The sequence below is a fragment of the Watersipora subatra genome, chromosome 9 (assembly GCF_963576615.1).
Source record: "Watersipora subatra chromosome 9, tzWatSuba1.1, whole genome shotgun sequence".
NCBI classification, from domain to species: domain Eukaryota; kingdom Metazoa; phylum Bryozoa; class Gymnolaemata; order Cheilostomatida; family Watersiporidae; genus Watersipora; species Watersipora subatra.
The window spans coordinates 47989106-48133284 of record NC_088716.1 but is presented as its reverse complement, the minus strand read 5'-3'; the positions used below and the strand labels follow the sequence as shown (position 1 = coordinate 48133284).

Below are 144179 nucleotides of genomic sequence, written 5' to 3'. Positions count from 1 at the left end.
TAAAAAAGCATATGTTGAAGATAACCTGCAATGTATTTGCATTAAAAATGAACTTACAAAATCTTAGTAGATGTCATCAAAAAATAAATATTGTGTTATGATTTGCAACTGTTATCAATTCTTTAGGTAAGTTGACTGCTAGTGTGTTGTAAGATTGGAATCGACTCAACTTGATCGGTTTATAACAGTCATGCTTTTTGTCAACGAAAAGCAGCTTTGCATGCTTTTCTAGACTTGCCCTCCTTATCAATATGTAGTTAATTTTATCTAGGAAAGTATTTCTCGACTAGTGCAAACTTGCGCTATTCTGCGCAGCTTTGCATGCAAGCATTAAAAAAAGAGCTTTGTATGCTTTTTTATTTTAACCACTTTTTCTTCTTTCATAGACAATTTTTTTATCTACTTCAACCTTGACGATGTTCATGCCATAGAAATAGCCTTGCTAACACAAGAACTTTTAAAACTCACAAACAATATGCATGCACGGAAATAACGACAACTGAAGTACTCTTCTACAACCCAAAAGCAAAGAAAGCATTAAGCATGTGCATTTACCTATTCCATTGTACTGCTCAAATATTTTTTCATATTTTTTCATTTTATTTTTTAAATATATATTTCATATTTTTTCAGAAAGCCTTCAGAAAGGTTTTAGACTTTAGGGTTGGAGTCGAAGATTACTCCAATTGGTTTGTCACGACACAACAATTCAACTGAGTTAAGTGCGCACTAATTTTACAGAGGTGCTAATATTATATAAACAAAGCATTATATTATCATAACACAATTAATCACAGATGGAAACATACTCAAATAGTTTATAACTGTCTACAATATAAGTAGCAAAAACTTCATCAAAACATAATTTCCCAAACCATTTGAGAAAAACCATTTCCTAAACCTACATGCATCGGCTACCGGCCAACCATTTACAGTTTTAAAGGAATTATCATGAGTAGATTTTCTGTTTTACATGATAGGACAACTCGCAAAAAAAAACGCTACATGGAATGCTTAAATTAGGTAACACCTCAATGAAAAGCCCCAAACTACCCAAGAATAATGTTCTTCATTTTCACAACAGATACAATCAAGTGTATTCATAGCTATCTTAACATTATCCAACAGTTTCATTCAACTGCAGTCATAAACACGATGACAATATCTTACTGTTACATTCAACTGTACTCCTCCGCACCATGGCAATATCCTACTGTTTTGATCCACTGTACTCATAAATACCATGACAATACTCTACTGTTTTATTCAACTGTCTTCATAGGTACTGTTACATTTCTGTATAAATTTTAGCACAAGCTATAACAAATCTGGTTTGTTTCTTTATTGCTCTCTATAATAAATGCGGTTTATTCACTCTCATAGTAAGTAATCAGTTAACATGTAAATACAACAATTTAAGTACAACAAGAATAATAGTTACTTGTATGAATAACATCACAAGCTATAAGAAATCTGGTTTTCGTTCACTCTCATAGTATGTAATGAACTGTTGCTTTCAAAAACTAGTTTATATAATCACTAGCTATGGCTATTTAATAAATAGCTAAGCAAGAGCATAACTTGTATTAGATAGGTAGCGCAAAGTTATCTTCACCCAAGCTTGTTTATGACAATACATCAGGTGCCATGACATTATCCTACTGTTACATTTGACTGTACTCATAGATACCATGATAATATTGTACTGGTACATTCAACTGTTGCAGTACTCATAGATATACCGTGACTATCCTACTTTTACATTTATTTGTTTTCATAGATCCCATGACAATATTCTACTGTTTTGGTCAACTGTACCGATAGTTATCAATATCCTATAGGTGAGAATATCTTGCGGTTGTATTTAATAGTCAGTCAATTTCTCACTTGACAAGGAAAATAATTAGAGTTATTGATCCAAGCAAAATATGAGGCAAATTATTGAAAAAAATGAAGTGAGCAATTTTATGCTCTAATAACAAATGGTTGTAAAAATCATGGTATCTCTACAGATAAACATTTGACCTAATATTTGTAAAATTATATATGAAGGAGGGAGAGTGCAAGGCAAAGTGCATAACCAATCATCTTAGTAAATACCATGGTGTTGAGATAGTTATAAAGAAGTAGATGCAATGGTAGCTATACTGTAGTCACTGACATTAACATTGACATTCTTTTGCACTTTTCACATACTCAGCCATGACTCACAAAGATTGCTCATTTAACCACAAAGCTACGCAGTTCTTATACCTTTCCACCGCTCTTACCATATACTGTATGCCCTTTTTTCAATTACACACGCTAAATGATTTATTAATTAATATGCTGCACCAATGGGTTACGACACCAAAGATTTTTCACCTGATTCTGTGAAACTCGATGCTATTTCTCCTCGCCATTTTATGACAAATTTGTTTTCCTCCATACGACATCAATAAAACATTCTCTCAAAATTAAAGTTTGGTGATTGCTGTAGTAATTACAACAAAATGTTTATATGCTATTTGTCGAAATACCTCCAACAACACCGGAAATATATATACATGTGTGTTGCTCAATATCGCAGCTAATAACATAACATAGCTACACCACATAATTTTTCATTGTATCTGTATCAAACCAGACTATATTTAGGCACTACCTCCAACTGACTGATCACATTAACATTTGAACACCTCTACCCTTGTCTATTTTTCGCTCCTAATTCATATGAGCTGCACAAAAAAAACCCTCATTAATGATTTGAAGTTTAAAGGTCACAATGGTAATTGTTGTATATAATGAATGAAAATATTATTTTATACAAAGATTATGCTAGATAAAAACAGCTATTCTGTGCTAAATAGTACAGCTTATTTGCATATTTTTTGATGTTGTTTGGTTATCGTATAGTTATGCAGTGCAACAAAGAGTTAAGGTCAAAACACATTGTAGTAGGTAATAAAACACTAGAATATGTTTGTTGTATAAAAAGCAACAATCAGAACGCAGCTATCTGAACAAAAAATTCAAGTATTTTAATGAAATGTGATAGGTGGCTATAGGCGATAGGTGGCTATCAGATTTTGGCAGCGGAAATCTACCACTGCCAAAATAACATGCGATAGCACTTTCGTTTTTATTGTTTTATTCATGGTAAGTTTGGTTTGTGTATTAACGATGGCATACGAATTGTTTTCAATATGTAGGGCCTACTCGTTAAATTATTTTTACTGCATACATAAATATGAATATAACGATAAATGTCATTGTTCGCTTGAAACACCGACTATGGTCGACACGGCCACTAATTACATGTAGCTCTTTCGGAGTCCTGGCAAAATCTATCTTCCTCGGAGTTTGTAAATTTGTAAATTTAAGTTTGTATATTAAACAGGCCCAAATTTTATGTAAATCTTTAGTATTTGAACATGGTACCATAAAATACAGATATTTTACTTGGAACAAACAGTCTTATTTATTAACCCAGATAACAAGGAGGCTATTGTAGCATTTGATAGATTATCGTTCTATAACATATAAATTCGCAGATTAATAGCATATTATTTAATAGCAACATTGTGGCAACCTGATCTTACAATTGATTGACACTCGTAAATCCTCTTCTATTGTACTTAAATAGCTAGTTTTGGCTGTAAACTGTAGCAAATATATCAATGAACTTTCAAGCAACATTGGTAAACAGAAGAATAAATTAAAAACAAGTCTTAAAAACCGAAACGAAATAAAGATTGAAAACTTAAAAAAAATTCAAAGCGCAACCCAGTCTGTAATATCATTGCAGGTTAACTGTAAGCAATAGATATCAACTGGTAGAGATATTTTTCGGTTTTTCAATGCATCCTTATTAAGACATTTTTGACAAGGTGAAGGTAAGTTAGCAGATTTATTGCATCCAGAGGGTCTAATATCGCTTCACCAGAAAAAAGATCGTAAACTATAGGCCACATTTGCTTCGCCCGTAATAGGGCTAAATTTAACTTGCGAGAGTTCTGACAAGCCATTTGAAAAATACACCTTCTATTTAAATGCCACCTTAAATAGACCGCCACTATAAAAAAGGGTTGAAAAATATAGCATCATGGTGTTCAATTAGAGGTTTTACGGTATCTTCTATCAGAAAATTGTTTTGGAGGTGTTCTCTGTTGCTAATAATATTGCCAAATTAGTCTTTAAAATTGTCTGACACACTTTATCTAAGCGGAAGAATTGTTTTATTTCTAGGAAACACATTCACATTGTCATTATCATTTATCATTTGCAATTGTATCCAATTAAAGTGGCCCATTTAGAATCTGGAATATGTTTTGTCTTACTGAAAAGATCTTGAATTTTTTATAAAAAGTTCAAGATCTATTCAGTAAGACAATATATAAACCATATAATAAATATTACGAGTATGTTATAACTTGAAATATAATTCTTCGAAAATTTTATAGAGTTTTATTGCAATAGCCGTTGACACTAAAGAATACAGTCTACATATTTATAGATCCTCAGTCTTTGCCAACACATTGTTAAATAGAAACACAATGCTTTACAAGGTAGTACAAATAGTTTTACAAGCTCATGAGGAAATACACTAGTTGTTTTACATATTTACTGTATAGCAAAGAAGATTACTCCTCTTTTAGAAAGCTTTTGTAAATTCTGATATTCGCAGCAATGAAAACTGATACGAATGAATACAAGCTTGCGCAACAAAACTGTAATGACACCATCTTGTGGTAGCCTAATATATTTAAGTTTCAACCATTTCTGCTGCCTTGAAAGATTGACAGCATGAGAGAGCAGGAATGAGTCAGTCTTTTCTGTCAGTCTTGCAGTATATTCCAATACTGAAACTTTAACAAATTTGATGATTTGTCAAGAATTCTGCACACTGAACCATCTCTATTAATCTTGGACAAAAAAAACTCATACAATGATGTTTCTAACTGACCCATCTCCAAACAGTCTATAGCTATCAAGGTCATTATGTGCACTGTATTATGTACATTAGTTCTCTTGTTACCACCATATCTACCGATTGAGCAACTCGGATACCTACTACTACAGATTCGCACAATGAATATTACAATTAAAGATAATCGCTTTCCGTTGCTGTCTTACCTAAGAACCATCATTAATCATTGTTTATGTAACAGCTAATGTATTGTAAAACAGTCATTACTACATAATGCAATCAGGAAGCTATAGTTTCGTTTTAGGAAATTCACCAATCAGAAAGCAGAAGAATACTCAGGCAGATCTTCACATAAGCAGGTGGCAAGTTTTACAACTTGAGCCTATCACAGGGCTTGACACAAAATCAGAAGTGGGGAGCTACTCAATGCTGATTAGTCATTTAAAAATACAGCGTTCGAATTGGTAAAGCCTGATCGGTACAACTGATTTCAGCTTCAGCTTTTTCAGAACCTGTTGAAGCTGAAGTTGATGCATTCGTTGTTTTATTTCACACAGAAATTGTGTTCACGTTTCAACCTAAAGTGTGTTTTTCAATGCATTAGCTCAGTTAAAAATATTTTCAATCGATTGATTGCTAACCAATTGTCAAAGTATTTTTTTCTGTTTTGTTGTGAAGGAAAGTGGTCCGTAATTAGTACTTATACATTAGAAGTTTATAATGAATAAAAGTCAGAAACAATAGTACTTAGGTTAGTGTGAAAGTGGACTATAAATATATTTTATAGTAGCGAAGTGATGAACGAGGACATACAAAAATGCAATATCGGCAGAGCCCAGTCGGTCAAAGTCAGTCCGTCAGTAGTCACATTGTCAGTCGTCGTTGCTTTGTTGGTCATAATGGTTTCTGTCTGTGTAAAGCTGTCCCTCATTGTAGTCGCAGTGGTTGTTTGAGTTGTCTCGTTCCACAAGTCGAGTCTAGGTCTCGTATTGGTCATAGAGTCGAGTTGAATTGGTTGTGGTATGGATAAAACGTATGCTTTGAAATTATGGTTTTTTGCGTAGTCTCTGTATAGTTCCATTGGGCTGGGCTCAGCCGCTGGTGGTGGATTTGAAGATGTTGATGGAGTGGCTGTCGATGATCGAGAATTAAAAGTTCTGGTAGATGATATCAATTCTTCGATGTGGCCTATCAAAGAAAATATGGTTGTGTATTGGTGCGGCTGCACTTGGTTTCAACTGATTAACTCATTTGCATGAGTTGCCATATTTCAAATTACTACTACAATACACAGACTTGAGATGATTTACTCATTCAAGTTTTACAAAAACCAGCCAAGTCTTCTATTCCAAATGATATTACATTTATATAGACAACTTATATTCAATTCATGTAGATCTGTGTCTCAAAAAAGGTAGTTTCAAAAAAGTTCCAATTTTGAAAAAGATGTTATTTGCTGAAACAAAGTTAGACTTGCACCATAAAAACTGCTAAGTATACAAAGTTTGACTAAAATAATATACTTATTACATACAAAACACAGTTATGAGTGTTATTTAAATAATTATATAAAGTTAGTCATAAAAATGAGTTCATGAAACCCTAATTTTGAACTTTTTGGCGCGAGTATCATCTTTCAAACCAATAATCACACCAAATACTCTAAATAAATTGTCATAAACATGTTTCAAATAATAAAATTATATTCAATAACTCTGTTTTTGACAGACTTTATAGACAGTTCTAAGAATCAATATAATTCTACTGTAAGTGAATGATAACTTTAGGCTGACTACGGCTGGCATCCTAAGAGTGCATTTTTATTCGAACATAACGATTCAAATTTACAAAACTTGAAAAATAATAAAAACTTTGAAACATCAACATTAATGTTTTTATTTAATTCATGTAGTTTTTTTAATGTTTTACCATTTTTGAATCTGCATATTTACTTCTGGATTTGAAAAAATTGATCGCGAATGATAAAACTTAAAGTCACTTTTATGATTTGCGGTTTAGTTAGATACCGGTATCGGTTTAGTATTTTGGGTATGATTTTTGCCAGAAATATCATTGAGGTAAATTTTAAGTTTTTTGTTTTTGGCTTGAAAATTCTCTTTTGAACTAAAAGAAAATTTTCTTCCATAACTTAAAATTAACCGTACATGGAATTGGTAAACTTCCAAGGCGAGATAACCCGCGTTGGTAGCCTTACTATGATATATTTCACGAGTTACTTCGTGGGTGGTTGTGAATGAGTGAATATTTAGTCTAACACAGTGTGATAACTCTTTGCTACTTTTTATTAATTTATAATTAGTTATTTTGTTGTAAATCATGAATTAAAACTTTAAAAGCAGTGTATCAAAATTGACAGATTGAAAACAGGTAAACTGCAGTCAGGGCTGTGAAAAGAAGCCACAGGTTAAAATTGCAACTTTTGAAAGGTAATCAAAATGTTGAATTCATTAACTGTTAAGATGTTACATATTTTTTGTTAAAAGAAAACTCGCGCCGAAACACTAAGATCTCTTTGACAAAAGGAAACTTGTTAAGATTCAAAATTGTCAGGCTCTGTCATATCTCCCTTATAAAATCATTATTAAAATATTATTCTATCATATATATAAAAAAAATTGTTTTTTAAAACAGTATTAAATGAGGCTAGTTTCTTTGCTTTAGTTAACACAATTATTTTTTAAATTAAGTTTCCCTATATTACTGTTAGTCAAATGCACAGCAATAACTATATAATCCAGTTAGTTACAAGCCATGATTAGCATCAATGATGTGAATAACACTCACGTTTTGCTCCATCACAGTTTCTTCTAAATTTAAAATTGCAGCAATCGCAAAAGTTATCACTGCAACACTTGCATCCACTTGTCATTTCAGACATTGTTTTCTTCAATAACAGCATAACATAATTAATATTATTAATCAAGATTAGGAAAGTTACATTGAGTCTGTTTTTTGTCAGTGCAGTTTTAAAAAGAGTTAGGAGTTTGGTATCTGAAACAATTCAAAAAGCTTTTGTAACATAGCAGGGATCGCTAAACATATTATGGAAGTGTTTACTTTTTCATATCCATTTCCATAAACATAAATATTTCCATAATTTTATGGAAATGTATATGGAAATTTTATTTTAGAAATATGGAAGTGTTATGGAAATAGAAATAATATCAAAATGAAATATGGAAATGTTATGGAAATGGAAATAATATGGAAATGAAATAGAGAAATGTTATGGAAATGGAAATAATTCGGAAATTCATTATGGATACGGTATGGAAATGGAAATAATATGGAAACGAATCATGGAAATGCTATGGAAATGGAAATAATATGGAAATGAAATAGAGAAATGTTATGCAAATGGAAATAATAAGGAAGAGAATGATGGAAATTTTATGAAAATGGAAATAATATGGAAATGAATTATGGAAATGGAAATAAAATGGAAATTAATTATGGATATGGTATGGAATTAGAAATAATATCGAAACGAATTATGGAAATGGAAATAATATGGAAATGAAATAGAGAAATGCTATGGAAATAGAAATAATATGGAAATTAATTATGGATATGGTATGAAAATGGAAATAATATGGAAACGAATCATGGAAATGCTATGGAAATGAAAATAATATGGAAATGAAATAGACAAATGTTATGGAAATGGAAATAATATGGAAATGAATTGTGGAAATGTTATGGAAATAATATAGAAATGAATTAAGGAAATGTTATAGAAATTGTGACATACACATAATCCATGTAACATAGCAACTTGGTAATACTTACAGTTAATTTAGGCAGCGAGAATAGGACATAAAATACAATATAGGCTGTAAACTGGACAGCAAATAGTCAGCAAAGAGGACTGTTAAAATAGAGTTATAACTTTAATACTATCTGGGGCAAGAGCAACTGCTAGCAAACTGATATATTGTGTGAATATGTGAATATTCTCTGACATCACCAGTTTACGTAGAATTCCTTGCATATAATTTGTGCATTCTTGTCACTTTGGAACACACCTAATATTCACATTCCACAAGGCTTCAATAAAACCAGTTTTTACCAGTTTTTAAAACCTTTCATAATTTTAACATAACATTTTTTGGATAACAATACTTCTTAATGTGAAATTGCATACATCACATCTAGCAAATATCATGAACAATGTATGTTTGACTGAAGTTTATAAAATAAATCTAGCAGCAAACAAGGTTTTGCTTTAGCATGGTGAATTATGGGATGTGCAAGTTTCTATTGATTCTTAGCAATGCATAGTTTACAAAAGACGAGGGTTGTGGAAGGTGTAGATACTACTCATACTAGTTGACTCTAGTCATTGTGTCACTTCAATAGCTGTGAAGTGGAACCACAGAACATAAGAGAAGGCAACTGCCGTAAAGACTACAGCAATGACTGTTAGAATAAATTACTCTTGCAAGCAGCCCTTCAAAAAGTTACAATATAAAAACACATGCATATGCTCGAGTACCTCTGAACATACACATCACATGTTATTTACAGATATTCATAGACTTGCCCTTCTTATCGATGTTTATGTTATTTTACGTAGGAAAGTATTTCTCGACTTGCGCAGAAAAAAGTGTTGTGAAAATTTTAATGACTTGCGTATGATACTAATACTAAAGTTATTTGTTGTTGTTTGTTATTCATCACTTATCACAAAATATTGCATTTTTGTATGGATGAGCATATAATCCTACCGCTGTTGTACTAATGTCGTATGTTTAGACTAAATATTATAATACTCTAATTAACCTGATTATTACCAACTACACTTTATGACTACCTTCAATATCAATTGATGCTAACGTCTGTGAAAGAACACATTCATTTCATTGATAACAGTGATGAGACTTTAATATATTAATACATGAATGCAAAAACTACATATGGCACGGCTTCCGAAGAGTGCAGACAAGTTTTAGACCGCATGATACTAACAATGAAAAAGCGCAGAACCTAAAGGTCAACCAATAAGTGCCCAAATTTATGATAACTCATCAGAAATTTTTGAACTCCTGGAAAACCTCAAAGAGATATCCAGACACAAAAAATTTGTCAAAGAGTAAGTAAACCTCTGTTTTGAACTGGCACTGAAAAGCAATAGTTTCATTCAACTGTACTCCTAGGTGTAAAAACAATACCCTCCAGTTTCCTTCTACCGCACTCATGGTTAGCTTGACAATGTCCTACTGTTACACTCGACTGTACTGATAATTACTATGACAATATGATATTGTTTAGGTCAATTGTACCTATAGGTACCAATATTGTACAGGTCACAATATCCTACTGTTTTATTAAAAAGTCAAGAAATTTCACTCGACATCGCAAAAAATATAGTTATTGGTCCAAACACAATATGGAACAAAGTATTAAAAAATATGAAGAGAAAAATTTTATGCTCTAACCACAAAAGGTTGCAAAGATCATGGGTACTACTAAAGATAACAATTGACCAAAAATTTATCAGAATAGAATTAAAGAAAAGAAAGCGCAAGGTAGAAAGCGCAACAATCATCCAATAAGGCCACTACACAATTACCAAGTACGCGCAATGATACAAAACAACCAAAATATAGCTTACCCTTAAATCATACATGTATATGGGCTTTTGCGATTATGAAAGTTTATTGGGGGTGAATCTTTTGGGTTCCCATGGACTTATTCGACAAAAGCCTGAGTTTTTCGTTGGAACTGCTACTTTTTCGTTGACCCCGCAAAATACTTTAACGTGAAAAGGTAGTGGTGAAAATCTTGGCTAATGTTCTTGTAGGAAGGTTTCGTTATCCATGTAAAGTCTGTTGGACTGTTCTAGAAATATTGGCAGCGTGAAGAAATAACACACACGGACACACAAAAAGTAGCTACTAGTCATAAGGACCAGAACAACAGCAAAGTGACGGTGATCTAATCTGACACTGTACATTAATATTACTTCAGACTACAACGGATGACGGATAAACATCTACGTAAAATGCTATAGAAATTGCTTACAAAGACTAATGATCCAAATCTCTGAAAACATTGCGGGAACGTTAAATCATACAATTTTTTGTCATATATTTCAATATATCAGAATCTTGGCTTTCGAATGAGCCATTGTTTGACATGGTGAGACAGACATTGGTTGGTGTTTATAGGATTTCCCCAGAGCTCCACCGCAAAAATTTTCAATGGTGAAAGCTCGAAAATTGTGACGTCACAATTTTCATATTCACTGTTGTGTGCTGTTACCGCTTATTTTATTGCTTACCGCTTATATTTATCAACTACGACAATGAGGCTAGTGGCAGGCAAAAGTAGGACAACTCAAGAGAACCAACAAAGATGACAAAGGAATCAGTGTCATTAGCTCTCCATATAAAAATTATTTCTATGATAAACAACTCAGATTCCAAGCACCATACTATGTTTTCCTGATGATATTATGCACTAGCCCTCTCATTTTACTGTGATGTTGAGGGGCACGACTGAGACTAATTAATTTCAAGCATTGCGTCAGGCCTGTATTCCCTGGTTGCAAGTTGGAGCGGCCAATGTTAGGCGACTAGTTATGAGCATCTGAGGGTTTGGAGGGGACGGTGTCAGCCCCCCAACAGGTTTCTTTTATGTAGGGCCTCAACCCGGCATCTCACGTAGTATTAAAGGGAAACTAAACACAATTTACTGATGAAGGCCAACTTTTACCCTATTTGTTTTGTGTAATTTACTACATTTATCAAAATATAAATTATTTTTTACAACAGATAAATACTCAAAAATAATATTTTAAAAACAAAAAATGCCAGTGCATTCACATATAACTGAGTAAGATTTTATCGGAAAGTATAAACATTTTTTCTATTATTTGAGATTTGTTTGTTTTAGGTGATGTGACTGCCAAGACGTTTTCAGATTAAAATAGGCTAAACTTGACTGCAGTTGAAACACTCAGAAAAAAAACATCTTTTTTTTAGCGTTTCAACAAAGATCAATTTTGCCGATTTTATTTTAAGTTCATCCGAAGGTTTCAACACTTTCGTTGGGCCATTGCCAAGCTGATGTTTGTTAAAATTTGACATTTTGCAAACCTTTATAAAACTCGTTAACAAAAATATTTTGCCGATGATGATAATACTGACACCCAAGAACTATTAAAAGTTGACGTTTATCTTATGGCTTGGAATAAAGTGATATTCTACAGCGATAAAAACCGTTCCCGTTGGGCAAATAACTGTTCGAGTTAATGATGTTGAAGTCGAGTTATCTAAAGCAATTTATCATTGCGTGTGAACAGACCAAACAAATCCGTTCGAGTTAACCAAGTGTTCGTGATAAAATTTTACATTTTATCCGAGGGCGAGTTATCCGAATTTGACTGTACTTAGCCGTCAAAAATTTCTAAAAAGTTGGGGAGGCTCAGCCGGCCAGCTGCCCCAGGGAATACGGGCCTAAAAAGTGTTCTGTTCTGGAAAACTGTAACCAGATTTTTAGATAGGCTTTGTAGCCAAGTTTCGTTTTGAATTAAAAATAGAATTAATTTGCATTTCGTATGATTGGTATGCAATCACGGGTAGGTACTCCAAGCGTTGCGATAGGCGACGGTGAGAAGAAAGAGAGAAGGGTATATTACAAAAAGCACACCATCTCATTCACTTTTAGAAATGCTCTCAATTGAAAATACAGTATACCTCAAATAACCTAAAATCCAAAAATTTTACCAATTAAAACACTCACCTCTTCTAACGATATACAACTTTCAAAAGACACTTTCGGGTGAAAACGAACGTTTAATGTAGACCTTTGAATATCGGGATTCGATAGATAACGGCTACAGGACAAGCTTATGAAATGAACTTTTGACCTCCTCGTTGGATAGGCCACAAACACGTATTTACCAAAATGCAAAGGCGTTGGGGTTTTCCCTTCAGTTCATCGACTCCGAGCCGTGTAGCCTCGTTGTGCTACACGGCTCTGCATCAACCAGAATGTCAAGATAAATATCATTGTATTGTTTTGACTCTATTTGCAATTCCCGATTGAGTAAGCATGGCTAGCGGCTAGAAAGTCTGTGAACTGGGAACTAGTTTTTGTTGTAACAAATTATTGCCACAAGTCTGACAGTTTTTGCCTTATAAGCGTGTAAGTGTTTCCTAAACGAGAATCGGAACATAGCGCTTTAACTTTGTCGTTATTGATCTTCTGTTCTTCAGTGACTGGGCCACAAATAAACCCTCATGCAAGATTAACTGCACACAATTGTGGTTGGAAGGACAGGTATTGGGTACTGCATCCATTTCCTCATTCGAGATGTTTGATAGCAAGCTGTCAGACTCTTCCAGCGCATCCAATGAGTCATAAGTGATCAATGAAGCGGAAGAAGAGTTGACTATGTTGCAACATTTACAGTCATCCACTATGCTTTTAGAACTCAAGCTAGATAGCTCACTCAAATTTTCTGCAGAGGGTGGTACAATGTGCTCAGGATGGAAGTTCCTGATGCATAGCCCGTTTGCAGTTCTAGCACGCCCCATACCTACAGCCAATTGTCCAGACTTGAACATATTGTTGCAGCCTACTTCAACATTATCAAGTGTAATTCCTTGGGCTTTGTGGACTGACAACGCAAAAGCTAATAACAGAGGCAACTGTGATCTGCAGCCGCTAGTCATCTGACATGAAGGGTTGATTGAAGCTACGACCAAAACAATGTGATTATAAACTAAAAAAGCTAAACAACTGAGTCATGGGGTACCTTTACAGATCTTCTGCATGTTCTATATTTAGCAACACAACTGTCGTTTACCCAAATAATACTGCCTTACATAATTCACTACTGATATGAAGTGCAGCCATCCCGAAGTTGTTTAAAAACTCACTAGATAAACTTGTGAGGTTTGATAACAATGAGATCATCGTGACATTCAAACTTGACCTCAACACAAGTATCCTCCATAGCACCAATTAGAGGTGGAACGAGACAGGTTTTTTAAGTTCGAGACGAGACTCGAGACACTGTCTTGTAAAAATTCGAGACTCGAGACACGAGACACGAGACACGAGACAGTAAAATAATGAGCATTTGGTGATGATTTCACTACACAAGTACTAGCTACTTGGTATATATAAAATTAATAAAACTATTTTTAAATTGAATTTTCGCCTGGTGTAAACGATTTAAATACAACATTTTAATAGTGATATGCATGTAGTTTTTGTAAACAAAAGTGACACAAACAGCTCTAAAATACCAAAGTTATATATTCTAAGAATTTTGAGCTTGATTGATCATAATTATTATAAACATATTGCTTTGTACATGTATATTTTTACCATCTATTGAATAGTTTTTACTTTTTAATGTAATGAAACCGATAGCCGTCGCTTTACAAAGAAATACCGCAACTAAAAGAACACACGATAATACTTTCATTCTTATCGTTTCATTAATGTTAAGTGTTGTTTGTGTATTAACTGTAGTATGTGAATTATATCTAAATTGTACTCATGAAATTATATTAATTACTGTATACATGCACATGTATATTCTTATATTGAGCTAACAAAACGTCATTGTTAACCGAACACGGACTTTGGTCGACACGGCCTTTCGTTCGTTTCTCCGTGTCCGGGCAAGTTTTACCCGCGATTGGTAGTATATACGTAAAAGAGGCCCGAATTTTATGAAGGGCAGTTGGTGTTTAGACACGATACGATAAAATACAGACATTTTACCCGCAAAAGTCTTATTTATTAAATTAGATTATCCGAAGAGTAATTAGATACGACCCGGTATCTGTTTTAAGGACACAGAACCGAACTAAAATATAACAGGGCCGTTGTCCGGACTACATGATTAGACTCAGTGGCCAACATAATCAATAGCAACAGGTAGTAACGGACCGGGTATAACTTTAAAGGCAGTTGCCCGCAATCCATTACAATATATGGAGTTGTCGCTACCGTAAGAAGCCATGTTTTAACAACCGTGCGCAGGCGCTTTCATTCTATTTCCTGTCTCGAGTTTGGCAATAGTTAAGTCGAGACGAGACCGATACGAGATGAGACAGTTCGATACTCGAGACGTCTCGTGTCTCGTTCCACCTCTAGCACCAATCTCTCTACATGAGCCATTTACTAATGTCTCAGTCAAGTTGATGAGAAGAAGAACTGGCACTCACACACAATAGAACATGAGTCATTAGAATCTTCTAGGACAGTGGGTGTGGTTAACAACAATATATGCATGGGGGTAGACAACTCTTAATAATATAGCATCCCCCTTCAAGCTCTAAACAAGAGTATAATGATTGAACTTACAACAAAAGTAAAATATAATAAACTGAATAAGAAATATTTAAGAACTGTTTGTTTGCTATGAGATACAAACAAATTGAATACTATCAATGATTGTCTTTGCTAATCATGACCAGTTGCCTCAAACTTCATTGGGGACTTTTGATTCTCGGAGATCTGCGTAGAGGTGCATTTGGCTCCATACTGACGACATCTGATCTGTTTCTGAGCATCATGGTTCTGCTTCATCCTTGACTTATATTGTTGATTTGATGCTATGAATCGGGCATGATCTGGTTGTTTGGGCAGCAAATCATCCGGATGAGTTACCACAGTGGTTCTAAGTTTCCTTCTCATCAACAACTCTGCAGGGGAGTACAGGCCAAACTGTGGTGAAAATCGGTAAGCCAGCAGTGCCAGATATAGGTCCTCTTCTTTAACCAGCATTTTCTAGATGGTTTGCACTCCTCTATCTGCAGCTCCATTTCCTCTATCTTTATAGTTGCATGTCTCTGTTCTGTCTCTGTCAGAGAACGACTTGCAGCAGCAACCAGCCTCCGACTTCCATCATCTTGAACTTGTGTGAGTGTAGCACCAAGACCCACTTTGCTTGCATCTGAGGTTATTACAGTTTCTTTCTTTACATCATATATAGCGAAAACAGGTGCATTAGCAAAAAAAATTTTCAGCTTCTGGAATGCTGACTCCTGAGGCTCTAACCACTGCCATGGCCCCTTGAGTAGCGCTCTCAACGGCTCTGTAATGTTGGCAAGCTCAGATGAAAATTTAGCATATTGGTTTACCATGCCAGAAAGCTTGCAATACCATGAACATCAACAGGCTGGGCGAAATCCAATACTCCTTGCAGCGTTGGTCGTGCATGAATGCCCTGCTCATCAATCAGATGTCCAAGAAACTCAACAGATGACACACTAAATTTGCATTTTGCCTTGTTTAAAGTCATACCTGCATCAGCAATCTTGTCCAGAACCGCCTCCAGTCCCTCATCATGTTGATCTTTCCCGAATACAAGCAAATCATCCATGTGAATGACAACACCTTCATAATTTTCAAGGATTCTATTCATCTCAGCAGAAAAGATTTCTGGACTACTGGATAGGCCTTGTGGAAGTCGAAAATATCTAAACCGTTTTTTATGCGTGAGGAAAGTGGTCAGGTAGCTGGAGTCTAAGCTAAGTGGAATCTGCCAAAAAACCACTATTGGCATCTATTTCAGACAACACTGTTCCTCCATCTAACATAGCTAAACTCACATCCACTGATGCCATGGGATGAATTTCTCGTTGGATAAACCTGTTAAGCTCTGTGAAGTCAGATACAATTCTTATTTCCTCCTTATTAGCTTTCGGAACCACCACCATTGGAGCACGCCATGATGTAGGTTCATTAGGTCCAACCTTTTTGATGACTCCATCTGCTACCATCCTATCAAACGCTCTATCTGCTTTATCTCTCAGTGGAAATGATATCGGTCTGGGAACATGTATAGCATAAGGTACTGCTTTCTCTTTCAACTTAATAGAATATTCTCTGCCAACTTTTCCAAGTTCTGAAAACAACTTACCATTGATATTGACATTCCCAATGTGGCATTGGTCTTCCTCAACCTTGATTAGCTTTAATTCATCACAAGCTTTTCTACTAAGTAATGGTATTTTCTGGTTTGGAACTAGGTAGATATATTCCTCAGTAACCTCACTCTTGGCAGTAATCTTACACTGTATTCTCCCAATACAGTTTAGTGGTGTGTGTCCGGATCCATATAACTTTTTGTCAGAAAGCAAAACCACCAGTTAACTGATTTGGTCCACATACACTCAAAGCAGCTTCTGTATCCAGTTTAAATCTGACTCGCTGGCTTTTCACAGCATTTGTGTGTACTCGTAAATCTGCATACCAGGAGTCAGCCATAGATGAGTTAATAGCATTTATGGTGTTTACTTCACCCAGATAAACTTCTTCTGTAACATCATGAGCTTCTGTTTCATTTATATGAGTATCTTGTCTACACATAACTGCCCAGTGATTAAATTTTTGGCAACGTTTACACTGCGAACCATATGCAGGACATCTCTGACCCTTATTGTGATTCTTCCCACAATTCTCACATTTCTGCTTGGAAAATCCATGTTTTGCTGACTTGACAAGTTTCTCTCTACTAAACTGAGATACTGCATTGACATCTTCAGATTTTTCCTCAGCTTTTTGGTGCTTCCATTTTCCTGACTTATCAGCAATTCTCAATGACTTGATCACATAGTCGAGAGACAACTTTTCATTTGATTCTCTCATAAGCTTGTCTCTCTCTTTTGTATTACCCAAGCCAGAAAGCAGTTTGTCTTGAATCAAGGAATCTCTTTGATCACCAAATTGACAACCCTCAGCCAACTGTCTCAGTTTTATCAAAAATACATCCACAGTGTCACCACCTTGACTGCTATTGTGAAACTTAAATCTACCCACTACAACACCTGGCCTGAGATTGCAATATTCATGAAATCTTTTGATAACATCATCCAACTTCCTCCCAGCAGCTCCCTCCTCTAGCTCTCCAGTATTGCCATCATCATCAGGTTGTGATTTGAACTCTATCTGCGAATAGACTTCTCTTACATCCTCACCCCCTGCATGCCTGAATAAGGCCAGCTTTCTCTTTTCAGCTGCCTTAGTAGTTCCAGTCAGGTCAATTGCCAAAAGGTAGTCACTGAAAGCCCTTTGCCAACAACGCCATTCACCAGACAAATCCTCACACCTTAAATCCAGCTGCTGAGGAGACAAAATTCCCTCCATAATGATTAATATGTCACTGTTATACTGAAAGTTCCAAATATAATCTTGCTATCCACACATTTACTGCTGCCACCATGTTAGATTATTACAATTAGATAAGGAACACAGCTTGTCTAAATGCTCAACATTTAATAAGTGTTTTTCATAAGTCACACACAATAGAACATGAGTCATTAGAATCTTTCAGAACAGTGGGGGTGATTAACAACAATATAAGCATGGGGGTAGACAACTCTTAATAATACAACAGTAAGAAACTAGTTTTTGATGTGGGCAATGGTATACAGATCCCCCAAGGATAGGCGGCGGGCATCATGTGGGCGGGGCTTTTGGGGGGCTGTAGATCATTAGTGTGGGTAGCGACGGAACTGTGCCGATACAAAGACCTTATTCCACATAGTTTGCTTGACATAATCACCATAGACCGGTAGAATTGGTAGTCGGTACTAAGATGTTTACACAGAATTTAGAGGAAGCTAATACATCAAGTTTTTAATTTCCCTTGCTTGAGGCATTTGAGACTGGTAATAATGTATATGTAGCTGGATTGAAAATTTTATTCTAGCCAACATGAGCAAATACAAGATAAAATATATGCCAATAGAGCCGCGTAGGACTAGACTTTTATTACAATAGCCTATGTGAATACGAGAGATAGAGACAGGTTGTATCACGCGTTACATCATTTTGGTCAAGTCTAGGCATGTTTTTTTGGCTTGAGCGTTTTTACCACGATCAAATTTTTTCGATTTTAATCTTCAAATATTTTGACAATGAGATCGCCTAACACAACAAACAACATATCACTGATAGACAAAGAAAAATACTTTCTTTTAAAATCAACTCAAATTTGACGCAACCACATCTTTAACAAATTATTGTAAGCGCACAAACAGCCATAAATTCTCTTAATGCTAGTCTAATGAGGTGTTTTCACTTTTATGGCATATAATAACCATTAAGTTACAAACTTATGGTTATAACCATAAAGTTTATAACCATAAGTTTAACCAATCATTAAAAATACTATTGCGATAAGATATCTCCACTTCTGTTGTGGAAATATTATCACCAATTATAACAAAAGAACACGTCAGCTACTCAGTTATAAACAATGTCAACACCATTGCAACAATATGTCCTCAATTTGATGGTAAAATTATTATCACAGGTGTGTATAATATTTTAACCATTAGTTTGAGGACATTGGCAAAATATTATAAATGAGATCATGGTCATGAAAACTTGCGTGCGTGTGCGCGAGCGTACGCACATGCACTTGGAGGTTTCTATATATAGAGAAATAATAAATGCTTGGCACTAAATGCTGAGCCTAGAAGAACATATTAACTACAGTTAGTGTCAAGTTATAAGCTACCATGGATTCATTCACAGATTTTGGAAGGTTTGTAGAAGTCAAATGCCATAAAAATAGTCTAAGATAACACTAAAAAAATTAACAATGCAACAAACCTCGGTTTAACATTGTAATTTTGGAAAATAAGGAGAAAGGAATTATCTGTTTAAATTATTATAAAATTATCTGTTTACAAGCTAAAGTGCCAATTCAAAGTTCTAAAAAACCTGGCAAATAAGAAACCTCGTCAGGTTTTAAAGCTGTGCCACTGAGTTTGGTGTTTTATAATGCAAGATTTTAGGCATGAACATTTAAATATAAAAATAAACCAAACTTGTAATTTCCTATTTTACTAGGTACCTGCAAATACATCAATCAATCACGAGCGACCATTCTGCAAAAATTGCTGCAGTGCTATGGAGCACTGGAAATTTTAAAATGCTGTTCATACTACCGTATTCTTGCAACTGTGTGTTAACGTTGTCCGTCTAGATTGTATATCTTCTTTTTGTTAAGGTAAGGCCACACGTATCGTGTAATTTCAACTAATCTGGGAAATTCCATTTGTACGAAATTTCTGACCTGCCACACAGAGTTTCCCCACCACGGATTCGTACAAAACTAACTTTCAACTAGCCAATCAGAACGCAGTAATAAATTAAAGCCGATTCCGTTTCAATCATTTGCTTCAGTACAAACATGCGCAAAAGAAAACGACCTTCAACATTCAACTAACCTTTTCAACCGACCAATCAAACAACGATTCGTAGGAATTTCTCACGTTTTGTCCAATTCAGGATTCGTTCATCGTGCGCAACCAACGATGGACGAATTCGTCCAAATGTCAATTCATACAAATCGTTTCGTCCAAATTTTGCCGATTTCGTGAGAATTTTGTCTCGTGTGGTCCTACCTTAACTCATCATGAAGTAAAACACACACATAATCGCACATCAACAACATAATATATTCTGAGATACTGAATCAATATATAGTGTCAGCACTACCGCACAAGTATTAATTAGCATCAACGTCAATAAGTCATACTACGGTAGTGTACATTCTGAACCCACCTGCACTCCCGGCAATGATATACAGCCCCCCCCCCCCTCCCCTATATCATTGCTGTATATCATTGCTCCGGGTTAGCAGAAAACTGTGTCCTTGTATGGCTAATTCGAGGTGGTGGGCATAACATAACGAGGTGGTGGTTAAACACTGGTGGGTATTCATACTGCAAAATGTTATATTGGCAAAATGTAATGTCATAATCTCGAAGTTGCTATACACCAGTGAAATTATATGGACCACCAAAATATATTTACATACACATATTGTTTTATTGTAACTGTATCAGAAACCTTCCAATCTTTAGCATGTAACAATTCTTGCATAAAGAATGATCATTACATTTGATAGATTTTAATAATATTATACCTTACACTCTGTACAGTGAGTGTCAAGTGAATTGTATAAGAAGAAAGCTGCTAGTGACCAGGAAAGGTGAAACACTAAATCAAGTAATGGTGTCTTTTGTTGTTATCGGACTTACTTTATGATGAATATTGTTGTGGCTTTGAAAACTTCACACTTTTATATGCTTTTTCTCCAGTTTACAAATAGTTCAACAGAAGAGGCAGAAGAACTCTCGTTGATCAAACGCCATGTCTTTTAACAGTAACGCCCGTGACGAGTGGAAGGAGACGAGCCAATGATCTGAAGGGAAAATCCCAAAGCCTTTGCATTTTGGTAATTACGTGTTTGTAACCAATCCAACGACGAGGTCAAAAGTTCATTGCACAAGCATGTCGTGAACCCGTTATACCAATATTGAATCCCGATGTTTAAAGGTCTAGTATCCGCTCGAAAGTGTCTTTTTAAAGCTGTAGTATATCAGAAGAGGTGAGTGTTTCAAGTGGTAAAATTTTTGGTTTATAGGTTGTTTGAGCTATATTCTCAATTGAGAGCATTTCTAAAAGTGAATGAGATGCTGTGTTTTTTGTAATATACCCTTCTTTCTTTCTTCTCACCGTCGCCTATCGCAACGCTCGGTGTACCTGTATACGCAATGCTATGTTAAACATACTTTGTGCATAGGATCTGTTGTTCCAGTCTAGGTAAGACCCAGCCAAGAAAACTATTTCTTGGTTTTCAACAGCATTAGGTTGTTTCTTGATTATGTGTAATTATTTTCCTTAAGGCTTGTAGTTACCCGAGTTCACAGGCTTTTATGGCAAATTTAGAGTTCTAGACTAGCGTATCTTCTACTTTCAACTAGCTAGTGTCAATCATACTCAAATAATTGGCTAGTTGCAAACAGAAAGTTCACAGCTTGCTACCTGATAAAATTAGGGTCGATTAGTTATAAACATGCCTAAAGGCATGAAATTGTTTAAAGTTCTGATTTAAAATTGGTAGTAAATGAGTGATGTCGACAGAATTTGCAGTGGAGTATAGTCAACACTCTGAAATAGACATGATTAAGCTGCCTTGATTTATTAATATCGATATGTTAACAGCTTTTGACTTTAGGAACTTGTCTGAGGTTAACAATAGATACAACAATATCACTAAAACATGTCAAAAACATTTACAAGCATGTGAATGTTTGTAAGCAAAGCAGACGTTATACCATTTAACTCAATATTGCTGCAACACGTTCATGGTAAATGTGCAATTCGTTGTTATTTGTAGAGAGAAATCATGGCAGCCCTACCCCTTCATCCTCTGTCTGGAGCTGCGACAGGGCAATACTTTGTGAGTGATGATGGCTCTGTAAAGGTCGCTGCTCTTGTTATGAACAAGGATATCTTTCCGAAAGTACGAAGTGATTTAGAAGAATACAAATGGAATGACTCAGACTTCCTACTAGCCACCTTTTCTAAAAATGGTAAGGATGTCGGTTTTACATTTTGAGCGGAGCTCTAGCAGCATTTAGGGTTTAAACACGTAATGCTTGAACCAGACAGAGAGTCATCATAGACTGACATAAATGCATTCTTCAATTTTTCTCCATCAACTCTTCCAATTTTTAAAGAATTTCATTTATTCAACTAAAAAGCAATGTAAGTAACATTTTGGGAATGGTGTGTGCCATTGCCCTTTTAGCAAAGGTCATGATCTAGAAAATCTGAGGCGAGGGACTTTGAGATTTGAGGTTGATATCTAGGTGACACCGTCAAAATGGAAGTGGTTTTGTTATCAACAGCATATACGTATTAATGTGAGGACCCAAAATCTTATGTTATTAGCTTCCTATGTTCTTAAGCTCACAGGCTTTTTTCTGCAAACGATTCTATATTTATGTCTACATTCTACTTGCAACCGGCGAGTATCATCTTACTACAAAAGTTGATAGCGTGCAGACGGAAAGTTCATAGTTCATCTATCTGATGAAGCCAAGGTCAAGCAACTATAGATACATTTAGGCCTACAAATGGGTCATTATGTCAAGGAATTTAAACTGATGTGTTTACAGAATTTGTAGTGAGATGAAACCAGTGTTTGAGAATATGATAAACATGAATAGTTTTGGATTAATGACAATGTCTTGTAGTGTACAGCATTTTGCCTTAAAGATAAACAAACAGAAAATTTTAGTAGATTTAGTCAGAAAGTATCAGTATTTCTATTATTTGCGATTGTTTTTGAGGTTTGAGGTAGTTTGCCGGGAAGTTTCAAGATTAAAAATGACAAAAGTTGTTTGTGGTTCGAATGCTCAGAAGAAAAATACATGCATAATGATGTCACTAGCTGTTATCATTGATAGTTGATATCAACTATGGCTAATATCTTGCACAACATTTTGCTTTAAAAGCTTTTCCGTAATAGTATTAAAAACTGCAAGATCACTGAAGCCTGTTTCATATTTAATAAAAAATGTTTTTTCATGTATATTACATAAAAAAAATGTTTCGGTCCAATGTAAATGATGTGCAGTAGACACTCCGACAACGTAAACATCCTATAGCCTAACGTAAATTTCGCATAACGTAATAAATTAATGCTAAGTTTTTATTTAGTATTACGTAAGAAATTCCATGTAACGTAAAGTATTGAACCGATGCAAGTTCTCAAATTCGAGTTAAATGGTAAAAAGAATCTCGTAGTTGTCATTAAAAATATCGCTTTCTTTCTTGCCATACTTGGAGAGAAACAGCACATACATTCATTTCTATCACATTATATTATATACTAGTACCCTGACAGTTGAGTTCGTCGTGAGAGATTGTCTGGTTGTCAATAAATCTCAGAATAAGTAGCAGCGCAATTATTCAAAACTACTTCAAGGCGGTCGAGTGGTACGGGTATTAGAGTATCGGTATACCAAGCTCAATGTCACGAGTTGAATAGAAAACTATTGTTTATCTTCACCTCTAACCCTGGCAGCGGATAGACAGACCATCGCTTGTATTTTCTTGTTATAGTAAAGATATATTTTTGTTTTACTTTATTTTTGACATATAAACTAGTTCTTTTTATTTGTCATTTGAAAATAGACCTTGCTGTCTAGAAAAAAATTCCAAAATTGACGTGAATTGACATTGAAGATGTGCATTCTCCTTAACTTATACAGAAACTAGCATAAACATGAACCATTAACTGAGAGAAAGTGGTAAGAAAAGGAAAAAAGTTGAAGATACAAACCAATAATACAGCAATTACTGTACGATCATTAGATTAAAAGGTTAAGTCTAGTTGTTATAGTTTTTAAAGGGCCAAAGAGGTGAGTTTGGGAAGATCTTGGAATGGATTAGGCAGTTCAAGTGTATTTTACTGTTCATGTAGTATAAAATCCATTTAACATAAACATTTCTGGACTACATTATTTTTGGTTTTCAACCATCTTACAAAAACCACATGTGATTTACAAACTGAAGTTCATGTCAGTATGTTGTATACTTAGGAACTCACTTCATGTGGGAAGCTATGATGATGTTACTCAAAGGTTCAGCTGATTACATCCAAGGGTCAAAAGCCCTTTTAATGATAGATACCTCTCCAGTCAGCCTCGGTATTAAACCATTCCCTTCACCACGAGTCCTCAACACTCACTACAGGACTGACGTCCTTCCAGCGGAGTACAGAAAAGCAAAGACTGTTGTAGGTAAGGGGTCTATCATCAATATATATCAATTATATATTTAGTAATAGTATTTTCACTTTTTTGCTAACAGCATGTTTTGCATCACAATTTTTGGACAGATCTACACTGTAGATTGGATTAATACCTGTAGCTCATGACAGATCGCTCAAGACAGATAGTTCATGACAGATAGCTCTTGACAGATAGCTCATGACAGATAGGTCTCAACAACGATTCCATTTTAATAGGCCTTGCATATTTTTTAATTTTTGTGGTAAAATGTTGTTTTTATCATTTTTTTCGACTACCACTTTACTACAAACATTATTATCTGTTTTCCTATTTTTTCTATATTTTTGTTTCTGACATGAAATATTATATGTTTGTAATAAAACAAGAAATCATAGAATCTTACAGAGGAATGATAAAAAAACAAATACATAAACAGGAATAGACCGCAATATATTTTAATAGAAGCACAAAATATTGTGAGCTAGAAATGACAAGATTCGACTTCTGAAACTAATTTACTTTATGGAATAATCATATTTTTTAAATTTTTCTACACATGCTGCCAGAAGTGGTCTAAAGACTTTTGTAAGTGCAATAAAAGATGCTGCTGGCTATCACCTACATAAATGCTTCACGTTTCCATAGCTAAACATCTGTATTATCACTTCTATGTTTGTAGTGATGAGAAACCCCAAAGACACGTGTGTTTCATTTTACTATCATTACAAGAGTATGGTAAGTATTTTCTTGATTGTCATTATCTAACGCAACACTGTTACATTTTAGCAGAGGTAATAGTTCAGTACTAGCAATAACCCTTATCTATCTTGATGTTGAGGGCATAATGGATAAGTTGATGCCGGCGTTGATGGCATCATTTGATCTTGATTATATTAGCACTTCTAATCACAAGTGCCAAGGCCATGCTATAAATTACCTTCAGCATAAATATTCAAAATAAGATGCTTAGCTGTTAAATTAAATCAACAGGTTGATATGTAGTTTATAACTTTTCTAGTAACAATACCAGGTAAAATACTGTTTTCTGCAAGGCTGGATGCCTAAGATGTTTTATATCCTTTCGGTATTAATTCATAAAATGTATTAATTACCAGTGGCTCATCTAGTCACTAACCATTGCAAAACATCTATATCTAAAGATAAAACTCTTTCAATTATTTTAGTTACATAGTACTGCACTACTGGCCGATAGTGACTCAAACCCATTTGACAAGCTAACACTGGCACAGTTTATGGAGTTTTTTATGGAGTTGGAGACTGCTGCATTTTTAGCATAACTAATCAATCATTTTTATCAAGTAACGTCACATATTGATATAATCATATATAACACATATGTCACATAATCATATATGTCACATATATATAATCATATTGATCTATATGTTGCAGGTAAAGTCAGCAGTTGTTAATTTAACTATATATTATTTTCAATATAAATTTTTTTAAATAAAAAGTTTAACAATGGAAAATCTTTTATCGTGTCAGTTTGACAGGCAATTTATTTATACGAGTTTTGCTTATGCCATAACAATGTTTGTAAGAAAATAACAAGTTGTCCTCTTATGTGGATCATCGCATCCTTCACTAAAACTTGATAAACCAGAAATGATCCATTTTATCACTTCCTGTCAAAAAAATTTTAATTCTAAAAACATATACTTATCTGATTACAGCCAGTAGCAGTGTCAGACGGCGAGCTAAATCCTATTGAAAACATAACATTTGCTCAGTTTGTGGAGTTGTTTCTCCATGAAAAGAATATTTTCTTTGGGAGATACTTTGACTACATAGAATACATGTGGTCTCTCAAAGATGAACCAAACATACTTCTCGTTTTCTATGAGGACTTGAAAATGGTAAGTGATAGATAAGGTAGAACAGCTGATAGATGTTGACCGCATGTTGTTCATTGTATGTATGCATTTGGTTTAGCTTCAAAATTAAATAATATCTGTCTAAACTTGAGCTTTAAACCCCTTAAAGTATGAATAAGAATATATAAAAGTTAGCCAAGTGTATGACATTCACTTGTCGAGCATGACTCATCACCAAGAGAAAGTATAAAATTAACAAGTGTTTAAAATAGGTCATATTTTGGTGTATTTTACTACGAGATGTATTTTACATATCATACATATTGGTTTATTAAATTTTAAGCATGCAAGCGACAAAAGACTAATCATTATTTGCAGAAATGTTCAAACGAACACTTTTATAACCTTATTATGAATTATGAATAAAATCCAACAATCGTTCAAAATTAGTTAATTGAGACTTGTTTACAAAAAATTGCAGTCATGAGTTTGTGGTGCAGTAGTTTGCGGACATAATAATTTTAAGTAACAGCAAATGTACATTGCTTTTTATGAGGAAATGTGTAGCTAAAGCTTCTATGTGTTGACTAGCAGAATGCCCGGCGTTGCACGGGTATTAAAAATCAGCTTATAAACAATGAGAGGTAATGTAGTTGCCTGTCACTTGCTATTAGCCTGGTACATTGCCAATGGCTAATTTGAGTAAGCTTCCTATTAAGAGCTAACTACTTGCTCTCACAATTAAGCATGCATAAAATTACGCCACTACTCTCCATGGCGTTGTGCCATCACGTTGCATCATAGCGGAGACCGGTAGCATATTTGCACCCATAAAATGACATATATTGCCTATGAAACCATCAAGCTTGTGTGGCTGAATTGGTAAGGGATTAGCCTGGTGAACGGGAGGGTCTGAGATTGAATCTTCTGCAGGATAGGTTCTTTATTCCAAGATATTAATAGCTGTAGCTGGACAAGCAGACAAACTTTGAGGTGTATATATATATAGATATGCAACAATATAAACTGACAACTAAATAAAAAAAATTATTTAATATCAACTAGAAGTTGCTTATCAACCGCTTGTTACATTGTTGGACCAATAAAATTTTAGGTAGCTTTGCTAAAAAGAAAAGACTAGCTAAATGTGCATCATAACTAGAAGCTGTCTTCTCCTAATAGTTTTTGACTGATTTAAGGTTACATTTTTACAGAACCCTCTCAATACCATCCAGAAAGTGAATGAGTTCATGGGTACCAACAGATCACCAGAACTAGTGAAAGAGATAGCTGAAGCTGTAAACTTTGAAAAGATGAAACTAGGAAAGACAACATTACCTCTATCTAAAGAATCAATGGAGATGCTAAAATCAATGGTAATATAAAAAACTACATTGTGTAGAAGTAACAGCTTATATAAGCCAGTTTTTGTATGAGATTACTTGAAGCTAGTGTTGGTTCAAGCTAGTTTTTAATCACATAACCGACCAATAGATTTTGTGAAGCGGGGCATCTCACCTTCACTATAGTTCTGCATTCTTTTACGGCGACTCCTTAACACTTTAGTTTTAAAAGAAATCGTACTTTGTACGAGTGCTTAACTTCTATTCACACAAGGAGTACACATCAACACCTTCATCATCATCATCATCATCATCAGAAATGTATCAAGACGAAGATGATTGTTCTACTGGTTATGGTCTTCAGAACATAGCTCTCCAGACTGGCTGATCTCCAGCAGTTTGTCGCCAAGATTATTAGCTTTATGTTTTGCCACATGTGGTTTCACTGTGCTACATCCTTAAACCAGAGTTGAGGTCATCCTCAAATTTTAGATTTTGAGCAAAGCTGTGAGTAGAAAAACCATTGAGATATATTGCCTGGTTCCTTCCTATGAACATCGTCGGTGCATCTCATATTCTTCTCTATCCCATCTATTTTTTTGTATATTTCTCTTTATTTGGGACTTGAACAATCTATAATATTTTTAAGCTCTTCACCTAGAACGCCTAATGTTTTTTCATTTATTGGTATGTCATGTCCATGGTTCAGCTCCATATAAGAAGGCAGGCAAAACAACAGCACGGTAAACTTTACCTTTGACTTTTGCTGACAAGAGGTGATTTTTTTCAAAGTCTCTCCCTCAATTTAGCACAAGCTACATCAGCCCTCTTCATGCAAAAAATGAGCTCACTGTCTAGCTGGTGTTGTTTAAAAGTATGACCCCAATACATGCAGAGTTTTCAAATTGGGATATGTTCTCCTTCTGTACATGGATGACAGCGAGTGTTCAAGTAACTGTGAGATTCTTAACTGGTTGAAAGAGGCAATCTGTCTTTCTAATTGTAATTTCTCAGCTGACATTTTCCGTAGCCAAGACAAATCTGTTAGTTGGTTTTGCAAGCTCCTGGAGTCATAAGCAATCAGGCAGTAGGCATCAGCTAATAACATTTCCCTTATGATCTTCTGGCATGTTTTCCCTCAAGCCTTCAAATGTGCAACATTGAACAAGTCTGCATTGTGTCTGGTCTGAATAAAAAACTGCACATGCTGTTTTTAGAGGCTGCTTCCAACATAGCCAAAAGGTAGAGCGAAAAGAGCATATGTTCAGAACACATCTTTGCTTTACGCCATTGGCAACCTTAACATCTTTATAATGGTTCCCTCTCTGTGCTATAAGTACGTTCATGCCTTCATGCAGTGAGCATTGGTGCAATGTGTTTATTGATACACTAGTATATCAGATAGTATCATTCTAGCAATAGAGAGCAATGATTTATCTTGTAAACATTCTATATATTAAATACTGGCACTATATCAATATCTCTCAAGTTCTGGAGCACATTCTTATCTGACCCAACCTTAAAAATCAGCTGATGTGAGTTTACTATTGTCTCTGCCCAGTTTATTTTCAGATTTCTGACAGAATACTACATTTTCATGAAGCTCAGAATTTTTCGTGTTACATATATTATATGTACTATCTCTTTCAGGTTTTGGGCTCAGACAAAGATGAGTATTTAGGTCTCTTTTCAATGGTATCAAATTCTCACTCATTAATCTTGAGAAATTGAGAAGTTAATCAAAATGATCTGCAAATTGCTTCAGGATCTTTGATCTGTTTTGTAGTAGAAGATTAGTATTATGGTAGAGTTGAATCTAGACCTAAAGCTGTATATAGACCTAAAGTTGTAAGCTGGTTAGTTCCAACTAATAGCTCTAGGTCTAGATCCGACTTCTGCATAGAAATCACCAGTGACAACCACTTCATTTTTTCCTGAGACCATAAAAAGAACTTCTCGCAATTGGGTGTGCAATTATTCCTTGTCATCTAGATCTATCGTTGTTAACACTTGGAATTGTAGCAAAAATATCTTGGGGCAAATATATCATCCTTATCCTATTACTATTAGGTGAAGATTCCTCCTTTATTTACCAAATTAGTGAGTTTTTAATAACAAAGCCAACTCCGAATTCTCTTCATTCTTGTTCCTTTTTGCTACTAAAAAAGTGCATATCTGTGATGCACTAATTTTGTATAACACTGTAGACAGGCCTCACTGATAGGAGTTATTTTTATGCTGTATACATGTATACCCAGTTTTCTCACGATGAGAGCTGTTTGTCACTCAAGTGTACTTGCTCCAGTTCTATCAAACAGAGCTCTCATATTCTTTTCTGCAAGAATACTTTGTTCCCTGCATCCTAGCTTACTTTTCGCTGCAGCATGAAATGGGAAATGATTAGTGTAAACATTGTTTGTTCGGGCAGGCATGGTAAGTTCGTCTTCTAATCATATTTACCATAAAAATGCATGCAATAGCTGTCTCTAATATGGCTGTAAGTAAAACTAGTTATCGCTCTCTTAGATTCAATCTCTCAGCATACAATGGACTATAGTGTAGCAGACAAGGTAGGCTTCAGTGGTTGATCAGAGGATCAGTTTGTCGATTTCTGTCGCCAGGTTACCACACCTTTTGCGAAGTGGCCTACCTCAAGCCTTGATATGGATGCAATATTTGTTTGGTCAGTATAGACAGATCACCCACCGTACCTAATGAAATTCAATGGGTGGCCCTCTAAGTTGCCAGCATCTCCACCGAAGACAGGTTGTACTGAGCTATACATTTGCCAGTAGAATGAGCTGCACCTGACCTGCTTAGCAACAGCAACTGTTTAACATCGCAAAAACACTTTCCATAGTACTTACTATCATCTATGACGGCCTATGTCTGATGAGTTACTGTGACAGTACTTTTTTGTTTCTAAAGACAGTGTTTTAACTCAATGGTACTGTACTGACACATCTACGTTGATAATAACGTTTGTTACTGAATAATCTACGTTTGTTACTGATTCTAAAATCCCATAAACTGAACCTCATAACATTGTGGGTTGTATAGTCTTAAGTGTACGATACAATAAAGTGTTGTTCCTTTAGTATTTGACAATTGGTGTTTTGGTGCAACATGTTAGTTAGTGAAATTATTTTTTTGCGTTTAAACTTGTTACATTGTAACCTATTCAATTATAATCTAACAATACATATTAGACTACAACTTATTGATATAATGAGAGCATTTAAAGGATGTGCAAAATCAACAATTAATTACATTCTAGATAAAATTCAGCTTAAAACTGTCATTATAACAGATCTAAGGGGTGATGACGACATAGTGCTACTCGTCAATGTACGATAGATTATTAAAATTTGAATAGCAATGAATGTTTAAATTAGCCTGTTGGTGACAGTTTTACGTCACGTAAAATAGGAAATCTTTAAAGATTCTACTAAAATAACATTTAAAAATTTGTGTTAATTTTCAATCAGTTGTAATTTGGTGTTCAGTTACAATTTAGTTACCATAAATAAGATTTTTTTGTCTAAGTTAGAATGTATATCTTTTAGTTTGTACATAAGCTGACTAATGGGAACATTTTTAAGTTGACTATGCTAAATTAAAATTAATTTTATAAATAAATACTGAATAATGTTTCCTGCTACCTATTTGACACAATTTGTTCATTTGCAGTTAAGCATTTTTCACTTTTTTGTAGCCTAATCTGTAAAGTTTTGCAATAAGTTAAATCATTTATTACTGGAATGACAGATATCGAGAACAATAAAGTTGGGCTTATAATCTTTATTTGTTGCATAAGTATAATATAATAAGACTAGTAGAGTTCAATTATCTTTATCTTTGCATATTGACCTGTTAGGCATGTACAAGTTTGATTCACTTAAGTTTTAAAAGACATTCTAAACTTAGCACACTTATTATCAGCCATATTATCTTGAGATCATCGATTAATCTGCTATAAATCTTTCCGGATTACGTTTGTATGTTATTATTATGCCATTACATTGTGTATGCATTTAATAGGCGTCATTGGAGACTGGAAAAACTATTTCACTGTTGCGCAGAATGAAATGTTTGACAACTTTCTGGCAGACTGGGAAGGTGGTAAAGATATACCATTCGTGTACACCCAGAAATAGATTATTCTGTCAAAAACAATTCACCATTAACTAGACGATGCGGTCGTTCACTTTCCATGATTAACAAAAAAATGCAAAAATTTTAAAGATTTTTACTGACTCGCTTTTAAAATCCATTGTGTTGTTGTTTCAAGTACTAGACATTATTTTGATTTATTCTGGTACTTTTTAGTAAATTCGTCAAATATATTTATATGAAATACGAATAGCTATGATTTTAATTCTATAAATTTATGTATTATTTATCATATATTATGCTTATTGTGAAATTTCAATGTTATTGTGGACTTGTAATGCAAATTAAACCAGCAATTGATAGCAAGGTTATTGAATGCACTGGAGTATACACTTGATTGTTAACAGTGAGCGATTAACTTTGTACTACAGACCACAGATTGTATCGTCTGAAGGCAACAGAGAATATATTGTAAACTACAGACTAAGGAGTACAAACTAAATGTACTAATTGTGATTCTATTCTAAGCAGTCCTCACAAAAATTTATGGAGTGTAAAATTTTACCATTGTGTGTACAAATCTACCTCAAGTGATTTCTGAATTTTAACTTTTATTGCTATAAACCACAAAGCGTCAATTCACCTGAGGCTCCAGAAATGTCATGGGTAACTCAAAAGATTTCATTCCAAAGTCTGAATCTGTACACATGAATCATCTCAGTGTTTGTTTTTTTATCTATTAATACAGCAAACAAAGCTAAGATGAGAAGTAAGAAATGTTTTTTAACGATCTGTTTAAGCTATGCTTCAAGTTATCAAACATTTGTCTTATGCATTGGCCGAACACACACAGAAATAAACAAACACCTTCATTTAAAAGTTAGAATGGTAAATGTTGTAACGTTGACTGAAAATAAATGTTTTGTGCAAAAACTTTTTTATTACCCAGGAAACGGCGGGCAATCAGCTAGTACATTATAAGTTTTAAACAGGATTACCTGATTGTCTTGCATACAGACAATCAAGAATACCTGATTGTTTGTATGTCCTAGGATGGCTCTACGACACAGGATAGATCCTGTGTCTGTATGACACAGGATGGATCCTGTGTCTGTATGAGACATGACACATGCGTCTGTGTCTTGCATAAAATACAATATCTTAGGTAATGAAAAATTATGCCATATTTTTCTACTGCTATACAATACAACATTTTCTAGACTAAAATGATGTTATAAACTATATCTAAATATACTAAATAAAGTGTTGTAAATAATTGTCTCGCTGATGACTGGTTGCTGATCTGGTGCATGCTGACTGCTACTTCGCTTCGACAAGTCATAAATCTAGCTGGCTCCTTTAATATTGGTGATATACCACTCCTTGTGCTTGACACTCGGCAGAGTTGTTTGCTTCACTGAATAGCCATTAGTAATTGTTGTAGCAAGTAGTCTCTTTCATATTAAGTGGTGTTGGTCAATAATAATCATGATTTAGTAGCAATTTTGCGCTGTTTTTCATTCATAAGCTTTTCATTATAATGATCAGACAACTCCCAATCCAACTGATGTCCCATATATTCACATTGCATCAGCTTAAATGGTTGGACAACTCCCAGACTTGATATTTCTAGCATCATTGCAATTGCCCTAGATTTTCATGTTTGCTTGTTGATGTATCACAGTGCTTGCTGCAATGTTTTGCAGTAGTTGTGGTATTCCGTGATCTCACAGTTTATTATTTCTTTTGACTTATTGGTCATCTATCGTTTCAAACCCTGACAATTACCATGGCCTCTGCTACAGAAGTTCAACATTAGCCAGATCAGGCCATTAAGGTCTAAACAAACTAGACGATTTTATCGCAAGCGTCATGAGGAGACATCGCTAGCGTGTGCCTAAACACACTTGAGCAATTCACTAGCAAATGTTATTGTGGGCACGCTCACAAACTGCCAATAATATTTCGTATCAATAGTTTCTTCAGAGTTGTTAATAAATTTAGATAAATCAATATGGCGCCGTCTAGGCATCAACGGAAGTTGCTATTGAACCTATATCACTTTTACGGATTGTACACTGCCTACACTACAAGAAGACATAAGAAAAAACGATTATTGTATTTTTGATCGTGATATTTTACGATTTCTATATATATTTCATTTTGTATATTTTTATATTTAATATATTAAATATTTACCATTCTCAAGATGGTCAACCTGCACAACGATTGACTCCAAATGTTGGTTTTCTAAACAGATTTTTTGAAATTTTTGTTTGTTATGGTGTACAGGACTAGAATTGCTTTTATTAAATTTATGAACAATTCAGTGTTTGTTCTGCAGATGTTTCAATCGTAATAAAATAGCAAATTGTCGCTGCTGTACGTTGGTGAACATCAATAAGAAATAATTACCCGCCATAAAATTGCATTCTGGTAAAAACCAACCAATCGAAATGCATCTCACTAGCGATAAAGTTGTGTAGAGAAAAGTCTAGCGTTACCGCTCTGCATGAGCTCGATGAGCGAGTTCTGGCGCAGATTAGCGCCACCCAGCGGGATATCACTCTAAATATCACCTAGTGTGTTTTCACCTTTACAGTATGACTTTTGCAACCTCAGTTGATATGTTAATGTTAACGTTTTCATCTTCTTTGCTTTTACATAAATTTTTGGGTCAAGTCCATTATGATTACCAATGGAGCGACCGACATAACATCACATCCAAGCCGCATAGACGGAAGAGAACAACTCCCTTCCAGTACAGCTGATGCATCAGGTGCAGTGCGTATTGTGACAAGCTGTTGTTTTGCTCGCTCCTCTCGACAGGGGACAACTTCGCAAAAAACAACAGTTTGTCAAGATAGGCTAGGCCTCAACAACCGGACCATGAACCAACAGATATTGCCGTAAGGAATCACATCAGCAGCCTTCAGTAAAGCAGCGGTTTGTTCAATTCAAGCTTGCAGAAAAATCTTTTTAAGCGTTTAAAAGTGTTCTGTTCTGGAAAACTGTAACCAGATTTTAAAAAAGGCTTTGTAGCCAAGTTTAGTTTTGAATTAAAAATAGAATTAATTTGCATTTCGTATGATTGGTATGCAATCACGGGTAGGTACTCCGAGCGTTGCGATAGGCGACGGTGAGAAGAAAGAGAGAAGGGTATATTATAAAAAGCACACCATCTCATTCGCTTTTAGAAATGCTCTCAATTGAAAATATATCCAAATAACCTAAAATCCAAAAATTTTACCAATTAAAACACTCACCTCTTCTAACAATATACAACTTTCAAAAGACACTTTCGGGCGAAAACGAACGTTTAATGTAGACCTTTGAATATCAGGATTCGATAGATAACGGCTACAGGACAAACTTATGCAATGAACTTTTGACCTCGTCGTTGGATAGGCCACAAACACGTATTTACCAAAATGCAAAGGTTTTGAGGTTTTCCCTTCAGTTCAGCAACTCCGAGCTGTGTAGCCCCGTTGTGCTAAACGGCTCTGCATCAACCAGAATGTCAAGATAAATATCATTGTAATGTTTTAACTCTATTTGCAATTTCCCGATTGAGTAAGCAAAGTCTAGAAAGTCAGCTAGAAAGTCTGTGAGCTGGTAACTAGATTTTGTTGTAACAAATTGTTGCCACAAGTCTGATAGCTTTTGCTTTATAAGCGTGTAAGTGTTTCCTAAACAAGAATTGGAACATAGCGCTTTAACTTTGTCATTATAGATCTTTTGTTCCTCAGTGACTGGGTCCACAAATAAATCCTCATGCAAGATTACCTGCGCACAATTGTGGTTGGAAGGACAGGCGTTGGGTACTGCATCCATTTCCTCATTTGAGCTATTTGATAGCACGCCGTCAGACTCTTCCAGCGCATCCAATGAGTCATAAGTGATCAATGAAGCGGAAGAAGAGATGACCATGTTGCAGCATTTACAGTCATTCACTATGCTTTTAGAACTCATGCTAGATAGCTGGCTCAAATTTTCTGCAGAGGGTGATACAATGTGTTCAGGATGGAGGTTCCTGATGCATAGCCCATTTGCAGTTCTAGCACGCCTATAGCTACAGCCAGTTGACCAGGCTTGAACATATTGTTGCAGCCTACTTCAACATTATCAACCGCAATTTCTTGGGCTTTGTGGACTGTCAACGCAAACAAACGCTAATAACAGAGGCAACTGTGATCTGCAGCCGCTAGTCATCTGACGTGAGGGTTGAAGCTATGAACAAAACAAAGTGATTATAAACTAAAAATGTTAAACAACTGAGTCATGGGGTACCTTTACAGATCTTCTGCATGTTCTATATTTAGCAACACAACTGTCGTTTACCCAAATAACGCTGCCTTACATAATTCACTACTGATATGAAGTGCAGCCATCTGAAGTTGTTTAAAAACTTACTAGATAAACTTGTGAGGTTTGATAACAATGGGATCATCGTGACATTCAAACTTGACCTTAACACAAGTATCCTGCATGGCAAAAATCTCTCCACATGAGCCATTTACTAATGACTCAGTCAAGTTGATGAGAAGAACTGGCACTCCTTCTTTCAGAAGAAGAATCTATAATGTATATATAGGACTATATAGTACCATAAATCCATGCATTGTTATTGTGCAATGCCACAGCACAGGCATATGATAAGCCAAATCAAGATGAATGCATATCAGTAATTGAAGGGCAGATTATTAATACATGCATTGATATTGCTGCAATGAGTAGTGCCTGTCGGCTGTCAGAAATAAAATGTGCAATTTCTTTCCGCCTAGCTAATTGCATGATGAGTGTAATAATAACATGCCACTACCAACATAGCCAAGCAAGATCACTTACTTCAAGCAATGCAGAACAACAATTAAACAGAGAAATATATTATTCTACTGCTCTTATGAGAGCAGTAGAGCAGCTGTACCTCGTGGGACACCAGGCAATAAACGAGAGCTGTGGATAACACGTAGCACTATTCGGCAACTGAGAAAACAAAACCGACTATTCAAAACCTTTATTTTAACTAAAACTGATGAGTCTAGAACACGACTGAAACATCATTTTAAACATTGTAGAAAATTGGTTGAAGCCGACTATATAGGGTACATAAATAACCACATATGCAAAGAACTGACCAATGGCAACACAAAGCCGCTATTTAAGTACATTGAAAATAGACGGAAGATGCACAACACTATTAAAAGCATTGAGAACAGTGCAGATAACTCTCCCTTACAAATCGCAAATACCTATGCTGTTGCGTTAGCTTCAGTGTTTACTGAGAATAAGGGTCAGTTTAGTCTCTGTCTGCCTAAATATAATGTTCAGGTTGCTAATGATTCCATCCAGTTTAATCCAAACGGTGTTCATAAAATGCTAATCAAATTAGATGCTAGAAAGGGTTCAGGGCCTGACGGCTTATCTGCTGCACTGCTCAAATTTTCTGCAGATGGAATATATCAAGTTTTGACAATAATTATGCAACATTCTTCCGACACCTCAACAGTTCTCTTTGACTGGTGAAATGCTCGGATAGAGCCTATTTTTAGAAATAAAGGTAGTAGAGAGTGTCCATTGAATTACAGACCCATTTCTTTGACCTCAATAACCTCAAAATTAATAAAACACATGATAGCACATGACATTCGTACATATCTAGAGTCCAATAAAATTTTGCCAGAAAGACAACATGGATTTAGACCAAAACACATCTGCGACTCGCAGCTCCTAATAACAAAATCTGAATTGGTCAACAACTATAACAACAATGAACAAACAGACTTGATAGCGCTGGACTTTTCAAATGCGTTCGATGTTGTTCCCTTTGCTAAATTGCTTAACAAACTAAAAATAGTAGGAATTAATGACAAGAATATCCAATGGATAGCAAACTGGCTTTATAATAGGCATATGACTGTGGTTGTTGAGGGTGTTGACTCAGACTCACGCCTTTTTAACATCAGGAGTTCCTCAGGGTTCTGTGTTGGGGCCTCTTCTCTTTCTTATATACATTAATGACATGCCTAATGTAATCAAATATGCCCAACTTAGATTGTTTGCTGACGGCTCATTACTTTATCACAAAATTAAAAGTAAGCGAGAACAGTTACATCTTCAAGAAGATTTAAAAAACTTGGAGAAATGGTCAAAGACTGGCAGATGAACTTTAATGCCAGTAACTGTGAGCACTTGTCTATAGCAAGAACTAATCCCATTGTTGCAGTCTATTCATTAAATGGGAAAGACGTACAACAAGTAACATCCATAAGATACTTGGGTATTAATACAGACCAAAAACTAAATAATGATGAACAGGTTCAGTATGCAGCTAAAAAAGCAACCTCCACTTTACATATATTAATGCGGGCACTAAACAGAGCATCTAGCAGAACAAGGTCACAAGCTTTTAAATCTATCTGTAGGCCCATAATAGAATATGCTTCATGCGCATGGTTTCCTCATCAAGCAAGGCATATTCAAAAATTGGAGAGCATTAATAGAAAATCTGTCCGATGGGCATATAAGATCAAGTGGAAAGACTCAATTTCATTGAAAATGAAAGTTTTAAACTGGCATACTTTAGAAGACCGAAGATCAGGAATAGATAGAAATATGCTCAATAGAATTTTTAGTAATAACATAGCCATTGATATAAAGGACCATGTACTACATAGCAAAATGTGTGGAACTCGAACAGGGGTAATTAGAAAAGCAATATCTTGTGATGTGGCCAAATATTGCTACTTTAATCGTATTATGGCATTGATTGGATCTGAGCCCAATGCCTTGTCAGCAAGCACAGTCCCAGAGTAAAACTCTGATGACAATATTCTATTTACTATTTATTTGTAGGTTTTCTTGTCGCTTTGTAGAATTTGGTCGTTTTGTCATGATATCTATAGCACAACAATAATAATAATAACATAAATATTTGTAAATAAAAACAAATAAATAAAAAAGAAAAAAAACAGCATTGACATTTACTTTATTCATTTTGTTCTTACTCCTTTGATCAAAGATCCTAATTTTAACATTCACAATATAACAATTAACTAAAAAAAATTGAACGAGTTGATATCTCTATAATGTACCCACACGGGAGTGAATGAGATAACCAAGTAGACTAGACTACTGCATTAAAATCTTACCGAATGAATATTCTGCCCGAATTAATAAAACAAATTTTTCTAAAAGTCGATATACCGCTAGTATTTAATTAAGTAATATCTCGAGAATAAAAGCAGATATCGTTTCACTGTAAAATGAATCTTATTTAAAACAAAATTCTCTACAAGATAAGTACAAAGTGAATTATATTCTCGTACAATCTCCAACGTTTTATTTGCATTGAACGAACGAGGTGTGTTTTTCCTTGCCATGACGATAGCGATCTGGTTTTGCCGTTTTGAAAAATAATTAGAAATGGAATCGTTGAACCAAAAATTTTTTTAAATGCACGTGATTGGCAACAAGGTTGTTTCACTGGAGACAAATGTTGATTAGTCTAGCTAATGCGTGGGCTTCGTAACGAAAAGAAAAGTGAAACCTTGTTGATAAGCCGATATATCGTTTTACAGCTGGTACTTTAATCAACACGAATTGTTAGAAATGTTTAGCCAAAAAAAATTCTATTGGTAGCAAGTGATTGGCAACAAGGTTGTTTCACTGGAGACAAGATTTTATTGGTCTAGCTTATGTGTGGGCTTCGTAATGAAAAGAAAAATGAAACCCTATTGATAAGCCGATACATCGGCTTACGGTCTGTACTTATATTACATCGGCTCACTGTAGCAAAAGAGTTAAGAGATTGAGGGAATAAGATCATTTTTTATACTTGAACAGACTAAGAACAGTTACAATATAAAATGTAAGCAATACTAAATAACAAACTGCTGCTTAGAATAAAAGAATCAAAAATTTCACCGCTAAAACTACGGGCCAACTATTAACTTTTTATTATTCAAATAGCCATTCCTCATGAGCAGGGCTTCTGCGTAGTATTTCCTTGGAGACTGAGTCTTCTGCCAGATACTTTTTAACTTTCCTAGACCATCGATTCATGCAAGCAATATTATGGGCTCATGCATCAAGATTACGCGCATACAAAACGGTCTTGTCTCGATCGGAACATGGAAGAGGTCTGCATTTGGACTTCAAGAATTCCATGATCTCTGCCGAGACTGAACCATCACTTGTCTCTCTTACAGCATTGGCTAACATCATATCCCTTGTTTTTACTATCTGCAACAGCATTGCAATTACATTAAGTTTTAGCTTAGAAAATAATTGAACAAAATACAATGTATTCTCGTAAGAACATTTGCTCCAACAAGAATTTTGAAAAAAAGGTGAACATTAGAACGATTTTACTGCAAGTGTTGAGGTTTGACTGTATTGAAGTTTAGTGCAGAATACTGGGTTATATTACGATGTAGTCCGTAGTTGTATGCATACCTCAACTAAGTTCACTATGTGAGGAATATAAGCGGAAATGTCTACACGCTGATATATAGGCTCGCCAATGTCCCCATTGATCAGATTGGCAACTGGAGCCAGCTGAAAGAGGTCACCAACAAATATGCGCTGCACACCTCCTAGAGGCAAGGAATTTCTTTTAATATCTAGTATTATGGCAAATAATGTCAATAAAGTGTGAACCGACAGCATGCTCATTTCATCAACCAGCATCACATCGCACTCTGCCAACCTGCAAACAATTCATTCGGCTACAGTCTCTAAAAGACTAACAGAATAAGCAATTATGTGTGGCTTGTCCAACCAAATCAACCTTAATGACGCCATGACATATTGTGAGTCACTATGCCTATTAGATGTAGAAACATTTACCAATTAAATTATGTATACAATTAATTGAGTTCTAAGGCAAAAGTTGACAGCCTTGAGAAACAAATGAGAGTGAAGTGTTATAAATTGGCTCCAAATTACATTTTGAGAAATACAAACTCGGCACTGCAGATCATTATGAATTTTTTTGCATCTTTATATGCATCTGGCATTCATCTTTCTGTTTCAAATCATTTGATTAATGCGGTAGTCTTTCTAACACGCGCATATCTAGTTTATTTTAACAATTTCACATATATGAAGACCGTTCTAATACACTCATGGTAGAGCCTATGCAATAGGGCTGTTCATGCAAGTTGTGAGCCTAGCCACTCCAGGTACAATTACATAATCCAATTTTGCGTTCAGGTACAATTAAATCAAGATGATCTACAGATTAGGACATGGGTCCACGAGATCTCATATTAACCAAAAAAGCACTCACATTTTTCATATAGAACACATATACTTTTTGCAAAGCTGAGAAAATTTCGCATCTGATAATGCTATTGTTGTTGCAAAAATTTTAATTTGTAAACTTGAAAAAGTAGCACAAAATTGCGGTTTGAATAAAATTTGTGTTTTACCAATATATCTAACTATTAAGGGTAGCATTTAAACGCATAAATGTTTAAATACTAATCAGCAATTAAAATAGTGTCCTTTGTATGGTATACAATGAAATAAAATTGCCCTACTCCTAGTTTAGGGTCTTTGAGCGGTAGTCAGCAAAACGTGATTTGGCAATAATTTTTTCAAATGATCTGCTAAAGTTGGAGCTAAATCTAAATCCTAGTCACAGTCCGTAAGATCCCCAAAGTCACCAGGACCCTGATCTAGAAACTCTTCTTCTGTAATTGCTGTGATTTCCTTGTCATCACTCCACTCCAAGTCTAACATTTAGATTGCTGCGGCACTGCCTATGGGTGTCTATTAATAGCTACCAATGTAATTATCAACTGGCCGCGATGTTGAACTTTGAAGGATTTTGTCATTAGACCATACCTGTTTGACCAACCAAATGTTTGCAGGCATGTCTGAAGGTCATGCTTAGCTTTGTCGATTGAGTGTAACCATAGATATAGTAAACCCTAGATTGGCGAATAGCTATCATTACAATGGAGCAAAAGTGAGACCTTTAATTGGCTGTTGTTTTCACAACGTTACGTCGCAGTGATGTGCATCACAGCATCAGAGCCTTCAATTGAGCAATGAGTTTAGTAGTGAAAGCATGCTTGTCCAACTAGTTTTTAAGTCATAAACGTTACAATAAGACCAAATTCTTGGTGAAACGTCATCAGAGGAGACTACAACACCCAGGTATGTGAACCTACAATACAAATTTTTAATACTTGGTAAACCTAACCTTTGCACGTGTACTTTATCATTGGTTCACGTTGTAAGAAACTACTGGAAACAAATCAACTACATACTCAACTGAACTTACTTGTCTTATCATGGTCTCATAACAATGAACATACCTTTCTATGATTATTCTGAATTGAAAGTGAAGTGAATGAATGTTTGAGACTATCAAAAGAAAGAGTGTCTAGACTGATCTCAACAACACTTATTACAAACTTGTCTCTCAGCTGATAAGGTTGTAATCTAGCTTGGCATGGTTGATCGAATGCCTTTTTTGTCTCATTCCGACTAATGTAATGATATTCATTCTACTACATGTACGTATTGTTAATGTTTAGGCTAAGAAAAAGTCAAGCCGCAGCTGGTGCTGTGCCTATGGATGTTCAAGCAATCTTGAGAAATGCCCAGATCTGGTGTTTCATCGCTTTCCAAACGAGAAACCAGCTGAAACCCGTAATGCTTGGATAAAGGCGGTGCAAAGACAGGATTGGACTCCAACATCAAGCTCTGTATTATGCAGTGAACATGTTGAGAAAGACTGCTACAAGATTCCACCAGGTATTGGAAGAAACCCAATGCTAAAATCTGACGTAATACCTACAATATTTACAGCTTATCCAACCTACCTTTAGCCAAAAGCTATGAAAATACAGACACCAACCATAAGAACAGAAAGCCTGCCGAAACGTGGAAGAACATCTCAGACAGCAGCCAGCACCATAATACCTGACCCTGAAAATTCTACACCTGGTGATACTACTATCTATGACGATTAGCAACCTGCAGCTTCTGACAATCAGGACATACCTACAGCCTCGACAACGAGCTGCCGACGTGGTGGTAGACCTAAACAGCCTGCTGTCACACGTATCTCAATATTAAAAAGAAGAATCAAAACTCTACAGCAGAGAATCTGTCGATTAGAGCAGAGGAATAGGATTCAAAATAATTTGATCACAATACTGAAAAAGGACAATAAACTTAACAATATAGAGCTTACATCGGTGGATGGATGTCTCGGAGAATTATTGTCTCATGCACAGTGCATGCACAGTGCATGCCACCAATCTACTCAAAACTATAGTAAATCGCTATATTAAAGTCAGAATACACTATGCCGCTTCAAAGCAGGAATTTAGTTCAACCAACCTTAGACAAAAGCTATCTCGTCTGGTTATTTTCAGTCATGTCTAATGGGTGGTCCAACTTAACTGCTTCTAAATCTCATTTGGTTCATTAGTTCGTTATTAGTTTAATTTCTATTTGGTCACTCTTTGTATTATCAATGATATAGAAGCTTCTAAATCATTGGTATTATCCATTACTATGTGTCTAAGATTCTTGCCTTTCTCATCCTAAGTCAGTTTTATATATTATCAATAAAATATGCAGTCTCGCATGCACAAACTATGGAAAAGTTGAGCAGTTTTTAGTGCTAAGTTAATAGGAGTTAATAGATCAGCTGATTCGCTTTGCACATCATCATGACGTTGCGTCATGGTAATTATAGGCCTCACTTGTTTTGATTATTTGCATATCTAGGGTTTACTATATCTATGAGTGTAACTGTAAGCAGTCTCTAACTATAGATTGAGGAGTAACGCTACTACGCTATGCCCAAATACCGGCTGATGAACTTGAATGAAATGCACTAGAAGCCGCTAGACCGGCACACGCACCCAAAATAGCTAGCTGCAGCGTTTTAATTTCCTTTAGTACATCAAAAGCAACTATGACCTTTGGTAAAAATCCGTTGTCAGCAGGAATGGTTTTTACAGAATCGTTCAACAAATTTCCAATGTCCAGTCATTATTTTTATCCTAACTATAAATTTACTTTCTAATGTAGGCTAATTAAGTATTTGTTGTAATGGCTTTTGATATTTTTTCAAAATGGGAAAACATTACCATCATTATTTTGCATCATTTCTGGTTTGCCTAACAACAATGTTTGACAAGAGTTCGACCAGCTCTAGATATGCTAAAAATTCTGATTGAAAGTTGCAAAAGACAAAGTTTTATTTGTTAAGATGTAACAATTTTCGAGAATGAGCGAAACAAAAATATATTTGCACATGCTGAACACAGCGATGATTACGGAATGAGAGTTGATTTGGTTTGACTTGTCACATAAGACAAATATCAAGTAAGCCATTGTATTCATAGCCTACTATTTTATGGTATGTGAACATGAAGTTTGTATAAACATGCACAGCGTGATATCACTTTATAGATTTACGTAAATACAAACCTTAACTTCCTAATGCTGTAGTATTCATCATGCTGGTCCTTGAACAGTGACAGCAACTGTGATATTGAATATCTAAACAGGAACATTTTGCCATGCATTGTAACATCAATAATTCATTAAAAAATAATAAGTAAATAGAGGCCCACTCGCGGGCAATAATGATAGATTATCGCAAAACAAATTTTATATTAACTTTTTTTAACAAAAAAACATGTACTCTTGTTCTTACTAATATTCTATGAACAGATTAACTTTTGTAAAAGTCATGGATGCGTTTGGATGTGTCTACCAGCCTTCCATCCTTGAGCCCAAAAACATCATGTACAGTTCGGGCTTTTGTACCGAGCTTTGATAGCACATTGCATGCCATTCCTGTGGTACAGCCAACCATTAGCGATTTTTTCATGGAAAAAGCTTTTCTATGACTTTAGTTAGAGTGTACGACTTTCCTGTACCTAAAATTAAATTAATGTGTGTGTGTGCGTGTGTAAACATAAATATTGTTTTAACATGACATAATTATATCCAATAATAAAGTAGAAGATGCCTAATGCTGGCTCTAATATCACCACAGTTATGCATGGTATTTGAACCATTAGTTTGGGAACATTCAGCAATTATTACAAATGCAATTGCAGTCAGAAAGCATCTCAAGGCCAATGAGAAAATGTTGTTGCTAGTTTGCTGGTTCAAATATAACCACAAGTGTGTATGATTGGTTTGGGAACATTGACCAATTTTATCGGTAGACGCAGTAATAAATCATAGTAAAGCCGCTATTAAAAGGTTTTTTAACCTGTTGTTACAATTGATGAGAAAATATGAAATATTCAAAATTTGGAAACCCAAATATTCCATCAAATGCTTATTATATTAGAACTATCAGTTTAGAACATTACACAACTATTATAAGAGCACAATTATTCATCAACAATTTCAAAGCATTTGTAATAAGTTGTTTCCAAATTGATGGTAAAATTATAAGTGCAAGAGTATTTGTTAGTATATATAGCCATCGGTTGGGAAACCTTGAAGATGTGGTTGCGTCAAAAAGGTCGATTTAATGAAATTAACACCAATAAAAGGCTAAAACATTAGCTACAATTTGATGTCATTTTTGTCTTTGTAGACTAACCCTGTCCAGAGATATATGCGTTTGAATGAGGCCATCTTTTAAAAAGCTCACATTCCAGCGGGTGCTTCATTCGTGACGTAACGAGTGATACATGTGAAAAGAGTCCACGAGCAATAATTATAAGGCCTTTTCTTTAGCCAATCATCAGCATGAAATTTTTATATAGGTCGTAATAAATGTTATCACTCGTAAAACGCATTGTCTGTGATCTCAAATTTAGAAATTTTACTCTATTATAATTAGATCGCATGGACATCGATATTTACTAAATTAATTAACATCGGTACTTTAATGATTACTCGATCGACACGTTTTATTGACAAACAGCAAAAATTGTAAAAATTACTGTTAAGTTACAACGAAGGTGACTCCGAGTTTTTTGAGCATCATGTGGTTAAAGCGCTATGGAGGAAGATATATAGGAAAATGGAGGTGAATTTATCTTTTACTCTGAGTATCCTATAGATATACTGTTTTGTTTACATTCAGATTATATTTCCCTGTTTGAGGTTATAATGTAAATTCCTGTGCGCGTGTGCGAGATACGGATGCACAGTGAGTTGACGGCTTCTTTTTAATCCATAGCATCTAGCAATACAATGGCTTAGTTTGATGAATATACTAAAGGTAATAAATTTAGTACTCGTGGATACATTTACTAATTAATAGAATTATAACTTTTTGCTAGCACCGATCATCGATTTATAATTTTGTATCGTTTCACCTAGCTATATTTGCTTCAAACTTTCTTTGGCAGTTTTAGCTAGTAAATTAGATTTATGATTTGACTTTAGATGTTCATTTCTCACTTGTAGAATGTGAAGAAAATCGATTGATCGATTCACATCTTTAACTTCCAGTACTAAAGCTTTGAACCGTTGGCTTGGCATACTTATGCTTCTGTTTAACATTTATTCATTTTTAAAATTACACTCGCAATCCATCTAAACCCCAATTTGAAAGCTTTCAGTAGATATGCGCTAGAATGACATATCTATGAATAACATATATTTATTGTATTTGTTTTATTGATTACAGGGTGTTTATGTGGTCCCACCAGCCGAAACTTTATCAGTGCGGAAACTGCCATAGTTTTGAAAGAGAGACTTGAATGTGTACTGCATAAATCATAATGTTTTGTTTGAGTTTGTTGCAGTAGATGAATTTGCCTTACTGTATGAGCTGAAACTATGTGAGTGGCCACGACTTGGATGGATATTTTTAATAAAAGCTTTATGCTGAAACAAAAAATTTTTTGCTTGTAAAAGTTATATTATAAAATAATATTGTTCAAGATAATGCAAAACATGATTTAGAGAACATTGAATACATCATAGCCCCGTTGACACCTGTGCTAAAACCTTGTCTGATAAATAGATTTATGAATCAGAGCTGCATGAACAGGCACTTTTACCTAGCTCGACCATTTGTTTAGTACTTAATCAACTAATCGAATGTGACCAGTAAATTTTTTTCTACAAATTGATATCAATAATGACTCGATAACGTTGACAGTCGACTATACAATGTACATGACTTTCAGGGATGTAGTTGGATCCGGAACATATTCTTTTCAAAGACGCAGCTTGCTTATTTTACTTAGTAAGAAACTAGTTTTTGGTGTGGGCAATGATATACAGATCCCCCAAAGGATAGGGGACGGGCATCATGTGGGCGGGGCTTTTGGGGGGCGGTTCATCATTAGTGTAGGTAGCGACGGAACTGTGCCGATACAAAGCCATTATTCTACATAGTTTGCTTGACATAATCACCGTAGACCGGTAGAATTGGTAGTCGGTACTAAGATGTTTACACAGCATTTAGAGGAAGCTAATACGCCAAGGTTTTAATTTCTCTTGTTTGAGGCATTTGAGACATTGGTAATAATGTATCTGTAGCTGGATTTAAAATTTTATTCTAGCCAACATGAGCAAATACAAGATAAAATATATGCCAATAGAGCTGCGTAGGACTAGACTTTTATCGCAATAGCCGATGTGAATACGAAAGATAGAGACAGGTTGTATCACACATTGCATCATTTTGGGCAAGTCTGGGCATGTTTTTTTAGCCTGAGCGTTTTTACCACGATCAAATTTTTTCGATTTTAATCTTCAAATATCTTGTCAATGAGATCACCTAACACAACAAACAACATATCAACTGATAGACAAAGAAAAATACTTTCTTTTAAAATCAACTCAAATTTGACGCAACCACATCTTTAACAAATTATTGTAAGCGCACAAACAGTCATAAATTCTCTCAATGCTAGTCTAATAAGGTGTCTTCACTTTTATGCTACAAATATTATCAAAAAAATTCATGAAATGATAACCATTATCTTTTAAATATTAATCAATAATTTAAGTGCACTTTTACCCATAGATCGTTCATACGCCATTGGAAAATCAAAAACGCATTTTTAATTTTAACCATTAAGTTTATAACCATTAGTTTAACCAATAATTAAAAATGCCATTGCGATAAGATATCTCCATTTTGGTTGTAGAAATATTATCACCAATTATAACAAAAGAACACAGTCTGTTATAAACAATGTCAACACCATTGCAACAATATGTCCTCAATTTGATGGTAAAATTATTATCACAGGTGTGTATGATATTTTAACCATTAGTTTGGAGACATTGGCAAAATATTATAAGTGAGATCATGGTCATGAAAACTTGCGTGCGTGCGCGCGAGCGTACGCCCATGCACTTTGAGGTTTCTATATATAGAAAAATAATAAATGCTTGGCACTAAATGTTGAGCCTAGAAGAACATATTAGCTACAGTTAGTGTCAAGTTAAAAGCTACCATGGATCCATTCACAGATTTTGGAAGATTTGTAGAAGTCAAACCCCATAAAAATAGTCTAAGATAACACTAAAAAAGTAACAATGCAACAAACCTCAGTTTAACATTGAAATTTTGGAAAATAAGGAGAAAGGAATTATCTGTTTAAATAATGTTTACAAGCTAAAGTGCCAATACAAAGTTCTAAACAACCTGGCAAATAAGAAACCTCGTCAGGTTTTAAAGCTGAGCCACTGAGTTTAATGTTTTATAATGCAAGATTTTTGGCATGAACATTAAAATATAAAAATAAACCAAACTTGAAATTTCCTATTTTACTAGATACCTGCAAATACATCCGTCAATCACGAGCGACCATTCTGCAAAAAATTGCTGCAGTGCTATGGAACACTGGAAATTTTAAAATGCTGTTCATAGTACCGTATTCTTACAACTGTGTGTTAACATTTTCCGCCTACATTGTATATGTTCTTTTTGTTACTCATCATGAAGTAAAGCACTTGCATACACATAAGTGCACATCAACAACATCATATATTCTGAGATACTGAATCAATATATAGTGTCAGCGCTACTGCACAAGTTTTAATTAGCATCAACGTCAATAAATGATACTACGTTGGTGTACATTCTAAACCCACCTGCACTCCCGGCAATGATATACAGCCCTCCTTCATATATCATTGCTGTATATCATTGCTCCGGGTTAGCAGAAAACTGTGTCCCTGCATGGCTAATTCGAGGTGGTGGGCATAACATAACGAGGTGGTGGTTAAACATTGGTGGGTATTCATACTGCAAAATGTTGTATTAGCAAAATGTAATGTCATAATCTTGAAGTTGCTATACACCAGTGAAATTATATGGACCCCCAAAATATATTTACATATATTGCTTTATTGTAACTGTATCAGAGGCCTTCCAATCTTTAGCATGTAACAATTCTTGCATAAAGAACGATCATTACATTTGATAGATTTCAATAATATTATACCTTACACTCTGTACAGTGAGTGTCAAGTGAATTGTATAAGAAGAAAGCTGCTAGTGACTAGGCCAGGTGAAACACTGCCAACACTAAATCAAGTAATAGTGTCTTTTGTTGTTATTGGACTTACTTTATGATGAATATTGTTGTGGCTTTGAAAACTTCACACTTTTATATGCTTTTTCTCTAGTTTACAAATAGTTCAACAGAAGAAGCAGAAGAACTCTCGTTGATCAAACGCCATGTCTTTTAACAGAAACGCCCACGATGAGTGGAATGAGACTAGCTAATGAATTGAAGGGAAATCCCAAAGCCTTTGCATTTTGGTAATTACGTGTTTGTAGCCAATCCAACAACGAGGTCAAAAGTTCATTGCACAAGCATGTCGTGAACCCGTTATATCTATATTGAATCCCGATGTTTAAAGGTCTGCATTAAACGTTCGTATCCGCCCGAAAGTGTCTTTTTAAAGCTGTAGTATATCGTTAGAAGAGGTGAGTGTTTTAAGTGGTAAAATTTTTGGTTTTTAGATTATTTGAGCTATATTTTTAATTGAGAGCATTTCTGAAAGTGAATGAGATGCTGTGCTTTTTGTAATATACCCTTCTCTCTTTCTTCTCACCGTCGCCTATCGCAACGCTCGGTGTACCTGTGTACGCAATACTTGGTGCATGGGATCTGTTGTTCCAGTCTTGGTAAGACCCAGCCAAGAAAACTATTTCTTGGTTTTCAACAGCATTAGGTTGTTTCTTGATTATGTGTAATTATTTACCTTAAGGCTTGTAGTTATGATATAACTCAAATGTTCAGTTTCTATTTAACTAAGTCATACCTCTTGTAGAGCACGACCCAGCGATGTCCTTTGTCCTTGCCGTGAATATAGTTTGGCGAATATATGTCTCTCTCTGTGGCGAGTGTCTGTGTGGCTTGGAGGACCGCTACTGCATATAGTTAATGTCCTTTTCTATAATAGTTGTGGTTTCATGTGGCCAAGTGTCTGTCTTTCTTGGAAGCTATCTTCTCCTAGCTCACCACTAGCTATCTCACTCTCCGCTCCTTAACACTTCCCTCTATATAACTAGGGAAAGTGCTAATATTAGGTTAGTATATGATAGAATTACATGTTTCTGGTTGTCGTTAACAGTAAGTAAAGGTATAATGTTATCTGAGGTGTAGTCTGTTCAGTATCTCGGTATAGACTGCTCAAGAAAAAGAAATGCACTTGCTATTATACTGTCTTGTCAAGTGTGAGTTGTCTGTCACTAGGCCAACAATATAATCATGGAGCGGCAACTCCGAATCTCAATAATTATGTGATAAGCAACCAGGTACTGCTGGGAACTGGGAATAGTAATGGCTAAATGAATATGAGTTATTTTACTCATAACAGTTACCCGAGTTCACAGGCTTCTATGGTAAAAATAGAGTTCTAGACTAGCGTACCTTCAACTTTCAACTAGCTAGTGTCAATCATACTCAAATAATTGGCTAGTTGCAAACAGAAAGTTCACAGCTTGCTACCTGATAAAATTAGGGTCGATTAGTTATAAACATGCCTAAGGGCATGCAATTGTTTAAAGTTCTGATTTAAAATTGGTGTTAAATAAGAGATGTCGACAGAATTTGCAGTGGGGTATAGTCAACACTCTGAAATAGACATGATTAAGCTGCCTAGACTTATTAATATCGATATGTTAACAGCTTTTGACTTTAGGAACTTGTCTGAGATTAACAATAAATACAACAATATCACTAAGACATGTCAAAAACATTTACAAGCATGTGAATGTTTGTAAGCTAAGCAGACGTTATACGATTTAACTCAATATTGCTGCAACACGTTCATGGTAAATGTGCTATTTATTGTTATTCGTAGAGAGAAATCATGGCAGCCCTACCCCTTCATCCTCTGTCTGGAGCTGTGACAGGGCAATACTTTGTGAGTGATGATGGCTCTGTAAAGGTCGCTGCTCTTGTTATGAACAAGGATGTCTTTCCGAAAGTACGAAGTGATTTGGAAGAATACAAATGGAATGACTCAGACTTCCTACTAGCCACCTTTTCTAAAAATGGTAAGGATGTCGGTTTTACATTTTGAGCGGAGCTCTAGCAGCATTTAGGGTTTAAACACGTGATGCTTGAACCAGACAGAGAGTCGTCATAGACTGACATAAATAGGGGTCCTCCCATGTTTTGTGACGATTCTGACGACCCGACGACAGGGATATTTAAAAAGTGACAGACGAGACAACCATTTATCAATGTAGGTGACGATGATTGTGTAAGTGGGATTACTAAAGGTACGGCGACACGTAACAAATTTTTTGTTGGCTCTGAGTTCTGGCCGAAATCACGAAAAACGCAGAATTAATCGGTCGAAATTAACAAAATTATTTGAGCTGTGCGTGCCCACCGATTTCGTCGACGAAACGCTTTTAACAGATTACGTAAACAAATTATTAGCGAGCACGATTCTAGCAGCTTTAGCAATTAGTGTAGTCCAAGACACGTATCGCGACACACAATAAAAGTACGACAGCAATTCAACATAGAACACACGATGTAACTGTTTAAGTTGCACTATTGTTGGTTAGCGAGCACGACTCTAGCAAATTTTAAGATATATGTAGTCCGAGAACATAATGCGAAACGCAAGAAAAATATTAAGAAAATTCACCATAGTAAATACGATGCAACCGACTTGATTGCCCTAAAGATGGCAACATTTTCTACCACAAAACTTTTGCTGTTAAAAAGGAAATACAATTAAAAAATAACCAATTTGTAGCTATAGTGTCTAAACAATAAATACATACAATAACGCAATCTAAGCAGTTGCATCGTGTGTACTATGTTGAATTGCCGTTATACTTTTATTGTGTGTCATTATACGTTTCTTGGACTATACTAATTGCAAAAGCTGCTGGATTCGTGCTCGCTAGCACGATTCTAGCAGCGCAGAATAACTCTGTGTGTTTCAATCATTTCGTGATTTCGGTTAGAACCAACGAAAAAATTTTAATGCGTAGCCGTACCTTTACTAACTTACTATTTGTCCATAAATCAACACGTTCAACTGAAACTTCACTAGTTTTGGTTTGAAGCATCTGTCCCAGCATTTATAGACTGCCAAATAATTAAAGTAAACAGCAATGTAATGCCACGACATTGACAGCAAATCCGTTTCCAAGTCTGTGACTGAGAGTGATTATTAAAGACAATCTCGGTCTATTTTCAGTACAAGAAATGTAGCCCTAAAACCTAAGACGGCTGTCACTCTTCACGGAGTAATCAGCAACGCTCCCAAACATCATTAATAAGTTTGTGAAGGTCGCTGGTTGAGCCATGCTTTTGGTTAGCAGAAGTTCAAACTGAGCAAGTTTCAAGTTTTTAATGCAACCCAGTGTCACCAGAATGGATATTTGTATTAAAATAACGAATGTGAGAAAAGAGGTTGTTTTGGTTACCAACTTGAAAAAGGCGACAGTGATTTTAAAAGTGACGAACGTGATTTTAAAAGTGACGACAGTGATTTTAAAAGTAACGACAGTGATTTTAAAAGTGACTATTCTGACGACAACTTTCTTCAATGCATTCTTCAATTTTTTTCCATCAACTCTTCCTATTTTTAAAGAACTTTGTTTATTCAACTAAAAAGCATTGTAAGCAACTTTTTGAGACTGGTGTGTGCCATTGCCTTTTTAGCAGAGCTCATGATCTAGAATATCTAATTTGAGGGACTTTGAGATTTGAGGTTGATATCTAGGTGGCACCCATCAAAACGGAAGTGTTCTTGTTTTCAGCAGTATCTAAGTGTCATTGTGAAGATCCAAGATCTTTTGCTGTCAGCCTCCCAAGTTCTTAAGCTCACAGGCTTTTTTCTGCAAACGATCCTATATTTATGTCTATATTCTACATGCAACCGGCGAGTATCATCTTACTACAAAAGTTGATAGCTTGCAGACGGAAAGTTCATAGTTCATCTATCTGATAAAGCCAAGGTCAAGCAGCTATAAATACATTTAGGCCTACAAATGGGTCATTATGTCAAGGAATTTAAACTGATGTGTTTACAGAATTTATAATGAGATGAAACCAGTGTTTGGCAACAGGATAGACATGAATAGTTCGTGGTTTGAATGCTCAGAAGAAAAATACAGGCATAATGATGTCACTAGCTGTTATCATTGGTAGTTGATATCAACTATGGCTAATATCTTGCACAACATTTTGCTTTAAAAGCTTTTCCGTAATAGTATTAAAAACTGCAAGATCACTGAAGCGTGTCACATATTTCATAAAAAATGTTTTTTTATGTGTACTATATTACATGAAAAAATGTTTCAAAGTCCAATTAAACGGATGCACAGTAGACACTCCTACAGCGTAAAAATCCTATAGCCTAACGTAAATTTCGCATAACGTAATAAATTTATGCTAAGTTCTTATTTTGTATTGCGTAAGAAATTCCATTTGACGTAAAGTATTGAGTCGGTGCAAGTTCTCAAATTCAACTTAAATGATAACAAGAATCTCGTAGTTGTCATTAAAAATATCGCTTTCTTTCTTGCCATACTTGGAGAGAAACAGCACATACATTCATTTCTATCACATTGTATTATATACTAGTACCCTGGCAGTTGAGTTTGTCATGAGAGATTGTCTGGTTGTCAATAAATCTCAGAATAAGTAGCAGCGCAATTATTCAGAGCTATTTCAAGGCGGTCGAGTGGTATGGATTTTAGAGTGTAATTATACCAAGCTTAATGTCACGAGTTGAATAGAAAGCTATCCTTTATCTTAACCTGTAACCCTGGCAGCGGATAGACAGACCCTCGCTTGTATTTTTTGTTGTAGTAAAAATATATTTTTGTTTTACTTTATTTTTAACATATAAAATATTTCCTATTACTTGTGATTTGAAAATAGACCTTGCTGTCTAGAAAAATTTCCAAAATTGATGTGAATTGACATTGAAGATGTGCATTCCCCTTTGCTTATACAGAAATGGTAAGGATGGCGGTTTTATTCTTTGAGCTGCGCTCTAGCTGCATTTATGGTCTAAACATGTGATGCTTGAACCAGATAGAGAGTCATCATAGACTGACAAATGCATTCGTCAATTTTTTTTTCTTTCAACTTCCAAATTTTAAAGAATTTTGTTTATTCAACTAAAAAGCAATGTAAAGTAACTTTCTGAGAATGGTGTGTGCCATTGCCCTTTTAGCAAAGGTCATGATCTAGAATATCTGATGTGAGGGACTTTAAGATTTGAGGTTGATGTCTAGGTGACACCGTCAAAATGGAAGTGTTTTTGTTATCAACAGCATTTAAGTGTCATTGTGAGGACCCAAGATCTTATGCTATCAGCCTCCTATGTTCTTAAGTTCACAGGCTTTTACACTGCAAACGAACCCATATTCATGCATGCATTCTACTCACAACCAGCAAGTATCGATATTACTACAAAAGCCAATACTTTGCAGACAGAAAGTTCATAGTTCATATATCTAATAAAGCCAAGGTCAAGCAGCTATAAATACATGTACAAACGTATCATTATGTCAAAGAATTCAAACTGATATGTTTACAGAATTTGTAATGAGATGAAGCCAGTGTTAGAGAAAGTGGTTGACATGAATAGTTTTGGATTAATGACAAAGTCTTGTAGCGGACAGCATTTTGCCTTAAAGAAAAACTTATACAAAATTGTAGTAGATTTTATTGGAGAAGAGAGTATTAGTGTTTTTTATCAATTGTGATTGTTTTTGATGTTTGAGGTGATCTGACTGCCAGAATATTTCAAGATTAAAATTGACAAAACTTGATCGCAGTTAAAACACTCAGAAGAAAAATACATGCATAATGATGTCACTAGCTGTTATCATTGATGGTTGATATCAACTATTGCTAATATCTTGCACAGCATGTTGCTTTAAAAGCTTCTCCCTAATAGCGTTAAAAACTACAAGATCGCTAAAGCGTGTCAAATAGTTCTAAAAAACGTTTCAGTCCAATTAAACTGATGTACAGTAGACACTTCTACAACGTAAACATCCTATGACCTAACGTAAATTTCGCATAACATCATGAATTTATGCTAAGTTTTTATTTCGCATTATGTAAAAAATTCTATATAACAGAAAGTGTCAAGTCAGTGCAAGTTCTCAAACTTGAGTTAAATAACAAAAATTTCGTAGTTGTCATTAAAAATAGTTTTCTCTCTTGCTATACTTGGAGAGAAATGGCACATACAGTAATTTATATTACGTTGTATTAGATACTAGTACTCTGGCAGTTGAGTTCGTTGTGAGAAATTGTCTGGTTGTCAATAAATCTCAAAGAATAAGTAGCAGCGCAATTATTCAGAACTATTTCAAGGCGGTCAAGTGGTATGGATTTCAAAGTGTAAGTATACCAAGCTTAATGTCACGAGTTAAATAAAAGCTATATTCTATCTTAACCTTGACATCGGATAGACAGGCCATCGCTTATATTTTTATGTTATAGTAAAGATATATTTTTGTTTCAATTTATTTTTAACATATAAAATATTTCTTGTTAATTGTCAATTGCAAAATAGACCTTGCTGTCTAGAAAAAAGTGCAGAAACTGATGTGAATTGACATTGGAGAGGTGTCACTGTATTCCCCTTAACTTATAGAGAAATTAGCATAAACATGGACCATAAACTGACTGAAAGTGATTAGAAAAAAAAGTTTGTTTCTACAAACCGATAATACAACAGCTACTGTACAGTCATTAAATTAAAAAAGTTAATGCTAGTGTTTTTCTTGTTTAAAGAGCCAAAGAGGTGAGTTTGAAAAATTTTTGGAACGGATTAGGCAATTTAAGTGTATTTTACTGTTTGCGTAGCATCAAATCCATGTAATGTAAACTTTCCTGGAATGCATTACTTTTGGTTTTCAATCATTCTAAAAAACTACATATGACTTATGAACCCAAGTCTATGTCGGTACGTTGTATACTTAGGAACTCATTTCATGTGGGAAGCTATGATGATGTTACTGAAAGGTTCAGCTGACTACATCCAAGGGTCAAAAGCTCTTTTAATGATAGATGCCTCTCCAGTCAGCCTCAGTATTAAACCATTCCCTTCACCACGAGTCCTCAACACTCACTACAGGACTGACGTCCTTCCAGCGGAGTACAGAAAAGCAAAGACTGTTGTAGGTAAGTGGTCTATCATCAATATATATCAATTATATATTTAGTAATAGTATTTTCACTTTTTTGCTAACAGCATGTTTTGCACCAAAAGTTTTGGAAATATCTAGATTGGTTTAATACCTGTAGCTCATGACAGATCGCTCAAGACAGATAGTTCATGACAGATAGCTCATGACAAATAACTCATGACAGATAGCTCATGACAGATAGTTCATGACAGATAGCTCATGACAGATAGCTCATGACAGATAGCTCATGACAGATAGCGCATGACAAATAACTCATGACAGATAGCTCATGACAGATAGCTCTTGAATGATAGGTCTCAAAAATGACTCCATTTAAAAAAAATTTGCATGTATTTTTAATTTTTGTGTTGAAATGTCGTTTTTACCCTTTTTTTTGTCTACCACTTTACTACAAACATTATTATCTGTTTTCCATTTGTCTTGCATATTTTCTTTTTTGACATGAAATATTATATAAATATTTGTAATAAAACAAGAAATCGTAGGATCTTACAAAGTATGCTAAAAAAACAAATACACAAACAGGGATAGACCGCAATATATTTTGATAGTAGCACAAAATATTGTGAGCCAAAAATGATAAGATTCGACTTCTGAAACTAATTTACTTTATGAAATAATTCTATTTTTCTAAATTCTGTACACATGCTGCCAGAAGTCGTCTAAAGACTTTTGTAAGTGCAATAAAAGATGCTGCTGGCTATCACCTACATAAATGCTTCACGTTTCCATAACTAAACATCTGTATTGTCATTTCTATGTTTGTAGTGATGAGAAACCCCAAGGACACATGTGTTTCGTTCTACCATCTTTACAAGAACATAGTAAGTACCTTGTTGATTGTCCCTATCTAACACAACACTGTTACATTTCAACAGAGGTAATAGTTCAGTACTAGCAATAGCCCCAACTTATGTTGAGGGCATCAAGATAAATTGATGCCTCGTTGATAGCATCATTTTATTTTGATTATTTTGGTCTTTCTATGCACAAGTGTCAAGGCCACATTATACATTACCTTCAGCATAAGTATTCAAAATAAAGTGCTTAGCTGTTAAATCAAATAAACAGGTAGGTATGTAGTTTATAACTTTTCTAGTAACAACAGCATGTAAAAATACTGTTTTCTGCACGGCTGGATGCCTTAAGGTTGGTTCACACTATATCGCAGTATCTCGACGTTTCCTTTTCGGCCTTCATCGTCGATTATGTGAACCATGAATTGATGGCATTGACGAAGCATCGCGGACACGTCGAGAAAGTTTGCAGCTGTCAAACTTTCCCGATAGTTCACGGAGCATCGACGACAGCACGTGTAATGTGAACCATTTCGGCGAAGACAATCCGCAATCGCGGATAGCGTGGTTTCTGTTTATGATAGTTGCTGCGGGACTAGTATTTGGCTAAAACGTGGGTCTGCAGTACGATTCTTCCGAGCGAAATTAAGACAAATAAATATGGAAGCAACCGACTGCGCCAATATCAACCAGGAACAGCAAATCAACGACGAGGAATTTATGGAAATTGTAAGAAGCTACAGAGCTGTGTGGGATAGAGGCTGCTCAGATTTCAAAGATAGAAATAAAAAGGGTAATGCGTGGATAGAGATTGCATGAAAGACTCGATTAGAATTGCAAGTACATGTAGCTATTACCAGATATGGAACGCTGCAGACTAAATTCAGTCGATATTTAAATAAGAATAAACCGGCATCAGGCTCTGGCAGGAAATCTGTAACATTTACTTCTGAACTCGAGCATATGTGATGGCTGGCTCCATTTATCCAGACAAAGTATGGGACGTCGAACAACCTACAACAACAACCGGCACGGACAAAAAGAAAGCTTGACATCGAAGAACAATCTAGCACAACAACTACTGATGGCAATCATACCAACCTTTTAATAGAAACATCTCTTTGTGCTACCTCCACATCTACCGAGGACGCCATAGGTATGTAAAAAGTATGAATGTGGGAGCAGTTTTTTATTGTGGCAATATTGAAAAAAATTATCTTTGTGTATGGTAGAATGATTAGGCTTTCTATGCTGCATAGTTATCTGTTTTAGAAGTGACAGTTCTCGGTATTGAGACCTGTGCATCGACTTCTCTGACAAAGTTTCGGAAACCTTAAAAAGCTAATGTAAAATTATGCCATGCCATAGTAGAATGTTTAGGTTTTTCCATTATCGATTTGATTGGTTGTCAGAATTTTGCTTTGAGAAATAGTCAGAAATTATTTTTTATTTGCTATTGTTAAAATGATACCGATGTTTCAGCAAGATATGCTGACAAGATATACTGAATTACTTGGACAGCAGAATATGCCACCGCCACCACCACACACATATTACACCTACCAGCATCCTTCGACACCATCCATCCTCCCGGCCGCATTCCATCATTGTTGAATCCATCCACAAAACCTGATGGAACATATTTTGTGTTTTCAGTTGAGAGTAGGTAATTATGCAATCAGGTCGTAGCTCTTATTATAACTCCACCAAGGTTAAGTCGACCTTAATAGGGCGATGAAAGATCCTCCATCTTGCGGATAAAATGCCTAAGGTATTTTCAATCGTGCGGCGAGACCGAGATAGACGATAGTTAAATACCTGCTGCTCAGTTGTCAGGCTGCGCCTACTATAGGGTTTCATGAGCCAGGTCTTTAAGGCAAATATCTCGTCACCCAGTATATAATACGGAGTGTCCACCTCATCAACAAGTGCCGTCTCTGGCAGAAAAAATCTGTTATTCTCTGACATGTCATAAAGCTCACTCTGGCTGAAGATACTGGCATTATTGTCTTTGCCATAATGTCCTATGTCAACATATGTGAACTTGTATTGTGCATCGCACATGGCCATTGGTACGGTACTGTGAAAGTTTTTGTAATTATAATACATGGAACCTCCAAACTTGGGACACTCCAATCTCACATGCTTCCCTGTAACAAAATATAATGAAGGTTGTGCAAGTTTAATTGTGCTTTAATTCTTGACAACATTGGCCCACACTTAGTACAGCCTAGTCTCGATCCTATGGTTGCTGTTGAGTGCAAAGGGACAAACTATCAACACTGAGACCACCACCTGGAGAAGTTGTCTGTTTGTAGACATAGATTCTCAAAGCAGTAGTGTGAGTGTTGATAGCATGTGCACTGTACAGCAAATTCTGAGTGAGCAGAGCCATACAATACTCTCTGCTACAATGAGTAGTAAAAATATAGCATAAAGACAGAAATCAAAATGATAAAAATCACGCCTTTTAAAAAAATCGGACATTACAGATACTAGAATGGATAGTAACAAGGCTTGTTTGTTTATTCCGTTGTTGCTGTAAATCAGGACTTTAAAAGGCTACTTCAGAAGAACTGATGCTTATCGTCTAGGGCACCAATCACATGAGGAAAGTTCCATGTTTCTTCATATTTACTAGCAATATGACTCCACTCCTCGAGACAGGAAGGAAACTTGAAGTAAGTCGCTCCAATTCTATTCCATATGGACTCACGTGTGTCTCTGATAATCTCGGGGACAGTAGAGGGGCCCAGCTCAAAATTGAAGGACTGGCTGTGTTGTGAATCGCCAGTAGCCAGTAACGCAGCGTGACCAGAAGTTTCTCCTCAGCAGAAATACCTTTTCGGAATTTACAGTACCTCAGTTGAATATCTTCTCTCACTAAGGTGAGCAGATGATCGAATCGTTCAGGTGACACGCGAGTGTATCTACAACAACAAGAACATGGATTACTGGTTACTCTGATTTCAAGCATATAACTATGAAAAGAAACTGTTTCAAGCTTGCATGGTACAACGGATCAAATATGTCATGTAATTGGGGATGAAACTCCAATTACTGGCTCATATCACAAGTGGGCTGAAAGTTGGATCCCACAAACGTAACGATAATGGGTGGTGACGGTTTTTGTCGTAAATAACTTGATTATAAATCACGCCTGAATTTTTTGCTTGATGTATTGCTCTGCTCTACTCGTTGGACTAGCAGGAACCAGACACGTAAGAAATTTTTTATACTGACTCGTTTTGTTTATGATAATATTCTTGTTAGGCCTATGTATATTTACTCACCGAAAAACATTTCACGGTTTTCATTACGCAATGTATGATAGAGTGTGCTAAATTGTCCTTCTTGATTTCTCCTCTTCCAGGCTGGACGCACCCACCATCTTCTTTTATTCCTCCTTCGGGTGTAAAGCTCTGCTGCTTGCTGCTGTTGTCTAGGTCGGTTTCTTCGTCTGAGCAATGCTAAGACAAGTACTTGTCTTAGTTTTAATTTTCTATCCATCTTCAACAAAAGCGATCACTCTATGCGTGTGGTACTAGCTTTTACTACTAAACCGAAACGCAAATGTTTACGTGTGTCTCAATGGTCTGTTATAAATTAGGTCACGCCCATCGCTGATGCTTCGGTGACCGCGTTATATATGAGAACGTAATGTTGATGACTGTTCCCTGATACAAACGCGGATGGGTTTGTGCTAGTGTGAACATTGTTATCATCGACAATCACCGAAGTATTGTGGCATCAACGCCGAAATACGGCGATATAGTGTGAACCAGCCTTAATACGTTTTATATTCTTTTGGTATTGATTTCAAAAGATTTATTAACCACCAGTGGCTCGTGTAGTCACTAACCATTGCAAAACATCTATATCTAAAGATAAAACTCTTCCAATTACTTTTAGTTACATAATACTTCACTACTGGATGATAGTGACTCAAACCCTTTACACAAGCTAACACTCGGACAGTTTATGGAGTTTTTATGGGGTTGGAGACTGCTACATTTTTAGCATAACTAATCATTCATTACTATCAAATAGTGTCAATTGGTCTATATGTTGCAGGTAAATTCAGCGGTTGTTAATTCAATTATATATTATTTTCAATATAATTTTTAAAAATAAAAAGCTTAACAATGAAAAAAATTGTTATTGTGTCAGTTTTACACACAATTTATTTGTAATGAGTTTCACTCATGCCATAATGTCTGTGAGAAAATAAAATGTTGTCTCCTGATGCAGATCATTGCAGTTTTCACCAAAAATTTATAAACTAAAAATGGTCTATTTTATCACTTCTTATTGAAAAATGTTTTAATTCTATATAGAAACATAATTATACTTCTCTTTTTACAGCCAGTAGCAGTGTCAGACGGCGAGCTAAATCCTTTTGAAAACATAACATTCGCTCAGTTTGTCGAGTTGTTTCTCCATGAAAAGGAAATTTTCTATGGGAGATACTTTGACTACATAGAATACATGTGGTCTCTCAGAGATGAGCCTAACATACTTCTCGTTTTCTATGAGGACTTAAAAATGGTAAGTGGTAGATAAGGTAAAATGGTTGATAGATGTTGATCACCTATTATTCATTGTATGTATGCATTTGTTTTATTTTTACAAATAAATAATATCTGTCTAAACTTGAATTTTAAAACTCTTAAAGTATGAATAAAAATATGTAAAAGTCAGCCAAGTTTACTTCACTTGTTGCGCATGGTCCATCACCAAGAAAAGGTTTACAAATAACAGTGTTCTAAATAGATCATGTTTTGGTGTATTTCACTACGATATGTATTTTACATATCATACATATTATACATACCGTATGTATTGTAAATATTATATATATATATCAGTTTATCAAGTTTTAAGCATGCAAGCGACAAAAGACTAATCATTATTTGCAGAAATGCTCAAACAAACACTTTTCCAACCGTATTATGCCAAGTATGCCAGTCAGGACAGCTAAGAGAGCTAACTTTCTCACAAGAATTCAGCTTGCTACTTATATTATACACTACTATTCCTATTTTTTGTTATCACTGTTATTATTATTAGTACTACATTGTTGTTGTTATTATATATCCAATACTGCTACATGTAGATAACATATGTGAAGTAATGCTGCCTAATAAGCATTTAATCTGGTTTTTCTAACAGTATTTAATGTGAAGTCACTCTCTACTACATGCAACATATTTGTTATTAATATTAAAACCAACAATAAAATCCAGCAATCGATCAAAATTAATGAATTAAAATTTGTTTACTAAAAATTGAAGACGTGATTTTGCGATGCAGTAGTTTGCAGACATAATAATGCGCAACAGCAAATGCACATTGTTTTTTATGAGGGAAATGTGTAGCTAAAGCTTTTATGTATTGTCTAGCAGAATTCCCGACGTTGCACAGGTATTACAAATCAGCTTATAAACAATGAGAGGTAATGTAGTTGCCTGTCACTTCCTATTAGCCTGGCACACTCCCAACGGATAATTTGAGTAAGCTTACTAATAAGAACTAACTATACTTGCTCTCACGATGGAGCGTGCATAAAATTAGACCACTGTTCTCCATGACATTGCGCTATCACTTTGCGTCGTAACGAAGAGCGGTAGCATATTTGCACCCATAAAACGACATATATTGCCTATGAAACCATCAAGCTCGTATAGCTTAATTGGTTAGGGATTGGCCTGGAAAACGGGAGGGTCTGATATCGAATCTCTCGTGATATGGATTCTGTATTTCAAGATATTAATAGCTATACGTAGCTGGAAAAACAGGCAAAGTTGGAGATATATATATAAAGATGCAACAATATAGGCTGACAACTAAATAACAAATTTTGTTTAATATCAAATTCAGCTTGCTACTTATATTATAGGCCCTATATTAATATTCCTATTTCTGTTGTTATCACTATTATTATTATTATTAATACTACATTCTTGTTGTTATTATATATTCAAAACTGCTAGATAACATATGTGAAGTAACGTTGTCTAATAAGGATTTAATCTTGTTTTACTAACAATCTTTAATGTGAAGTCACTCCCTACTACAGGCAAAATATTTTTTATTAATGTTAAAACCAACAATAAAATCTTGCAATCGATCAAAATTAATGAATTAAGATTCGTTTCCTAAAAATTTAAGTGATGATTTTGCTATGCAGTAGTTTGCAGACATAATAATTTTGAGCAACAGCAAATGTACATTTGTTTATGAGAAATGTGTAGCTAAAGCCTTTAGGTGCTGATTGCAACAATATAAACTGACAACTAAATAAAAAACTTATTTAATATCAACTAGAAGTTACTTATCAACCGCTTGTCACATTGTCGGACTAATGAAGTTTTAGGTAACTTTGCTAAAAAATCAAGACTAGCTAAATATGCATCATAATTAGAACCTGTTTTTTCCTGAATGAGTTCATGGGTACCAACAGATCACCAGAACTGGTGAAAGAGATAGCTGAAGCTGTAAGCTTTGATAAGATGAAAGTAGGAAAGACAACAGCAACTCCGTCTAAAGAATCTATGGAGATGGTCAAATCAATAGTAATATAAAAAGTTAAATTGTGTAGAAGTAACAGCTTATAGAAACTAGTTTTTTTATGAGATTACTTGAAGTTAGTGTTGGTTTACACTAGTTTTTAATCACATAGCCAACTAATAGAGTTTGTGAAGGGGAGCATGTCACCTTCACAACTACTAAAGTTCTGCAGTCTTTTATGGTGACTTCCTAACAATTTAGTTTTAAAAGAAATCGTACTTTGTACGAGTGCCTAACTTCTATTCACACAAGTGACACACATCATTACCATTTTCATCATCAACATCTTCATCATAAACATCATCATCAGAAATCCATCAAGGCGAAGATGATTGTGCTATTGGTTGTGGTCTTCGGGGCGTGGCTCCCTAGACCGACTGATCTCTAGCAGTTTGTTTCCAAGTGTCTTGCTTTATGATTCAACACTCTTAATTTTTTTGTACTAGATCCAAAGTGGAGGTCGTTTTCAAATCTTAGATTTCGAGCAAATCTGTCTGTAGAAAAACCAATGAGATAGCTTGCCTGATTCTTTCCTAAGGACATCGTCGGTGCGTCTTAGGTTCTTCTATATCCCATCTATTCTTCTAAACATATCTCTTCATATTTGACTTGGTCGATCTATGATATTTTTATCCTATTTCTTCTTTATCCTATTTTTTCTTCCTATTTTCTTCTTCTTTATGGATAACAGCAAGTGTTCTAATAACTCTGAGGTTTTTAACTGATTGAAAGAGGCCTCTGTCTTTCTAATGTTAATATTTGAAGTGAAATTTTCCGCAGCAAAGACAAATCTGTGAGTTGGTTTTGCAAGCTTCTGGAGTCATGGGCAATCAGCACACCATCCAAAGCAAATAGCATTTCCCTTATGATTTTCTGGCATGTTTCTCTACAAGCCTTCAAATGTGCAACATTGAACAAGTCTACATTATGTCTAGTTTGAATACAAAAACATTGCTTGTTGTTTTTAGAGACCACTTCCAAAATAGCCAAAAGATAGAGCGAGAAAAGCATAAATGCTAGAACATATCTTTGTTTTACGCCATTTACTAACTCAACCTCTTTGGAATTGTTCCCTCTCTGTGCTGCAAATGCTTACCTGCCTCCATGCAGGGATCATTGGTGCAATGAAATTATTGATTCAATTGACAGTATATCAGAGAGTATCATTCTAGCAATGGAGAGCAAAGATATACTTTCATAAATATTCCATATATTAGATATTGACACTATATTGATATCTCTCAAGTCTTGAAGCACATTCTCATCTGAGCAAACCTTTTAAAATTCAGCTGGTGTAAGTTTATTATTATCTCTGCCCAGTTTATTTTCAGATTGCTGGCAGAATACCGCATTTTCATAAAGTTCTGCATTTTTTGTGTTACATCTATCATATCTACTATCTCTTTTATGTCTGGAGCTTAGACAAAGATGTGACCTTTGGTCATTCTTCAATGGTGTCAAAGTCTCGCTCATTAATCTTGAGAAATTGAGAAGTTAATCAAAATGATCAGCAAATTACTTCAGGATCGATGATCTTTTCTTGTATTATAGGACTGGTATCATGATAGAGCTGGTAGAGAGTTGTAAGCTGGGTAGTCACAACTTACAGCTCTAGGTTGAGATCCAACTCTTGCATTGAAGTCATCAGCGACAACCATTTTATTTTTTTTGAGACTTTAAAAAGAACTTCTCACAGTTAGCTGTAAAATTCTTCCTTGTTCTCCTCCAGATCCATCGTTGTTGGTGCAATTCACTTAGAATTGTAGCAAAAATATCTTGAGGCAAATATATCGTCAGTATTCTATGATTAATAGGTGAAGAATCTTCCTCTATATACCGAATTAGTGAGTTTTTGATAGCAAGCCAGCTCCGAATTCTCTTCATTCTTGTTCCTTTTTGCTATTAAAATACTGTATATCCGTGATGCACTAAATATGTATAACACCGTTGACAGGCCTCATTAGTAGGAGCTCTTTTTGTGCTATTTACATGTATACCCAATTTCCTCGCAATGAGAGCTTTTTTTCACTCCGGTCTACTTCCTCCAGCTCTATCAAACAGAGCTCTCATGCTCATCTCTGTAAAATTAATTTGTTCCCTGAATCTTAGCTTACTTTTAGCTGCAGCATAGAATGGGAAATGATCAGTGTGAACATTGTTTTTTCGAGCAGACATGGTATCTCCATATTCTAATCATATTCACCAAAGAACTGCATGCAATAACTGTCTCCAATATGGTTTGAAGTAGAACTAGTTCTCGCTCTCTTAGATTCACTCTCTCAGCATACAATAGACTATAGTACAGCAGGCAAGGTAGGCTTAAATGGTTGGTCAGAGGATCAGTTTGTCGATTTCTTTCGCAAGGTTATCACACCCTCTTTTTGAAGTGGTCTACTTCAGACCTTGAGATTGATACTATATTTGTTTGGTCAGTATAGACAGATCACTCACCGTACCTAATTAAATTCAATGGGTTGCCCTCCAAGTTGCGTGCATCTCGACCTGAGACAGGTTGTACTGAGCTATACATTTGCCGGTAGAAAGCGTTGCACCTGACCTGTCTGGCAACAGCAACTGCTTAATATGGTGAAAAGGCTTTCCATAGTACTTACTATCATACATGACGGCTTATTTCTGATGAAATACTGTTTTAGTCCTTTTTTGTTTCTAGTGACAGTATTTTACCTCGACGACACTGTACTGACACATCTATGTTGACAACAAGCTAGATCATTTTCTGTATATTTTGGTGTCTACAGCATTTCTATAAACTTGCTTGTTTTTTGTTTAAGGTTGGACCTAAACACCTTGAAGAGAATCATACAAAACTCAAGAAAGCAACTGTACAAATTTACAGAAAAGGTAATATACGATCAATGGTTTGTTGCTGATTCTAAAATCTCATTAACTGAACCTCATTACCTTGCGGGTTGTAGAGTGTATGAATAAAATACACTCTACACAAATACACAAAATAAATACAATATGAATAAAGTGTTGTTCAGTTAGTATTTACTATCGGTGTTTTAGTGCATCCTGTTAGTTAGTGAAATTATTTTCTTGAGTTTAAACTTGTTACATTGTAAGCTGTCTAATTATAATTTAACTTGGCTTATTTATAATAATTAATATGGTGAACCTTTTGATACCAAATAACTGTAATGTGAATTTTGTTGCAAGTCAACCTACAATATACAATAGTAGTATATACAATAGTAGTCAATACATATTAGACTACAACTTATTGATATAATGAGAGTATTCACAAGAATGTGCAAAATCAACAATTAATTAAATTTTAGATAAAATTCAACTTAAACCTGTCATTATACCCTGTCAGATCTAGAAGGTGATGACTACATGGTGCTAGTGGTCAATGTACTGATTGGTGTCAATTGCTTATTAAACTTTGAATAGCAAGGAATTTATAAATTAGCCTGTTCATGACATTTTTAAGCCAAATATTTTTAAGCAAAATAAGAATTATTCAAAGATTCTACTGAAATAATATTTAAATGTTTGTGTTAATTCTCAACCAGTTGTAAGTTTTGCTGACATTTAGCTTGTTCCACTAGTGGTATAAAATAGTTGTGTGTGTGCGATCGTGTGTGTTTGAGTGTGTGTGTGTGTTTGTGTGTGTGTGTGTAGAATTAGTACTTTAAATAGGTTTAATAAAGAACTATTAAACTTCTAAGTTGACATTTGGGGAAAAATTAAGTGATGGATAACTTTTACAAGCACATTTACGAAAGTGTGGGAGAAGTATCACATACCGACAACTCCAAAATGGTTGAAAAGAACAAAAATAAGCCAGAGTTATCTTCTCTACGCAAAAGTCCCCGTTTATTAGATAAAAAATTCATACATGCGTGTGATGTGATGTCCCCAAAGTTAGTGTTAAATTCTCATGAGCTATAACTGAAAAACGGATAAGATGACAGCTCCAAAAATCAGTGCATTTGTAAACCCAACAAAAAATGTTTTAATATGTTATTTTTTAAAGCTCTTAATGATAGATGAAAATTGTCCTCAAAGTGATGGTAAAAATATCGCGTCCCCAATTGCATGCGTTTACAAGACTGTGTGAGCGTGCGTGAGTGTGTGTGCGTTCATGTGTGTGTGAGCGTGTGCGTGTGTGCGTGCATGTGCAACAAGCTTGAAGTCTTCAGCAATACAAACTAAAGATGTTTAGCTAAAGATATACCAATTTAGTGCTCAGTTATAATATAGTAACCATAAATAAGATTTTTTGTCTAAGGTAGTATGTATATCTTTTAGTTTGTACATAAACTGATTAATGGAAACTAATAAATGGATGATTAATGGAAACTCTACCGTGCCTGATTTTTTGTAAGGTTCTATGGTATGTAATCTATCGTAAGTTTCTATGGTATCTGATCTATTGTAAAGTTCTATGGTAACTGAGCTATTGTAAGGTTCTCCCTTCATACAGTTAGAGTACAGAGAAGGGTGTAACAATAACTAACCATTAGAATTGAGGGCGGAAGTAGTGGAATAAAACCATGTTGGTAAAATCTTATTGGAAATAGAAGTGACGCCTACATTTATACTTGAATACATTTTTTTTACAATCTATAAAGTTTTGCAATAAATTAAATCATATATTACTGAAATGGCAGATATCAAGAATAATGAAGTTAGGCTTAAAACCTTTATTTGTTGCATAAAGATAATATAATAAGACTAGTAGAGTTCTATTATCTTTATCTTTGCATATTGACCTGTTAGGCATTGTCAAGTGTGAGTCACTTGAGTTGTAAAAAACATTTTAAACTTTGCCCACTCATTATCAGCCATAGTTTCTTGAAAGCATCAAATAATCTGTTATAAATCTTTCCGGACTACATTTGTATGTTAATATTATGCCATTACATAGCGTATGCATTTTATAGGCGTCATTGGAGACTGGAAAAATCATTTCACTGTCGCGCAGAATGAAATGTTTGACGACTTTCTGGCAGACTGGGAAGGTGGTAAAGATATACCATTTGTGTACACTCAGGAATAAATTGTTTGCCAAACACAATTTACTATCAACTAGATGATGCAGTTGTTTACTTCCATCCTAAAACAGTTGCATAAAGGTAGAATTTCTTGCTTTAAAAATCTATATTGTTGTTTTTCAAATACTATACATTATTTTGATCTATTTTGGTACTTCCTGGAAAATTCATCAAATACCTTTATATAAAATATGCGCAGTTATGATTTTAATTCCATAAATTTATATATTATTTACCATATATTATGCTTATTGTGAAATGTCAATGTTATTGTGGACTTGTAATGCAAATTAAACCAGCAATTGATAGCAAGGTTATTGAATGCACTGGAGTATGCACTTGATTGTTAACAGTGAGTGATTAACTTTGTACTACAGACCACAGACTGTATCGTCTGATGACAACAGAGAATATATTGTAAACTACCGACCAAGGAGTACAAACTAAATGTACTAATTGTGATTCTATTGTAAGCAGTCCTCACAAAAATTTATGGAGTGTAAAATTTTACCTTTGTGTGTACAAATCTACCTCAAGTGATTTCTGAATACTAACTTGTATTGCTCTAAACAACAAAGAGTCAATTTCCTTGAGGCTTCAGAAATATCAAGGGTAACTCTAAAAATTTCATTCCAAAATGAGAATCTATATATCTACATAGGTATACATATACATCAGCTTGTGACAAGCTGATGTTTTGCTCACTCCTCTCGACGAGGGACAACTTCGCAAAAAACAACAGTTTGTCAAGACAGGCTAGGTCTCAACAACCGGACCATGAACCAACAGATATTGCCATAAGTGATCACATCAGCAGTCTTCAGTAAAGCAGCGGTTTGTTCAATTCAAGCTTGCAGAAAAATCTTTTTAAGCAATTAAAAGCGGGCCTGTATTCACTGGTTGCAAGTTGGGGCAGCTAATGTTAGGCGACTAGTTATGAACACCTGGGGGTGTTGAGGGGGCGGTGTAAGCCCCCAACAGATCTTTTTATGTAGGGCCTCAGGCGGGCCTCAGCCGGGCCTCCCGTGTGAAGTTTTAAAAAAATTTATCGGAAAGTATCAACATTTTGCTATTTTTTTAGATTTGTTTTGTTTTAGGTGATGTGACTGGCGAGACGTTTTTAAATTAAAATAGGCAAAACTTGACCGCAGTTAAAACGCTCAGAAAAAAGACCTCTTTTTCTTTTGAGCTTTTTAACAAAGATCAGTTTTGCCGATTTTATTATAAGGTGTTTGGTAAAACTTTATATTTTGCAAACCTTTATAAAGATCGTTAACAAGAATATTTTGCCACTGATGATAATAATGACGCCTAAGAACTACTAAAAATTGATGTTTGCCTCTATGGCTTCGAATAAAGTGATATTCTACAGCGATAAAAACTGTCTCCATGGCCGTTGGGCAAATAACTTTTCAAATAAATGATGTTGAGGTCGAGTTATCTGAAGCAATTTATCATTGCGTGGGAACTGACCAAACAAATCCGTTTGAGTTACCCTTGTGTTTGAGATGAAATGTTACATTTTATCCGAGGGCGAGTTATCAGAGTTTTACTGTACTTATATAGCCGCAGAAAGTTCCTAAAAAGTTGGGACGGCTCAGCCGGCCACCCGCCCCAGGGAATACGGGCCTGCTTCTCCCAGCTTGTTCATCAGGCCTTTGGGTAGAGGTATAGGCTGTCAGTGAGTCTTTGATTGTAGATTGATTGTTTGTGAGTAATCTTCAAATTCTTTGATTGATCTTTAATGACTTTTAAAAAGTTGTGCTTTTCTGACCAGAACTACACGCGTAACATAATAACTAAGCTGTACTGGTTTCCAAATTCTTCTTTGAATTCCGGTTTTGTAGGCTAGTTTTAACTTATCTTGAATAACATGTGGAACCGATTGAGCTTTGTGAAACACTGGTGTTGCATCTGATTTAAATCTTATTTTAGCCCGTAATCCTTTAGACAGCCTAAATCATTGTTAAATAGATCAGGAAATTCATTGCAGAGTTGCTAGCAAACTTGTTGGAGGCTATTTTCAGCAGTTCCCTGGTCTACTACTTTACAAGTTGTATTAGTTTGTTGGTTGAGCTGGGTGTGTATTGATATTCCTAATAGTTTGATTGTTCCTCTTTCTATCAGATTGCGATTTGGAACACGGCTAACTACAAAGCTCAAGACAATATTGTTTTCTTTCACTGTTTTAGTATTCAGCTGACACTGTCTAATTACTTCAATAGGACGTTTTGAAGCAGACTCGTAGTTTGAAATTGTTGTAGAGGGTACCCTTTTTACAAAGTTTGCACGAGACTTCCTAAGTAATGAAGTTGTCACACTCTCCTGGATTTAACTCAATTTCTACAAACTGTTGTTATGTCTCAATATTCTTTGAAGTTGTTCCATATGTATTCTTCGGATAGTTTAAAGCTGTTGTTTTGGTGAAGATTTCTGTGTTATAGACTTGTTATTAGTAGTTGCTTTTCTTATTTTGGCAGGCAACTCCTAGACGTCCTAACTTTTGGCAAAAGTTACATGTAGCAGATCTGTAAGGACATTCCTTAGCAGTACTTGTAGTTTCATTGCATTTGTAGCAATTGAAAGTTGTCTGTCTTGTTTTTTGTAGTTTGAAGTTCCTGTTGGTATCTTAATTCTATGATCTGGTTGCACCTTGTTGACATTTTGTTGCTCTCTATCTAAAGTTTCCTTGGCTATTTTGGCTGCATCTGCTGTTTCAGTCGCAGTTTCAAAGTTTTCAAAGTCGCAGTTTCGCTCTTTTTAAAAGATAGCTCATTTTATTTTGCTTTGAACAGTGCTTTGAAAACTGCTTTATTATATACTCAGCAGACAAACCGTGTTTCATCTTATTAATTATTAATATTAGAAAGGCAACATGTCTAATTCTGTTTGCTATTTTATAAATAATTTTTCCAGATTTTCTTTTCAGATAATGCTAGAATTTATAACATTTGCATACTAGACATTGTGTAGGATCATATTGTTCTTTTAAGAAATTATCTACCTATTTCTTTCATGGGAACTTCATTCATAAGTTTTGGAGGCTCCAGTTGGCCAGCCATGTTGCTGATCTTTTTGTAGAGAGCCAATGACTGATTAATTAAGAACACGTTAGTTTTCCTCTCCTCAGGTATAAAGTGTGCTACTACAAATGTGTCATACCGATTAATATACTCAGTCAATAGTTCTGTGGTTGGATAATACTATGAAAACGGGTAAGGCTGCTGATAGTGCTAGCTTAGCCGCTGCTTCAATTTGGCTTTTCACGAGTAGTTCCAAAAGTTGCTTGTTTTCTTCCAGGTAAGATTTTTGTTGGTTTTCCGTCTTTTGGTTTTTCTGAGCGGTAGTTGATTTCACTAACTTATCCACTTCAGAAGACATACTGTACTTGAGTATACTGAAGATGTTGTATAGGTTTTCAGGTTATATTCTTGTAATGATCTCAGCTTCACTAATCAAGAGTTTCCATCCTGGTCACCAATAACTTCTGTTATATTTATGATATAATGATAACACAAGCTAAAACGAATGTGGTTTATTCACTCTCATAGTAAATAACCAGGCAAAATGTAGATACAACATTTTAAGTACAACAGTAATAATAGTTACCTGCATTAATTATTACACAAGCTATAACAAATCTGATTTGTTCACTCTTATAATGTGTAATGAACTGTTGCTTTCAAAACCTAGTATAATTATATAACCACTAGCTATGGCTATTTAATAAATAGCTAAACGAGAGCATAACTTGTATCAGATAGATAGCGCAAAGTTATCTTCACCTAAGCTTGTTTATGGCAATATATCGGGTACCATGACAATATTCTACTGTATCGACTTTATGCCTCGACTGCTCAAATTACTTTCGTAATGCTAGTAAATAGAAATATTACAGACATTCTTGTTTTTCATCATTGTTCTCTTGTTCGTGATTGGCTACAATAAATCATATCGCTGTAATTGGGAAATAACGCACTCTGTGATTACATCCTGACTAAACTCAAAAGATTTCTCAGCTGTGTGGATGTTCATCAGACTATAATAGCCATGAAATAGATTGTGTGACAGGCCTGGAATTTGTTAGGTAAAAATAAGAAACTTGCAGCTGATGAGTTTTTATTAGGGTAGCAGGCTAAAATACGGTTTTCTGCTAAATAGTTGATCTGAGAAAAGTATCTAAAGTTTCTGATTTTGTAAAAAAAGATCGGCCGATACCAATTTAGATACTTAACACCCATATCTGCACCGATTCCGATATTAAAATCGGGGCAACTCTAATAGATACTGTGATTATATATTGTACTGTTACATTCAACTGTATTCGTAGATCTCATGACATTATCCTACTGTTTTGGTCAACTGTACCGATAGTTATCAATATCCTATAGGTGAGAATATCCTGTGGTTGTATTTAATAGTCATTCAATTTCTCACTTGACAAGGAAAATAATTAGAGTTTTTGATCCAATCAAAATATGGGGCAAATTATTGAAAAAAATGAAGTGAACAATTTTATGCTCTAATAACAACAACAAAAATCGGTCATAAAAATGGTATCTCTACTGATAAACATTGGACCTAACATTTGTAAAATTATATATGAAGGAGGGAGAGCGAAAGGCAAAGTGTATAACCAATCATCTTATGAAACCACTAAGCTAATGCCATACATGCATAATAATGCCAGAAAACAAAATCTAGCTCACCCCAAAATTACATACGGGCCTCTGCGCTTACAGAGGTTTATTAGGAATTAAGTTTCCATGGACTTCTTTGACAGAAACCTGGGCCTCTTGTTTGAGATGTTATATTTTTATTGACCATGCGAAATACTGCAGTCTGAAAAGGCTACATATGGTGAAAATCTTGGCTAAGACCTTTTGTCAGAAAGTTTGATTATCCATGTAAAGTCTGTTGGATTGTTCTAGAATCATTAGAAGTGTGAAGAAATATCACAGAGAGACAGACAAAAATTAGGTAATAGTAATAATGATCAGAACAACAGCAAAGTGACATTGAAACAATCTGACACTGCACATTAATATTACTTCAGACTACAACTGCTGAAGAATAAACATTGTGTCAATGTAAAATGCTATAATAAATGCCTACACAGACTTATCATCCAAACATTTGGAAACAATTGCACAAACTTCAAAGACTCGTACTAAAATAGAGCAAAATATTAAGGTGTCTGGTTGGCACTTTGAGAGTTTTTTAAATAGGTACCGTGGTATTGAGACAGTTATGGCAAAGTAGATACCATAGTACTGAAATGGTTACACAAAAGTACATACAATGTTATTAATATAGATATACAGAAGTAGAAACCATGGCATTGAGACAGTTATGGAGTGGTAAATACCATAGTATTGAAATGGTTATACAGAAGTACATTAGATACCGTGATATTGAGACAGTTATGGAGTGGTGAATAGCATAGTATTGGGAAAGTTCTACAGTGGTAAATACTATTGTATTTAGTTAATTGGATGAAAGTTGTAGATATAATGGTATTAAAATAGTAAAGAAGTAGATACCATGGTATCGAGACAGATATGCAGGAGTAAATACCATGGTGTTGAGATAGTTATAAAGAAGAAGATACAATGGTAGCTATATTATAGTCACTGACATTAACATTGCCATTCTTTTGCTCTTTTCACATACTCAGCCACGACTCACAAAGATTGTAACCACAGTTTTCTAGGAGCTCATCAAACCACAAGGCTATGCAGTTCTTTTACCTTTCCACCGCTCTTACCATATACTGTATGCCCTTTTTTCAAACTACACACGCTAAATGTATACCACATAACTTTTGATTGTATCTGTATCAAACCAGACTATATTTATGCACTACCTCCCACTGACTAATCAGCATTATTATCAGCAGCATTATCATAGCATCAGCTAATTAGCATTTGAACACCTTTGCTTTTGTCTATTTTTCTCTCGTAATTCATATGAACTGCACACAAAAAACCCTCATTAATGATTTAATGTTTGAAGGTGAGAATGGTAAATGTTGTATATAATGAATGAAAATATTTTTCTATCCAAGAACTATGCTAGATAAATACTACTATTCTGTGCTAAATAGTACAGCTTATTTGTATATTTTTGATGTTATTTGGATATCGTATAGTTATGCAGTGCAACAAAGAGTTGAGGTCAAAAGACATTGTAGTAGATAATAAAACACTAGAATATGTTTGTTCTATAAAAAGCAACAATCAGAACGCAGCTATCTAAACATAAAATTCAAGTATTTTAATGAAATCTGATAGCCACCAACCTAGGCGGCTATCAGATTTTGGCAGCGGAAATCTACCACTGCCAAAATAACATGCGATAGCGCTTTCGTTTTTATTGTTTTATTCATGTTAAGTTTGGTTTGTGTATTAACGATGGCATACGAATTGTTTTCAATATGTAGGGCCTACTCATTAAATTATATTTTACTGCATACATAAATATGAATATAACGATAAATATCATTGTTCGCTTGAAACACCGTCTATGGTCGACACGGCCACTACTTAGCTTTTTCGAAGTTCTGGCAAAATTTATCTTTTCCGAAGTTTGTATATTTGTAAGTTTAAGGTTGTATATTAAACAGACCCAAATTTTTTGTAAATCTTTAGTATTTGAACATGTTAGCATAAAATACAGATATTTTACTTGGAACAAACAGTCTTATTTATTAACTCAGATAACCAGGAGACTATTGTAGCATTTGATAGATTATCGTTCTATAACATAAAAGTTTGCAGATTAATAGTATATTATTTGATAGCAACATTGTGGCAACCTGATCTTACAATTGATCAACACTCGTAAATCCTCTTCTATTGCACTTAAATAGCTAGTTTGGCTGTAAACTGTAGCAAATATATCAATGAACTTTCAAGCAACATTGGTAAACAGAAGAATAATTTAAAAACAAGTCTTCAAATCCAAAACGAAATAAAGGTTGAAAACTCAAAAAAAATTCGAAGCACAACCCTGTCTGTAATATCATTGCAGGTTAGCTGTAAGCAATAGATATCAACTGGTAAAGATATTTCTCGGTTTCTCAATGCATCCTTAATAAGACACTTTTGACAAGTTGAAAGTAAGTAAGCAGTTTTATTTCATCCAAAAGGTCTAATCTCGCTTCACCAAAAAAAGTAAACTATAGGCGACATTCGCCCGTAATAGGGCTAAATTTAACTTCCGAGAGTTCTGAGGAGCCATTTGAAAAATACACTGCCAGCCTTCAAATTGACCGCTACTATAGAGGAAGGGTTGAAAAGTACAGTGTCATTCTTCAAATTGACCGCCACTACAGAGGAAGGGTTGAAAAATATACCGCCAGCCTCCATTCGAATGCCTCCTTCAAATGACAGCCACTATAGAGGAAAGGTTGAAAAATACAGCACCATGGTGGTCAATTAGAGATTTTACAGTATTTTTTATCAGAACAATGTTTTGGAGTTGTTCCCTGTTGCCAATAATATTGCCAAGCTAGTTGTTAATGTTGCCAGAAAAAACCTAATCTATAGAAAGGAAATTTTGGACGTTTAGAAAACAAATTTTTATTGTCATTATGATTTATCCTTTGCAAATGTCTTCAAGTAAATTGACTCAGTACGAAGCTAGAATATATTTTGTTATACTGAATAGATCTTGAACTTTTTATAAAACATATAATTAATATTATAACTATGTTATAACTTGAAATATAAGTTTTTCGAAAAGTTTTATAGAGTTTTATTACAAAGCCGTCGACACTAAAGAACACAGGCTATATATTTATAGATCCTGTTTTTGTCAACACATTATTAAATAGAAACACGATGTTTTACAAGGTGGTACAAATAGTTTTATAAGGCAATGAGGAAATACACTAGTTGTTTTACATATTTACTGTATAGCAGAGAAGATTGCTCATCTTTTAGAAGGCTTTGTAAACTCTGACATTCACAGCAATGAAAACTGATACGAATGAATACAATCTTGCGCAACAAAACTGTAATGACACCATCTTGTGGTAAACTAATATATTTAAGTTTCAACCATTTCTGCTGCCTTGAAAGATTGACAGCATGAGAGAGCAGGAATGAGTCAGCATTTTTCTGCCCGGTCTTGGAATATATTCCAATACTGAAACTTTAATAAATTTGATGATTTGTCAAGAATTCTGCACACTGAACCATCTCTATTAATCTTGAACATGATAAACTCATGCAATGATGTTTTTAACTGACCCATCTCCAAACAGTCTATAGCTATCAAGGTCGTTATGTACACTGTATTATGTACATTAGTTCTCTTGTTACCACCATATCTACCGATTGAGCAACTCGGAAACCTAATACTACCAATTCGCACAATGAATATTACAATTAAAGATAATCGCTTTCTCTTGCTGTCTTACCTAAGAACCATCATTAATCATTGTTTATGTAACAGCTAATGTATTGTAAAACAGTCATTACTACATAATGCAATCAGGAGGCTATAGTTTCGTTTTAGGAAATTCACCAATCAGTAAGCAGAAAAATACTCAGGCAGATCTTCACATTAGCAGGCTGCAAATTTTACAACTTGGGCCTATCACAGGGCTTGACACAAAATCGGAAGTGGGGAGCTACTCAATGCTGATTAGTCATTTAAAAATACAGCGTTCGAATTGGTAAAGCCTGATTGGTTCAACTGATTTCAGTTTCAGCTTTGTCAGAACCTGTTGAAGCTGAAGTTGATGCATTCGCTGTTTTATTTCACACAAAAATTGTGTTCACTTTTCAACCTAAAATGTGTTTTTCAATGCATTAGCTCAGTTAAATGTATTTTCAATCGATTGATTGCTAACCAATTGTCAAAGTATTTTTTTCTGTTTTGTTGTGAAGGAAAGTGGTCCGTAATTAGTACTTATACATTAGAAGTTTATAATGAATAAAAGTCAGAAACAATAGTACTTAGGTTAGTGTGAAAGTGGACTATAAATATATTTTATAGTAGCGAAGTGATGAACGAGGACATACAAAAATGCAATATCGGCAGAGCCCAGTCGGTCAAAGTCAGTCCGTCAGTAGTCACATTGTCAGTCGTCGTTGCTTTGTTGGTCATAATGGTTTCTGTCTGTGTAAAGCTGTCCCTCATTGTAGTCGCAGTGGTTGTTTGAGTTGTCTCGTTCCACAAGTCGAGTTTAGGTCTCGTATTGGTCATAGAGTCGAGTTGAATTGGTTGTGGTATGGATAAAACGTATGCTTTGAAATTATGGTTTTTTGCGTAGTCTCTGTATAGTTCCATTGGGCTGGGCTCTGCCGCTGGTGGTGGAATTGAAGATGTTGATGGAGTGGCTGTCGATGATCGAGAATTAAAAGTTCTGGTAGATGATATCAATTCTTCGATGTGGCCTATCAAAGAAAGTATGGTTGTGTATTGGTGCGGCTGCACTTGGTTTCAACTGATTAACTCATTTGCACCCGACTAATTTTCAAGTGATTAGCCCCCGAATACCGCTCATTTTTGAGAAAGTTGCCATAATTCAAATTACGACTACAATAAACAGACTTGAGATAATTTACTCATTCAAGTTTCACAAGAAGCAGTCAAGTCTTTTCTTTCGAATAATCAAGTTACATTCATATAAACAACTTATACCCCATTCATGTAGATCTGTGTCTCAATGAAGGTAGTTTAGAAAAAATCCAATTTTGAAAAAATTGTTATTTGCTGAAACAAAGTTAGACTTGCACCATAAAAATTGTTAAATATACAAATTTCGACTAAAATTTTATATTTATTACATACAAAACACAGTTATGAGTGTTATTTAAATAATTATATAAAGTTAGTCATGAAAATGATTTCATGAAACTCTAATTTTGAACTTTTTGGCACGAGTATTATCCTTCAAACCAATAATCACACCGAATACTCTAAATAAATTGTCATAAACATGTTTCAAATAAAAGAATTATATTCAATAACTCTGTTTTTGACAGACTTCATAGACAGTTCTAAGAATCAATATAATTCTATTGTAAGTGAATGATAACTTTAGGTTGACTACGGCTGGCAGCCTAAAAGTGCATTTTCATTCGAGCATAACGATTCAAATTTACAAAATTAAAAAAACAATAAAAACTTTTAAACATCAACATTAATGTTTTTATTGAATTTATTTAGTTTTTTTAATGTTTTACCATTTCTGAATCTGCATATTTACTTCTGGATTTGAAAAAATTGATCGCGAATGATTAAACTTAAATTCACTTTTATGATTTGCGGTTTAGTTAGATATCGGTATCGGTTAAGTATTTTGGCTATGATTTTTGCCAGAAATATCATTGAGGCAAATTTTAAGTTTTTGTTATTGGCCAGAAATTTCTCTTTTGAACTAATAAATATTTTTTTGCATAACTTAAAAATAACCGTACATTGAATTAGTAAACTTCCAAGGCGAGATAACTCGCGTTGGTAGCCTCACTATGATATAATATATCATAGTGAGGCTACCAACGCGAGTTGGCTACCATTCACGAATTAACTCGTGAAATATTATTTCACGAGTTACTTCGTGAATGGTTGTGAATAAGTGAATATTTAAACTAACACAGTGTGATAACGCTACACTACTTTTTATTTGTTTATGGCTAGTTATTTTGTGTTAAATCATGAATTAAAAGTCTAAAAGCAGTGTATTTAAATTGACAGAGATGTTGACAACAGGTAAACTGCAGTCAGGGCTGTGAAAGGAACCGATAGGTTAAAATTTCAAATTTTTAAAGGTAATAAAAATCTTAAATTCATTAGCTGTTAAAAAGTTATTTTTCGTTAAAAGAAAACTCGCCCCGAAACACTAAGATCTCGTTATCAAAAGGAAACTTGTTAAGACCTAAAATTGTCAGGCTCTGTCATATCTCCCTTATAAAATCATTATTAAAATATTAATCTATCATATATAGAATGAGTTTTTGTTTTTTAAGACAGTATGAAATGAGGCTAGTTTCCTCAATTAATTTACCAACAAAAAAATTTCCAAAGCTGATTTAGTTTCGCTATATAACTGTTAATCAAATTCACAGCAATAACTATATAATCCAGTTAGTTACAAGCCAAGATTAGCATCAATGATGTGAATAACACTCACGTTTTGCTCCATCACAGTTTCTTCTAAATTTAAAATTGCAACAATCGCAAAAGTTATCACTGCAACACTCGCATCCACTTGTCATTTCAGACATTGTTTTCTGCAACAACAGCATAACATCATTAATATTATTAATCAAGATTAGGAAAGTTACATTGAGTTTGTTTTTTGTCAGCGCAGTTATAAAAGAGTTAGGAGGTTGTGATCCGAAACCATTCAAAAAGCTTTTGTAAAAGAGCAAATCAGTAATACTTACAGTTAATTTGAGGCAGCGAGAATAGGACAGCAAATAGAATAGTACAGTGAATACAGTATAGGCTGTAAATTAGACAACAAATAGTCAGCGAAGAAGACTGTTAAAACAGAGTATTAACTTTAGTACTATCAGGAGCAACGACAACTGCTAGCAAACTGATATGTAATGCCAGAATATTCTGTGACATCACCAGTTTACGTAGATTTCCTTGCATATAGTTTGTGCATTCTTGACACTTTGGAACACACCTAATTTCCACATTCCACAAGGCTGCAATAAAACCAGTTTTTACCAGTTTTTAAAACCTTCCATTAATTTTAACATAACATTTTTTGGATAACAATTATACTTCCTGATGTGAAATTGCATACATCACATCTAGCAAATATCATGTACAATGTATGTTTGGCTGAAGTTTATAAAATAAATCTAGCAGCAAACAAGGTTTTGCTTTAGCATGGTGAATTATGGGATGCGCAAGTTTCTATTGATTCTTAGCAATGCATAGTTTACAAAAGACGAGGACTGTGGAAGGTGTAGATACTACTCATACCTGTTGACTTTAGTCATTGTGTCACTTCAACAGCTGTGAAGTAGAACCACGGAACTTAAGAGAAGGCAACTGTTGTAAAGACTACAGCAATGAGCATTAGAATAAATTACTCTTATAAGCAGCGCTTCCAAATGTTACATTATAAAAGCACGTACATTTGCTCAATTAACTTGAACCATACACAACGCATGTTATTTATCGATATTCATAGACTTGCCCTCCTTGTCAACGTTTATTTTATTTTAGCCAGGAAAGTATTTCTCTACTAGCGCAGACGAGAGTTTTGTGAAAAGTTTTAACGACTTGCGTATGATATTATTACTAACATTATTTGTTGCTGTTTGTTATTCATCTCCTATTATCACAAAGTATTACTTGTTTATATTGATGAGCAGACAACTCCTACCGCTGTTGTACTAACGTCTTATGCATAGTCTAAATAATATAATACTCTCATTGACCTGGTAACCCCTAAGTAAATTTTATAGTTAATTTCCATGTCAATCGATAGTAACATCTGTGACAGAACACATTCATTTCACTGATAAGTGGTGAGACTTTAATATATTAATACATGAGCCTACATAAAAACGACATACGCCATAGCTTCCGTAGAGTGCAGACAAATCTCAAACCACATTATACTAAAATTTCTAAACTAAAACTAAACTAAAAAATTTAAACGTCAACAGAAAAGTGTCCCAATTTTTGAAGGAAAACTTTTCTATAGCTCAAAAAGAAAAAAATAGTTTCTTGAAAACTTTGAAGAAATATCAAAAAAGTAAAACAAACAATACAACAAAGGAGACGAGGAGGAAATTAATCTGTTTTAAACTGACGCTAAAAGGTGACATAGCAAAGGAAATACCAGCAGGTAGCCAGAACAAAAAAGGAAAGACATAACCAATAGAAAATATGGAATTAGAGAAACAGCAGTGCAAAAGTTACTAAAAAAGCATATGTTGAAGATAACCTGCAATGTATTTGCATTAAAAATGAACTTACAAAATCTTAGTAGATGTCATCAAAAAATAAATATTGTGTTATGATTTGCAACTGTTATCAATTCTTTAGGTAAGTTGACTGCTAGTGTGTTGTAAGATTGGAATCGACTCAACTTGATCGGTTTATAACAGTCATGCTTTTTGTCAACGAAAAGCAGCTTTGCATGCTTTTCTAGACTTGCCCTCCTTATCAATATGTAGTTAATTTTATCTAGGAAAGTATTTCTCGACTAGTGCAAACTTGCGCTATTCTGCGCAGCTTTGCATGCAAGCATTAAAAAAAGAGCTTTGTATGCTTTTTTATTTTAACCACTTTTTCTTCTTTCATAGACAATTTTTTTATCTACTTCAACCTTGACGATGTTCATGCCATAGAAATAGCCTTGCTAACACAAGAACTTTTAAAACTCACAAACAATATGCATGCACGGAAATCACGACAACTGAAGTACTCTTCTACAACCCAAAAGCAAAGAAAGCATTAAGCATGTGCATTTACCTATTCCATTGTACTGCTCAAATATTTTTTCATATTTTTTCATTTTATTTTTTAAATATATATTTCATATTTTTTCAGAAAGCCTTCAGAAAGGTTTTAGACTTTAGGGTTGGAGTCGAAGATTACTCCAATTGGTTTGTCACGACACAACAATTCAACTGAGTTAAGTGCGCACTAATTTTACAGAGGTGCTAATATTATATAAACAAAGCATTATATTATCATAACTCAATTAATCACAGATGGAAACATACTCAAATAGTTTATAACTGTCTGCAATATAAGTAGCAAAAACTTCATCAAAACATAATTTCCCAAACCATTTGAGAAAAACCATTTCCTAAACCTACATGCATCGGCTACCGGCCAACCATTTACAGTTTTAAAGGAATTATCATGAGTAGATTTTCTGTTTTACATGATAGGACAACTCGCAAAAAAAAACGCTACATGGAATGCTTAAATTAGGTAACACCTCAATGAAAAGCCCCAAACTACCCAAGAATAATGTTCTTCATTTTCACAACAGATACAATCAAGTGTATTCATAGCTATCTTAACATTATCCAACAGTTTCATTCAACTGCAGTCATAAACACGATGACAATATCTTACTGTTACATTCAACTGTACTCCTCCGCACCATGGCAATATCCTACTGTTTTGATCCACTGTACTCATAAATACCATGACAATACTCTACTGTTTTATTCAACTGTCTTCATAGGTACTGTTACATTTCTGTATAAATTTTAGCACAAGCTATAACAAATCTGGTTTGTTTCTTTATTGCTCTCTATAATAAATGCGGTTTATTCACTCTCATAGTAAGTAATCAGTTAACATGTAAATACAACAATTTAAGTACAACAAGAATAATAGTTACTTGTATGAATAACATCACAAGCTATAAGAAATCTGGTTTTCGTTCACTCTCATAGTATGTAATGAACTGTTGCTTTCAAAAACTAGTTTATATAATCACTAGCTATGGCTATTTAATAAATAGCTAAGCAAGAGCATAACTTGTATTAGATAGGTAGCGCAAAGTTATCTTCACCCAAGCTTGTTTATGACAATACATCAGGTGCCATGACATTATCCTACTGTTACATTTGACTGTACTCATAGATGACATTATCCTACTGTTACATTTGACTGTACTCATAGATACCATGATAATATTGTACTGGTACATTCAACTGTTGCAGTACTCATAGATATACCGTGACTATCCTACTTTTACATTTATTTGTTTTCATAGATCCCATGACAATATTCTACTGTTTTGGTCAACTGTACCGATAGTTATCAATATCCTATAGGTGAGAATATCTTGCGGTTGTATTTAATAGTCAGTCAATTTCTCACTTGACAAGGAAAATAATTAGAGTTATTGATCCAAGCAAAATATGAGGCAAATTATTGAAAAAAATGAAGTGAGCAATTTTATGCTCTAATAACAAATGGTTGTAAAAATCATGGTATCTCTACAGATAAACATTTGACCTAATATTTGTAAAATTATATATGAAGGAGGGAGAGTGCAAGGCAAAGTGCATAACCAATCATCTTAGTAAATACCATGGTGTTGAGATAGTTATAAAGAAGTAGATGCAATGGTAGCTATACTGTAGTCACTGACATTAACATTGACATTCTTTTGCACTTTTCACATACTCAGCCATGACTCACAAAGATTGCTCATCTAACCACAAAGCTACGCAGTTCTTATACCTTTCCACCGCTCTTACCATATACTGTATGCCCTTTTTTCAATTACACACGCTAAATGATTTATTAATTAATATGCTGCACCAATGGGTTACGACACCAAAGATTTTTCACCTGATTCTGTGAAACTCGATGCTATTTCTCCTCGCCATTTTATGACAAATTTGTTTTCCTCCATACGACATCAATAAAACATTCTCTCAAAATTAAAGTTTGGTGATTGCTGTAGTAATTACAACAAAATGTTTATATGCTATTTGTCGAAATACCTCCAACAACACCGGAAATATATATACATGTGTGTTGCTCAATATCGCAGCTAATAACATAACATAGCTACACCACATAATTTTTCATTGTATCTGTATCAAACCAGACTATATTTAGGCACTACCTCCAACTGACTGATCACATTAACATTTGAACACCTCTACCCTTGTCTATTTTTCGCTCCTAATTCATATGAGCTGCACAAAAAAACCCTCATTAATGATTTGAAGTTTAAAGGTCACAATGGTAATTGTTGTATATAATGAATGAAAATATTATTTTATACAAAGATTATGCTAGATAAAAACAGCTATTCTGTGCTAAATAGTACAGCTTATTTGCATATTTTTTGATGTTGTTTGGTTATCGTATAGTTATGCAGTGCAACAAAGAGTTAAGGTCAAAACACATTGTAGTAGGTAATAAAACACTAGAATATGTTTGTTGTATAAAAAGCAACAATCAGAACGCAGCTATCTGAACAAAAAATTCAAGTATTTTAATGAAATGTGATAGGTGGCTATAGGCGATAGGTGGCTATCAGATTTTGGCAGCGGAAATCTACCACTGCCAAAATAACATGCGATAGCACTTTCGTTTTTATTGTTTTATTCATGGTAAGTTTGGTTTGTGTATTAACGATGGCATACGAATTGCTTTCAATATGTAGGGCCTACTCATTAAATTATATTTTACTGCATACATAAATATGAATATAACGATAAATATCATTGTTCGCTTGAAACACCGACTATGGTCGACACGGCCACTAATTACATGTAGCTCTTTCGGAGTCCTGGCAAAATCTATCTTCCTCGGAGTTTGTAAATTTGTAAATTTAAGTTTGTATATTAAACAGGCCCAAATTTTATGTAAATCTTTAGTATTTGAACATGGTACCATAATATACAGGTATTTTACTTGGAACAAACAGTCTTATTTATTAACCCAGATAACAAGGAGGCTATTGTAGCATTTGATAGATTATCGTTCTATAACATATAAATTCGCAGATTAATAGCATATTATTTAATAGCAACATTGTGGTAACCTGATCTTACAATTGATTGACACTCGTAAATCCTCTTCTATTGTACTTAAATAGCTAGTTTTGGCTGTAAACTGTAGCAAATATATCAATGAACTTTCAAGCAACATTGGTAAACAGAAGAATAAATTAAAAACAAGTCTTAAAAACCGAAACGAAATAAAGATTGAAAACTTAAAAAAAATTCAAAGCGCAACCCAGTCTGTAATATCATTGCAGGTTAACTGTAAGCAATAGATATCAACTGGTAGAGATATTTCTCGGTTTCTCAATGCATCCTTATTAAGACACTTTTGACAAGTTGAAGGTAAGTAAGCAGTTTTATTACATCCAAAAGGTCTAATCTCGCTTCACCAAAAAAAGTAAACTATAGGCGACATTCGCCCGTAATAGGGCTAAATTCAACTTTCGATAGTTCTGAGGAACCATTTGAAAAATACACTGCCAGCCTTCAAATTGACCGCTACTATAGAGGAAGGGTTGAAAAATATACCGCCAGCCTCCATTCAAATGCCTCCTTCAATTGACAGCCACTATAGAGGAAGGGTTGAAAAATACAGCGCCATGGTGGTCAATTAGAGGTTTTACAGTATTTTCTATCAGAAAAATGTTTTGGAGTTGTTCCCTGTTGCTAATAATATTGCCAAGCTAGTCGTTAATGTTGCCGGAAAAAACTTAATCTATAGAAAGGAAATTTTGGACTTTTAGAAAACAAATTTTTATTGTCATTATGATTTATCCTTTGCAAATGTCTTCAAGTAAATTGACTCAGTACGAAGCTAGAATATATTTTGTTATACTGAATAGATCTTGAACTTTTTATAATACATATAATTAATATTGTAACTATGTTATAACTTGAAATATAAGTTTTTCGAAAAGTTTTATTACAAAACCGTTGACACTAAAGAACACAGGCTATATATTTATAGATCCTGTTTTTGTCAACACATTGTTAAATAGAAACACGATGTTTTACAAGGTAGTACAAATAGTTTTATAAGGCAATGAAGAAATACACTAGTTGTTTTACATATTTACTGTATAGCAGAGAAGATTACTCATCTTTTAGAAGGCTTTGTAAACTCTGACATTCACAGCAATGAAAACTGATACGAATGAATACAATCTTGCGCAACAAAACTGTAATGACACCACCTTGTGGTAGCCTAATATATTTAAGTTTCAACCATTTCTGCTGCCTTGAAAGATTGACAGCATGAGAGAGCAGGAATGAGTCAGCATTTTTCTGTTCGGTCTTGGAATATATTCCAATACTGAAACTTTAATAAATTTGATGACTTGTCAAGAGTTCTGCACACTGAACCATCTCTATTAATCTTGAACATGATAAACTCATGCAATGATGTTTCTAACTGACCCATCTCCAAACAGTCTATAGCTATCAAGGTCGTTATGTACACTGTATTATGTACATTAGGTCTCTTGTTCCCACCATATCTACCGATTGAGCAACTCGGATACCTAATACTACCAATTCGCACAATGAATATTACAATTAAAGATAATCGCTTTCCGTTGCTGTCTTACCTAAGAACCATCATTAATCATTGTTTATGTAACAGCTAATGTATTGTAAAACAGTCATTACTACATAATGCAATCAGGAGGCTATAGTTTCGTTTCAGGAAATTCACCAATCAGTAAGCAGAAAAATACTCAGGCAGATCTCCACATTAGCAGGCGGCAAATTTTACAACTTGAGCCTATCACAGGGCTTGACACAAAATCAGAAGTGGGGAGCTACTCAATGCTGATTGGTCATTTAAAAATACAGCGTTCGAATTGGTAAAGCCTGATCGGTACAACTGATTTTAGCTTCAGCTTTGTCAGAACCTGTTGAAGCTGAAGTTGATGCATTCGCTGTTTTATTAGCTAAATTTCACACAAAAATTTGCGTTTACATTTCAACCTAAAATGTGTTTTTTCAATGCATTAGCTCAGTTAAATGTATTTTCAATTGATTGATTGCTAGCCAATTGTCAAAGTATTTTTTTCTGTTTTGTTGTGAAGGAAAGTGGTCCATAATTAGCACCGATACATTAAAAGTCTATAATGAATAAAGGTCAGAAACAATAGTACTTAGGTTAACGTGAAGGTGGACTATAAATATATTTTATAGTAACGAAGTGATGAACGACGACAAACAAAAATGTAATATCGGCAGAGCCCAGTCGGTCAAAGTCAGTCCGTCAGTAGTCACATTGTCAGTCGTTGTAGCTTTGTTGGTCATAATGGTTTCTGTCTGTGTAAAGCTGTCCCTCATTGTAGTCGCAGTGGTTGTTTGAGTTGTCTCGTTCCACAAGTCGAGTCTAGGTCTCGTATTGGTCATAGAGTCGAGTTGAATTGGTTGTGGTATGGATAAAACGTATGCTTTGAAATTATGGTTTTTTGCGTAGTCTCTGTATAGTTCCATTGGGCTGGGCTCTGCCGCTGGTGGTGGAATTGAAGATGTTGATGGAGTGGCTGTCGATGATCGAGAATTAAAAGTTTTGGTAGATGATATCAATTCTTCGATGTGACCTATCAAAAAAAATATACTTGTGTATTGGTGCAGCTGCACTTGGTTTCAACTGTTTAACTCATTTGCACCCGACTAATTTTCAGGCGATTAGCCCCCGAATACCGCACATTTTTGAGAAAGTTGCCATAATTCAAATTACGACTACAAGAGACAGACTTGAGATAATTTACTCATTCAAGTTTCACAAGAACCAGTCAAGTCTTTTCTTTCGAATGATCAAGTTACATTCACATAAACAACTTATACCCTATTCATGTAAATATGTGTGTCAATGAAGGTAGTTTAAAAAAAGTCCCAATTTTGAAAAAATTGTTATTTGCTGAAACAAAGTTAGACTTGCACCATAAAAATTGTTAAATATACAAATTTCGACTCAAATTATGTATTTATTACATACAAAACACAGTTATGAGTGTTATTTAAATAATTATATAAAGTTAGCCATGAAAATGAATTCATGAAACTCTAATTTTGAACTTTTTGGCACGAGTATTATCCTTCAAACCAATAATCACACCGAATACTCTAAATAAATTGTCATAAACATGTTTCAAATAAAAGAATTATATTCAATAACTCTGTTCTTGACAGACTTCATAGACAGTTCTAAGAATCAATATAATCCTATTGTAAGTGAATGATAACTTTAGGCTGACTACGGCTGGCAGCCTAAAAGTGTATTTTTATTCGAGCATCACGATTCAAATTTACAAAATTAAAAAGACAATAAAAATTTTTAAACATCAACATTAATGTTTTTATTTAATTTATCAAGTTTTTTTAATGTCTTACCATTTCTGAATCTGCATATTTACTTCTGGATTTGAAAAATTGATCGCGAATGATAAAATTTAAAGTAACTTTTATGATTTGCGGTTTAGGTAGATATCGGTATCGGTTTAGTATTTTGGCTATGATTTTTGCCAGAAATATCATTGAAGCAAATTTTAAGTTTTTGTTATTGGCCAGAAATTTCTCTTTAGAATTAATAAAAAATTTTTTGCATAACTTAAAAATAACCGTATATTGAATTAGTAAACTTCCAAGGCGAGATAACTCGCGTTGGTAGCCTCACTATGATATATTTCACGAGTTACTTCGTGAATGGTTGTGAATGAGTGAATATTTAAACTAACACAGTGTGATAACTCTCCGCTACTTTTTATTTGTTTATGACTAGTTAGTTTGTGTTAAATCATGAGTTAAAACTCTAAAAGCAGTGTATTTAAATTGACAGAGATGTTGACAACAGGTAAACTGCAGTCAGGGCTGTGAAATTAACCCATAGATTAAAATTTCAACTTTTTAAAGGTAATAAAAATCTTAAATTCATTAGCTGTTAAAAAGTTATTTTTCGTTAAAAGAAAACTCTCCCCGAAACACTAAGACCTCTTTATCAAAAGGAAACTTGTTAAGACCCAAAATTGTCAAGCTCTGTCATATCTCCCTTATAAAATCACTATTAAAATATTATTCTATCATATATAGAATGAGTTTTTGTTTTTTTAAAACAGTATGAAATGAGGCTAGTTTCCTCACTTAATTTAACAAAGAAAATTTTCCAAAACTGATTTAGTTTCGCTATATAACTGTTAATCAAATTCACAGCAATAACTATATAATCCAGTTAGTTACAAGCCAAGATTAGCATCAATGACGTGAATAAAACTCACGTTTTGCTCCATCACAGTTTCTTCTAAATTTAAAATTGCAACAATCGCAAAAGTTATCACTGCAACACTCGCATCCATGTGTCATTCCAGACATTGTCTTCTGCAACAACAGCATAACATAATTAATATTATTAATCAAGATTAGGAAAGTTACATTGAGTTTGTTTTTTGTCAGCGCAGTTATAAAAGAGTTAGGAGGTTGTGATCCGAAACCATTCAAAAAGCTTTTGTAAAAGAGCAAATCAATAATACTTACAGTTAACTTGAGGCAGTGAGAATAGGACAGCAAATAGAATAGTACAGTGAATACGGTATAGGCTGTAAATTAGACAACAAATAGTCAGTGAATAGGACTGTTAAAACAGAGTATTAACTTTAGTACTATCAGGAGCAATGACAACTGCTAGCGGGCTGATATGTAATGCCAGAATATTCTGTGACATCACCAGATTACGTAGATTTCCTTGCATATAGTTTGTGCATTCTTGACACTTTGGAACACACCTAGTTTTCACATTCCACAAAGCTGCAATAAAACCAGTTTTTACCAATTTTTAAAACCTTCCATTAATTTTAACATAACATTTTTTGGATGACAATTATGCTTCCTGATGTGAAATTACATACATCACATCTAGCAAATGTCATGAACAATGTATGTTTGGCTGAAGTTTATAAAATAAATCTAGCAGCAAACAAGGTTTTGCTTTAGCATGGTGAATTATGGGATGCGCAAGTTTCTATTGATTCTTAGCAATGCATAGTTTACAAAAGACGAGGACTGTGGAAGGTGTAGATACTACTCATACTAGTTGACTCTAGTCATTGTGTCACTTCAACAGTTGTAAAGTAGAACCACGGAACTTAAGAGAAGGCAACTGCTGTAAAGACTACAGCAATGGGCATTAGAATAAATTACTCTTATAAGCAGCGCTTCCAAATGTTACATTATAAAAGCACGTACATTTGCTCGATTAACTTGGACCTTACACAACGCATGTTATTTATCGACATTCATAGACTTGCCCTCCTTGTCAACGTTTATTTTATTTTACCCAGGAAAGTATTTCTCTACTAGCGCAGACGAGAGTTTTGTGAAAAGTTTTAACGACTTGCGTATGATATTATTATTAACATTATTTGTTGCCGTTTGTTATTCATCTCCTATTATCACAAAGTATTCCTTTTTTATATTGATGAGCAGACGACTCCTACCGCTGTTGTACTAACGTCTTATGCTTAGTCTAAATAATATAATACTCTCATTGACCTGGTAACCCCTGTGTAAGTTTTATAGTTAATTTCCATGTCAATCGATGGTAACGTCTGTGACAGAACACATTCATTTCACTGATAGGTGGTGAAACTTAAATATATTAATACATGAGCCTACGTAAAAGCGACATATGCCATAGCTTCCGCAGAGTGCAGACAAATCTCAAACCACATTATACTAAAATTTCTAAAGTAAAACTAAACTAAAAAATTTAAAAGTCAACAGAAAAGTGTCCCAATTTTTGGAGGAAAACTGTTCTTTAGCTCAAAAAGAAAAAAATAGTTTCTTGAAAACTTTAAAAAAATATCAAAAAAGTAAAACAAACAATACAACAAAGTAGACGAGGAGGAGATTAATATGTTTTAAACTGACGCTAAAAGGTGACATAGCAAAGGAAATACCAGCAGGTAGCCAGAACAAAAAAAGGAAAGACATAATCAATAGAAAATATGGAATTAGAGAAACAACAGTGCAAAAGTTACTAAAAAAGCATATGTTGAAGATAACCTGCAATTTATTTGCATTAAAAATGAACTTACAAAATTTTAGTAGATGTCATCAAAAAATAAATATTGTGTTATGATTTGCAACTGTTATCAATTCTTTAGGTAAGTTGACTGCTAGTATGTTGTAAGATTGGAATCGACTCAACTTGATCGGTTTAAAACAGTCATGCTTTTTGTCAACGAAAAGCAGCTTTGCATGCTTTTCTAGACTTGCCCTCCTTATAAATGTGCAGTTAATTTTATCTAGGAAAGTATTTCTCGACTAGTGCAAACTTGGGCTATTCTGCGCAGCTTTGCATGCAAGCATTAAAAACGGAGCTTTGTATGCTTTTCTATTTTAACCACTTTTTCTTCTTTCATAGACAATTTTTTATCTATGTCAACCTTGACCATGTTCATGCCATAAAAATAGCCTTGCTAACACAAGAACTTTTAAAACTCACAAACAATATGCATGCACGGAAATCACGACAACTGAAGTACTCTTCTACAACCCAAAAGCAAAGAAAGCATTAAGCATGTGCATTTACCTATTCCATTGTACTGCTTAAATATTTTTTCATATTTTTTCATTTTATTTTTTAAATATATATTTCATATTTTTTCAGAAAGCCTTCAGAAAGGTTTTAGACTTTAGGGTTGGAGTCGAAGATTACTCCAATTGTCACGACACAACAATTCAACTGAGTTAAGTGCGCACTAATTTTACAGAGGTGCTAATATTATATAAACAAAGCATTATATTATCATAACTCAATTAATCACAGATGGAAACATACCCAAATAGTCTATAACTGTCTACAATATAAGTAGCAAAAACTTCATCAAAACATAATTTCCCAAACCATTTGAGAAAAACCATTTTCTAAACCTACATGCATCGGCTACCAGCCAACCATTTACAGTTTTAAAGGAATTATCATGAGTAGATTTTCTGTTTTACATGATAGGACAACTCACAAAAAAAAACGCTGCATGGAATGCTTAAATTAGGTAACACCTCAATGAAAAGCCCCAAACTACCCAAGAATAATGTTCTTCATTTTCACAACAGATACAATCAAGTGTATTCATAGCTATCTTAACATTATCCAACAGTTTCATTCAACTGCAGTCGTAAACACGATGACAATATCTTACTGTTACATTCAACTGTACTCCTCCGCACCATGGCAATATCCTACTGTTTTGATCCACTGTACTCATAAATACCATGACAATACTCTACTGTTTTATTCAATTGTCTTCATAGGTACTGTTACATTTCTGTATAAATTTTAGCACAAGCTATAACAAATCTGGTTTGTTTCTTTATTGCTCTCTATAATAAATGCGGTTTATTCACTCTCATAGTAAGTAATCAGTTAACATGTAAATACAACAATTTAAGTACAACAAGAATAATAGTTACTTGTATGAATAACATCACAAGCTATTAGAAATCTGGTTTTTGTTCACTCTCATAGTATGTAATGAACTGTTGCCTTCAAAAACTAGTTTATATAATCACTAGCTATGGCTATTTAATAAATAGCTAAACAAGAGCATAACTTGTATTAGATAGGTAGTGCAAAGTTATCTTCACCCAAGCTTGTTTATGACAATACATCAGGTGCCATGACATTATCCTACTGTTACATTTGACTGTACTCATAGATACCATGATAATATTGTACTGGTACATTCAACTGTTGCAGTACTCATAGATATACCGTGACTATCCTACTTTTACATTTATTTGTTTTCATAGATCCCATGACAATATCCTACTGTTTTGGTCAATTGTACCCATAGGCATCAATATCTTATAGGTGAGATTATCCTGCGGTTGTATTCAATAGTCAGTCAATTTCTCACTTGACAAGGAAAATAATTAGAGTTTTTGATCCAAGCAAAATATGAGGCAAATTATTGAAAAAAATGAAGTGAGCATATTTATGCTCTAATAACAAATGGCTCCAAAAATCATGGTATCTCTACAGATAAACATTTGACCTAACATTTGTAAAATTATATATGAAGGAGGGAGAGTGCAAGGCAAAGTGCATAACCAATCATCTTAGTAAATACCATGGTATTGAGATAGTTGTAAAGAAGAAGATACAATGGTAGCTATACTACAGTCACTGACATTAATATTGACATTCTTTTGCACTTTTCACATACTCAGCCACTACTCACAAAGATTGTAACCACAGTTTTCTAGGAGCTCATCAAACCACAAGGCTAGGCAGTTCTTTTACCTTTCCACCGCTCTTACCATATACTGTATGCCTTTTTTTCAATTACACACGCTAAATGATTTATTAATTAATATGCTGCACCAATGGGTTACGACACCAAAGATTTTTCACCTGATTCTGTGAAACTCGATGCTATTTCTCCTCGCCATTTTATGACAAATTTGTTTTCCTCCATACGACATCAATAAAACATTCTCTCAAAATTAAAGTTTTGTGATTGCTGTAGTAATTACAACAAAATGTTTATATGCTATTTGTCGAAATACCTCCAACAACACCGGAAATATATATACATGTATGTTGCTCAATATCGCAGCTAATAACATAACATAGCTACACCACATAATTTTTCATTGTATCTGTATCAAACCAGACTATATTTAGGCACTACCTCCAACTGACTGATCACATTAACATTTGAACACCTCTACCCTTGTCTATTTTTCGCTCCTAATTCATAATGAGCTGCACAAAAAACCCTCATTAATGATTTGAAGTTTAAAGGTCACAATGGTAATTATTGTATATAATGAATGAAACTATTATTCTATCCTAAGATTATGCTAGATAAATACAGCTATTCTGCGCTAAATAGTACAGCTTATTTGCATATTTTTTGATGTCGTTTGGTTATCGCATAGTTATGCAGTGCTACAAAGAGTTAAGGTCAAAACACATTGTCGTAGGTAATAAAACACCAGAATATGTTTGTTCTATAAAAAGCAACAATCAGAACGCAGCTATCTGAACAAAAAATGCAAGTATTTTAATGAAATCTGATAGCCACCGACCTAGGTGGCCATCAAATTTTGGCAGCAGAAATCTACCACTGCCAAAATAACATGCGATAGCACTTTCGTTTTTATTGATTTATTCATGTTAAGGTTTTTTTGTGTATTAACGATGGCATACGAACTGTTTTCAATATGTAGGGCCTACTCATTAAATTATATTTTACTGCATACATAAATATGAATATAACGATAAATGTCATTGTTCGCTTGAAACACCGTCTATGATCGACACGGCCACTAGTTAGCTCTTTCGGAGTCCTGGCCAAATCTATCTTTCCCGGACTTTGCAAATTTGTAAGTTTAAGTTTGTATATTAAATAGACCCAAATTTTTTTGAAAAGATCTAGTATTGGAACATGGTACCATAAAATACAGATATTTTACTTGGAACAAACAGTCTTATTTATTAACCCAGATAAACAGGAGGCTAATTGGATCTGACCAGGTATCTGTTTCAAGGACACCAATCCGGACTACATTATATGGGCATGGCCATTGGCTGGACTGCATAATTTGACTCGCTAGTCAACATAGTCGATAATAACAGGTTGAAAAGGACCAGGCGCAGGTAAAATGTGTAAATCCAATACAATATTTCTGTTTTAAAAACATTAATTTTTGTTTCTACCTGTTATATAAGTATGATTCATTTATGATACTTGTTCATGAATATATCTTTGTAGCATTTTATAGATTATCGTTATATGACATATAAATTTGCAGATTAATAGCATATTATTTGATAGCAACAATGTGGCAACCTGATCATACAGTTGATCGACACTCGTAAATCCTCTTCTATTGCACTTAAATAGCTAGTTTTGGCTGTAAACTGTAGCAAATATATCAATGAGCCTTCAAGCAACATTGGTAAACAGAAGAATAATTTAAAAACAAGTTTTCAAATCTGAAAGGAAAAAAAGATTGAAAACTTAAAAAAAATTCAAACCACAACCCTGTCTGTCATATCATTGCAGGTTAGCTGTAAGCAATAGATATCAACTGGTAGAGATATTTCTCAGTTTCTCAATGCATCCTTATTAAGACATTTTTGACAAGGTGAAGGTAAGTTAGCAGATTTATTGCATCCAGAGGGTCTAATATCATTTACCAGAAAAAAGATCGTAAACTATAGGCGACATTTGCTTCACCCGTAATAGGGCTAAATTTAACTTGCAAGAGTTCTGACAAGCCATTTGAAAAATACACCGTCTATTTAAACGCCACCTTTAATAGACCACCACTATAAAAAAGGGTTGAAAAATATAGCATCATGGTGTTCAATTAGAGGTTTTACGGTATCTTCTATCAGAAAAGTGTTTTGGAGGTGTTCTCTGTTGCTAATAATATTGCCAAATTAGTCTTTAAGATTGTCTGACAAACTTTATCTAAGCGGAAGAATTGTTTCATTTCTAGGAAACACATTCACATTGTCATTATCATTTATCATTTGCAATTGTATCCAATTAAAATGGCCCATTTAGAAGCTAGAATATGTTTTGTCTCACTGAATAGATATTGAACTTTTTATAAACCATATAATAAATATTACGACTATGTTATAACTTGAAATATAATTTTTCGAAAATTTTATAGAGTTTTATTACAATAGCCGTTGACACTAAAGAATACAGGCTATATGTTTATAGATCCTCAGTCTTTGTCAACACATGGTTAAATAGAAACACGATGCTTTACAAGGTAGTACAAATAGTTTTACAAGCTCATGAGGAAATACACTAGTTGTTTTACATATTTACTGTATAGCTACAGAGATTACTCCTCTTTTAGAAGGCTTTGTAAACTCTGACATTCACAGCAACGAAAACTGATACCAATGAATAAAATCTTGCGCAACAAAACTGTAATGACACCACCTTGTGGTAGCCTAATATATTTAAGTTTCAACCATTTCTGCTGCCTTGAAAGATTGACAGCATGAGAGAGCAGGAATGAGTCAGTCTTTTTCTGTCAGTCTTGCAGTATATTCCAGTACTGAAACTTTAACAAATTTGATGATTTGTCAAGAATTCTGCACACTGAACCATCTCTATTAATCTTGGACAAGAAAAACTCATGCAATGATGTTTCTAACTGACCCATCTCCAAACAGTCTATAGCTATCAAGGTCGTTATGTACACTGTATTATGTACATTAGGTCTCTTGTTACCACCATATCTACCGATTGAGCAACTCGGATACCTAATACTACCAATTCGCACAATGAATATTACAATTAAAGATAATCACTTTCCGTTGCTGTCTTACCTAAGAACCATCATTAATCATTGTTTATGTAACAGCTAATGTATTGTAAAACAGTCATTACTACATAATGCAATCAGGAGGCTATAGTTTCGTTTTAGGAAATTCACCAATCAGAAAGCAGAAAAATACTCAGGCAGATCTTCACATAAGCAGGTGGCAAATTTTACAACTTGAGCCTATCACAGGGCTTGACACAAAATCAGAAGTGGGGAGCTACTCAATGCTGATTAGTCATTTAAAAATACAGCGTTCGAATTGGTAAAGCCTGATCGGTACAACTGATTTCAGCTTCAGCTTTTTCAGAACCTGTTGAAGCTGAAGTTGATGCATTCGTTGTTTTATTTCACACAGAAATTGTGTTTACGTTCCAACCTAAAATGTGTTTTTCAATGCATTAGCTCAGTTAAATATATTTTCAATCGATTGATTGCTAACCAAATGTCAAAGTATTTTTTTCTGTTTTGTTGTGAAGGAAAGTGGCTGTGTAATTAGCACTGATACATTAAAAGTCTATAATGAATAAAGGTCAGAAACAATAGTACTTAGGTTAGTGTGAAAGTGGACTATAAATATATTTTATAGTAACGAAGTGATGAACGAGGACATACAAAAATGTAATATCGGCAGAGCCCAGTCGGTCAAAGTCAGTCCGTCAGTAGTCACATTGTCAGTCGTCGTTGCTTTGTTGGTCATAATGGTTTCTGTCTGTGTAAAGCTGTCTCTCATTGTAGTCGCAGTGGTTGTTTGAGTTGTCTCGTTCCACAAGTCGAGTCTAGGTCTCGTATTGGTCATAGAGTCGAGTTGAATTGGTTGTGGTATGGATAAAACGTATGCTTTGAATTTATGGTTTTTCGCGTAGTCTCTGTATAGTTCCATTGGGCTGGGCTCTGCCGCTGGTGGTGGATTTGGAGATGTTGATGGAGTGGCTGTCGATGATCGAGAATTAAAGGTTTTGGTAGATGATATCAATTCTTCGATGTGGCCTATCGAAAAAATATGGTTGTGTATTGGTACAGCTGCACTTGGTCTCAACTGATTAACTCATTTGCATGAGTTGCCATAATTCAAATTACTACTACAATAAACAGACTTGAGATGATTTACTCATTCAAGTTTTACAAAAACCAGCCAAGTCTTTTATTCCAAATGATATTACATTTATATAAACAACTTATATTCAATTCATGTAGATCTGTGTCTCAAAAAAGGTAGTTTAAAAAAAGTCCCAATTTTGAAAAAATTGTTATTTGCTGAAACAAAGTTAAACTTGCACCATAAAAACTGCTAAGTATACAAAGTTTGACTAAAATAATATACTTATTACATACAAAACACAGTTATGAGTGTTATTTAAATAATTATATAAAGTTAGTCATAAAAATGAGTTCATGAAACCCTAATTTTGAACTTTTTGGCGCAAGTATCATCTTTCAAACCAATAATCACACCAAATACTTTAAATAAATTGTCATAAACATGTCTCAAATAATAAAATTATATTCAATAACTCTGTTTTTGACAGACTTTATAGACAGTTCTAAGAATCAATATAATTCTATTGTAAGTGAATGATAACTTTAGGCTGACTACGGCTGGCATCCTAAGAGTGCATTTTTATTCGAACATAACGATTCAAATTTACAAAACTTGAAAAATAATAAAAACTTTGAAACATCAACATTAATGTTTTTATTTAATTTATTTAGTTTTTTTAATGTTTTACCATTTTTGAATCTGCATATTTACTTCTGGATTTGAAAAAATTGATCGCCAATGATAAAACTTAAAGTCACTTTTATGATTTGCGGTTTAGTTAGATACCGGTATCGGTTAAGTATTTTGGCTATGATTTTTGCCAGAAATATCATTGAGGCAAATTTTAAGTTTTTGTTATTGGCCAGAAATTTATCTTCTGAACTAATAAAAAATTTTTCCCATAACTTAAAAATAACCGTTCATTGAATTAGTAAACTTCCAAGGCGAGATAACTCGCGTTGGTAGCCTCACTATGATATATTTCACGAGTTACTTCGTGAATGTTTGTGAATGAGTGAATATTTAAACTAACACAGTGTGATAACTCTCCGCTACTTTTTATTTGTTTATGACTAGTTATTTTGTTGTAAATCATGAATTAAAACTCTAAAAGCAGTGTATTTAAATTGACAGAGATGTTGACGACAGGTAAACTGCAGTCAGGGCTGTGAAAGGAACCCATAGGTTAAAATTTCAAATTTTTAAAGGTAATAAAAATCTTAAATTCATTAGCTGTTAAAAAGTTATTTTTCGTTAAAAGAAAACTCGCCCCGAAACACTAAGATCTCTTTATCAAAAGGAAACTTGTTAAGACCTAAAATTGTCAGGCTCTGTCATATTTCCCTTATAAAATCACTATTAAAATATTAATCTATCATATATTGAATGAGTTTTTGTTTTTTAAAACAGTTTGAAATGAGGCTTGTTTTCTCACTTAATTTAACAAAAAATATTTCCAAAACTGATTTAGTTTCACTATATAACTGTTAATCAAATATACAGCAATAACTATATAATCCAGTTAGTTACAAGCCAAGATTAGCATCAATGATGTGAATAACACTCACGTTTTGCTCCATCACAGTTTCTTCTAAATTTAAAATTGCAACAATCGCAAAAGTTATCACTGCAACACTCGCATCCATGTGTCATTCCAGACATTGTCTTCTGCAACAACAGCATAACATAATTAACATTATTAATCAAGATTAGGAAAGTTACATTGAGTTTGTTTTTTGTCAGCGCAGTTATAAAAGAGTTAGGAGGTTGTGATCCGAAACCATTCAAAAAGCTTTTGTAACAGAGCAAATCAGTAATACTTACAGTTAACTTGAGGCAGCGAGAATAGGACAGCAAATAGAATAGTACAGCGAATACAGTATAGGCTGTAAATTACACAACAAATAGTCAGCGAAGAGGACTGTTAAAACAGAGTATTAACTTTAGTACTATCAAGAGCAACGACAACTGCTAGCGGGCTGATATGTAATGCCAGAATATTCTGTGACATCACCAGTTTACGTAGATTTCCTTGCATATAGTTTGTGCATTCTTGACACTTTGGAACACACCTAATTTTCACATTCCACAAGGCTTCAATAAAACCAGTTTTTACCAGTTTTTAAAACCTTTCATAATTTTAACATAACATTTTTTGGATAACAATACATCTTGATGTGAAATTGCATACATCACATCTAGCAAATATCATGTACAATGTATGTTTGGCTGAAGTTTATAAAATAAATCTAGCAGCAAACAAGGTTTTGCTTTAGCATGGTGAATTACGGGAAAAGCAAGTTTCTATTGATTCTTAGCAATGCATAGTTTACAAAAGACGAGGGTTGTGGAAGGTGTAGATACTACTCATACTAGTTGACTCTAGTCATTGTGTCACTTCAACAGCTGTAAAGTAGAACCACGGAACTTAAGAGAAGGCAACTGCTGTAAAGACTACAGCAATGAGCATTAGAATAAATTACTCTTATAAGCAGCACTTCCAAATGTTGCATTATAAAAGCACGTACATTCGCTCGATTAACTTGGACCATACACAACGCATGTTATTTATCGATATTCATAGACTTGCCCTCCTTGTCAACGTTTATTTTATTTTACCCAGGAAAGTACATTTCTCTACTAGCGCAGGCGAGAGTTTTGTGAAAAGTTTTAACGACTTGTGTATGATATTATTATTAACATTATTTGTTGCCGTTTGTTATTCATCTCCTATTATCACAAAGTATTACTTTTTTATATTGATGAGAAGACGACTCCTACCGCTGTTGTACTAATGTCTTATGCATAGTCTAAATAATATAATACTCTCATTGACCTGGTAACCCCTGAGTAAATTTTATAGTTAATTTCCATGTCAATCGATGGTAACGTCTGTGACAGAACACATTCATTTCACTGATAAGTGGTGAGACTTTAATATATTAATACATGAGCCTACGTAAAAGCGACATACGCCATAGCTTCCGCAGAGTGCAGACAAATCTCAAACCACATTATACTAAAATTTCTAAACTAAAACTAAACTAAAAAATTTAAAAGTCAACAGAAAAGTGTCCCAATTTTTGATGGAAAACTGTTCTATAGCTCAAAAAGAAAAAATAGTTTCTTGAAAACTTAAAAGAAATATCAAAAAAGTAAAACAAACAATACAACAAAGGAGACGAGGAGGAAATTAATCTGTTTTAAACTGACACTAAAAGGTGACATAGCAAAGGAAATACCAGCAGGTAGCCAGAACAAAAAAAGGAAAGACATAACCAATAAAAAATATGGAATTAGAGAAACAGCAGTGCAAAACTTACTAAGAAAGCATATGTTGAAGATAACCTGCAATGTATTTGCATTAAAAATGAACTTACAAAATCTTAGTAGATGTCATCAAAAAATAAATATTGTGTTATGATTTGCAACTGTTATCAATTCTTTAGGTAAGTTGACTGCTAGTATGTTGTAAGATTGGAATCGACTCAACTTGATCGGTTTAAAACAGTCATGCTTTTTGTCAACGAAAAGCAGCTTTGCATGCTTTCCTAGACTTGCCCTCCTTATAAATGTGTAGTTAATTTTATCTAGGAAAGTATTTCTCGACTAGTGCAAACTTGCGCTATTCTGCGCAGCTTTGCATGCAAGCATTAAAAAAAGAGCTTTGTATGCTTTTCTATTTTAACCACTTTTTCTTCTTTCATAGACAATTTTTTTATCTACGTCAACCTTGACCATGTTCATGCCATAAAAATAGCCTTGCTAAGACAAGAACTTTTAAAACTCACAAACAATATGCATGCACGGAAATCACGACAACTGAAGTACTCTTCTACAATCCAAAAGCAAAGAAAGCATTAAGCATGTGCATTTACCTATTCCATTGTACTGCTCAAATATTTTTTCATATTTTTTCATTTTATTTTTTAAATATATATTTCATATTTTTTCAGAAAGCCTTCAGAAAGGTTTTAGACTTTAGGGTTGGAGTCGAAGATTACTCCAATTGGTTTGTCACGACACAACAATTCAACTGAGTTAAGTGCACACTAATTTTACAGAGGTGCTAATATTATATAAACAAAGCATTATATTATCATAACTCAAGTAATCACAGATGGAAACATACTCAAATAGTTTATAACTGTCTACAATATAAGTAGCAAAAACTTCATCAAAACATAATTTCCCAAACCATTTGAGAAAAACCATTTCCTAAACCTACATGCATCGGCTACCGGCCAACCATTTACAGTTTTAAAGGAATTATCATGAGTAGATTTTCTGTTTTACAAGATAGGACAACTCGCAAAAAAAAACGCTACATGGAATGCTTAAATTAGGTAACACCTCAATGAAAAGCCCCAAACTACCCAAGAATAATGTTCTTCATTTTCACAACAGATACAATCAAGTGTATTCATAGCTATCTTAACATTATCCAACAGTTTCATTCAACTGCAGTCATAAACACGATGACAATATCTTACTGTTACATTCAACTGTACTCCTCCGCACCATGGCAATATCCTACTGTTTTGATCCACTGTACTCATAAATACCATGACAATACTCTACTGTTTTATTCAACTGTCTTCATAGGTACTGTTACATTTCTGTATAAATTTTAGCACAAGCTATAACAAATCTGGTTTGTTTCTTTATTGCTCTCTATAATAGATGCGGTTTATTCACTCTCATAGTAAGTAATCAGTTAACATGTAAATACAACAATTTAAGTACAACAGTAATAATAGTTATGTGTATGAATAACATCACAAGCTATAAGAAATCTGGTTTTTGTTCACTCTCATAGTATGTAATGAACTGTTGCCTTCAAAAACTAGTTTATATAATCACTAGCTATGGCTATTTAATAAATAGCTAAACAAGAGCATAACTTGTATTAGCTAGGTAGCGCAAAGTTATCTTCACTTAAGCTTGTTTATGACAATACATCAGGTGCCATGACATTATCCTACTGTTACATTTGACTGTACTCATAGATACCATTATAATATTGTACTGGTACATTCAACTGTTGCAGTACTCATAGATATACCGTGACTATCCTACTTTTACATTTATTTGTTTTCATAGATCCCATGACAACATATTCTACTGTTTTGCTCAACTGTACCGATAGTTATCAATATCCTATAGGTGAGAATATCCTGTGGTTGTATTTAATAGTCAGTCAATTTCTCACTTGACAAGGAAAATAATTAGAGTTATTGATCCGAGCAAAATATGAGGCAAATTATTGAAAAAAATGAAGTGAGCAATTTCATGCTCTAATAACAAATGGTTCCAAAAATCATGGTATCTCTACAGATAAACATTTGACCTAACATTTGTAAAATTATATATGAAGGAGGGAGAGTGCAAGGCAAAGTGCATAACCAATCATCTTAGTAAATACCATGGTGTTGAGATAGTTATAAAGAAGAAGATACAATGGTAGCTATACTGTAGTCACTGACATTAATATTGACATTCTTTTGCACTTTTCACATACTCAGCCATGACTCACAAAGATTGCTCATCTAACCACAAGGCTACGCAGTTCTTTTACCTTTCCACCGCTCTTACCATATACTGTATGCCTTTTTTTCAATTACACACGCTAAATGATTTATTAATTAATATGCTGCACCAATGGGTTACGACACCAAAGATTTTTCACCTGATTCTGTGAAACTCGATGCTATTTCTCCTCGCCATTTTATGACAAATTTGTTTTCCTCCATACGACATCAATAAAACATTCTCTCAAAATTAAAGTTTTGTGATTGCTGTAGTAATTACAACAAAATGTTTATATGCTATTTGTCGAAATACCTCCAACAACACCGGAAATATATATACATGTGTGTTGCTCAATATCGCAGCTAATAACATAACATAGCTACACCACATAATTTTTCATTGTATCTGTATCAAACCAGACTATATTTAGGCACTACCTCCAACTGACTGATCACATTAACATTTGAACACCTCTACCCTTGTCTATTTTTCGCTCCTAATTCATATGAGCTGCACAAAAAAACCCTCATTAATGATTTGAAGTTTAAAGGTCACAATGGTAATTGTTGTATATAATGAATGAAAATATTATTTTATACAAAGATTATGCTAGATAAAAACAGCTATTCTGTGCTAAATAGTACAGCTTATTTGCATATTTTTTGATGTTGTTTGGTTATCGTATAGTTATGCAGTGCAACAAAGAGTTAAGGTCAAAACACATTGTAGTAGGTAATAAAACACTAGAATACGTTTGTTGTATAAAAAGCAACAATCAGAACGCAGCTATCTGAACAAAAAATGCAAGTATTTTAATGAAATGTGATAGGTGGCTATAGGCGATAGGTGGCTATCAGATTTTGGCAGCGGAAATCTACCACCGCCAAAATAACATGCGATAGCACTTTCGTTTTTATTGTTTTATTCATGTTAAATTTGGTTTGTGTATTAACGATGGCATACGAATTGTTTTCAATATGTAGGGCCTACTCATTAAATTATATTTTACTGCATACATAAATATGAATATAACGATAAATATCATTGTTCGCTTGAAACACCGACTATGGTCGACACGGCCACTAATTACATGTAGCTCTTTCGGAGTCCTGGCAAAATCTATCTTCCTCGGAGTTTGTAAATTTGTAAATTTAAGTTTGTATATTAAACAGGCCCAAATTTTATGTAAATCTTTAGTATTTGAACATGGTACCATAAAATACAGATATTTTACTTGGAACAAACAGTCTTATTTATTAACCCAGATAACAAGGAGGCTATTGTAGCATTTGATAGATTATCGTTCTATAACATATAAATTCGCAGATTAATAGCATATTATTTAATAGCAACATTGTGGTAACCTGATCTTACAATTGATTGACACTCGTAAATCCTCTTCTATTGTACTTAAATAGCTAGTTTTGGCTGTAAACTGTAGCAAATATATCAATGAACTTTCAAGCAACATTGGTAAACAGAAGAATAAATTAAAAACAAGTCTTAAAAACCGAAACGAAATAAAGATTGAAAACTTAAAAAAAATTCAAAGCGCAACCCAGTCTGTAATATCATTGCAGGTTAACTGTAAGCAATAGATATCAACTGGTAGAGATATTTCTCGGTTTCTCAATGCATCCTTATTAAGACACTTTTGACAAGTTGAAGGTAAGTAAGCAGTTTTATTACATCCAAAAGGTCTAATCTCGCTTCACCAAAAAAAGTAAACTATAGGCGACATTCGCCCGTAATAGGGCTAAATTCAACTTTCGATAGTTCTGAGGAACCATTTGAAAAATACACTGCCAGCCTTCAAATTGACCGCTACTATAGAGGAAGGGTTGAAAAATATACCGCCAGCCTCCATTCAAATGCCTCCTTCAATTGACAGCCACTATAGAGGAAGGGTTGAAAAATACAGCGCCATGGTGGTCAATTAGAGGTTTTACAGTATTTTCTATCAGAAAAATGTTTTGGAGTTGTTCCCTGTTGCTAATAATATTGCCAAGCTAGTCGTTAATGTTGCCGGAAAAAACTTAATCTATAGAAAGGAAATTTTGGACTTTTAGAAAACAAATTTTTATTGTCATTATGATTTATCCTTTGCAAATGTCTTCAAGTAAATTGACTCAGTACGAAGCTAGAATATATTTTGTTATACTGAATAGATCTTGAACTTTTTATAATACATATAATTAATATTGTAACTATGTTATAACTTGAAATATAAGTTTTTCGAAAAGTTTTATTACAAAACCGTTGACACTAAAGAACACAGGCTATATATTTATAGATCCTGTTTTTGTCAACACATTGTTAAATAGAAACACGATGTTTTACAAGGTAGTACAAATAGTTTTATAAGGCAATGAAGAAATACACTAGTTGTTTTACATATTTACTGTATAGCAGAAAAGATTACTCATCTTTTAGAAGGCTTTGTAAACTCTGACATTCACAGCAATGAAAACTGATACGAATGAATACAATCTTGCGCAACAAAACTGTAATGACACCACCTTGTGGTAGCCTAATATATTTAAGTTTCAACCATTTCTGCTGCCTTGAAAGATTGACAGCATGAGAGAGCAGGAATGAGTCAGCATTTTTCTGTTCGGTCTTGGAATATATTCCAATACTGAAACTTTAATAAATTTGATGACTTGTCAAGAGTTCTGCACACTGAACCATCTCTATTAATCTTGAACATGATAAACTCATGCAATGATGTTTTTAACTGACCCATCTCCAAACAGTCTATAGCTATCAAGGTCGTTATGTACACTGTATTATGTACATTAGTTCTCTTGTTACCACCATATCTACCGATTGAGCAACTTGGATACCTAATACTACCAATTCGCACAATGAATATTACAATTAAAGATAATCGCTTTCTCTTGCTGTCTTACCTAAGAACCATCATTAATCATTGTTTATGTAACAGCTAATGTATTGTAAAACAGTCATTACTACATAATGCAATCAGGAGGCTATAGTTTCGTTTTAGGAAATTCACCAATCAGTAAGCAGAAAAATACTCAGGCAGATCTTCACATTAGCAGGCTGCAAATTTTACAACTTGAGCCTATCACAGGGCTTGACACAAAATCAGAAGTGTGAGCTACTCAATACTGATTGGTCATTTAAAAATACAGCGTTCGAATTGGTAAAGCCTGATCGGTACAACTGATTTCAGCTTCAGCTTTGTCAGAACCTGTTGAAGCTGAAGTTGATGCATTCACTGTTTTATTTCACACAAAAATTGTGTTTACGTTTCAACCTAAAATGTGTTTTTCAATGCATTAGCTCAGTTAAATGTATTTTCAATCGATTGATTGCTAACCAATTGTCAAAGTATTTTTTTCTGTTTTGTTGTGAAGGAGAGTGGTTCGTAATTAGCACCGATACATTAAAAGTCTATAATGAATAAAGGTCAGAAACAATAGTACTTAGGTTAGTGTGAAGGTGGACTATAAATATATTTTATAGTAACGAAGTGATGAACGATGACAAACAAAAATGCAATATCGGCAGAGCCCAGTCGGTCAAAGTCAGTCCGTCAGTAGTCACATTGTCAGTCGTCGTTGCTTTGTTGGTCATAATGGTTTCTGTCTGTGTAAAGCTGTCCCTCATTGTAGTCGCAGTGGTTGTTTGAGTTGTCTCGTTCCACAAGTCGAGTTTAGGTCTCGTATTGGTCATAGAGTCGAGTTGAATTGGTTGTGGTATGGATAAAACGTAGGCTTTGAAATTATGGTTTTTTGCGTAGTCTCTGTATAGTTCCATTGGGCTGGGCTCTGCCGCTGGTGGTGGATTTGAAGATGTTGATGGAGTGGCTGTCGATGATCGAGAATTAAAAGTTCTGGTAGATGATATCAATTCTTCGATGTGGCCTATCAAAGAAAGTATGGTTGTGTATTGGTGCGGCTGCACTTGGTTTCAACTGATTAACTCATTTGCACCCGACTAATTTTCAAGTGATTAGCCCCCGAATACCGCTCATTTTTGAGAAAGTTGCCATAATTCAAATTACGACTACAATAAACAGACTTGAGATAATTTACTCATTCAAGTTTCACAAGAAGCAGTCAAGTCTTTTCTTTCGAATAATCAAGTTACATTCATATAAACAACTTATACCCCATTCATGTAGATCTGTGTCTCAATGAAGGTAGTTTAGAAAAAATCCAATTTTGAAAAAATTGTTATTTGCTGAAACAAAGTTAGACTTGCACCATAAAAATTGTTAAATATACAAATTTCGACTAAAATTTTATATTTATTACATACAAAACACAGTTATGAGTGTTATTTAAATAATTATATAAAGTTAGTCATGAAAATGATTTCATGAAACTCTAATTTTGAACTTTTTGGCACGAGTATTATCCTTCAAACCAATAATCACACCGAATACTCTAAATAAATTGTCATAAACATGTTTCAAATAAAAGAATTATATTCAATAACTCTGTTTTTGACAGACTTCATAGACAGTTCTAAGAATCAATATAATTCTATTGTAAGTGAATGATAACTTTAGGTTGACTACGGCTGGCAGCCTAAAAGTGCATTTTCATTCGAGCATAACGATTCAAATTTACAAAATTAAAAAAACAATAAAAACTTTTAAACATCAACATTAATGTTTTTATTGAATTTATTTAGTTTTTTTAATGTTTTACCATTTCTGAATCTGCATATTTACTTCTGGATTTGAAAAAATTGATCGCGAATGATTAAACTTAAATTCACTTTTATGATTTGCGGTTTAGTTAGATACCGGTATCGGTTTAGTAATTTGGCTATGATTTTTGCCAGAAATATCATTAAGGCTATTTGAAGTTTTTGTTATTGGCCAGAAATTTCTCTTTTGAACTAATAAATATTTTTTTCCATAACTTAAAAATAACCGTACATTGAATTAGTAAACTTCCAAGGCGAGATAACTCGCGTTGGTAGCCTCACTATGATATAATATATCATAGTGAGGCTACCAACGCGAGTTGGCTACCATTCACGAAGTAACTCGTGAAATATTATTTCACGAGTTACTTCGTGAATGGTTGTGAATAAGTGAATATTTAAACTAACACAGTGTGATAACGCTACACTACTTTTTATTTGTTTATGGCTAGTTATTTTGTGTTAAATCATGAATTAAAAGTCTAAAAGCAGTGTATTTAAATTGACAGAGATGTTGACAACAGGTAAACTGCAGTCAGGGCTGTGAAAGGAACCGATAGGTTAAAATTTCAAATTTTTAAAGGTAATAAAAATCTTAAATTCATTAGCTGTTAAAAAGTTATTTTTCGTTAAAAGAAAACTCGCCCCGAAACACTAAGATCTCGTTATCAAAAGGAAACTTGTTAAGACCTAAAATTGTCAGGCTCTGTCATATCTCCCTTATAAAATCATTATTAAAATATTAATCTATCATATATAGAATGAGTTTTTGTTTTTTAAGACAGTATGAAATGAGGCTAGTTTCCTCAATTAATTTACCAACAAAAAAATTTCCAAAGCTGATTTAGTTTCGCTATATAACTGTTAATCAAATTCACAGCAATAACTATATAATCCAGTTAGTTACAAGCCAAGATTAGCATCAATGATGTGAATAACACTCACGTTTTGCTCCATCACAGTTTCTTCTAAATTTAAAATTGCAACAATCGCAAAAGTTATCACTGCAACACTCGCATCCACTTGTCATTTCAGACATTGTTTTCTGCAACAACAGCATAACATCATTAATATTATTAATCAAGATTAGGAAAGTTACATTGAGTTTGTTTTTTGTCAGCGCAGTTATAAAAGAGTTAGGAGGTTGTGATCCGAAACCATTCAAAAAGCTTTTGTAAAAGAGCAAATCAGTAATACTTACAGTTAATTTGAGGCAGCGAGAATAGGACAGCAAATAGAATAGTACAGTGAATACAGTATAGGCTGTAAATTAGACAACAAATAGTCAGCGAAGAAGACTGTTAAAACAGAGTATTAACTTTAGTACTATCAGGAGCAACGACAACTGCTAGCAAACTGATATGTAATGCCAGAATATTCTGTGACATCACCAGTTTACGTAGATTTCCTTGCATATAGTTTGTGCATTCTTGACACTTTGGAACACACCTAATTTCCACATTCCACAAGGCTGCAATAAAACCAGTTTTTACCAGTTTTTAAAACCTTCCATTAATTTTAACATAACATTTTTTGGATAACAATTATACTTCCTGATGTGAAATTGCATACATCACATCTAGCAAATATCATGTACAATGTATGTTTGGCTGAAGTTTATAAAATAAATCTAGCAGCAAACAAGGTTTTGCTTTAGCATGGTGAATTATGGGATGCGCAAGTTTCTATTGATTCTTAGCAATGCATAGTTTACAAAAGACGAGGACTGTGGAAGGTGTAGATACTACTCATACCTGTTGACTTTAGTCATTGTGTCACTTCAACAGCTGTGAAGTAGAACCACGGAACTTAAGAGAAGGCAACTGTTGTAAAGACTACAGCAATGAGCATTAGAATAAATTACTCTTATAAGCAGCGCTTCCAAATGTTACATTATAAAAGCACGTACATTTGCTCAATTAACTTGAACCATACACAACGCATGTTATTTATCGATATTCATAGACTTGCCCTCCTTGTCAACGTTTATTTTATTTTAGCCAGGAAAGTATTTCTCTACTAGCGCAGACGAGAGTTTTGTGAAAAGTTTTAACGACTTGCGTATGATATTATTACTAACATTATTTGTTGCTGTTTGTTATTCATCTCCTATTATCACAAAGTATTACTTGTTTATATTGATGAGCAGACAACTCCTACCGCTGTTGTACTAACGTCTTATGCATAGTCTAAATAATATAATACTCTCATTGACCTGGTAACCCCTAAGTAAATTTTATAGTTAATTTCCATGTCAATCGATAGTAACATCTGTGACAGAACACATTCATTTCACTGATAAGTGGTGAGACTTTAATATATTAATACATGAGCCTACATAAAAACGACATACGCCATAGCTTCCGTAGAGTGCAGACAAATCTCAAACCACATTATACTAAAATTTCTAAACTAAAACTAAACTAAAAAATTTAAACGTCAACAGAAAAGTGTCCCAATTTTTGAAGGAAAACTTTTCTATAGCTCAAAAAGAAAAAAATAGTTTCTTGAAAACTTTGAAGAAATATCAAAAAAGTAAAACAAACAATACAACAAAGGAGACGAGGAGGAAATTAATCTGTTTTAAACTGACGCTAAAAGGTGACATAGCAAAGGAAATACCAGCAGGTAGCCAGAACAAAAAAGGAAAGACATAACCAATAGAAAATATGGAATTAGAGAAACAGCAGTGCAAAAGTTACTAAAAAAGCATATGTTGAAGATAACCTGCAATGTATTTGCATTAAAAATGAACTTACAAAATCTTAGTAGATGTCATCAAAAAATAAATATTGTGTTATGATTTGCAACTGTTATCAATTCTTTAGGTAAGTTGACTGCTAGTGTGTTGTAAGATTGGAATCGACTCAACTTGATCGGTTTATAACAGTCATGCTTTTTGTCAACGAAAAGCAGCTTTGCATGCTTTTCTAGACTTGCCCTCCTTATCAATATGTAGTTAATTTTATCTAGGAAAGTATTTCTCGACTAGTGCAAACTTGCGCTATTCTGCGCAGCTTTGCATGCAAGCATTAAAAAAAGAGCTTTGTATGCTTTTTTATTTTAACCACTTTTTCTTCTTTCATAGACAATTTTTTTATCTACTTCAACCTTGACGATGTTCATGCCATAGAAATAGCCTTGCTAACACAAGAACTTTTAAAACTCACAAACAATATGCATGCACGGAAATCACGACAACTGAAGTACTCTTCTACAACCCAAAAGCAAAGAAAGCATTAAGCATGTGCATTTACCTATTCCATTGTACTGCTCAAATATTTTTTCATATTTTTTCATTTTATTTTTTAAATATATATTTCATATTTTTTCAGAAAGCCTTCAGAAAGGTTTTAGACTTTAGGGTTGGAGTCGAAGATTACTCCAATTGGTTTGTCACGACACAACAATTCAACTGAGTTAAGTGCGCACTAATTTTACAGAGGTGCTAATATTATATAAACAAAGCATTATATTATCATAACTCAATTAATCACAGATGGAAACATACTCAAATAGTTTATAACTGTCTACAATATAAGTAGCAAAAACTTCATCAAAACATAATTTCCCAAACCATTTGAGAAAAACCATATCCTAAACCTACATGCATCGGCTACCGGCCAACCATTTACAGTTTTAAAGGAATTATCATGAGTAGATTTTCTGTTTTACATGATAGGACAACTCGCAAAAAAAAACGCTACATGGAATGCTTAAATTAGGTAACACCTCAATGAAAAGCCCCAAACTACCCAAGAATAATGTTCTTCATTTTCACAACAGATAAAATCAAGTGTATTCATAGCTATCTTAACATTATCCAACAGTTTCATTCAACTGCAGTCATAAACACGATGACAATATCTTACTGTTACATTCAACTGTACTCCTCCGCACCATGGCAAAATCCTACTGTTTTGATCCACTGTACTCATAAATACCATGACAATACTCTACTGTTTTATTCAACTGTCTTCATAGGTACTGTTACATTTCTGTATAAATTTTAGCACAAGCTATAACAAATCTGGTTTGTTTCTTTATTGCTCTCTATAATAAATGCGGTTTATTCACTCTCATAGTAAGTAATCAGTTAACATGTAAATACAACAATTTAAGTACAACAAGAATAATAGTTACTTGTATGAATAACATCACAAGCTATAAGAAATATGGTTTTCGTTCACTCTCATAGTATGTAATGAACTGTTGCTTTCAAAAACTAGTTTATATAATCACTAGCTATGGCTATTTAATAAATAGCTAAGCAAGAGCATAACTTGTATTAGATAGGTAGCGCAAAGTTATCTTCACCCAAGCTTGTTTATGACAATACATCAGGTGCCATGACATTATCCTACTGTTACATTTGACTGTACTCATAGATACCATGATAATATTGTACTGGTACATTCAACTGTTGCAGTACTCATAGATATACCGTGACTATCCTACTTTTACATTTATTTGTTTTCATAGATCCCATGACAATATTCTACTGTTTTGGTCAACTGTACCGATAGTTATCAATATCCTATAGGTGAGAATATCTTGCGGTTGTATTTAATAGTCAGTCAATTTCTCACTTGACAAGGAAAATAATTAGAGTTATTGATCCAAGCAAAATATGAGGCAAATTATTGAAAAAAATGAAGTGAGCAATTTTATGCTCTAATAACAAATGGTTGTAAAAATCATGGTATCTCTACAGATAAACATTTGACCTAATATTTGTAAAATTATATATGAAGGAGGGAGAGTGCAAGGCAAAGTGCATAACCAATCATCTTAGTAAATACCATGGTGTTGAGATAGTTATAAAGAAGTAGATGCAATGGTAGCTATACTGTAGTCACTGACATTAACATTGACATTCTTTTGCACTTTTCACATACTCAGCCATGACTCACAAAGATTGCTCATCTAACCACAAAGCTACGCAGTTCTTATACCTTTCCACCGCTCTTACCATATACTGTATGCCCTTTTTTCAATTACACACGCTAAATGATTTATTAATTAATATGCTGCACCAATGGGTTACGACACCAAAGATTTTTCACCTGATTCTGTGAAACTCGATGCTATTTCTCCTCGCCATTTTATGACAAATTTGTTTTCCTCCATACGACATCAATAAAACATTCTCTCAAAATTAAAGTTTGGTGATTGCTGTAGTAATTACAACAAAATGTTTATATGCTATTTGTCGAAATACCTCCAACAACACCGGAAATATATATACATGTGTGTTGCTCAATATCGCAGCTAATAACATAACATAGCTACACCACATAATTTTTCATTGTATCTGTATCAAACCAGACTATATTTAGGCACTACCTCCAACTGACTGATCACATTAACATTTGAACACCTCTACCCTTGTCTATTTTTCGCTCCTAATTCATATGAGCTGCACAAAAAAACCCTCATTAATGATTTGAAGTTTAAAGGTCACAATGGTAATTGTTGTATATAATGAATGAAAATATTATTTTATACAAAGATTATGCTAGATAAAAACAGCTATTCTGTGCTAAATAGTACAGCTTATTTGCATATTTTTTGATGTTGTTTGGTTATCGTATAGTTATGCAGTGCAACAAAGAGTTAAGGTCAAAACACATTGTAGTAGGTAATAAAACACTAGAATATGTTTGTTGTATAAAAAGCAACAATCAGAACGCAGCTATCTGAACAAAAAATTCAAGTATTTTAATGAAATGTGATAGGTGGCTATAGGCGATAGGTGGCTATCAGATTTTGGCAGCGGAAATCTACCACTGCCAAAATAACATGCGATAGCACTTTCGTTTTTATTGTTTTATTCATGGTAAGTTTGGTTTGTGTATTAACGATGGCATACGAATTGTTTTCAATATGTAGGGCCTACTCATTAAATTATTTTTACTGCATACATAAATATGAATATAACGATAAATGTCATTGTTCGCTTGAAACACCGACTATGGTCGACACGGCCACTAATTACATGTAGCTCTTTCGGAGTCCTGGCAAAATCTATCTTCCTCGGAGTTTGTAAATTTGTAAATTTAAGTTTGTATATTAAACAGGCCCAAATTTTATGTAAATCTTTAGTATTTGAACATGGTACCATAAAATACAGATATTTTACTTGGAACAAACAGTCTTATTTATTAACCCAGATAACAAGGAGGCTATTGTAGCATTTGATAGATTATCGTTCTATAACATATAAATTCGCAGATTAATAGCATATTATTTAATAGCAACATTGTGGTAACCTGATCTTACAATTGATTGACACTCGTAAATCCTCTTCTATTGTACTTAAATAGCTAGTTTTGGCTGTAAACTGTAGCAAATATATCAATGAACTTTCAAGCAACATTGGTAAACAGAAGAATAAATTAAAAACAAGTCTTAAAAACCGAAACGAAATAAAGATTGAAAACTTAAAAAAAATTCAAAGCGCAACCCAGTCTGTAATATCATTGCAGGTTAACTGTAAGCAATAGATATCAACTGGTAGAGATATTTTTCGGTTTTTCAATGCATCCTTATTAAGACATTTTTGACAAGGTGAAGGTAAGTTAGCAGATTTATTGCATCCAGAGGGTCTAATATCGCTTCACCAGAAAAAAGATCGTAAACTATAGGCCACATTTGCTTCGCCCGTAATAGGGCTAAATTTAACTTGCGAGAGTTCTGACAAGCCATTTGAAAAATACACCTTCTATTTAAATGCCACCTTAAATAGACCGCCACTATAAAAAAGGGTTGAAAAATATAGCATCATGGTGTTCAATTAGAGGTTTTACGGTATCTTCTATCAGAAAATTGTTTTGGAGGTGTTCTCTGTTGCTAATAATATTGCCAAATTAGTCTTTAAAATTGTCTGACACACTTTATCTAAGCGGAAGAATTGTTTTATTTCTAGGAAACACATTCACATTGTCATTATCATTTATCATTTGCAATTGTATCCAATTAAAGTGGCCCATTTAGAAGCTGGAATATGTTTTGTCTTACTGAATAGATCTTGAATTTTTTATAAAAAGTTCAAGATCTATTCAGTAAGACAATATATAAACCATATAATAAATATTACGACTATGTTATAACTTGAAATATAATTCTTCGAAAATTTTATAGAGTTTTATTACAATAGCCGTTGACACTAAAGAATACAGGCTATATATTTATAGATCCTCAGTCTTTGTCAACATGTGGTTAAACAGAAACACGATGCTTTACAGGGTAGTACAAATAGTTTTACAAGCTCATGAGGAAATATACTAGTTGTTTTACATATTTACTGTATAGCTACAGAGATTACTCCTCTTTTAGAAGGCTTTGTAAACTCTGACATTCACAGCAACGAAAACTGATACCAATGAATAAAATCTTGCGCAACAAAACTGTAATGACACCACCTTGTGGTAGCCTAATATATTTAAGTTTCAACCATTTCTGCTGCCTTGAAAGATTGACAGCATGAGAGAGCAGGAATGAGTCATTCTTTTCTGTCAGTCTTGCAATATATTCCAATACTGAAACTTTAACAAATTTGATGATTTGTCAAGAATTCTGCACACTGAACCATCTCTATTAATCTTGGACAAGAAAAACTCATACAATGATGTTTCTAACTGACCCATCTCCAAACAGTCTATAGCTATCAAGGTCGTTATGTACACTGTATTATGTACATTAGGTCTCTTGTTCCCACCATATCTACCGATTGAGCAACTCGGATACCTAATACTACCAATTCGCACAATGAATATTACAATTAAAGATAATCGCTTTCCGTTGCTGTCTTACCTAAAAACCATCATTAATCATTGTTTATGTAACAGCTAATGTATTGTAAAACAGTCATTACTACATAATGCAATCAGGAGGCTATAGTTTCGTTTCAGGAAATTCACCAATCAGTAAGCAGAAAAATACTCAGGCAGATCTCCACATTAGCAGGCGGCAAATTTTACAACTTGGGCCTATCACAGGGCTTGACACAAAATCAGAAGTGGGGAGCTACTCAATGCTGATTGGTCATTTAAAAATACAGCGTTCGAATTGGTAAAGCCTGATTGGTTCAACTGATTTTAGCTTCAGCTTTGTCAGAACCTGTTGAAGCTGAAGTTGGTGTATTCACTGTTTTATTTCACACAAAAAATTGTGTTCATGTTTCAACCTAAAATGTGCTTTTCAATGCATTAACTCAGTTAAATGTATTTTCAATCGCTTGATTGCTAACCAATTGTCAAAGTATTTTTTCTGTTTTGTTGTGAAGGAAAATGGCTGTGTAATTAGCACCGATACATTAAAAGTCTATAATGAATAAAGGTCAGAAACAATAGTACTTAGGTTAATGTGAAGGTGGACTATAAATATATTTTATAGTAACGAAGTGATGAACGACGACAAACAAAAATGTAATATCGGCAGAGCCCAGTCGGTCAAAGTCAGTCCGTCAGTAGTCACATTGTCAGTCGTCGTTGCTTTGTTGGTCATAATGGTTTCTGTCTGTGTAAAGCTGTCCCTCATTGTAGTCGCAGTGGTTGTTTGAGTTGTCTCGTTCCACAAGTCGAGTCTAGGTCTCGTATTGGTCATAGAGTCGAGTTGAAATGGTTGTGGTATGGATAAAACGTATGCTTTGAAATTATGGTTTTTTGCGTAGTCTCTGTATAGTTCCATTGGGCTGGGCTCTGCCGCTGGTGGTGGATTTGAAGATGTTGATGGAGTGGCTGTCGATGATCGAGAATTAAAAGTTTTGGTAGATGATATCAATTCTTCGATGTGGCCTATCAAAGAAAATATGGTTGTGTATTGGTGCAGCTGCACTTGGTTTCAACTGATTAACTCATTTGCATGAGTTGCCATAATTCAAATTACTACTACAATACACAGACTTGAGATGATTTACTCATTCAAGTTTTACAAAAACCAGCCAAGTCTTCTATTCCAAATGATATTACATTTATATAGACAACTTATATTCAATTCATGTAGATCTGTGTCTCAAAAAAGGTAGTTTCAAAAAAGTTCCAATTTTGAAAAAATTGTTATTTGCTGAAACAAAGTTAGACTTGCACCATAAAAACTGCTAAGTATACAAAGTTTGACTAAAATAATATACTTATTACATACAAAACACAGTTATGAGTGTTATTTAAATAATTATATAAAGTTAGTCATAAAAATGAGTTCATGAAACCCTAATTTTGAACTTTTTGGCGTGAGTATCATCTTTCAAACCAATAATCACACCAAATACTCTAAATAAATTGTCATAAACATGTTTCAAATAATAAAATTATATTCAATAACTCTGTTTTTGACAGACTTTATAGACAGTTCTAAGAATCAATATAATTCTATTGTAAGTGAATGATAACTTTAGGCTGACTACGGCTGGCAGCCTAAAAGTGTATTTTTATTCGAACATAACGATTCAAATTTACAAAACTTGAAAAATAATAAAAACTTTGAAACATCAACATTAATGTTTTTATTTAATTCATGTAGTTTTTTTAATGTTTTACCATTTTTGAATCTGCATATTTACTTCTGGATTTGAAAAAATTGATCGCGAATGATAAAACTTAAAGTCACTTTTATGATTTGCGGTTTAGTTAGATACCGGTATCGGTTTAGTATTTTGGGTATGATTTTTGCCAGAAATATCATTGAGGCAAATTTTAAGTTTTTTGTTTTTGGCTTGAAAATTCTCTTTTGAACTAAAAGAAAATTTTCTTCCATAACTTAAAATTAATCGTACATGGAATTGGTAAACTTCCAAGGCGAGATAACCCGCGTTGGTAGCCTTACTATGATATATTTCACGAGTTACTTCGTGGGTGGTTGTGAATGAGTGAATATTTAGTCTAACACAGTGTGATAACTCTTTGCTACTTTTTATTAATTTATAATTAGTTACTTTGTTGTAAATCATGAATTAAAACTCTAAAAGCAGTGTATCAAAATTGACAGATTGAAAACAGGTAAACTGCAGTCAGGGCTGTGAAAAGAAGCCACAGGTTAAAATTGCAACTTTTGAAAGGTAATCAAAATGTTGAATTCATTAACTGTTAAGATGTTACATATTTTTTGTTAAAAGAAAACTCGCGCCGAAACACTAAGATCTCTTTGACAAAAGGAAACTTGTTAAGATTCAAAATTGTCAGGCTCTGTCATATCTCCCTTATAAAATCATTATTAAAATATTATTCTATCATATATATAAAAAAAAATTGTTTTTTAAAACAGTATTAAATGAGGCTAGTTTCTTTGCTTTAGTTAACGCAATTATTTTTTAAATTAAGTTTCCCTATATTACTGTTAGTCAAATGCACAGCAATAACTATATAATCCAGTTAATTACAAGCCATGATTAGCATCAATGATGTGAATAACACTCACGTTTTGCTCCATCACAGTTTCTTCTAAATTTAAAATTGCAGCAATCGCAAAAGTTATCACTGCAACACTTGCATCCACTTGTCATTTCAGACATTGTTTTCTTCAATAACAGCAAAACATAATTAATATTATTAATCAAGATTAGGAAAGTTACATTGAGTCTGTTTTTTGTCAGTGCAGTTTCAAAAAGAGTTAGGAGTTTGATATCTGAAACAATTCAAAAAGCTTTTGTAACATAGCAGGGATCGCTAAACATATTATGGAAGTGTTTACTTTTTCATATCCATTTCCATAAACATAAATATTTCCATAATTTTATGGAAATGTATATGGAAATTTTATTTTAGAAATATGGAAGTGTAATGGAAATAGAAATAATATCAAAATGAAATATGGAAATGTTATGGAAATGGAAATAATATGGAAATGAAATAGAGAAATGTTATGGAAATGGAAATAATTCGGAAATTAATTATGGATACGGTATGGAAACGGAAATAATATGGAAACGAATCATGGAAATGCTATGGAAATGGAAATAATGTGGAAATGAAATAGAGAAATGTTATGCAAATGGAAATAATAAGGAAGTGAATGATGGAAATTTTATGAAAATGGAAATAATATGGAAATGAATTATGGAAATGGAAATAAAATGAAAATTAATTATGGATATGGTATGGAATTAGAAATAATATCGAAACGAATTATGGAAATGCTATGGAAATGGAAATAATATGGAAATGAAATAGAGAAATGCTATGGAAATAGAAATAATATGGAAATTAATTATGGATATGGTATGAAAATGGAAATAATATGGAAACGAATCATGGAAATGCTATGGAAATGAAAATAATATGGAAATGAAATAGACAAATGTTATGGAAATGGAAATAATATGGAAATGAATTGTGGAAATGTTATGGAAATAATATAGAAATGAATTAAGGAAATTTTATAGAAATTGTGACATACACATAATCCATGTAACATAGCAACTTGGTAATACTTACAGTTAATTTAGGCAGCGAGAATAGGACATAAAATACAATATAGGCTGTAAACTGGACAGCAAATAGTCAGCAAAGAGGACTGTTAAAATAGAGTTATAACTTTAATACTATCTGGGGCAAGAGCAACTGCTAGCAAACTGATATATTGTGTGAATATGTGAATATTCTCTGACATCACCAGTTTACGTAGAATTCCTTGCATATAATTTGTGCATTCTTGTCACTTTGGAACACACCTAATATTCACATTTCACAAGGCTTCAATAAAACCAGTTTTTACCAGTTTTTAAAACCTTTCATAATTTTAACATAACATTTTTTGGATGACAATTATGCTTCCTGATGTGAAATTACATACATCACATCTAGCAAATGTCATGAACAATGTATGTTTGACTGAAGTTTATAAAATAAATCTAGCAGCAAACAAGGTTTTGCTTTAGCATGGTGAATTATGGGATGTGCAAGTTTCTATTGATTCTTAGCAATGTAAAGTTTACAAAAGACGAGGATTGTAGAAGATATAGATACTACTCATACTAGTTGACTCTAGTCATTGTGTCACTTCAATAGCTGTGAAGTGGAACCACAGAACATAAGAGAAGGCAACTGCCGTAAAGACTACAGCAATGACTGTTAGAATAAATTACTCTTGCAAGCAGCCCTTCAAAAAGTTACAATATAAAAACACATGCATATGCTCGAGTATCTCTGAACATACACATCACATGTTATTTACAGATATTCATAGACTTGCCCTTCTTATCGATGTTTATGTTATTTTACGTAGGAAAGTATTTCTCGACTTGCGCAGAAAAAAGTGTTGTGAAAATTTTAATGACTTGCGTATGATACTAATACTAAAGTTATTTGTTGTTGTTTGTTATTCATCACTTATCACAAAATATTGCATTTTTGTATGGATGAGCATATAATCCTACCGCTGTTGTACTAACGTCGTATGTTTAGACTAAATATTATAATACTCTAATTAACCTGATTATTACCAACTACACTTTATGACTACCTTCAATATCAATTGATGCTAACGTCTGTGAAAGAACACATTCATTTCATTGATAACAGTGATGAGACTTTAATATATGTGACCCAGGCAGTCAGAATGTACAATCGTGCTAAAACAACATTTTTGAGTTATTTACAGATTCAAAATCACCAATATCTGAGGATTTTAATGCAATCTAAATCTTTTAAATCGGATTATATATGCCCAGGTTATGCAAGATTTAGTAGAGAAGGTCTCACGATGAACTAAATCTGTTGTTTTGAGTTTAGGCAGGATAAGGTTGCCGATTCATGAATCGTAAATCATGGTATTTGTTTACAAATCAAAATGCCATAGCAACAGACCGCTTAATCTCAACCTATATTGATGAAACCTGGCATTCTACACATTAAAACCCTGAAAAAGATGATGGTCACATTTTTATTTAAATTTGATTGACGGTTGACCTTCCAAAGGTCAGGGTAAGGTCAGCAATATATGTGGCTAAAAGCTCACCTTCCTGGAGATTTACATTAAAAGGGTATGCTTCAAACTGGGCACTTCTCATCAAGCTATATTGCTATGACTGCATATAATGACAATCCCACGACTTATCAAAATGTTGGAAGTGTTTTTAAAATTGTCCATCTATACAGAAGGTCATGGTAAGGTCAACGAAAGGTGACCACAGAGGGCATCAAGATGCGGAAATATCAACCCAACTCATCAAGTGACCATTCAATCTAGAGCTATTTTTATGTAGTTTAACACTAACACATTGTAGCACAGAGTACACTGCAGAGATTTATTGTAGCCCATTCAACGGGTTTGCTTGTTATGTTAGTGGCAGTTTGTTCCAACACAACCATACCAAATGTGTCCTTCGGTAATCCTTGATACACAGTTTTAACGAGGCTTATTTGTTTAGATGACATAAAACTAGTGCAGAATTTCTTAAATTTGCATCCACTTACTAGTTTGATATCAACAGCTATAATGGGAAAGTTATCAGCAGTGATAGGCTGATCGTTATTCTCTGTAATTTAATTAATTAGGATGATCGCTGTTACTCTCCTAATCGTTAGCAGCCACATATTGCGTAAGCAGCTGTATTTCTGAGGTTTCCCTATTATCACAATCCTCATCATCGCTTTCACTATAATCTGAGGCAGCCTACTTAGATTCTAAGTAGAAATACTTAGAAATACATCTAAATTATTAGCGTCAACTAGCTGTAATTTGTGCGACGGTTCATTTTGTTTTAGCCTGAAGCGTTGAAACAGAAAATGGCCATATACACGCGCCCACCCGCAATTAGAGTTTATACTTAAGATCTTGGGTTATGGCAAATTCCATAGCAACCACCGATATGGGTAGATTTAAATGGCAATTCTGGCGTTATGATTGGTCAGACACAAAAATAAACAAGACCACGTGAAAGAGCAGGGTTGAATGCACTATAAACCACTGTTTACTAAAATAGTGACGGTGAGTCATATAATAGCATATAGCATGCGTTGCGCTCTATCGTGAACAATCCAATTACCGCACGATTGTACATTCTGACTGCCGGGGTCACATATTAATACATGAATGCAAAAACTACATATGGCACGGCTTCCGAAGAGTGCAGACAAGTTTTAGACCGCATGATACTAACAATGAAAAAGCGCAAAACCTAAAGGTCAACCAATAAGTGCCCAAATTTATGATAACTCATCAGAAATTTTTGAACTCCTGGAAAACCTCAAAGAGATATCCAGACACAAAAAATTTGTCAAAGAGTAAGTAAACCTCTGTTTTGAACTGGCACTGAAAAGCAATAGTTTCATTCAACTGTACTCCTAGGTGTAAAAACAATACCCTCCAGTTTCCTTCTACCGCACTCATGGTTAGCTTGACAATGTCCTACTGTTACACTCGACTGTACTGATAATTACTATGACAATATCATATTGTTTAGGTCAATTGTACCTATAGGTACCAATATTGTACAGGTCACAATATCCTACTGTTTTATTAAAAAGTCAGGAAATTTCACTCGACATCCCAAAAAATATAGTTATTGGTCCAAACACAATATGGAACAAAGTATTAAAAAATATGAAGAGAAAAATTTTATGCTCTAACCACAAAAGGTTGCAAAGATCATGGGTACTACTAAAGATAACAATTGACCAAAAATTTATCAGAATAGAATTAAAGAAAAGAAAGCGCAAGGTAGAAAGCGCAACAATCATCCAATAAGGCCACTACACAATTACCAAGTACGCGCAATGATACAAAACAACCAAAATATAGCTTACCCTTAAATCATACATGTATATGGGCTTTTGCGATTATGAAAGTTTATTGGAGGTGAATCTTTTGGGTTCCCATAGACTTATTCGACAAAAGCCTAGGTTTTTCGTTGGAACTGCTACTTTTTCGTTGACCCCGCAAAATACTTTAACGTGAAAAGGTAGTGGTGAAAATCTTGGCTAATGTTCTTGTAGGAAGGTTTCGTTATCCATGTAAAGTCTGTTGGACTGTTCTAGAAATATTGGCAGCGTGAAGAAATAACACACACGGACACACAAAAAGTAGCTACTAGTCATAAGGACCAGAACAACAGCAAAGTGACGGTGATCTAATCTGACACTGTATATTAATATTACTTCAGACTACAACGGATGACGGATAAACATCTACGTAAAATGCTATAGAAATTGCTTACAAAGACTAATGATCCAAATCTCTGAAAACATTGCGGGAACGTTAAATCATACAATTTTTTTGTCATATATTTCAATATATCAGAATCTTGGCTTTCGAATGAGCCATTGTTTGACATGGTGAGACAGACATTGGTTGGTGTTTATAGGATTTCCCCAAAGCTCCACCGCAAAAATTTTCAATGGTGAAAGCTCGAAAATTGTGACGTCACAATTTTCATATTCACTGTTGTGTGCTGTTACCGCTTATTTTATTGCTTACCGCTTATATTTATCAACTACGACAATGAGGCTAGTGGCAGGCAAAAGTAGGACAACTCAAGAGAACCAACAAAGATGACAAAGGAATCAGTGTCATTAGCTCTCCATGTAAAAACTATTTCTATGATAAACAACTCAGATTCCAAGCACCATACTATGTTTTCCTGATGATATTATGCACTAGCCCTCTCATTTTACTGTGATGTTGAGGGGCACGACTGAGACTAATTAATTTCAAGCATTGCGTCAGGCCTGTATTCCCTGGTTGCAAGTTGGAGCGGCCAATGTTAGGCGACTAGTTATGAGCATCTGAGGGTTTGGAGGGGACGGTGTCAGCCCCCCCCCCCCCAACAGGTTTCTTTTATGTAGGGCCTCAACCCGGCATCTCACGTAGTATTAAAGGGAAACTAAACACAATTTACTGATGAAGGCCAACTTTTACCCTATTTGTTTTGTGTAATTTACTAAATTTATCAAAATATAAATTATTTCTTACAACAGATAAATACTCAAAAATAATATTTTAAAAACAAAAAATGCCTGTGCATTCACATATAACTGAGTAAGATTCTATCGGAAAGTATAAACATTTTTTCTATTATTTGAGATTTGTTTGTTTTAGGTGATGTGACTGCCAAGACGTTTTCAGATTAAAATAGGCTAAACTTGACTGCAGTTGAAACACTCAGAAAAAAAAACATCTTTTTTTAGCGTTTCAACAAAGATCAATTTTGCCGATTTTATTTTAAGTTCATCCGAAGGTTTCTACGCTTTCGTTGGGCCATTGCCAAGCTGATGTTTGCTAAAATTTGACATTTTGCAAACCTTTATAAAACTCATTAACAAAAATATTTTGCCGATGATGATAATACTGACGCCCAAGAACTATTAAAAGTTGACGTTTATCTTATGGCTTGGAATAAAGTGATATTCTACAGCGATAAAAACCGTTCCCGTTGGGCAAATAACTGTTCGAGTTAATGATGTTGAGGTCGAGTTATCTAAAGCAATTTATCATTGCGTGTGAACAGACCAAACAAATCCGTTCGAGTTAACCAAGTGTTCGTGATAAAATTTTACATTTTATCCGAGGGCGAGTTATCCGAATTTGACTGTACTTAGCCGTCAAAAATTTCTAAAAAGTTGGGGCGGCTCAGCCGGCCAGCTGCCCCAGGGAATACGGGCCTGAAAAGTGTTCTGTTCTGGAAAACTGTAACCAGATTTTAAAAAAGGCTTTGTAGCCAAGTTTCGTTTTGAATTAAAAATAGAATTAATTTGCATTTCGTATGATTGGTATGCAATCACGGGTAGGCACTCCGAGCGTTGCGATAGGCGACGGTGAGAAGAAAGAGAGAAGGGTATATTACAAAAAGCACACCATCTCATTCACTTTTAGAAATGCTCTCAATTGAAAATACAGTATACCTCAAATAACCTAAAATCCAAAAATTTTACCAATTAAAACACTCACCTCTTCTAACGATATACAACTTTCAAAAGACACTTTCGGGTGAAAACGAACGTTTAATGTAGACCTTTGAATATCAGGATTCGATATATAACGGCTACAGGACAAGCTTATGCAATGAACTTTTGACCTCCTCATTGGATTGGCCACAAACACGTATTTACCAAAATGCAAAGGCGTTGGGGTTTTCCCTTCAGTTCATCGACTCCGAGCCGTGTAGCCTCGTTGTGCTACACGGCTCTGCATCAACCAGAATGTCAAGATAAATATCATTGTATTGTTTTGACTCTATTTGCAATTCCCGATTGAGTAAGCATGGCTAGCGGCTAGAAAGTCTGTGAACTGGGAACTAGTTTTTGTTGTAACAAATTATTGCCACAAGTCTGACAGTTTTTGCCTTATAAGCGTGTAAGTGTTTCCTAAACGAGAATCGGAACATAGCGCTTTAACTTTGTCGTTATTGATCTTCTGTTCTTCAGTGACTGGGCCACAAATAAACCCTCATGCAAGATTAACTGCACACAATTGTGGTTGGAAGGACAGGTATTGGGTACTGCATCCATTTCCTCATTCGAGATGTTTGATAGCAAGCTGTCAGACTCTTCCAGCGCATCCAATGAGTCATAAGTGATCAATGAAGCGGAAGAAGAGTTGACTATGTTGCAACATTTACAGTCATCCACTATGCTTTTAGAACTCAAGCTAGATAGCTCACTCAAATTTTCTGCAGAGGGTGGTACAATGTGCTCAGGATGGAAGTTCCTGATGCATAGCCCGTTTGCAGTTCTAGCACGCCCCATACCTACAGCCAATTGTCCAGGCTTGAACATATTGTTGCAGCCTACTTCAACATTATCAAGTGTAATTCCTTGGGCTTTGTGGACTGACAACGCAAAAGCTAATAACAGAGGCAACTGTGATCTGCAGCCGCTAGTCATCTGACATGAAGGGTTGATTGAAGCTACGACCAAAACAATGTGATTATAAACTAAAAAAGCTAAACAACTGAGTCATGGGGTACCTTTACAGATCTTCTGCATGTTCTATATTTAGCAACACAACTGTCGTTTACCCAAATAATACTGCCTTACATAACTCACTACTAATATGAAGTGCAGCCATCCCGAAGTTGTTTAAAAACTCACTAGATAAACTTGTGAGGTTTGATAACAATGGGATCATCGTGACATTCAAACTTGACCTTAACACAAGTATCCTGCATAGCACCAATTAGAGGTGGAACGAGACAGGTTTTTTAAGTTCGAGACGAGACTCGAGACACTGTCTTGTAAAAATTCGAGACTCGAGACACGAGACAGTAAAATAATGAGCATTTGGTGATGATTTCACTACACAAGTACTAGCTACTTGGTATATATAAAGTTAATAAAACTATTTTTAAATTGAATTTTCGCCTGGTGTAAACGATTTAAATACAACATTTTAATAGCGATATGCATGTAGTTTTTGTAAACAAAAGTGACACAAACAGCACTAAAATACCGAAGTTATATATTCTAAGAATTTTGAGCTTGATTGATCATAATTATTATAAACATATTGCTTTGTACATGTATATTTTAACCATCTATTGAATAGTTCTTACTTTTTAATGTAATGAAACCGATAGCCGTCGCTCTACAAAGAAATACCGCAACTAAAAGAACACACGATAATACTTTCATTCTTATCGTTTCATTAATGTTAAGTGTTGTTTGTGTATTAACTGTAGTATGTGAATTATATCTAAATTGTACTCATGAAATTATATTAATTACTGTATACATGCACATGTATATTCTTATATTGAGCTAACAAAACGTCATTGTTAACCGAACACGGACTATGGTAGACACGGCCTTTCGTTCGTTTCTCCGTGTCTGGGCAAGTTTTACCCGCGATTGGTAGTATATACGTAAAAGAGGCCCGAATTTTATGAAGGGCAGTTGGTGTTTAGACACGATACGATAAAATACAGACATTTTACCCGCAAAAGTCTTATTTATTAAATTGGATTATCCGAAGAGTAATTAGATACGACCCGGTATCTGTTTTAAGGACACAGAACCGAACTAAAATATAACAGGGCCGTTGTCCGGACTACATGATTAGACTCAGTGGCCAACATAATCAATAGCAACAGGTAGTAACGGACCGGGTATAACTTTAAAGGCAGTTGCCCGCAATCCATTACAATATATGGAGTTGTCGCTACCGTAAGAAGCCATGTTTTAACAACCGTGCGCAGGCGCTTTAGTTCTATTTATTGTCTCGAGTTTGGCAATAGTTAAGTCGAGACGAGACCGATATGAGATGAGACAGGTCGATACTTGAGACGTCTCGTGTCTCGTTCCACCTCTAGCACCAATCTCTCCACATGAGCCATTTACTAATGACTCAGTCAAGTTGACGAGAAGAAGAACTGGCACTCACACACAATAGAACATGAGTCATTAGAATCTTCCAGAACAGTGGGTGTGGTTAACAACAATATAAGCATGGGGGTAGACAACTCTTAATAATATAGCATCCCCCTTCAAGCTCTAAACAAGAGTATAATGATTGAACTTACAACAAAAGTAAAATATAATAAACTGAATGAGAAATATGTAAGAACTGTTTGTTTGCTATGAGATACAAACAAATTGAATACTATCAATGATTGTCTTTGCTAATCATGACCAGTTGCCTTAAACTTTATTGGGGACTTTTGATTCTCGGAGATCTGCGTAGAGGTGCATTTGGCTTCATACTGACGACATCTGATCTGTTTCTGAGCATCATGGTTCTGCTTCATCCTTGACTTATATTGTTGATTTGATGCTATGAATCGGGCATGATCTGGTTGTTTGGGCAGCAAATCATCCGGATGAGTTACCACAGTGGTTCTAAGTTTCCTTCTCATCAACAACTCTGCAGGGGAGTACAGGCCAAACTGTGGTGAAAAACGGTAAGCCAGCAGTGCCAGATATAGGTCCTCTTCTTTAACCAGCATTTTCTTGATGGTTTGCACTCCTCTATCTGCAGCTTCATTTCCTCTATCTTTATAGTTGCATGTCTCTGTTCTGTCTCTGTCAGAGAACGACTTGCAGCAGCAACCAGCCTCCGACTTCCATCATCTTGAACTTGTGTGAGTGTAGCACCAAGACCCACTTTGCTTGCATCTGAGGTTATTACAGTTTCTTTCTTTACATCATATATAGCGAAAACAGGTGCATTAGCAAAAAAAATTTTCAGCTTCTGGAATGCTGACTCCTGAGGCTCTAACCACTGCCACGGCCCCTTGAGTAGCGCTCTCAACGGCTCTGTAATGTTGGCAAGCTCAGATGAAAATTTAGCATATTGGTTTACCATGCCCAGAAAACTTATAATACCATGAACATCAACAGGTCGGGGGAAATCCAATATTCCTTGCAGCCTTGGTCCTGCATGAATGCCCTGCTCATTAATCAGATGTTCAAGAAACTCAACAGATGGCACACTAAATTTGCATTTTGCCTTGTTTAAGATCATACCAGCATCAGCAATCTTGTCCAGAACTACCTGTAGTCGTTCATCATGTTGCTGTTGATCTTTTCCAAATACAAGCAAATCATCCATGTGTATGACAACACCTTTACAGTCTTCAAGGATTCTGTTCACCTCAGCAGAGAAGATTTCTGGGCTACTGGATAGGCCTTGTGGAAGTCAAAGATATCTAAACCGTCCTTTATGAGTGAGAAAAGTGGTTAGGTAATTGGAGTCTAAGCTAAGTGGAATCTGCCAAAAACCACTATTGGCATCTATTTCAGACAACACTGTTCCTCCATCTAACATAGCTAAACTCACATCCACTGATGCCATGGGATGAATTTCTCGTTGGATAAACCTGTTAAGCTCTGTGAAGTCAGATACAATTCTTATTTCCTCCTTATTAGCTTTCGGAACCACCACCATTGGAGCACGCCATGATGTAGGTTCATTAGGTCCAACCTTTTTGATGACTCCATCTGCTACCATCCTATCAAACGCTCTATCTGCTTTATCTCTCAGTGGAAATGATATCGGTCTGGGAACATGTATAGCATAAGGTACTGCTTTCTCTGCTTCTGTTTCATTTATATGAGTATCTTGTCTACACATAACTGCCCAGTGATTAAATTTTTGGCAACGTTTACACTGTGAACCATATGCAGGACATCTCTGACCCTTATTGTGATTCTTCCCACAATTTTCACATTTCTGCTTGGAAAATCCATGTTTTGCTGACTTGACAAGTTTCTCTCTACTAAACTGAGATACTGCATTGACATTTTCAGATTTTCCCTCAGCTTTTTGGTGCTTCCGTTTTCCTGACTTATCAGCAATTCTCAATGACTTGATCACATAGTCGAGAGACAACTTTTCATCTGATTCTCTCATAAGCTTGTCTCTCTCTTTTGTATTACCCAAGCCAAAAAGCAGTTTGTCTCGAATCAAGGAATCTCTTTGATCACCAAATTGACAACCCTCAGCCAACTGTCTCAGTTTTATCAAAAATACATCCACAGTGTCACCACCTTGACTGCTATTGTGAAACTTAAATCTACCCACTACAACACCTGGCCTGAGATTGCAATATTCATGAAATCTTTTGATAACATCATCCAACTTCCTCCCAGCAGCTCCCTCTTCTAGCTCTCCAGTATTGCCATCATCATCAGGTTGTGATTTGAACTCTATCTGCGAATAGACTTCTTTTACATCCTCACCCCCTGCATGCCTGAATAAGGCCAGCTTTTTCTTTTCAGCTGCCTTAGTAGTTCCAGTCAGGTCAATTGCCAAAAGGTAGTCACTGAAAGCCCTCTGCCAACAACGCCATTCACCAGACAAATCCTCACACCTTAAATCCAGCTGCTGAGGAGACAAAATTCCCTCCATAATGATTAATATATCACTGTTATACTGAAAGTTCCAAATATAATCTTGCTATCCACACATTTACTGCTGCCACCATGTTAGATTATTACAATTAGATAAGGAACACAGCTTGTCTAAATGCTCAACATTTAATAAGTGTCTTTCATAAGTCACACGCAATAGAACATGAGTCATTAGAATCTTCCAGAACAGTGGGTGTGGTTAACAACAATATAAGCATGGGGGTAGACAACTCTTAATAATACAACAGTAAGAAACTAGTTTTTGGTGTGGGCAATGGTATACAGATCCTCCAAGGATAGGCGGCGGGCATCATGTGGGCGGGGCTTTTGGGGGGCTGTAGATCATTAGTGTGGGTAGCGACGGAACTGTGCCGATACAAAGACCTTATTCCACATAGTTTGCTTGACATAATCACCGTAGACCAGTAGAATTGGTAGTCGGTACTAAGATGTTTACACAGAATTTAGAGGAAGCTAATACATCAAGTTTTTAATTTCCCTTGCTTGAGGCATTTGAGACATTGGTAATAATGTATATGTAGCTGGATTGAAAATCTTATTCTAGCCAACGTGAGCAAATACAAGATAAAATATATGCCAATAGAGCCGCGTAGGACTAGACTTTTATTACAATAGCCTATGTGAATACGAGAGATAGAGACAGGTTGTATCACGCGTTACATCATTTTGGTCAAGTCTAGGCATGTTTTTTTGGCTTGAGCGTTTTTACCACGATCAAATTTTTTCGATTTTAATCTTCAAATATCTTGACAATGAGATCGCCTAACACAACAAACAACATATCACTGATAGACAAAGAAAACGACTTTCTTTTAAAATCAACTCAAATTTGACGCAACCACATCTTTAACAAATTATTGTAAGCGCACAAACAGCCATAAATTCTCTTAATGCTAGTCTAATGAGGTGTTTTCACTTTTATGGCATATAATAACCATTAAGTTACAAACTTATGGTTATAACCATAAAGTTTATAACCATAAGTTTAACCAATCATTAAAAATACTATTGCGATAAGATATCTCCACTTCTGTTGTGGAAATATTATCACCAATTATAACAAAAGAACACGTCAGCTACTCAGTTATAAACAATGTCAACACCATTGCAACAATATGTCCTCAATTTGATGGTAAAATTATTATTACAGGTGTGTATAATATTTTAACCATTAGTTTGAGGACATTGGCAAAATATTATAAGTGAGATCATGGTCATAAAAACTTGCGTGCGTGTGCGTGTGCGTGAGCGTACACACATGCACTTGGAGGTTTCTATATATAGAGAAATAATAAATGCTTGGCACTAAATGCTGAGCCTAGAAGAACATATTAACTACAGTTAGTGTCAAGTTATAAGCTACCATGGATTCATTCACAGATTTTGGAAGGTTTGTAGAAGTCAAATGCCATAAAAATAGTCTAAGATAACACTAAAAAAAGTAACAATGCAACAAACCTCGGTTTAACATTGAAATTTTGGAAAATAAGGAGAAAGGAATTATCTGTTTAAATTATTATAAAATTATCTGTTTACAAGCTAAAGTGCCAATTCAAAGTTCTAAAAAACCTGGCAAATAAGAAACCTTGTCAGGTTTTAAAGCTGAGCCACTGAGTTTGGTGTTTTATAATGCAAGATTTTAGGCATAAAAATTTAAATATAAAAATAAACCAAACTTGTAATTTCCTATTTTACTAGATACCTGCAAATACATCCATCAATCACGAGCGACCATTCTGCAAAAATTGCTGCAGTGCTATGGAACACTGGAAATTTTAAAATGCTGTTCATACTACCGTATTCTTGCAACTGTGTGTTAACGTTGTCTGTCTAGATTGTATATCTTCTTTTTGTTAAGGTAAGGCCACACGTATCGTGTAATTTCAACTAATCTGGGAAATTCCATTTGAACGAAATTTCTGACCTGCCACACGGAGTTTCCCCACCACGGATTCGTACGAAACTAACTTTCAACTAGCCAATCAGAATGCGGTGATAAATTAAAACCGATTCCGTTTCAATCATTTGCTTCAGTACAAACATGCGCAAAAGAAAACAACCTTCAACATTCAACTAACCTTTTCAACCGACCAATCAAACAACGATTCGTAGGAATTTCTCACGTTTCGTCCAATTCAGGATTCGTTCATCATGCGCAACCAACGATGAACGAATTCGTCCAAATGTCAATTCGTACAAATCGTTTCCTCCAAATTTTGCTGATTTCGTGAAAATTTTGTCTCGTGTGGTCCTACCTTAACTCATCATGAAGTAAAACACACACATAATCGCACATCAACAACATAATATATTCTGAGATACTGAATCAATATATAGTGTCAGCACTACTGCACAAGTATTAATTAGCATCAACGTCAATAAGTCATACTACGATAGTGTACATTCCCACCTGCACTCCCAGCAATGATATACAGCCCCCCCCCCCTATATTATTGCTGTATATCATTGCTCCGGGTGAGCAGAAAACTGTGTCCTTGCATGGCTAATTCGAGGTGGTGGGCATAACATAACGAGGTGGTGGCTAAACATTGGTGGGTATTCATACTGCAAAATGTTATATTGGCAAAATGTAATGTCATAATCTCGAAGTTGCTATACACCAGTCAGTGAAATTATATGAACCACCAAAATATATTTACATACACATATTGTTTTATTGTAACTGTATCAAAAACCTTCCAATCTTTAGCATGTAACAATTCTTGCATAAAGAATGATCATTAAATTTGATAGATTTTAATAATATTATACCTTACACTCTGTACAGTGAGTGTCAAGTGAATTGTATAAGAAGAAAGCTGCTAGTGACCAGGATAGGTGAAACACTAAATCAAGTAATAGTGTCTTTTGTTGTTATTGGACTTACTTTAGGATGAATATTGTTGTGGCTTTGAAAACACTCACACCTTTATATGCTTTTTCTCCAGTTTACAAATAGTTCAACCGAAGAGGCAGAAGAACTCTCGTTGATCAAACGCCTGTCTTTTAACAGTAACGCCCGTGACGAGTGGAAGGAGACGAGCCAATGAACTGAAGGGAAAATCCCAAAGCCTTTGCATTTTGGTAATTACGTGTTTGTAACCAATCCAACGACGAGGTCAAAAGTTCATTGCACAAGCATGTCGTGAACCCGTTATACCAATATTGAATCTCGATGTTTAAAGGTCTAGTATCCGCCCGAAAGTGTCTTTTTAAAGCTGTAGTATATCAGAAGAGGTGAGTGTTTCAAGTGGTAAAATTTTTGGTTTATAGGTTGTTTGAGCTATATTCTCAATTGAGAGCATTTCTAAAAGTGAATGAGATGCTGTGCTTTTTGTAATATACCCTTCTTTCTTTCTTCTCACCGTCGCCTATCGCAACGCTCGGTGTACCTGTATACGCAATGCTATGTTAAACATACTTTGTGCATAGGATCTGTTGTTCCAGTCTAGGTAAGACCCAGCCAAGAAAACTATTTCTTGGTTTTCAACAGCATTAGGTTGTTTCTTGATTATGTGTAATTATTTTCCTTAAGGCTTGTAGTTACCCGAGTTCACAGGCTTTTATGGCAAATTTAGAGTTCTAGACTAGCGTATCTTCTACTTTCAACTAGCTAGTGTCAATCATACTCAAATAATTGGCTAGTTGCAAACAGAAAGTTCACAGCTTACTACCTAATAAAATTAGGGCCGATTAGTTATAAACATGCCTAAAGGCATGAAATTGTTTAAAGTTCTGATTTAAAATTGGTAGTAAATGAGTGATGTCGACAGAATTTGCAGTGGAGTATAGTCAACACTCTGAAATAGACATGATTAAGCTGCCTTGATTTATTAATATCGATATGTTAACAGCTTTTGACTTTAGGAACTTGTCTGAGATTAACAATAGATACAACAATATCACTAAAACATGTCAAAAACATTTACAAGCATGTGAATGTTTGTAAGCAAAGCAGACGTTATACGATTTAACTCAATATTGCTGCAACACGTTCATGGTAAATGTGCAATTCGTTGTTATTCGTAGAGAGAAATCATGGCAGCCCTACCCCTTCATCCTCTGTCTGGAGCTGCGACAGGGCAGTACTTTGTGAGTGATGATGGCTCTGTAAAGGTCGCTGCTCTTGTTATGAACAAGGATATCTTTCCGAAAGTACGAAGTGATTTGGAAGAATACAAATGGAATGACTCAGACTTCCTACTAGCTACCTTTTCTAAAAATGGTAAGGATGTCGGTTTGACATTTTGAGCGGAGCTCTAGCAGCATTTAGGGTTTAAACACATGATGCTTGAACCAGACAGAGAGTCATCATAGACTGACATAAATGCATTCTTCAATTTTTCTCCATCAACTCTTCCAATTTTTAAAGAATTTTGTTTATTCAACTAAAAAGCAATGTAAGTAACTTTTTGGGAATGGTGTGTGCCATTGCCCTTTTAGCAAAGGTCATGATCTAGAATATCTGAGGCAAGGGACTCTGAGATTTGAGGTTGATATCTAGGTGACACCGTCAAAATGGAAGTGGTTTTGTTATCAACAGCATATACGTGTTAATGTGAGGACCCAAAATCTTATGTTATTAGCTTCCTATGTTCTTAAGCTCACAGGCTTTTTTCTGCAAACGATTCTATATTTATGTCTACATTCTACTTGCAACCGGCGAGTATCATCTTACTACAAAAGTTGATAGCGTGCAGACGGAAAGTTCATAGTTCATCTATCTGATGAAGCCAAGGTCAAGCAACTATAGATACATTTAGGCCTACAAATGGGTCATTATGTCAAGGAATTTAAACTGATGTGTTTACAGAATTTGTAGTGAGATGAAACCAGTGTTTGAGAATATGATAAACATGAATAGTTTTGGATTACTAATGACAATGTCTTGTAGTGTACAGCATTTTGCCTTAAAGATAAACAAACAGAAAATTTTAGTAGATTTTATCAGAAAGTATCAGTATTTCTATTATTTGCGATTGTTTTTGAGGTTTGAGGTAGTTTGCCGGGATGTTTCAAGATTAAAAACGACAAAAATTGTTTGTGGTTCGAACGCTCAGAAGAAAAATACATGCATAATGATGTCACTAGCTGTTATCATTGATAGTTGATATCAACTATGGCTAATATCTTGCACAACATTTTGCTTTAAAAGCTTTTCCGTAATAGTATTAAAAACTGCAAGATTACTGAAGCATGTCTCATATTTAATAAAAAATGTTTTTTCATGTATATTACATAAAAAAAATGTTTCGGTCCAATGTAAATGATGTGCAGTAGACACTCCGACAACGTAAACATCCTATAGCCTAACGTAAATTTCGCATAACGTAATAAATTAATGCTAAGTTTTTATTTCGTATTACGTAAGAAATTCCATGTAACGTAAAGTATTGAACCGATGCAAGTTCTCAAATTCGAGTTAAATGGTAAAAAGAATCTCGTAGTTGTCATTAAAAATATCGCTTTCTTTCTTGCCATACTTGGAGAGAAACAGCACATACATTCATTTCTATCACATTATATTATAAACTAGTACCCTGACAGTTGAGTTCGTCGTGAGAGATTGTCTGGATGTCAATAAATCTCAGAATAAGTAGCAGCGCAATTATTCAAAACTACTTCAAGGCGGTCGAGTGGTACGGGTATTAGAGTATCGGTATACCAAGCTCAATGTCACGAGTTGAATAGAAAACTATTGTTTATCTTCACCTCTAACCCTGGCAGCGGATAGACAGACCATCGCTTGTATTTTCTTGTTATAGTAAAGATATATTTTTGTTTTACTTTATTTTTAACATATAAACTAGTTCTTTTTATTTGTGATTTGAAAATAGACCTTGCTGTCTAGAAAAAAATTCCAAAATTGACGTGAATTGACATTGAAGATGTGCATTCTCCTTAACTTATACAGAAACTAGCATAAACATGAACCATTAACTGAGAGAAAGTGGTAAGAAAAGGAAAAAAGTTGAAGATACAAACCAATAATACAGCAATTACTGTACGATCATTAGATTAAAAGGTTAAGTCTAGTTGTTATAGTTTTTAAAGGGCCAAAGAGGTGAGTTTGGGAAGATCTTGGAATGGATTAGGCAGTTCAAGTGTATTTTACTGTTCACGTAATATAAAATCCATTTAACATAAACATTTCTGGACTGCATTATTTTTGGTTTTCAACCATCTTACAAAAACCACATGTGATTTACAAACTGAAGTTCATGTCAGTATGTTGTATACTTAGGAACTCATTTCATGTGGGAAGCTATGATGATGTTACTCAAAGGTTCAGCTGATTACATCCAAGGGTCAAAAGCCCTTTTAATGATAGATACCTCTCCAGTCAGCCTCAGTATTAAACCATTCCCTTCACCACGAGTTCTCAACACTCACTACAGGACTGACGTCCTCCCAGCGGAGTACAGAAAAGCAAAGACTGTTGTAGGTAAGTGGTCTATCATCAATATATATCAATTATATATTTAGTAATAGTATTTTCACTTTTTGCTAACAGCATGTTTTGCACCAAAATTTTTGGACAGATCTACATGTAGATTGGATTAATACCTGTAGCTCATGACAGATCGCTCAAGACAGATAGTTCATGACAGATAGCTCATGACAGATAGCTCATGACAGATAGGTCTCAACAACGATTCCATTTTAATAGGCCTCGCATATTTTTTAATTTTTGTGGTAAAATGTTGTTTTTATCATTTTTTTCAACTACCACTTTACTACAAACATTATTATCTGTTTTCCAATTTTTTCTATATTTCTGTTTCTGACATGAAATATTATATGTTTGTAATAAAACAAGAAATCACAGAATCTTACAGAATCTTACAGAGGAATGATAAAAAAACGAATACATAAACAGGAATAGACCGCAATATATTTTAATAGAAGCACAAAATATTGTGAGCTAGAAATGACAAGATTCGACTTCTGAAACTAATTTACTTTATGGAATAATCATATTTTTTTTTTTTTACACATGCTGCCAGAAGTGGTCTAAAGACTTTTGTAAGTGCAATAAAAGATGCTGCTGGCTATCACCTACATAAATGCTTCACGTTTCCATAGCTAAACATCTGTATTATCACTTCTATGTTTGTAGTGATGAGAAACCCCAAAGACACGTGTGTTTCATTTTACTATCATTACAAGAGTATGGTAAGTATTTTCTTGATTGTCATTATCTAACACAACACTGTTACATTTTAGCAGAAGTAATAGTTCAGTACTAGCAATAGCCCTTATCTATCTTGATGTTGAGGGCATAAGGATAAGTTGATGCTGACGTTGATGGCATCATTTGATCTTGATTATATTAGCACTTCTAATCACAAGTGCCAAGGCCATGCTATAAATTACCTTCAGCATAAATATTCAAAATAAGATGCTTAGCTGTTAAATTAAATCAACAGGTTGATATGTAGTTTATAACTTTTCTAGTAACAATAGCAGGTAAAATACTGTTTTCTGCACGGCTGGATGCCTAAGATATTTTATATCCTTTCAGTATTAATTCATAAAATGTATTAACCACCAGTGGCTCATCTAGTCACAAACCATTGCAAAACATCTATATCTAAAGATAAAACTCTTTCAATTATTTTAGTTACATAGTACTGCACTACTGGCCGATAGTGACTCAAACCCATTTGACAAGCTAACACTGGCACAGTTTATGGAGTTTTTTATGGAGTTGGAGACTGCTGCATTTTTAGCATAACTAATCAATCATTTTTATCAAGTAACGTCACATATTGATATAATCATATATAACACGTATGTCACATAATTATATATGTCACATATATATAATCATATTGATCTATATGTTGCAGGTATAAAGTCAGCAGTTGTTAATTTAACTATATATTATTTTCAATATAAATTTTTAAAAATAAAAAGCTTAACAATGGAAAATCTTTTATCGTGTCAGTTTGACAGGCAATTTATTTTTACGAGTTTTGCTTATGCCATAACAATGTTTGTAAGAAAATAACAAGTTGTCCTTTTATGTGGATCATTGCATCCTTCACCAAAACTTGATAAACCAGAAATGATCCATTTTATCGCTTCCTGTCAAAAAAATTTTAATTCTAAAAACATATACTTATCTGATTACAGCCAATAGCAGTGTCAGACGGCGAGCTAAATCCTATTGAAAACATAACATTCGCTCAGTTTGTGGAGTTGTTTCTCCATGAAAAGAATATTTTCTTCGGGAGATACTTTGACTACATAGAATACATGTGGTCTCTCAAAGATGAACCAAACATACTTCTCGTTTTCTATGAGGACTTGAAAATGGTAAGTGATAGGTAAGGTAGAATGGCTGATAGATGTTGACCGCATGTTGTTCATTGTATGTATGCATTTGGTTTAGCTTCAAAATTAAATAATATCTGTCTAAACTTGAGCTTTAAACCCCTTAAAGTATGAATAAGAATATATAAAAGTTAGCCAAGTGTATGACATTCACTTGTCGAGCATGACTCATCACCAAGAGAAGGTATAAAATTAACAAGTGTTTAAAATAGGTCATATTTTGGTGTATTTTACTACGAGATGTATTTTACATATCATACGTATTGGTTTATTAAATTTTAGGCATGCAAGCGACAAAAGACTAATCATTATTTGCAGAAATGTTCAAACGAACACTTTTATAACCTTATTATGAATTATGAATAAAATCCAATAATCGTTCAAAATTAGTTAACTGAGATTTGTTTACAAAAAATTGCAGTCATGAGTTTGTGGTGCAGTAGTTTGCGGACATAATAATTTTGAGTTACAGCAAATGTACATTGCTTTTTATGAGGAAATGTGTAGCTAAAGCTTCTATGTGTTGACTAGCAGAATGCCCGGCGTTGCACGGGTATTAAAAATCAGCTTATAAACAATGAGAGGAATGTAGTTGCCTGTCACTTGCTATTAGCCTAGTACATTGCCAATGGCTAATTTGAGTAAGCTTCCTATTAAGAGCTAATTTCTTGCTCTCACAATTAAGCATGCATAAAATTACGCCACTACTCTCCATGGCGTTGTGCCATCACGTTGCATCATAGCGGAGACCGGTAGCATATTTGCACCTATAAAATGACATATATTGCCTATGAAACCATCAAGCTTGTGTGGCTGAATTGGTAAGGGATTAGCCTGGTGAACGGGAGGGTCTGAGATTGAATCTTCTGCAGGATAGGTTCTTTATTCCAAGATATTAATAGCTGTAGCTGGACAAGCAGACAAACTTTGAGGTGTATATATATATAGATATGCAACAATATAAACTGACAACTAAATAAAAAAAATTATTTAATATCAACTAAAAATTACTTATCAACTGCTTGTTACATTGTTGGACCAATAAAGTTTTAGGTAGCTTTGCTAAAAAGTAAAGACTAGCTAAATGTGCATCATAACTAGAAGCTGTCTTCTCCTAATAATTTTTGACTGATTTAAGGTTACATTTTTACAGAATCCTCTCGATACCATCCAGAAAGTGAATGAGTTCATGGGTACCAACAGATCACCAGAACTAGTGAAAGAGATAGCTGAAGCTGTAAACTTTGAAAAGATGAAACTAGGAAAGACAACATTACCTCTATCTAAAGAATCAATGGAGATGCTAAAATCAATGGTAATATAAAAAACTTCATTGTGTAGAAGTAACAGCTTATAGAAGCCAGTTTTTGTATGAGATTACTTGAAGCTAGTGTTAGTTCAAGCTAGTTTTTAATCACATAACCGACCAATAGATTTTGTAAAGCAGGGCATCTCACCTTCACTATAGTTCTGCATTCTTTTACGGCGACTCCTTAACACTTTAGTTTTAAAAGAAATCGTACTTTGTACAAGTGCTTAACTTCTATTCACACAAGGAGTACACATCAACACCTTCATTATCATCATCATCATCATCATCATCATCATCATCAGAAATGTATCAAGACGAAGATGATTGTTCTACTGGTTATGGTCTTCAGAACATAGCTCTCCAGACTGGCTGATCTCCAGCAGTTTGTCGCCAAGATTATTAGCTTTATGTCTCGCCACATGTGGTTTCACTGTGCTACATCCTTAAACCAGAGTTGAGGTCATCCTCAAATTTTAGATTTTGAGCAAAGCTGTGAGTAGAAAAACCATTGAGATATATTGCCTGGTTCCTTCCTATGAACATCGTCGGTGCATCTCATATTCTTCTCTATCCCATCTATTTTTTTGTATATTTCTCTTTATTTGGGACTTGAACAATCTATAATATTTTTAAGCTCTTCACCTAGAACGCCTAATGTTTTTTCATCTATTGGTATGTCATGTCCATGGTTCAGCTCCATATAAGAAGGCAGGCAAAACAACAGCACGGTAAACTTTACCTTTGACTTTTGCTGACAAGAGGTGATTTTTTCAAAGTCTCTCCCTCATTTTAGCACAAGCTAAATCAGCCCTCTTCATGCAAAAAATGAGCTCACTGTCTAGCTGGTGTTGTTTAAAAGTATGACCCCAATACATGCAGAGTTTTCAAATTGGGATATGTTCTCCTTCTGTACATGGATGACAGCGAGTGTTCAAGTAACTGTGAGATTCTTAACTGGTTGAAAGAGGCAATCTGTCTTTCTAATTGTAATTTCTCAGCTGACATTTTCCGTAGCCAAGACAAATCTGTTAGTTGGTTTTGCATGCTCCTGGAGTCATAAGCAATCAGGCAGTAGGCATCAGCTAATAACATTTCCCCTATGATCTTCTGGCATGTTTTCCCTCAAGCCTTCAAATGTGCAACATTGAACAAGTCTGCATTGTGTCTGGTCTGAATAAAAAAGCTGCACATGCTGTTTTTAGAGGCTGCTTCCAACATAGCCAAAAGGTAGAGCGAAAAGAGCATATGTTCAGAACACATCTTTGCTTTACGCCATTGGCAACCTTAACATCTTTATAATGGTTCCCTCTCTGTGCTATAAGGGCTTTCATGCCTTCATGCAGTGAGCATTGGTGCAATGTGTTTATTGATACACTAGTATATCAGATAGTATCATTCTAGCAATAGAGAGCAATGATTTATCTAGTAAACATTCTATATATTAAATACTGGCACTATATCAATATCTCTCAAGTTCTGGAGCACATTCTTATCTGACCCAACCTTAAAAATCAGCTGATGTGAGTTTACTATTGTCTCTGCCCAGTTTATTTTCAGATTTCTGACAGAATACTACATTTTCATGAAGCTCAGAATTTTTTGTGTTACATATATTATATCTACTATCTCTTTCAGGTTTTGGGCTCAGACAAAGATGAGTATTTAGGTCTCTCTTCAATGGTATCAAATTCTCACTCATTAATCTTGAGAAATTGAGAAGTTAATCAAAATGATCTGCAAATTGCTTCAGGATCTTTGATCTGTTTTGTAGTAGAAGATTAGTATTATGGTAGAGTTGAATCTAGACCTAAAGCTGTATATAGACCTAAAGTTGTAAGCTGGGTAGTTCCAACTAATAGCTCTAGGTCTAGATCCGACTTCTGCATAGAAATCACCAGTGACAACCACTTCATTTTTTCCTGAGACCATAAAAAGAACTTCTCGCAATTGGATGTGCAATTATTCCTTGTCATCTAGATCTATCGTTGTTAACACTTGGAATTGTAGCAAAAATATCTTGGGGCAAATATATCATCCTTATCCTATCACTATTAGGTGAAGAATCCTCCTTTATTTACCAAATTAGTGAGTTTTTAATAACAAAGCCAACTCCGAATTCTCTTCATTCTTGTTCCTTTTTGCTATTAAAAAAGCGTATATCCGTGATGCACTAATTTTGTATAACACTGTAGACAGGCCTCACTGATGGGAGTTATTTTTATGCTGTATACATGTATACCCAGTTTTCTCACGATGAGAGCTGTTTGTCACTCAAGTGTACTTGCTCCAGTTCTAGCAAACAGAGCTCTCATATTCTTTTCTGCAAGAATAATTTGTTCCTGCATCCTAGCTTACTTTTCGCTGCAGCATGAAATGGGAAATGATTAGTGTAAACATTGTTTGTTCGGGCAGGCATGGTAAGTTCGTCTTCTAATCATATTTACCATAAAAATGCATGCAATAGCTGTCTCTAATATGGCTGTAAGTAAAACTAGTTATCGCTCTCTTAGATTCAATCTCTCAGCATACAATGGACTATAGTGTAGCAGGCAAGGTAGGCTTCAGTGGTTGATCAGAGGATCAGTTTGTCGATTTCTGTCGCCAGGTTACCACACCTTTTGCGAAGTGGCCTACCTCAAGCCTTGATATGGATGCAATATTTGTTTGGTCAGTATAGACAGATCACCCACCGTACCTAATGAAATTCAATGGGTGGCCCTCTAAGTTGCCAGCATCTCCACCGAAGACAGGTTGTACTGAGCTATACATTTGCCAGTAGAATGAGCTGCACCTGACCTGTTTAGCAACAGCAACTGTTTAACATCGCAAAAACACTTTCCATAGTACTTACTATCATCTATGACGGCCTATGTCTGATGAGTTACTGTGACAGTACTTTTTTGTTTCTAAAGACAGTGTTTTAACTCAATGGTACTGTACTGACACATCAACATTGATAATAAGCTAAATTCTTTTCTGTACCTTTTGATGTCTTCAACATTTCTATACACTTGCTTGTTTTTTGTTCAAGGTTGGACCTGAAAACCTTGAAGAGACTCATACAAAACTTAAGAAAGCAACTGCACGAATTTACAGAAAAGGTAATATACGATTAATGGTTTGTTACTGATTCTAAAATCCCATAAACTGAACCTCATAACATTGTGGGTTGTATAGTCTTAAGTGTACGATACAATAAAGTGTTGTTCCTTTAGTATTTGACAATTGGTGTTTCGGTGCATCACCGTAGTTAGTGAAATTATTTTCTTGCATTTAAACTTGTTACATTGTAACCTATTCAATTATAATCTAACAATACATATTAGACTACAACTTATTGATATAATGAGAGCATTTAAAGGATGTGCAAAATCAACAATTAATTACATTCTAGATAAAATTCAGCTTAAAACTGTCATTATAACAGATCTAAGGGGTGATGACGACATAGTGCTACTCGTCAATGTACGATAGATTATTAAAATTTGAATAGCAATGAATGTTTAAATTAGCCTGTTGGTGACAGTTTTACGTCACGTAAAATAGGAAATCTTTAAAGATTCTACTAAAATAACATTTAAAAATTTGTGTTAATTTTCAATCAGTTGTAATTTGGTGTTCAGTTACAATTTAGTTACCATAAATAAGATTTTTTTGTCTAAGTTAGAATGTATATCTTTTAGTTTGTACATAAGCTGACTAATGGGAACATTTTTAAGTTGACTATGCTAAATTAAAATTAATTTTATAAATAAATACTGAATAATGCTTCCTGCTACCTATTTGACACAATTTTTTCATTTGCAGTTAAGCATTTTTCACTTTTTTGTAGCCTAATCTGTAAAGTTTTGCAATAAGTTAAATCATTTATTACTGGAATGACAGATATCGAGAACAATAAAGTTGGGCTTATAACCTTTATTTGTTGCATAAGTATAATATAATAAGACTAGTAGAGTTCAATTATCTTTATCTTTGCACATTGACCTGTTAGGCATGTACAAGTTTGATTCACTTAAGTTTTAAAAGACATTCTAAACTTAGCACACTTATTATCAGCCATATTATCTTGAGATCATCGATTAATCTGCTATAAATCTTTCCGGATTACGTTTGTATGTTATTATTATGCCATTACATTGTGTCTGCATTTTATAGGCGTCATTGGAGACTGGAAAAACTATTTCACTGTTGCGCAGAATGAAATGTTTGACAACTTTCTGGCAGACTGGGAAGGTGGTAAAGATATACCATTCGTGTACACCCAGAAATAGATTATTTTATCAAAAACAATTCACCATTAACTAGACGATGCGGTCGTTCACTTTCCATGATTAACAAAAAAATTCAAAAATTTTAAAGTTTTTTACTGACTCGCTTTTAAAATCCATTGTGCTGCTGTTCCAAGTACTAGACATTATTTTGATTTATTTTGGTACTTTTTAGTAAATTCGTCAAATATATTTATATGAAATACGAATAGCTATGATTTTAATTCTATAAATTTATGTATTATTTATCATATATTATGCTTATTGTGAAATTTCAATGTTATTGTGGACTTGTAATGCAAATTAAACCAGCAATTGATAGCAAGGTTATTGAATGCACTGGAGTATACACTTGATTGTTAACAGTGAGCGATAAACTTTGTACTACAGACCACAGATTGTATTGTCTGATGACAACAGATAATATCTTGTAAACTAAAGGCCAAAGAGTACAAATTAAATATACTAATTGTGATTTTATTCTAAGCAGTCCTCACAAAAATTTATGGAGTGTAAAATTTTACCATTGTGTGTACAAATCTACCTCAAGTGATTTCTGAATATTAACTT

The 144179-nt window shown here is 34.4% G+C and overlaps 5 protein-coding genes across 5 annotated transcripts; 3 read left to right on the top strand and 2 right to left on the bottom strand.

The window, feature by feature from the left end:
• Positions 1-17029: 17029 nt before the first annotated feature.
• Positions 17030-18046, bottom strand: LOC137405158 (uncharacterized). Its single transcript, XM_068091384.1, has one exon. It carries the CDS (start codon positions 18044-18046, stop codon positions 17030-17032), a length of 1017 nt encoding a protein of 338 aa, XP_067947485.1.
• Positions 18047-18322: 276 nt separating this feature from the next.
• Positions 18323-28070, top strand: LOC137405157 (sulfotransferase 1C2-like). The gene is made up of 8 exons (XM_068091383.1): positions 18323-18362; positions 21082-21152; positions 22098-22293; positions 24310-24510; positions 25181-25236; positions 26223-26381; positions 27554-27715; positions 27957-28070. The coding sequence occupies exons 1-8, from the start codon at positions 18323-18325 to the stop codon at positions 28068-28070; spliced, it is 999 nt and encodes a 332-aa protein (XP_067947484.1).
• A 23018-nt stretch (positions 28071-51088) lies between these two features.
• On the top strand, positions 51089-143612 carry LOC137405156 (sulfotransferase 1C2-like). Its single transcript, XM_068091382.1, has 7 exons — positions 51089-51275; positions 56197-56397; positions 57192-57247; positions 61586-61768; positions 139180-139341; positions 142370-142439; positions 143497-143612. The coding sequence occupies exons 1-7, from the start codon at positions 51089-51091 to the stop codon at positions 143610-143612; spliced, it is 975 nt and encodes a 324-aa protein (XP_067947483.1).
• Positions 63665-69262, top strand: LOC137404658 (sulfotransferase 1C2-like). The gene is made up of 3 exons (XM_068090883.1): positions 63665-63795; positions 66583-66652; positions 68704-69262. Exons 1-3 carry the CDS (start codon positions 63670-63672, stop codon positions 68817-68819), a joined length of 312 nt encoding a protein of 103 aa, XP_067946984.1. The 5' UTR covers positions 63665-63669; the 3' UTR covers positions 68820-69262.
• Positions 128452-129663, bottom strand: LOC137404099 (uncharacterized). The gene has a single exon (XM_068090252.1). It carries the CDS (start codon positions 129661-129663, stop codon positions 128452-128454), a length of 1212 nt encoding a protein of 403 aa, XP_067946353.1.
• Positions 143613-144179: the final 567 nt, after the last annotated feature.

What these genes read in the sequence shown, in the direction of transcription:
- LOC137405158 (XM_068091384.1), bottom strand. Translation starts at nt 18,046, where the DNA reads ATGGAGGGAATTTTGTCTCCTCAGCAGCTGGATTTAAGGTGTGAGGAT.
- LOC137405157 (XM_068091383.1), top strand. Translation starts at nt 18,323, where the DNA reads ATGGTATACAGATCCCCCAAGGATAGGCGGCGGGCATCAT. An exon ending in GGATAGGCGGCGGGCATCAT is followed by an intron (nt 18,363 to 21,081) that starts GTGGGCGGGGCT and finishes GTCTTTTAACAG; the next exon opens with TAACGCCCGTGACGAGTGGA. An exon ending in AAAAGCAAAGACTGTTGTAG is followed by an intron (nt 24,511 to 25,180) that starts GTAAGGGGTCTA and finishes CTATGTTTGTAG; the next exon opens with TGATGAGAAACCCCAAAGAC.
- LOC137405156 (XM_068091382.1), top strand. Translation starts at nt 51,089, where the DNA reads ATGGCAGCCCTACCCCTTCATCCTCTGTCTGGAGCTGTGACAGGGCAA. An exon ending in AGCCACCTTTTCTAAAAATG is followed by an intron (nt 51,276 to 56,196) that starts GTAAGGATGTCG and finishes TTGTATACTTAG; the next exon opens with GAACTCATTTCATGTGGGAA. An exon ending in TGGAGATGCTAAAATCAATG is followed by an intron (nt 139,342 to 142,369) that starts GTAATATAAAAA and finishes TTTTTGTTCAAG; the next exon opens with GTTGGACCTGAAAACCTTGA.
- LOC137404658 (XM_068090883.1), top strand. Translation starts at nt 63,670, where the DNA reads ATGGGTACCAACAGATCACCAGAACTGGTGAAAGAGATAGCTGAAGCT. An exon ending in TGGAGATGGTCAAATCAATA is followed by an intron (nt 63,796 to 66,582) that starts GTAATATAAAAA and finishes TTTTTGTTTAAG; the next exon opens with GTTGGACCTAAACACCTTGA. An exon ending in TGTACAAATTTACAGAAAAG is followed by an intron (nt 66,653 to 68,703) that starts GTAATATACGAT and finishes TGCATTTTATAG; the next exon opens with GCGTCATTGGAGACTGGAAA.
- LOC137404099 (XM_068090252.1), bottom strand. Translation starts at nt 129,663, where the DNA reads ATGGAGGGAATTTTGTCTCCTCAGCAGCTGGATTTAAGGTGTGAGGAT.